Below are 124206 nucleotides of genomic sequence, written 5' to 3'. Positions count from 1 at the left end.
TGTATGCAAGTGTAAATGATTTGATTAGATTAATAGCCATTTTTTTAAATAATACAAATAAAACCACATTTCTAATTTATTTTGTTAATAATTGAGATACCTGCAATACAAGGAACTAGCAAATATGTTATTATTCAATGTTACCAATATCTTTTAGTCAAATTTTGTACAAGCAAATCTACTGTGCCATTTTTTGTTCTCAAAACTTAACTAGGTATACTCTCTATGATTATTTAAGCCAAAGGTCTATTGTAAGAGTACACGGATATACTTAGAGTTCTTTTTGCTAAACATACACAGGAGGCATGATTCAATTGACTCAGCATGACTCAATCAGCCAATGCAACAATCATTGTTTAAGGAAAACAAAGTCATCTGATCATTATGTCACATCAACAGCCAATACAATTGTGAAAGCCTCAGACCCTCATTTGGAAAAAATCTCACTGAGTTCAAGAGTTTTGGTTAAACAACACTTTTTATTTCAGCAATTTAAATAGAGCTACTCAAACTAATATTAATAAATTCTAATTAAAATGCTGACACAGACATGTTGTATTCAGCTATACTGCACTATAACATGACTAAAACAAATGCCAAGAATACATGATTATAGCAAAAGGGCAAACAGATAAATATGGTACATCTTTACTGGGCAACACTTTACATCAGTTCAGTAAAGATTACTAAAGAAAGTGAAATTCCATGTACATATTTAAATTAAATAATCTGAAAAAGTAAGGTTACTGTATTTACTTGCTTATAAATTGAGTCCAACTGCAAACTGCACTCAGATCTGCTCTTGTATAGTGGGCAAACATATATGGGTCTGTTCATTTTATTAGGAATAATCAGTAGAACAAACAACACAAATCCTTATCTGCTGGTACCTTATTTGACGGCACTTCAGGCCTGTGTTATTTGCCATTTAAACTCGACTTACAAGCTGGCATAGATAGTACTACCATGTGATATAATGTCTGTAAAATTTCAATAATTCTTCCTCTGAGAAAGTTTTCAATGAACTTATGTTTACCATCCTTTCGATATGTGTTCATATTATATTCATGTAAGGAGACGAAATGATGCAAAAGAAAATGTGGACAGATGATCTCATAGCCCAACCTTTATTTTGGCTTGCAAACTTTTGAAGTTACCAAAGGCTCCCTAACTTGGGGTTTAAATGTCTAAAACTTCGAATAAAATCAAACCTGCTACTATAATCCTGATTTTGTTTGTCATAACAATTTTGACTAATCAAATTTCACATTAAAATTAATCACATAACATTATGAAACATGATACAACGGTTCCTTTTATCCGCTATGCCAAAAAAGGTAAATCATAAGCTGACCACAGGACTAAAATATTTATTTTCTTCCTTTTCTCCGGTAGCATCCTTTCGGTTTGACTCCTGTATCAGGGTCAGTTTTTCCTTTAACTCCAAAGGCTTAGCACCTTCAACATGAATAACGGATTGATCTGCTTCGCTGGTCTTCAACTCCCTAACCTTACTGCCCTTTAAAAAGATCAGTCCAAAAGGACATGATAATATCATCATGCATAACTCAGCTAGGAAATTCTGAAATCTGACTTGCTTACTTCCAACCATTGACCAATCAGTTTGAGCATAAAAATGTATTATTAGAGCACCATCACAGTGAAACTGGGTTACAGTGACCTGTATTTCATTTGTGACTTGTGTTTGTTCAGCTTATCACTGTCTGAGGCATGGTTATTCTTGTCCCTTGAAACATTGTTCTTATAATTGTTGTAATACACACCTTATGTACTCACTTATAAGACAAGTCCAACAGCAAACTGCACAAACCCAGATCTGCCACAGCATAATGCAGAAGCAGATCTGGGTCTATGCAGTTTGTTAGGAGTAGTCAGTAGAACAAACAACACAGACTATAATTTACTGATGCATGATACTACTGCAGATCAGGATCGTTGTTGTTTGCATTTTGACTCTACTTACATGCAAGTATAAACTGTATGCAAGTATTACAAAGTAGACATTTTAAATTTGAGACAACTATTCTGTGCATATTAAAGCAATTCATGCCACCTTTTTTTTGTTGCTGCTGTTGTTATAGGGTTTAACGCCATTTTTCAGCACACGATTGGCTATACATGGCTGCCACTATTAATGGTGGAGAAAGAATCCGGCAAAACTCCAGAAAGCATTTTATATTCTGTCCAATTTTGTCATATGAAATGTCTATGTCTATGTAACATAATTTAAAATAAACAATATATGTTGGGGTTCCCACTTTTATGTTCTGTACATGCTGCTAGAAAGTCGAGTGTTTAAGGGTCCACAGCACTGAATACTCTTTTAGTATAATTTGCTATGCATGGATTGTTTTAAATCAGTCTTTAAGAGGATTTGATAGACCTAGGAATAATAAACTTTTGATATTTTAGGGCAGAAGGCTTGTTCACCATTTATAATCGAAAACGCAAGTCGAACAGATAAAAGGCAAAGTGTTGTTATCAAAGGTGTGATCAAATGAAATACACATGTACAAATTGGGAATGCACTACTGTAGAATATGGACCATGCAAACTACCAAAAGTAGTACGATCAGACTGCACCACATAAATACAGTAAATTTATATGGTACCCATCATTTTAGATTTTGTAGTTTTTTTTAAAACACAAACAGACACATATAAATGTCAATTCAAGTGAGTCTCAGAGTAACAGTCTCAGAAAATGACCTAAATTCAAATCCTAACCAAGAACTCAATGCAAATCTAAGTCCAAATCACTGAACAATGAAGTACAAATCCAAGTGCTTAGTTTTCATGAACTTGCCTACAACTAGGAATAACTCAAATGTTCCGTGACTTCTGCTGTGAGTTTGTCAATCTCCTCAGGACTTGCAGTACTAGCTAGGTCAACAGTCTCTGTAGTCTTCCCCTGGGATTTCTAAACAAACAATAATATAAAACACTTGTAAATTATAGCAAATTGAAACAATATAATACACTTAGGTTTCTATATGCATCTTCCCATCAGCAATAGCAGTAAGACACAGGTATCTTCCATCTGTGTTAAGTGATATTCAACATTACTGAGAGACAGTTTTCTTACTAGCAAAATAAATTTCTTCGATAATACTACCATGACCGTAATGCGCGTGCAGAACTACCTACATTGTGCACCCAGCCCTCCCACTTTAAAACAAGCTATAGGTTATATGCCCACATAAACCATCAGAGTGATCCCCCTTGATATTTGAATAGATTCCAGATCCCTTGAATACGTCAATTACTACTGGAGTAGAGTGCACATTATCTATGTAACTGTAAGGAGGCTGGAAGGATGTGCATGTTTTACGATTGGGTAAGTATTGTTGACGAAACATATTTTATTTAAAATTGGCTTCTTCTTCATGCATATTATGTGATCATAATAACTTTAGGAGACAGGCAAGAGGTGAGTGATTTACATCTCCTTACGATAGAGAGACCACCTCTGCTTTCCTAAGGTATGTGAGGCAGGTTCTGAAAAGACAACCAAGATGGATAATTGGCTCCACATGCTGGGGAATAACTTCAAAAAGTGGAAAAGTTACTGCCCCAAAACAAATCAAGCGGAAGTCATGAAACGAATCTTCAAGAAACTGCTGAATGACCCGAGAAGGTAACCTGTTGTTTTGTGGTAAAAATACCCACGCAGGTCTAGCTGAGCCTTTTGGCATGCAAGATCTCATAAAGGTGGCGAAATTAGTAAATTTTCCATTTTTCTTTGTACACTTTCAATCTGTAGGGCCATCTCACTTAAGCTATTCTTTCCATCACTTGACAAATATCTGTTATTGAGGACTTATTTAATATTATCCTAGCATGCAGATTAAACAACTCCGTATTGGGATGGAAATCCTACCATTGTGCCTGCTTGACCAGACGACAAAATGTCTCTATTTTCTTGGACATTTCTGCTGCTAGAGATATGATGTCATTAATCCACAATTTTTTTCTCACTTGAGTGGAAGAATCATGACGAGATGACACTCTGAATCGTTTGCTTTGTTAATCGCCTTCAAAATCAGATATGTTGGTGGGTAAGCATTCGCATCTAAACCATTCCAATTTTCTGGAAAGTCCATCGACCGCCCATGTCTTCGAATCCGGGACTTGTGGGAGAAAGGTTCCCACAAACAGAGTCACCATTGATCAATCCCAGTGGCCACATATGTGAGTGAAAATCAAGGGATGAAGCAACTCAGCGTTTTGAATTTGTTGATTCTTCTGGGATGGTGAGTCCGGTAATACATTTAGTCGGTCAGGAATATGATGAACTTGCAGGTGGATTTGTCACTCAAGACACCATCTTATACAATCCCAAGCAATAATGAAAATGTCTGAAGACTCTGTTTACCCTTGGTGTCTAAAATAATTCAACACAGTGGAATTGTTGGACAGAATGAGAATGCCCTTTCCATACAACAACAACAACAACAACGAATCAAACTGTAAACTGCACAGACCAAGATCTGCCACTGCATAATACACTTATAGTCTTTTAGGAGTAGTCAGCAAAACAAACATCATAACCCTGATCTGCCAGCACATTATGCAATGACAGATCAGGGTCTATTTTACTTGCAGTTGTACAGTGACTTGTAGTTGAGTATATACAGTTGAGACTCATCAGTGTTGATGTAGACTAGTTCAAAATATTGGGTTGTTATTGTTGTTGTTATAGGGTTTAACGCCATTTTTCAGCACAAGATGGGCTATACATGGCGGCCAGTATAAATCATGGAGGAAGAACCATGGAAAACCCAGGGAAGAACCACCGACCCACTAGAAGCTACTGGCAGGCTTTCCCATGTACCCACGCTAGCAGAGCCTTGGATTCGAACCCACGCAGATGGAGGTGAGATGGCAATGATCCGGAACGGTGGGCAGTTTAGACCACTCGGCCACTCGTGGCCCGTTGAAAATACTGGGTAACAGAATTATACTGGAATAGATTTAATATGACAGCCACTACATGAAGCAAATGGAAATAGTTAAACCATAAACAAAGAAGAGAGTCCCAATTGTTTGTTTATTTTAATAGGCTGTATGAAGCTTTTTGAAACTATTGGGCAATGAAAAACATCAGTGTTACTGAACTGAATTTACAAGTTGCCTAATAAATCATCAATATTAATAACGCAAATATTGTCAATATTACAATAAGTTTACAAAGTAATAATTTTACATTCTACATCCAAAATTAAACAAGGTATCTACATGTATATACAGGACCTGCTTTAAATTTTCCATATTAGTTTCTGTACTGGTATTTCAACGTTGCATACCGGTTTATGTATCAGTATTTAAAATTTCCATACCAATATATATATACTGGTATTTCAATTTGTGCATACCAGTGTATGTACTGGTATTTCAATTTTCCAAACCAGTCTATGTACTGGTATTTCAATTTTCCATACCAGTCTATGTACTGGTATTTCAATTTTCCATACCAGTCTGTATACTGTATTTAAATTGTCCATACCAGTCAATGTACTGGTATTTCAGTTGAATATCTAGCTTAATTGTAGTATAGTTTCTTTTACATTTCATATCATGCTACAATTACTACTGTAGGAATACAAACATTTTAATGTAAAAATGAATTATTGCACTATAAAACAATTAAGAACTAATATAATATATTCCAGTGTAGACATTTCATCACATAAAATTTGACAGCTGTTCCATTTCAACTTACATGGTACACAGTAAAGGCAGTTTAAAAACAAATATGCCAAAATAATTACTTGAAATATTACTATAATTGAAATTCGTGCATATATGACCTTTAAACCCTACTGAGGATACCATAGAAGAGAGGCAATAATCATACCTATGATATTGGCAGAGTGCTAGAGTGTAAGAGTTGACAAAATATTCTTTGACTTAAGTACATTATGTTAGATGATTTAACTGAGGTAACACAAGTGTACTGATTCAAAATGTAAACAGATTGTCTTTGGGTTCATTTCTACTATATATTAAAATGTTGCAGACTGTGTGGAATATGGGTACGAACTTGACTAAAAAGATTCGCGCAGCACACCGTTGACAGATTTCCCCAAACGTGCAACTTTTATTTTTGTGGAAATATTTGCAGTGTATAATCATTTGGTTCAAAATATCACCAGAAAATAATCTTTGCTTAAGAAAAATTAATCTGTGAAAAACTTAATTTTGGTGAATGTCCATCTATATTAATTTCATATTTTATTGGGATCTCATATAACACAAGCTCTACATGTCTTACCTTATTAGCTGCATCTTTTGAAGGTGCAGGGCCTGGTGGCCCTGAACGTTTCTTTTTCAATTCCTCTATTACTGCAGGTTCAATCTTTTGGAAGAGTGGAAAAGGCTGTAAAAGAATAATATTTAAGAAATCAATGGATACAAATAATGTAATTGGTGAATGCAGAATATTACAAATGGATCACACCACTGTCAAGTGTGGGTCATGGGGCATGAATGACTTTTATTATACAATGTCAAGATCTATAACATAATGTTCATATCAAATGGATCAAATGATTGTTCTGATGTTATTTCCAACTTCAAACCGTTCTTCTTGTACATGCCATATAGTCATGAAACTGAGCACAAAACGGAATTCATGTCTAATTTCAGAACTTGTACAAGTTTTATGTCTAGATTTATATCCTAACTTGGGGAATGTAAGTCTGATTTTTATATTTGTAGGTTTCTGGCTAAGTTAGCTTTTGTATTCACTCTTTCCATGAGGATGAAAAGAGGTACACCAGGAAAGCCAGCTTCAAAATATGGCTTTTAATTAATATTTACAAAACACTGCACAGACCCAGGTCTGCCGGTGCATTATGCGATGGCACATCTGGGTCTTTGTAGTTGGACTGAACATATCAGTGAGCATATATTGTATACAATAATAGCTCTTACCTTTCCCATCTTGTGCCCTGAAGGTAAATGGCAGACAAAGTCCTTATAGATGAAATAACATTCCTGTGGTGCATTCAGCTGCTCCTGTATGGTTCTACTAACATCTGGCATGTATGGTTGAAGCAGCACTGAGAGAAGGCATCCAATGTTGGCACATAAGCTGCACACAGTGCCTGCTTTACACCTGCAAATAGAGTTAAGGAGTGTTGCAGTGTCATCTTTTCAATACATGTACAATGGATCCCATTTACAACTAAATCTGATTTGTCAGTTTTTGAGAACATGATAAAGGGCTAAATCAAACCAATATCTAATTGAAATTTAGATACCAATATCCATTACCTTCTGCATATTGTTTTATCAGTTTTGCTTTAGCAAGCTAATTTCACTGGTCTCGTGTTTTTTTTTTTTTTTGTTTTTTTTTTTTTTTTTTTTTTAAATGCGAATGATACAGCACTGGAGGCTAAACTAAACAATGAACCCAGTTCAAAGAGATGGTGATCGAAACAGCTAAGTGAGTCATGAAGAAATCCAACAATATACTGATAGGAAAAACTCCAAAATGTTCTGTAGTGCCATTAAAGCTGTTCATGCTCCTTCCAGATTAGGATCCACACCATCTACTCTCAGAAGATGGCATAATAACCATCAAAAACATCGAAGGGAATTAAAGAAAGATGAAAGGAACATTTTAGTCAGCTCCTCAATCACCGATCTACTGTCAATAGAGCAACAGTGTAACAAATCCATCAAAGACCAGTTTGTGAAGAGTTGGAGTTGCCCCCATCTGAGGAGGAAGTGTGGAAGGCCATTGAACAGATGAACTGTGGCATAGCACCACTTAAAGATTGAATCCTGCAGAGATATTCAAGGCTGCTGGCACAGAAGCATTTGCAGCTTTCCATTACATCCTCACCAGTATCTGGTACAAGGATGATATGCCTGCTGATCTAGGAGATGTCACCATCATCTCACTGTACAATAACAAATGTGCTAGAGCTTACTACTACAGCTATAAAGGAATCTCTCTGCTCTCCATTGCAGGAAAGATTCTTGTCACACCATCCTGAACAGACCTGTTGCAATCATTTCAGAGAAACTGCTACCTGAACCACAGTTTTGATTCCGTCCAGGCCGCAGCACAGTCAACGTGATCTTCAGTGGGAGGCAAATAGAGGAGAAATGCATGGAACAGCACATACAATGTTTATGGACCTCACCAAGGCTGTCAACTCTGTAAATAGAGAAGCCCTGTAGTTTCTCCTTGGAAAAATGGCTGACCTAGAAAGTTCACCCCCCTTATCCAGTTGTTCAATGACGACATGACAGGAGAGGTCTTGGCCAATAGCGAGTACGGAGGGCACTTTGGCGTCTTCACCAGAGTGAAGCAGGTCTGTAAGCTTGTTCATATGCTGTTCAACCTTTTCTTCAACCAAGTCCTACTCCATGCCGTGAAGGACCTAGGCATTGGAGTCTACATCAAGTATCACCTTGATGGATCCCTGTTTGATTGGTATCAGCTCATTGCAAGAACAAAGACAATGGAAACATTACCTCTCGAAGCTGTTTGTAGATGATTGTGCACTTATGGCACACAAGGAAAACCACCTACAGACCACTGTGAATAAGTTCTATGAGGCATCCAGGCTGTCGGATCGGACAATAAACCTAGATAAAAAAGAGGTAGTCTTTCATCCAGCTCCTTACACAAACCCACCACAACCCACCATCCAGATTGAGGAGAGACAGCTGAAGAATGTGGAGTGCGTTACGTACCTTGGACGCACAATATCTTCAGATGGTGTGCTGGACAAGGAAAATACAGCCGGATCTGGAAAGCAAGCCAAGCCCTAGGACGATTTCATGTCAGAATCTTGCAGCAAAAAGACTTTTTGGATGCCCACCAAACTCAAAATCTATAACGCTTTTTTCCTCACAACCTTGCTCTAAGCTTGTGAAACACAGACCGTATACTGCAGGCATATGAAGCAGCTCAAACTATTCTGTGTGTGCTCACTATTGTCAATCATGCACGTCTGATGGTAAGACAAGTTGTACAACATAGAAGTCATCAACAGGGCCAGTGTTATTACCATTGAGGCATTGCTGCTGAAAGACTAGCTTTGATGGTTTGGCCATGTCATTCGGACGGAGGAGACCATAGGACAAAAACAGTTCTTCTCCGGTGAGCTCAGGCAAGGAAAACAGAAACAAGGACGCCCCAGGAAAAGGTACCAAGACAACATTAAGTGTAAGCGGAAATGGTGTGGAATCAAACCCAGCGAGCTTGAGGTCTCAGCCAAGGACTTGTCTACCTGGTGCACACTGGTGTAGGATGACCACAGCCAACAACTCACAGCCTTGAGAGAAAAACGGCACATTGCAGCAACCCAGACCATCATGTCTACAGACCTACCATACTCATTCTGTAACATCCTGTGTGCATCAGCTTTGGACTCATGAGCCAAATGCATAGTCGTCATGGGCTGCACAACTAGCGTCATCATCAGACACGTAGGACAACTGAATATCTCATAGAAGTGTGACGGAAACAAAGGAAAAAAATAATTTCTGCAAGACGTTCAAACACAATTTTACAATAGAACCTTTAATAGCAAAGTACATGCCCAATCAATTTGTAATGGTAGTATATTCAGGTATTAGTAGGGTATGGTTAATTTGGGAAATTATTGACGAGCTGGTCTCAATGACCATTATTTACTTATTTGAGCAACATTGCCCATGACCTCTGACTTTTAAACTCCAGATATTGCTATGTCTATGATAATTTTGTACAAGGTGTAATCTAAAACCTGTAACTACAGTGACTTGATTAAGTTAGCAGTATAGCTGACACCCAGTAAAATACACTGTGATGACATTAGAGATCTTGTTGATACAAATTGGAATTGCTCACATCGAAACAATACTTTTGATATAATAGGCAGTGAAACGTTGAGTGAGATGCCAACACCCTGGCAAGATATGTATCAGAGAGAGACAGTATACTTAAAACATCCTGGATCAATAAATGAGAAAATATTTAGTGGAATTGATAACTTATGTACAATTCAAACAGAATGCAACTTCTCTCTTGAAAATCTTAGGATGATCTGGAGTCTCACAAGGAGTACATATCCTTAACACATTACCATATGCTAGAAAATGAATAACAACTGACATCTATCTTTTACAATTTGGATTTGAACATATAATCTTTAACAAGATCCGATTTGACCACCACACTGGCATACTTTGCACATGTCAAACAGGTGATCAAAGGATCATGGAGATAATCATATTTGTAATATTTAAAATTAATTTGTGCCAAACACTACTGCTTTGAGAAAAATTAATATGAGTTATTTTGTCATGTAAAACAAAAACTTGCCGCTAACAGTATTAATTTCATAACATCATCACTCAGAAATTTCTGTACATTCCTAACTGAAAGAAACTTCTGAAGTAATGGTACAGTTAGAAAGTACCGCGGTATGTACCACCAGGAAAATATACATCAGTAAATTGGTAGGCTGGTAATACCACAAACCTCAAGTTACCGTGCAGACAACTTGATATAAAATAGCCAGTTTGTTTAAATCTAGGAAGCTGAAGATGGCATGGGGATGGACGGATTGCCATCGATGGACAAATGTAAAACATTACAGCATTCACCGAAACATTTAACGATATTTAAACCTACATACCTGTCCTCCTCACTCCCTTTAATCAGAACCTATAACTTGTATCCTAAATACCTGTCCTCCTCACTCAATTTAATCAGCACCATGACTTTTATTTTACACACCTGTCCTCCGCACTAAATTTAATCAGCACACATGACTTTTATCCGACATACCTGTCCTCTTGATTGACTTTAATCATCACCAATGACTTGCATTCCTAAAAATCTGTCTTCACTCCCTTCAATCAGCACGCAGTTTGTATTCCTACATACCTGTATTCTTCACTCCCTTTAATCAGCACCATGTCTTATATTCTTGCATACCTGTATTCTTTATGCCCTTTAATCAGCACCCATTGTTTGTATTTTTATATGCCCATTTTATTTACCCACTTAATCAGCACCCACAACTTGTATTCCTGCATATATGTTTTTTTTCACCCCCTTTAATCATCATCCATGGCTAATATTCATACATACATGTATTATTCACTCCCTTCAATTAGCACCCATGGCTTGTATTCCTACATACCCGTATATTTAACTCCCTTGAGTCAGCACTCATGGTTTGTATTCCTACATATCTGTCTTCTTCAGTCCCTTTAATTAACACCCATGGCTTGTATTCCTGCATGTACTGGTTACCAAGTCTTGAGATGTTAAGGATGTTCCGTATGGAGTCCCTTAACCTGTAGAATGAGTAGTAAATTAATTTCTGTTATTTCCTTGTGAACATTATCCATATACCTAAAAGTCGAGCATTTACTAATTTTATTATGAAACCGAAATTTAGTCAAGGTGGACACTTAAACTTCAGATTGAATGCTTGAAATGTGAGAAAATATAACCTACTCAAACCGCAGTAGTAGTGCATTCTAAAAATGAAATGTTATTAAAAATTTGATAAAATAATCTGACATGGTTTTCATGAGATTCCATTTTTTCTGCCTATTAAATCACTGATTATATCAATCAACTATTGACCTGATTTATCAGTATATCACATACTTCAACTAGTGACCTTATTCATCAGAATATTACATATTTCAATTGATGTCCTTATTTATCAGTATATTACATATTTCAACTATTGTCCTGATTCATCAGTATATCGCATACTTCAAAAATATTGAACTGATTCATCAGAATATTACATACTTCAGCTATTGATTTGATTCATCAGTACATTACTTCAAATATCGATCGGCTTCATCAGTATATTAGATACTTCAACTATTGTCCTGATTCATCAGTATATAACATACATAAACGAATGAACAAATCGTGTGTTTGCAGTATATTTCATTATGATTAAGCAAAGAAGGAAGAGACAGCAAAGCAGAAAGTCTGTAACAAAACTAGTTACTGTAAATACATAAACAGTTGCAATTCATCATTAAAAACAAAGCAATTGTCTGCAAAAAATGAAGGTTGCTTCCTAGGTATTCATTTTCTTTCACACATATATGTGCTTGCTTTTGCTACAATAATATTGGAAGACCTCTGTATGCCTTTGTCTCGTATTCGCTTGCTATCCTTATTTTACAGTGTGTGATTCAAAGCAGATGAAAAGACAACAGCACATACCCATATCTACTAGTTCACTGTAATGGAATATGTCATTTGCAATTAGGCCTGCATTATACAGGAAAATTAATTCAAATCTGTTCTTACTTTGCCTGTTCCATATTCTCGATATACGTGTGAAGCTCACGATTGATCATGGCCAGTAGGTTGAATTCCTCAGCTGTCAGATCCATTGGCTGAATTGTGCCTTCAAAGTTGCTGTCCACAAACTTTTGGGCTCTGAAGAAAACATAATGAAGCATTTTCAACCAATAATGAAATGTATCAGACAAAAAGAGTGGGGATATATAACCATCAATCTGTCAAAATGATAAGCATGTATAACAGCATGTGGGTACAATATTGGCTGTGTAGCGTCAAAGTATCATCCAAATAACTTTATGAATGAACGTATAAACAAAAATAAACAAAAAGATCAAGATTTATAAACCTTCAACAAAGGCAAATTCAATGATTGCCATCATTATTTCACACTATTTACTGCACACGTCAATCCAAGACAAACCAAAGAAGAGCACAAAACCACTCCAATGACACAAACACACAATCCATCACATGCAATTCTTCCTGTTATGACCAAAACAGAAAATCCCACATTCACGTCTTCATGTTATGACCCAAACACTAAATCCATCATATGCATGTCTTCCTGCTATGACTCAAACACAAAATCCATACAATATGTGTTTTCCTGATAAAACACAAACACAAAATGTCTGCCTGCACTGACCCACACACTAAATCCATCACACGTATGTCTTACTGTTTTGGCCAAAACGCAAAATCCATCACATGCAGGTCTTCCTGTTATGATCCAAACACAAAATTCATCATATGCAAGTCTTCCTGTTATGACCAAAACACTATATCCATCACATGACAGTCTTCCTTTTTTGATCCAAACACAAAATCCATCAGATGTATATCTTCCAAACACAAAATGTCTTCATGCTATGACCCGCACATTAAATCCATCACATTCAAGTCTTCCTGCTATGACCCAGACACAAAATCCCAAATGCATGTCTTCCTGCTATGACCCAAGTACAAATTCCAACATGTATGTCTTCCTGCTATGACCCAAACATACAATCCAATACATGCAGTTCTTCCTGCTATGAACCACACATAAAATCACACATCTAAGCCTTCCTGACCTGACCCACACACAAAATACACCCCATGTATGCCTTCCTGTTTTGACCAAAACACAAAATCTATCACATGTAAATCTTCCTATTATGACCCAAACACAAAATCCATCACATGGAAGTCTTCAAGTTTTGACAAAAACAAAACATCCATCCCATGCAAGTCTAAATCCATCACATGCAAGTCTTCCTTACAAAAGCAAACAACCCATTACATGTGTATCTACCATCTGTTACCCAAACACAAAATCAATCACATGCATGTCTTCATGTTATGACCCACGCACAGAATCCATCACATGCATGTCTTCCTCTTTTGACCAAAACACAAGATTACACGTAAGTCTTCCTGTTATGACCAAAACACAAAATCCATCACATGTATCTCTTCCTGTTATGACCGAAATACAAAATCTCATCACATACATATCTTCCTGTTTTGAACCAAACACAAAATTCATTATGTTCAGGTCTTTATGCTATGAACCACAGACTAAATCCATCACATGAATGTCTTCCTGTTTTGACTAAAAACACAAAATCGATCACATGTCTTCCAGCTATGACCACATAAAATGTGAAACATTCATGTCTTCTGTTTCGACCCAAATACAAAATCCAAATCTTCCTGTTATTTCCATGACACAAAATCCATCACATGCAAATCTTCCTGTTATTTCCATGACACAAAATCCGCAACATGCAAATCTTCCTGTTATTTCCATGACACAAAATCTATCACATGCAAATCTTCCTGTTATTTAAATGGCACAATATCCATCACATGCATGTCTTCCTGTTATTTCCATGACACAAAATCCATCACATGCAAATCTTCCTGTTATTTCCATGACACAAAATCCGTCACATGCATGTCTTCCTGTTATTTCCATGACACAAAATCCATCACATGCAAATCTTCCTGTTATTTCCATGACACAAAATCCATCACATGCATGTCTTCCTGTTTTGACCCAAACAAAATCTTGCGCATGCATGTCTTCCTGCCACGACAAACACAAAATCCATCATATTATTGTCTGCCTGTTATGCTCACACACAAAATCCCACATGCATGTCTCCTTGTTTTGACCCAAACAAAAAATCCATCACATGCATGTATTCCTGTTTTGACCGAAAAACAAAATGCATCACATGCAGGTCTTTCTCTTATGATTGCAAATGAAAACATCTGAAATGTCATTGTAATGTCTTACATTTAACCTCTGACCACCTCCAAGGGGTTGGAGTCAAAATGGGACCATTTCTATGGATGGTTTCCACAGGAATAAAATACATATAATTTCTCAGTCTGTCAGCTTAGGAGATTTAGCAATGGACAGATATAAGGATGGATGGATTGAAGGAATCACAACATCCTCACTGTGAACTCTTAAGTGTGGGGATATTATGGCAAAAGTGGGTTCAGCCAAGTAAACTTAAATATATCAGTACTGTGACAATCATTTTGGGATTGAAGAATGAAGCCAAAAGTCTATTAAGTTACTTATTTTACAAATTAATTTTGCTAATATGATACGTATGTGTGTGATTTAGATTTTTAACGTAGCTTTAAATAATCTTAAGTGTGGCAGTTTATAGTGATGTCTAGCATTGGGACATCATGCCGCAGACATGTAGCATGATGTCCTACCCAATCACATCATCCTGATACCAGGCCAACCAGTCATAATACTAACTTCTTAATGCTGAACGCCAAGCGAAGCATATGTTTACACAGGTTTACAATATAGCATAATTTAATATAATATGATAATCAGCTTTGTTTGAACATTGATTAAATGCATGTACAACTAATGTACATAACCTAAAGTCTTCAAGTGATGAAGATTATGAAAAAAGGAAATAAACATTTTTTTGGCTCATTCCTTAATTTATAATATTTAAGGATTTCCATTTCCTTTCCTCCCTCTATGTGTCACCATTGTCCTCTTATCTGGTCACAAGATGGCAGCTACAACAATCGAAAAAAGTAATTAAGGATATTTCTTCTTGTCTACCTGTTGATAAAGTTCCCAAGGTTGTTTAAAAGTCATCCCAACTAAAGCTGCTATCCTGAAATTTAATTTGAAAAGATCAAGTCAACTGTTGCATGTTTGAAGCATGGATCATTATGTAAAGAGTTCTGGACCGTTACATTTATATACCTATCATCCAGCATGGTTTAACAACTGTGCATTTTACCCTATTAACCATGCATAAAATCAAAACATTATAATTTACATCTCTCTACCAATATTTCGGAAATTTTCACAAAAAAAACCCATAAAATTTCTGCTTAGTTATTTCATGACATTTTTCAAAACTACCAGATTCAAATTTTCAGAACATGTGTGCCCACCCTGTAAACCCAAAAGGTATAAGTGAAATATTTTGTTTTTCAAAAAGGAAAAAGTGTTAAAAATTGTTATAATGCAAAGTTTACTTTGTATACCTCAAGTGGTTTTGACTCAATCATGCTAACAAGGTTTTGTGTAAAAAGACAATTTGCAAAAAGTAAAACAAAAAATAATTAAACAATTTGAAATCTTGTATCTGTGAAAAATTGAATGGCTCCGAATTCAATAGTTTTTGTTCTAAACTAAAATTGGGATGGAAGTACAGATGTGCAAATGTACAACAAATAACTGCAAAGCAATATGCTCCCTTATTTTGCAGTAGGTGAATAAATACTCTCACTGTACATAAATAATATGACATTGAGCAAATGAAATTGTCTTGTTTTAAGCAATCATTCAATTATAGTAATAAATCTTACCTGTGTTTCTGGCCTGATATACAACAGGTAGAACCTGTAGATATCAGCAGGTATTCCTGTGTCTTTAGCCTGATCACCAAACACACCTGCGCCCCTGCTCTTGGAAAACTTCCCATCCTCATAGTTCAAGAACTCTGAAAATATGCAATACATGAAGTGCCTTTTTTAAAGCACGAATAAGGTTTCTATGAGAAGAGTAATTATGTTTTGCATGAAATGTCTGGTACAGTCACACTTTGGAGAAAAAATTGACCCTGGCATGGATGAAATGATATCTCTGCAGATGTTTCCTTAACCTTGTGATGAGTAAAATCTGACAAAAAATAAGATATTTCATACTAGGATATAATGCATTATGTAATATAACAACCTTATTGAAAGATCACCTATCTAAGGAGAAAACATTTTATTGGTTGAATGAGTGTCTAGCCTCTCAAGACCGGTTTCACTCTATCTGCATTATTCATATTCAAACAGGAAAGCTTTGTGTAATGACTATAGGTCGTAAACAATGTAACATCAAAAGAAGAAAGAAAAAATATTAGTCAAATTCAACAAATAGCTTAATTCTCTAAGTCACAAACTGAAAATGTAAGAGACACTTACAGTATTATGAATTAAATCCCAAATACTCTTAAATGTCCTGACACAAGTCCAAAAGTATAGAATATTTAAAAGGAATGCCAATAATCTTGAATGTCCTGATGTGCCACAATGATGCAATCCAGAATGTTTTTGAATGAGTTCTCAATAATCCCAAAGTAGTGTTTTAGTCCAAAAAGTTAATAAGCACTTTGCAAATCCAATCAATAATTTAAACAAATAATTCCTATCAAAGTATATCTGAAGATAACTATAAACTCTGATCATAGATTCCCAAAGACTGATATAAAACAGGAATGAATACTTGTTTACCCATATACTCTATTTATACAGACTGTCACCTGAGCTATTACACAACAGAATGTTCTGCAGAACTGCTCATTTCTAAGGAAAAAATTCACTTACTCATAAACAAGGTTATGTCCTGAACTTAAATTCAAGTAAACATCTAAAGACAAAACTCAGGTAGGGACAACCCTCAATCACAAACAAAAAACAAAATATTGATATACATTTTACCTGGATTTCCTACATGTCAAACCAATGACAAAATATTAAAGTAAAACAAGTGACCATGAATTCAAGATCAAAAGGATGAGAATGCATGCTAAAGAAGGAACTGTATTAGCTTCATAATGATTCAAAATATGAAGAAAATCCATCCAAGGGTTATAGAAAAATAAGCACAAACAAAATGTGTCTACAACTGTGACATAAAAAAAAGCCTTTCTCCCAAGATCCCAAGGTTCAAGTGACCAGTGCAGTGCTGCACACTGGATGCCAAGGGCAGGATACACTGTATCCTTCTTTGTCCATATATGGGGACCAGTCACCATTTTAAATGTACAAATGACAATAATAATATATAATGCACTTATATACCATAAAAATGATAATCTTTGTAGTTTCAACATTTTTGCCATTTCAACTTTGTGGTCTGCACTGTCCTTTCAAAATTTACATGAAAATATACAATTTAGTAATCAACATTTTATCACATGTTAAAAAACTCATGAAAACATTATCTGGTTAACCTGAAATGAGATCTACCATGGAATATTTCATTCCAGATATTGCTCTCTCATTTACCTGCTATCATTTATTATAATAAATACCTATGATTTCTAAATAATTTTTCTTTCCAAACTAACCAATCATTAATATCAAGACAAATTGTGTTCACATAAATTTAGTCATTCTGTCAACCTCAAATTAAATTAAATCTTCCTGGCCATTGAGGGGGGACGTCAATCTCGAAATATGTTACACTAACGGCCGTCAGATGTGTTCAATTGCATCCCCGCCAACTTTCACAAACTTGGAAAATATAAGCATATACAAAAGACCTTAACATTACTCTCAGCATAAATATTTAGAACTGCTCATAACCCAAGGTCAAAGTGCCAAGCATGCATATTACAGAATCAATTTTCTCAGATTCATAATGATCCATGCAAAGTGTGAAGACAATTAATTTAGTCATATAGAAAAAAGTGGCCATTAAAAAAAAACTTTAAAGAAACCTTAATGTCAATTTAATATTGTGACCTTGATTCTAAGGCCAAAGGGGAAAGCAAATAATGAATTGTCTCCATAACGATATATTCAAAGCATGATGAAACTCCATCAAGAGAGTTAGAAAATATAAGCAAATAAACAAACTTTAACCCAAATTGTATATGAATGTAACAATGCGGCTAAGATCATAGAGAAAAGCAAAATTGTGCTATAGGATTTGTCTTAGCTTCATAATGATTCATCTAAAGCATGAAGAAAACACATCAAGAATGTTATGAAATATATGCAAACAAAATCCCAAAACAGAACAAATTGGATTACGCAGCTATCACCAGAAATGTGCTTTGTCTTGCATCCAACTAACATGCACTCAACAACAAATGTGCATTTTATATCTCTCTGTCTTTATTTGTATACTCTCTCTACCTCGCTCTCACTTGTACTCACAGAAAATGAGTACTAGCACACACATACTGCTTGTAGCAATCTACTTGTTCACACTCTCTCTTGCATTTATGGTGAATACATGTGTCCAATTAATCTGGGAGAGATATAATTCAAATGGACAAGACTAAGATACAGAGAAAAGAGAAATGGACATGTTAAGAAAGACATATCTAACCTGTAGCTATCATGTGATTTACAATGGTGTAACCGTCATCTGCTCCCAGCAATGTAAAAGGGAAGATAACACTGTGAAATGGCACATTGTCTTTTCCAAGGAAGTTATACAGCTCCACCTGTATAAATTTTCGATGAAAGCAAACAATCATTAAATTAATTAAAAGAGGAGTTTTAAAAGATAGCCATGTGCAAATTAATAGTTGTCATGTTAACTTTTAATTTGGGATTGCAAATGCATGGATAAATGTTTCCCTTACCACTGTGCTCACCAGCACTCAACCCCATGTGATACAAATTATAATATATCCCTTCACTCTTTTCAATATCTACTGGTTCATTTCCTATTATCACAACTTATTTAACTCTTAGTGTGTTCTTCATGCTTTGTGTAAGAACTTTTCTTCTTCCAGATAAAATGAAAATATTTATTTAAACATTGATTCAATCTGGAGAGGAATTAACATAAAAATAAATGCAATTGGTGTTAGTTCACAAAACAGTGGAGGAATTAATTTTTATGAGCAACAACATTATCAAAATGTAGTAAATGTATGCTCCTCTTTTAAAAACGATTAGACATTCTTCCATACTGATTACAATCTCACCACTGAATCTTGAAGATAGACAATTCAGATCACTTTAAAAAAGAAAACTGTTTTTAGATGTTGAATACATGCTGGCAACTGGTCTGATGGTCACCTGAAAGTTACTGCTCCATCAGACAAAAGATCCTGGACATTCATTGTTCTGTCTGCAATATTATTATTTCATGCATTGTTGTGGTTTTGTTGAAGATAACAATTTTGCAGCACCTACATTCATGGAATTAGGTAGATGGTCCTATTGTTTTCAAACGATTACTGCTCGTTGTGTCCTTAATCAGTGGTTTGCTGCGACCACAAGCTCCAGAAAACTTGGTACCACCACACAATAAGAATGAGCTTACCATTTTTATAAACATAAAAAGTTACTTTCTACAAACCTGTTGTGGATTTTTCCACCATTTCTTCCAATGGTCAGTGTAGTTCGCAGTGATAGAAATGTATCCAATAGGAGCATCAAACCACACATAGAACACCTGTAATAAAAACAACAAAAGATCAACTACGATGACTTGCCATCACAAATTCCCAGCCACAGACAGTGGTCAAAATTCTACCTATCACATACAGTCAAACCTGTTCTAATGGTCACCTTTACTCAGCGGTCACCTGTGTTCACAACCATTCTAATTTCCCCCTGGCAAATTTTCTATACAACCGTCCTGTATGTAATCACCTGCCTTCCTTGGCCAGGTGTTTCCTAACCAAACAATGGTTTATCCATGCCTAAAGCAGTCACTAGAGAATCTCCACACTGACTGTTCAATCTACGTACACTGAATCTTTGCTTCATGATGAAGGCATTGTTTATATAAAGGAATATCAGGTGAACTGATATGCAATCATTTCTTATACACTTGTACTCGTAACTCCAGTTAGTTCCACTTACAGTGTCAAAAAGTGTCAACATGTCAAATTCAAAAGCGAGGCCATTTTTATCACCAGGGTTGAAAGTTAGAGTAATTTATTTTGTGGATTGTGCAAATAGTTGTGTTATTGCAGGATAAATGTAAATCACTTTCTGTGCCAGTGTGATGTTTACAATTAAGCATCTTCATTTATTTACTGTGAATCTAATCAATCTCTGAAAAAAATGCGTTTTTAAGAAGAGATATGAATTACATCCCTTTGCTTTAGTGACGATTAAACTGTAAATAACACATCTTCCTGCAATGACTGCATATGTAAAGTTTGGTCAAAAACTGTTTGGAAACGTCGTACTTAAAATTGTTGTAAATCTTAAATTTTACCCACCCATCCACACACCCCACCCAGGTTATGAAATAAGCATTTGTCTACCTGTCCAATAACAATAATGTTCTGGTTGGGTGAATAAAAACATCAAAATAGTAAGTCCATTTGACCAGCTTAAAATAAAGAACGGATTAGAAAAATCAATCTGGGGGACACCAACTGTCCTGGAGGACCCAGGTCTTTTTAAGTTTGCTGGTCCTTCAAGCCCATGACACATTTAGGCAATGGGGAAAACTGCCAAAAGCACGAACCAAATATGACACCCTTATTGCAAATGATTAGTAAATAGGAAACAAGCAGAAATGTTCATTAATTTCCATCTACAGTTTACGAGGATATATTTCAGATCAGATCTATCTTCATTTAGGACCAATCAGGCACCATAAGTCATCTTTCAGTGAAAACCCCATTCACCTATGACCATTGATTTGAGAAGCAATCACAGCATCATTTTTAAGATGGTCACTGTTGTGACTATACTAGATGTCTGAATGGCACCATTTTCATCTAGGATAAAGTATACATCATAAGAAGTCTTTCTTCACAATCCCATGCTGGCATATCCATCTAGTCAGGAGGAGTAGTGACATCAAGATTCTTAAGATAATAGTTGTTTGAGTTGCACCATTTTCATTAAGACCAACTAGACATTACAAGAAGTCTTCCTGGAGGAGTAGCGGTAACACGATTTTCATATTAAAAATGCTGCTGCTTTTGGTTTGATGCCATTTATCAGCACATGACCGACCATACATGGTGGCCAGTATGAATGGTCGAGTAAGAACCTAGAAAAGACCTGGTAAGAACCAGTTACCCACATTGAGCTCCTGACCAGCTTTCTCACATTCCCACATTGGCATAAGCCTGAGATTTGAACCAACACTGACAGAGGTGAGATGGCAGTGATCGATAAAAGAAAGTGCTTGAGACCACTTGGCCTCACAGGGATCTCCTATTAGACTTCAGACCTGCATCATTTTCATTTAAGACCAACTAGACATTACAAGAAGTCTTCCTGGAGGAGTAGCGGTAACACGATTTTCATATTAAAAATGCTACTGCTTTTGGTTTGATGCCATTTGTCAGCACATGACCGACCATACATGGTGGCCAGTATGAATGGTCGAGTAAGAACCTAGAAAAGACCTGGTAAGAACCAGTTACCCACATTGAGCTCCTGACCAGCTTTCTCACATTCCCACATTGGCATAAGCCTGAGATTTGAACCAACACTGACAGAGGTGATATGGCAGTGATCGATAAAAGAAAGTGCTTGAGACCACTTGGCCTCACAGGGATCTCCTATCAGACTTCAGACCTGCATCATTTTCATTTAAGACCAATCAGACATCACAAGAAGTCTTCTGGTGAAAATATAAAGTCAATATGACTTTCCAATTAGAAGAAGCAGCAATAAACAAGATTTTCAAGATGGATACCGTGGCAGGCATGCTAGACATCAAATTAGCACCATTTTCATTTTGTACAAAGTAAACATCATGAGAAGTTGTTGATAGAACCATCCATTCAAGAAGAGTAGTTATAATTAGGACCAGCAAGACCATAAGATGACTATGTGTGTCAAGTGTAATGGCAATCCTCCAATTAGTTTATGAGGAGTGGCAATAACAAACTTGTGTTAATGTACGGACGGATGACTCACAGACAACATCCCATAAGCTCTTCTGACCTATGACGAATGTATGAATATCTATCAAAATACTAATGCTGGATGTAACATGATTGGTATCCTGACAGTCTAAGGGTCACTGAATTTAGGTAACAACAACCTAGTGTTTTTGTTGATTCTAATAAAATCTTGCTATCAAATTAACTAAAGACATTGATCTTATCTTTATCCTATTGACAGACAAGACAACACAGTTGGAGTTAAAAAGTATGCAATTTATGATACCGTGCAGATATCACAGACTTTCTGCAGACTGGTTTCCTTATTAACATACAAGACATAAAACCTGCTGGTAAAAAGTGTGTAACTCATGTAATGCAGATACCATGGACACTCTGCAGACCCTAGAGACCATGAGATTCAAAATTCAAAGAACCTTAATTAAATAGGCTTTTCTCTCATCTACATGGAACACCAAAAAAAATGTAACTCCAACAAGAATGTTCACAGAAAAATGAAAATGTATGGAAAATCATAAAAATAACATGACAAACAATGTTTAACCAAAACATTTACAAATTCTTTTATTTGTGGACTGCAAAAAAATCAGATAAAAATGCTGATACCTGTGTGTGACTTTTATGTTAATATACATATCCATTCTGCATTACTATTACAAGAAACTGAATGTATCAACATTACATAAATATGTCAAAGACATATATAAGATAACTTATTCTAAAGCTGTGCACATTTTATATATATATATTATTATTATATTTATCCCATCTAAAACTGGCTATCATCCTGCATCCTAGACCCTGTTTTCCACCTATGACAAACTATATCCTATGAGTTGAATGTTGTTTTCCACCTATGACAAACTATATCCTATGAGTTATTGCGTATTTCCCACCTATGACATAATATATCCTATGAGTTGTATCTTATTTACTACCTATGACATAATATATCCTATGAGTTGTATCTTATTTACTACCTATGACATACTATATCCTATGAGTTGTATCTTATTTCCCACCTATGACATACTATATCCTATGAGTTGTATCTTATTTACTACCTATGACATAATATATCCTATGAGTTGTATCTTATTTACTACCTATTACATACTATATGCTATGAGGTGTAACTTATTTCCCACCTATGACATACTATATCTTATGAGTTGTATGTTCTGCTTAATGTTATCTTTTGTAATCACAACAGGATGATAGGCATAAACACAGCTAACTCAAATTCTTACCTTATCTGTATAGCCCTCCAGAGGAACAGGGGTTCCCCACTTCAGATCTCGGCTGATACATCGGGGCTTCAGACCATCACGTATCCAGGAATTGGTGATTTGTTTAGAATTGGATGTCCAGGTTCCTTCTTTGAACACTCGATTCAGATGTTCTTGTAATGTGGGCTCAGCCTGAAACAATATAGACACAGGGGTGAAATAACAAAGAATGTAGGAAATTAAACTGATCATATTGATAGTTTTCACTACATTCTACATTCCATTGTAAAAGACATGCATTTATGTGCTGCAGTGAAATGGTGAGTTTTCTGATTTTGTATATAAGGTAAAGAATAAATATGTCAATATGTCATGGATGTCCCTGCAATATAATGCAACTGAAGGGTATAGTTTCTTAAGGTCAAAAACAGAATCCATTACATTTGTTTGAAAATATAGTGAAAGTGACCTACATCATTATAATGTAAAGCCTCGTACCAAATTTGTTTTCTTTCCATAAAGTCTTTAAAAAGTTATTAGAGTAAACACAATTACGATGCAACTTAAGGCCAATGTTCCAAGTCAAACAAAAGTCCATAACTCGGTTTTGAATCTACTAAGTCCCATAATGGTTATTGTGCAGAAACATATTCTCTCGGGATTTTATGTGACGTGACATGATGCGACATGATGGTCTAGACTGGTTTGGTGTTTTATGGCATAGCATTACAATTAGGTGTTTTAGTGTTCATGGCAATTGCAGAAAGTGCCTAAGGCACGCATATGTAACCAATCTGGTTTGATCCAATGGTTTAATTTAATCTGATTTGTTTTATAAAGGATTTTACTAAAAAACTAGGAAATTCACTAACCCCCTCAAAGAGGGAAGGGGTGTGCAACAGCTTACTGTGGTCGGGGTTACACATCAAACTGCTACTATTTTTTCCTAACCTACCATTTAATTGGGTTTATGAGTAAACAGTTTCCTTTTTTCTCTCTTCCCCATCTCCCTCTGATGTAAAGGGTTTTATTTTTCTTGATTTCTTACAGATTGAATGTCATACCACCTTTATTTGGTTAATTTCAACCATCAAACTGTTTAGGTACATGCTCATTGGAACTTTGTATTGTAACTGCACTTTTTCATTGAGAAATTATCCTCATTTCCTCAGTAACATGAACATCTCGTCTGCATTGTTCACCTGCTTCAGCAGCAGTCCCCTCTTCATCATTTCAAGTTAAACTGGAGCATTTCTGTCCAGTACATTTGCACCAGCTGCCAACATTATAGAGAGGAAATTTATATTTTCCTCTCTGTCATTACTCTGACGTAAAAAAGCTATCCACTCCATTTAATGACTTGAAAGCTACTGGCCCAGATTTGAGGTAGCAATTTCAAAATCCATATTGGCACAATTACATGTACACTGGTTAATTTCTGGAGTGTTCCAGTTTTAAATATAAGCAATGCTGCCAGATACTGTCTTATAGAATGAGACTGACTGTTTATTCTTACAAACTGTTATTATAATTATCACGTACCAGCGTATCAAACCTGCATAAATAGTATTTCTTTTGTGCAATTTCTTTCCATTCAAACTTGCATTGTTTGCTGGAGTTGCTTGCAAAATAGAAGACTCCTGAAACAGTGCAGTCTGGATGCAACTCTTTATGATGAGACGGATAAATATGCGTAAATCTATGATAGAATAGATAGACATAAGTAGCATTGTATACTCACTCGATAGATATGGCAGGGGCATACCAAACATATCACCATCAACCTGATGTGAGGGTTTGGATAAAGAATATAATAAGAAAGGAATGTTTTTAGCAAATTTTGTTTCTCTGATAACACTTGCCCAAATACATTACATTACGATAACTTTCTCTGCTGAGGCTAATCCTTCCATAGTGGAAGGAAGGAAAAATGTATTTCAGTCTATGCATTATTACAACACAGGGAAGCAAAAGGACACAAACTCTTACGGATTAACTCCCCTTTCTGTCTGCTTGGTGGCTGCCATTATACCTGGTTTAAACTAGTTTTTCCTTTAACAAAACCTTTAAAGGATATTCACACTGTGGAGAAGTGGGTAGTCAGTTTTTGTGATGTGATCAGGTAAATATTCTCGGAGAAACATAATTTATTGAAATATTTCTTTCTCCATAAAATACATTACCTGATCACATTACAATTTAACAAAAACATCTCTGTAACTGTAACATGAAATTTCAGCCATATTAACCTGCTCTAAGCATAGTTTATGTCAACAATAGCGGTTATAAAGATTTCTGATAGAACTAATTTTTTATATTATGTATAATGTTACATTAGGAATTAACTCACTTTTGGGAGGTCAAGGAAGAGGTGCTGAGTTGATTTGATAACTGGAGAGTTTCTACACAATTTGCACCTGGGATTTTTCAGTTCAATGGCATTGATGAGTTTTCCACAAGCATCACACTGGTCTCCACGGGCATCATCAAATGCACAAAATTAACAGGTGCCCTCCACAAACCGGTCAGCTAGAAATCTGAAATATTAAAGGAAATTGAGATGCTGAAAGCATATTGTATAAGAAATGGCTAGTTTATCATCATAAATAAAAATAAAAACGTTAGAGAAATCCCACCTCAGTTTTATAAGTAGATGACACTAATAGTATAAGAATAATCATTCTTTAAACTACAGCCTGCCTGTCTGATTCAGAGAATTTTCTCATCAAGTTGACAAAACAATTTCATGTGCTATGGAACTACAGATTATACAACATTCATAAAATGGACAAAAATACTTTTGTAACTTTTAAGTTTTTGACATTAAAATACAGCTGATAAATATAATATGTTTCTGAAAACAATTATTTTCTGTCAAAAACTACAAGGTCAAAAATTATATACGTCCATTTTATTGATTTTGTGCAATCTGCCAAAAAACGGGTTATCGATTAATGAGAATCCGATATTAACATTCTTCTCAAGAGAATGAATAAAATGTACAATTCCTGCAAATAAAATATCATTTACGGCATTTTCTGCCAATTTAATCAAACTATTCCTGAAATTCAATTTTCCTTCTTCTGAGTAAATTCTTCCCCAACTCTCTCTACTACTGTCCCTGATTCTTCAAATAATGCAATATTTAGTAACCTATATGACACTGGTACATTTATGAATAAAAAGGAGAATTATCAGCTCTGCACCGAGTTTTGAAACAAACCTGTCACAGGCCTCACACTGTAACTGATTGATGCTGTCTTTAAGAATCAAATCTCGATTGTATAGTCGCCAGAAGATATCTTGGGCTATTCTGCAGTGAAAATTAGAAAACATACCCTAGAAAACTAATAAATTGTATAAAAGAGTACTGTAATATGGTATGGTTGACTCTGGAGATTACTGACCAGCAAATCTCAATGACCTCACCCTTAGGTCATGCCGTCTTGAACTAAACGTAATAAACAAAACCCATTATTTTCTTATTTGACTTACCACGATCTTTACTCTGAATTTTGTATTACCCCATGTGCAAGTCAACTATAAGGTTTGGTCAAGGAACTTACTCTTGCATAAACATTATTATGCAAAATCCTTATTTCTTTCAGCCACAATGACCTTGACCTGGTAGAAAATGCGAGTTATTATGTAGAACCCATTTCTCTTCTTTCAGTCATAGTCACACTGACATTTGACATTTTGATTCCTAAATCGATAGGGTTTCTCCTTACCCCAAGTGCAAGCCATTCACAATGTCTAATAGTTGTAGATTATGGACAACTTGAGGCATCGAGGAAATTTGTCAAGACAGAATGATGGACTTCACAACATATTACATTCTGCCCTATGGTGGACATACAAAAATCGTGTAACCAAATATGTTATAATTTTGTTACTGTAATATCCGATGAATTGTATTAAAAATAAATTTATTCTTTTACGATTTTATACTGTATGGGTTAATGGAGCAATTAAGACTTTAAAAAAGATTGCAAATACTATGTTTTATATAAGGACAAGGTGTAAGAATAGATAAATTAACAGTACATAGCAATATCTGTCAGACACCCTGAAATGGGTAATTTTACTAGTGATACGAAAATGGAATGCAGACTGCAGAATGATGAATACTAATTGAAAATGGAATTAAATGTGAATTCCTTTTTATTTTAAACCAATGCCAAGATCTCTATGGTTAAATGCCCTTTCTCGTCATACTCCAAGATCAGAATCTTTACACTGACAGACAACTTTTCATCCTTACATGACATGACATTGCTCTACTTGGGCTGGACACTAAAAAAAACCATCACAATGTGATGACATCATCACTGTTGGTAGTCTCTAAAACTAAACAAATTAAGAAAGAAAAAAACAATCCTACAAAACCTAAAAATGTTATTTTTACATTTACTGTAACTGCAGTTATATTTTATTTAAAACTGATCATAAATTCAATGGTGTCTTTTACATTTTATACATTTACTAATTCATTAAAGCACATTTTGAATTTTGAATCATATGAGATGTAAAAGCAATGGTTCTTACGAAAACTCTGACGTCAGTAAATGCACTGCCATAGTGAAACTGTAAAGAGCTGATGGATGCATTACCGAGACCAACGATAAAAAATGAGATTAGAGATGAAATTCAAACATGAATTGCATACAAACGAACACAATCAAAGGCAGATGAAATAGAGATCTGGTAAAATTACGTATTTTCAGAGTATGGTATGGCTTTTTTTCTGGGTCCAGATAAAGTACAATCTTTTTGCTTGGTCAATATATAGCATTATTTGTTCAGGGTCTATATACAGTGCCATATTTTTTCCTGGATTCGTTTACAGTATGATTAATTCCAAAGTCTATATACAGTATGGTTATTTTAGGGGTCTATATAGAGTATACTTTTTACTAGGGTCAGTGTTCAGTGTGATTATTTTCAGGGTCTAAATACGGTATGAATTTTTCAAGGGTCTATATACAGCATGATTATTTTCAGAGTCTATATATAGTATGATTTTTTCAGAGTCTATATACAGTATGATTTTTTCAGAGTCTATATACAGTATGATTTTTTCAGAGTCTATATACAGTATGATTTTTTCAGAGTCTATATATAGTATGACTATTTGCAGGGTATATATACAGTATCATTATTTTAACGTCTATATATAGCATGATTTTTTCCATGAAAATAATAGATGGTGTTTTAATTGTTGCGAACTTCATTACATGTAATTAGGATAAAAAAAACTCTCATATTTTAAGCTTTAGGTTAATTATATACAAAAATGAATATTTTAAAAAAAATCTTTATAGGAAAACATTTTTTGTTGTATATATAACTCTTACGTAAGCAATGGCAGATATGGTTGTATTCTACATTCAGCTGGTTGAATCTTCTTATGCACGGGTATATGCAGCATATATCACTGCAGTTCTGGACTAAACAATGTGTCCCTCAAAGGGACTTCAAAGGGGCTGCCACTCTGCTAGCAGGACTTGGTCTATAATGTTTGCAGCTGGTCGAGTTTTATGCACAGGAATGTACATTAGCTATCGATGCAGTTCATAACTAAAACAAATATCAGGGTTAACAAATCATTGAAGTTACGAAATCCAGAAAATTAAACGACACATGCAACGATCTTTATGGGCTCAATTATAAAGTATTTTCCCATTCTCATTGCCTGCACTCTAAGTAAAATATATTTAGCATAGAATTTACAAAATTTCCCATATTTGTTTTCATCAATACAAATAAACCGCATGGCTTTCAAGTATCTCAGAAAATTATGCGAGTGATGTTTGACTGTTCTGAAACAATTTTCAGCTAATATGTTGGCTTTAAACCGCTTTCAAGGCCTTGATTTTTCCACCTAAAGATTAGAGCACTTTCAAGGCCTTGATTTTTCCACCTAAACATTAAAGCACTTTCAAGAACTTAACCTTGCCAACTAAAAATTCAAGCACTTTCAAGGCCTTGATATTTCCTCTTAAACATTAGAGCAAATTCAAGGCCTTGATATTTCCACCTAAACATTAAAGCACTTTCAAGAACATGACCTTGCCACCTAAAAATCCAAACACTTTCAGGGCCTTGATTTTGCCACCTAATAATTCAAGCACTTTCAAGGCCTTGATGTTTTCACTTAAAAATTCAGGCGCTTTCAAGGCCTTGATATTTCCACCTAAACATTAAAGCACTTTCAAGGCCTTGATTTTGCCACCTAATAATTCAAGAACTTCAAAGGTTTTCAACAACCTGTATGAACCCTAAGTACTTGTGAACAAGAGTTGTCATATAAGTACTTAGGTTATGTATTTAAGGAAATTCTATATTGTCACCCTTATATAGTCAGTTTCCATATTCATTTTTCTCTTAAGTGCATACTGAAAATTAAGTTCCGATTCTTTAGATTCCAAGATACTTATTTTCATTAAACTACTATCCATATTTAACACTATTATGGAACCGAATAAATCACAATTTTCAAATCCCATTTATGTAAATCAGCTTCTTTGCTATTGAAACCCAAATCAGGTGTTTGAGTATGCACTCAAAAGTTGGATTAATATGGAACCAGGCTATGAAACAAAGTCACATGTCACTTGTAAAGAAGCCACTCAATTATATGCCATGAGTCTGAACTTCATGTATAAATTTGAAATTTTTAAAGAACATTAGACAGGAAAGAAGTGGTACAAGGTTTGAACTTAAAATTTTAAGGACATAATGACAACACATGAAATAAAGGTACACATGTTTGGTCCGACATTTAGTAATGTAGTTAAATACATATTTCCATAAGACACGCCCAGATTTAAAATATTTTGCCGTTTTCATTACGTTTATCAATAGATTTTAAATACAGTGAATCAAATTTAATAAATTCCAATTTATTTTGAACTTCATTCAAACAGTAATGCAGACAACAAAATAAATTGGCAAATATAACAAGCCGGTTATACAAGTTTTTCCCTATCAAACATCCCCCGCATACAGGTATGTACGTATGCCTGTATCATTTAAGTTTTACTCATATTACGACATTATATTAATATTTTAATAGACTCATCTCCTATTTCAAACAATGCACTAAGTACGAAATATACTCATCTCCTATTTCAAACAATGCACCAAGTTCGAAATAGTACATGCGTCTGAAGCTGATTATATAGTTATGTTTTACATGTCACATAAAGTTTCCAACGTTTAAAGATGATATAGCAACAAAACAAAATCAACATAATAAAATCGATATCTTCAATTTAATAGCTTACTAATTTATGAAGAGATGCAATTTTTGTTATATTTATTAAAGTCTCAAACTGGGGGCCCCCGAGTGGCCAAGTGGGCTTAAGCGCTCATCGTTACGGATCACTGCCATCTCACCTCTGTCTGCGTGGGTTCGAGTCTCAGGTTCAGCCAATGTGGATATGTGAGAAAGCTTGTTGGTAGCTTCTCGTGGGTTGGTGGTTCTTTTCGGAGCTTTCCCGGTTTCTTCCTCCACCATCAATACTGGCAGCCACGTATAGCCTATGTTGTGCTGAAAAATGGCGTTAAACCCTACAACAACAATAACACCAACAAAGTCTTAAACTTCCTTCAATATAATTTAAGAATATGAATTTTTAAAGCGCAGTATGTCAATGTTGAAAAATAAATGTTAAAACATTTGGTTAATTAGAATATTAACATTCTTGCTGTCTTGAAAAACAACCAAAACTTCAGCTAGGAAAGCTTCACTGAAGGTTAAAACTAGTGATGCTGCGTCTAATTTGCTGTCATAGTCGGATTCATAACTAGATGAGTCAACTTCCAGAAGAATTTCACATTTATGAAAGCCATTACAAATATTAGCCAGTGTTACTCTTACCCCAGTTGCCATACCATAACTGATTAGATTGTTTATTGTAAAATCGGGAAGTGTGTAGTTCATGCCATCTGGCGATTATTTACGGGTAGGTGATTATATATTGATTTTTAATGAATGGATACACATGGCTTTGTTCCAACAGTTAGCAAATAAAGCACATGGCATTATAATGGAATTAGATGACTCAAGGTGAGGAAATTAATTTTGAATTGACCCAGTCTGGTTGAAATGGCTCTGCTGCAGAATATCCTGTTATCAAGCAAAGCATGTTGATTGCAATTCGGACATTCTAGGGAATCAGTGGTAAACATATATGATGACTCACCATTTCCTAGTATTTTATTATATTCTATATTTATAACAAAAAGAAGTCAACTTTGATTTCGGTCGTTTATTATTATTCATGAAAATATGAGGGTATGTATATCCACGGGTACTCAAATATATTTTTCACACCCAATAAAAAACTACTTGTAATACACGAGTGCATGCTATACTTTAACACGTTATATTTGCTAATTTACTGGAGCTAAAATGAATAAAAGAGGAGTATGTGATAAATACAAAACTGTAGTTGTGTTTTGTCTTGAGTCGGGGTATGATCTATTTTGGTGAGGCTTATGAATTTGTTTGGGCCTAATAGCCTTGATGTATCCCTACAACATATCAAACTTGTTCATTCTACCAACTCAGAAAATCATGTATGCGGTTTTGTGAATGTGTCTTATATGGGCTGATGCGTTAGTGATGACATCTGAAAAATCTGATTCATACTCTGTTTGTTGTTTTGTTGTGGTTCTGCCGAAGTAATCAAAGTCAATGTTGAACCATCTGTAGATTTCCTCATGGATGACGTTGTACTTGTCACAGATCTGTTGAGGTGTCAGTCCTTCCTCAATGGCCTTTGTCTCAGTAGATGTAGTGTACTCATCTGTTCCACACACATGCAAGCAGTTGTAATTCCTCAGTCGACAATGCCTGGTATATATAAATATTTCACATTCAAATTTATCTTGAACTCAATCACCTAGATTAATTCTAACTTGTTACACTTTTTACATATCATCCAAAACTCAGTCTTGTATGAATATGCATGTTTTTCTTTTCCTTGTATCTGTTTGCTCTTGCTCATTACCTAAGACGAACAGTCAACTGACCACAAATTTAAATAACGCCCGATCATGTTTAACCTGGAAACAAGTATACATTTTCCGTGCAAATACATATGCAGTGTTGCACATAGGATCCCAAGGGCACAGTGTACCCCTCTCTCCAAATTTGGGGAACATACACCAGTTTAGAATGACACTGAAGATTGGATAGGAACAAGAATTCTGAATGGTAAATTGGATCATCATAAATGGATTATTCGGCTTCAGTACCATAATTATGTCACACACATACATGCACACAAACACACACACACACATGTATAAAATGTTCTTTAGAAGAACACTATTATTCCGTGGGAATTTTACTTCTACCGGGAACATGAAACATTTCTAAAAAAAACAGTTTTCAATGTAGGAAAATATCAAATAAAACACGTATAAAAAGAATCCTGAAAGTATGCCAGATATGAAGTAAAGATTAATATTTTTCACTCATTCTTCTCATTTATTTAACAAGAACAGGGCACAGAAGATATTTCTCCTAGACACAATTCAAAGACTTTTGGGTAAAACCCTGTGTTGATATGATCATACATTCAGAGGAATAAGTGACCAGATTTCCCGTACGTTCAATGTAACAGCATTAATTGATGTAAAACTGACAACATGTTCACTCAGGATCAGCTAGATATCGTAACTGTTTTTCGATGAAAACCCTATGTCTATATGACTTTCCAATTAAAATATACAAGATGGCAGCCATGGTGGCCATAACAGATCTCAGATTAGCACCGATGTTACTTAATACCAACATCATAAGTCTTTGGTGAAAACCCTATGTTGATATGATTTTAAATTTAGGAGGAGAAGCAAGATTTTCAAGATGGTAAATGTGGTTGCCATATTGGATCTAATAGCAGCACTATTTTTGTTTAAGCCCAGCTAGATACCATAAGAAGTCTTCTAATGAAAACCCCATGCTGATATGATTCATTTTAATCTTCTTAGTAGTTTAGAAATTGTAACGAAAACAAACTTGTGCTAATGGATAAAGAGACATATGCTGGACAACAGATAACACATAATTACATAAGATCTTTCGGTCTAGAGTTGAAAATACAAAGTTGAATTATTTTTGATTAAAAGGATACTCCAACTTTAATCAAACAGATTTTGCATCAGAGATTTCAGATATTTAATCAAAGATATACATTTGACTAAAAGTCCACCAATTCCGTAATACAGAAAATGGTACCTGCCATATATATTTGCTTGTAAGTTATGTCCAACTGCAAACCGTACAGACTCAGATTTGCTGTTATATAATGCGCTGGCGAACCGGGGTCTGTGTAGTTTCTTAGGAGTAGTCTGTATAACAATACAGGCTCTGATCTGCAGGTGCATTACACTATGGCAGATCAATATTTTTTGTTCTTTGCAATCTGACTCGAATTATAAGTGAGTATAAATGGTATTTATGCTTAGAAATTTATCATATTCTGTATGCAATTCAAATTTCTTTTCATTTGAGCCACAATAAATTAACCTTTGAGCTTTAGATCACAAAAGCAACAAGCCTTTTCCATGCCTTAAGTGCAAGCCCAAAAATAAATTTGTTCATGGTATGTGGTCTAAAACTATAGTAATTATGCAAAAACCATTTTTTTCTCAGTCAGACTGTCCTTGACCTTCAACTATGGAATCAATAAACATTCGTTCTTTCTTACTCAATATGTAAGCTGTCTACAACATTTGGAAAAAGGTACATGCTTGATGGCTTTAATTTCTGTGCAAATCTTTTTTTTCTTCTTTTAAGTGATCTTGACCTTTCCATCCCCAAATTATTATGTTTCTGCCTTATCCAAAGTGCAAGCCATCCACAAATATTTCAAAAATATTGTGATTTAAACTGATATTATTGTGCGGAAACCAATTTTCCTTCTAAAATCACCTCACCATGACCCTGACCTTTTGAACTTTTGACCCCAAGACTGATATTTGATCCAGGTATTGATGCAGAGCTAACACTATTGTCTGGAAGTCGTTAATGTTTCAGTCACAGTGAGCTTGACCTTTGACCTTCTGACCCCACTATTGACAGGATTTTTCCTTAGTCCAAGTGCAAGGCAGCCACTAAGTTTGGTATCAGTAGATCATGGACAACTTAAGTTATTGTGTGGAAACAAAGAAAGACGGACAACTAAATATGCTGTGTTAATGAAGGAATATATAAAAAAAATAATCTACTAAATGCAATTCTGATATCTACTGTTATCACACAATCTGTTCACTTACATATAGTGTGGACAGTTTACTATGTTTGATATTACAACTTGTCAACGTGTTAATATATCATTTTATCTGATTCTGATTGGTCCAAATAAGACAACGAAATTCTTGGGCAGAATTCTCTTTACAGATTGACTGAACTGTGGGAAGATTTTGTTTACCACACCTTGTGGAACTTTTTGCTTTTACTAATACTATACAATTTTGCTAGCCATTTTCTTAATCAGCTGTCCAAGGGCAATAAGGAAAAAAGTCAGGTCTTTCTAAATATGGTGAATTTACCCCAAAAGGATTCGTTACGCAATATACTGCCTATTATGCACTGAAAAAATTGTGCTAAACCCCAAAATGAGAACACAAACAAGAACAAAAAAAAATACTAATGGTACTGGCATGCATGGGTGGGGGCTGGGTGTTGAGAGTGGTAATCCCAAACATAGAATTTGCCATATATACAAGAGTGGTTTGAATGTTAACTTCCAGAAATAAATGAACTCAACTCTGTTCATAGAAGAATGTGACCACAAAGTAGTCTCCAACTGCAGAACATTATACCTATCAAACCGCAATATTTTTACATGGTAAAATACCTCAGACAATCTCATGTTTCTTACATGATGTAATTCCAACTATCTCCTGTTCCAAATCAACTAACAGAAAAAACCGGTCACAAACACATTACAGTGAATTTCTTCATCCAGTAATAATTCTTTCACATAAATATCCAACAACTTCCAGCAGTGAAAAAGATATATCTTAGATGTCCACAGTGTTAAACTGATTGTCTAAACCAAATTAATCAAACTATGTGATATCACACTGAATTTCCATACACATTCTGTGTTGAAAAACAATGTTCTCTGAGCCAAGTGTCCCATTTATTACAAAAAGACAATTGCTCGTTGCATTCTAATTTGTAAAAAAAATCAGCTTTAAATGTTATTGGTTATAAAACTGCCATATAAATCGACAAATGTTTGGGACTATTTTTTATGTGCAACAAATGAAATGAGCAACAAGCGAGGAATGACATTTCTTCTTCTTCTTTCTCTTTTTCTGTCATAATAAAAACTATGTGATAAACAGAATCTCAAATGACTAATGATTTAATATTAAATGTATTAAACTCGTTGGATAATGTCCAAAGCACACAAAATCTGGATATTATTCATTTCGTTTCATAAATTCATTATTAAATCATTATCCATTTGAAATCCTATATTTATGTTATATTATCAGTTATAAGGTGTATCGTTTAAATTGACACTTTTATAATACATTTCACCATTAAATTGTCGGTTGTTAGATTTGCTAAGTCTCAATCATTACTGAAAACTTATCTATACATATGACAAAGTTCTAATGTTGATATTCTTTCATGATGTAAAGAATGTCTTTAAAAACATAATGTATCACAATCTATTCATGGCCCTTCCAGTAATCCCTTTTAAAAAAAATATTAAATGATAATGATAATGTAATAAAAAATAAAACAAAATAAAAACAATATAATACAGTTTTTAAAAGCCAGATAATTCTCTCTGAATGATTTGTACTTTATTCTCGAAAGAAATCATTTTATATACATGTTGATAGAGTTGCCTACCTTGAGAAGACATCTGCACTAAGAACACAACCTATAATATTACCAAGATGCGGTACATTATTGACGTAGGGAAGAGCACTGGTGGTAAAAATATTTCGAGAACCTTCTTCAGGTAAGATGGAAAAAAAACACATTAGTGATTGGTGCATGCGTAAGTCACAGCCCACTATGATTTGTTTGGCATGGTTTTAAACAGATGAACTTGGACTGGGAACCAAAGTTAGGAGAACTGGTATCTTTGTAAGTCACTTAAATGATATTGTGGAACACTGGAAATCAAATATCATTGATGGTCTTTCAACATAAAGTGGTTGCATGACAAATCAGGTTCAAATCCATCAATCACTGAGAAGAAATTAAGAAATAGGTTACAGGCATCCATGGAGGTGCACATTACCTGTAAACATTGTCATGGAACACCTGAATTTGAAATAATTCAGAGTATAACTGTTATAAAGCATTATGCTAAATTTAGTTGGAATCGAACAATCCTTAATAACTTTAAATTGTAAAAAAACACAATCAGAATGACAGGCAACATGGAAAACTTCCATAAATGATGCTGTGAAATGTTGGGAATTTAACTCAACGAAGTTCTAATCAATATAAAGCTAATTACCACATTTGGTTGAACTCTAACAGTATTTGTATAATGTTAAGCTGCAGAACCAAAAGTTTAAAAGATGGATGGGAAATCAATAAGGCACATCTCCTATAAATGACTTTGAAGAATGCTACAATTTTATCGCATTCAAGTTTTCATCCAATAATGCTGTATGCTAGATTTGGTTGAATTACAATAATCTTTGGTAAAGATAAGTTGTATGCCAAATTTGGTTTAAATTCACCAATCTTTGGTAAAAATGAGCTGTATGCCAAATTCGGTTGAAATTGAACAATCTTTGGTAAAGGTGAACTGTATGCCAATTTTTTTTTTTTTTAAATTTAGCAATCTTTCATAAAGATGAGCTGCATAAACAAAATGATATCATGATAAGCAACCAGGTCCATAACACGTGTAACACAAGATAATGATGACTGAAAGCAGAAATGTTACACAACATTATTTAAACCCCAACTATACAAAGGAAAGTTGTCTTGTGAAAACGAAATTGCTGACAGATGAATGGGCAATATGTTCATGTGTGGCCATAATAATAGTTTGCTGTCTTCTTGTATAAAAAGGCAGTTACTTGTAACTTTCTCATTTCAGTTTTATATATCACAGACTAATATATATAGAGGTCCAAACTGTATATCTTATACTGATTAGGCAAATATAAATGTGTTGAACTGGTTTTCAAACTAGTGTAGTTATCTAGGGTTTGAAGATATATATATATATATATATATATATATATATATATATATATATATATATATATATATATATATATATATATATATATATATATATATATATATATATATATATATATATATATATATATATATATATAAAGATTAAGATATATAATGTTCTAGGTGCTTCAAGTACGGGCAAAACCAGCTCACTTAGAATTAGATGTACAAATCAATTTCAGGATTTTTTTAAAAACCAATTAAATTATATCTTACCAAAAAAGTGTTGTGGTCAGCAAGGAAAAACAGGGATGGCCAACCAACAACCAGATATACACTTATATTTTTTTTTTTTTGCCTCACAACTGTGATAGGCAATACCGTCAAAGACATCTGCTACTGAATATAATTTCCACATAAGGTCATTTATAGCATCAGAACTTCTGAATTGTGATCAGTAAGTTTTAATGAATAAATCAGCATCTATGCATAATCAGACACTGCAAGACAGATAGTTGGCATTCCAAAATAAAATTGACATGTGATAGAAGAAAACAATATTCTGATCAATATGTCTTAACATCTTTGACAAAGTCAAAAGGTATTTTTCAACTCTATGTACCGATCTATTTATTTAAAAGGAAGAAGAGCTGTGCTATTATAATTGCTTTGCACAATTGTGGTACCAGATTCAATTCCTGGAGGCAACACATATCTACCCATGCAAGATTGGTGTTTCCTTAATATTTTATAGTTTCCTCTGCCCAACACCAACAACTGGACAACAAAATACTGACATTAGTTGTTGGAAATCTCCGTGTAAATATTTATTTTTAAAAAAAGATTACATACATAGGATGTCTACGTATCCGGGGTTTGGGACATAAACTTCTTCCAGCTTCCAGCCTTCCATGCTGCAGTAGCCTCTGCTATTTCCTCCTCAGTGGCAGTGGGTTTTTCTATATTAACCTGTTGTATATTCAATTATTATTAATGTCTATATGTGTTTCTATATTAACCTGTCGTATCTTCAATTATTATGATTGCATAGTTGTGTTTCTACATTTAAATGTGTTATATTCAATTATTATGAATGCATGGATGTTTGTCTATATTAATCAAATGATGATAACAGAAATAAAAAATATGGTAAGAAAACAAAATATCTAAATGATACAGGTATTTGATAGTTTTGCAAAATGTGCAATTTGTACTGGAGAAAATAGAAAAGGAAGACAATCATCTAAAGTGTTTACAATGTATAATATTTAACACAGAACATATGCCAAGTTTCTTCCAGCATATTCCAATTTCAACCTACCTGTTCTTCTTCTGCCCCACGTCCTTGTTTCTGTCCCTGTTGTATAGGCGACTGACCAATGTCCTTTGCCTGTTTTATTATTTTGATATGAAAAAGGCTGGCACACCATTTGTGTAAAATAATATCATGTCAAATCAAACAAGCCACTTTCTGAGACCTGCATAAATGGCTGAACCTTTCCCACCATATGTTGTATATCTAGACACTGGGTAGGAGAGGTCAGGGGAAACTAAACTTAGAAGATGGTGGTCACTATGAACCGGTTAACATTTATTAGTTTATGTGTATATGGATGTGTTTGTCATTTCTACACAAGTGACTGTTAAATTCATGTGACTATTGTAGCATGTTTGAACATAAATTTATAGTTTATTCCAATTCAAAGATTAACAAAATAATTGAAGATAAGCAGAGTTGTAATGATTCAATAATATGTATTGCTACTGTGATATTTTCTATGATGATGTACCGTATGGGTATGTCAGATATTGCCTGGATATCCAAATTCAAGCGCAATTGTGAGTATGACAATACATAAATGTTTGAGCACTTGATGGTGATGTATCACAATATACATAAATTCAAGTTGAGAAAACAAATTGAAGAACTAGTATGAAAGTGTTTCTCTGTGTGAATGTATTATTATCCATTATCTAGACATTCATTATCAGACTGGTTCCTGAATCAGCAAGTGCCACCAACAATGTCAGTGACAATACATCATTCATTTTCCTTTATGTAAGGTTGATATGCAAAAATTATAAATTAATCCTATGTTGAAAATTTTTAACTTTTGTGAATTTAATGTCAAAATAAAAATGTAACTTATTGTCAAATATAGCATTACTAAAGCCTAAATGGTAGGCAAAGTCAGGAACATAAACTCCTCAGATGTATTAGAGGATACAGTCTAGAAATATGCAGGTTTCAGTGATCAAATTATGCATTGTATAGTTAGTATTAAAATCATATGGAAACCTTGCAAAACAGTCATGATATATTCTGGTTATACTAGCAAATATTTGTTTCTTAATTACAATGTGGACACAATGACACAGACAATCCATGGCAAAGGCAAACATACAGGGTAAAAGTTTATATCATGTAAAATACTGTATCATCACTTCAGACTTTCAAGCACAATCGTGTGAACAAATATGAATAATGTCATGCTACTTTAATTTATAAAATAGGATAAAAGTAGTTGCAACAAATAAGGAAAACCGGCAGAAGATGTGACTAGACTATCCTATCTCTACTCTTACCAATGCACCTCCTATCTGAAAAAACATTTTCCCAGAATAAACAAATTCCACACTGCATCAGCCGACTTTTATCTAAATCTGTAGTTCAGACAATATTGACATGCTATCAATACCAACAAACAACAACAAAGCGATGGACGGTGGACCTGACTGCCTAGGCAAATTAATAACATCAAAGCATCAGAAATGCCGTTAAAACTGAATTTATTGAAAGAAGCACAAAGCGGCACAGAACCTGTCAATGATATCGAACAAATTAAATGTATGAAGAGTCATCAAAAATGTTTGAAAATTTGGGATAGCAGGATTGATTTCAAGAAATGTATAACAAACAATGGAAAGGTAGGATGCCTTGAAACTTGTCGTTTTTAAACAGTAATATAGATTGTGTTGCCTGCCAAATGTATGAACTTTTATATTGTATCACCACAGCAATATGGTCTCCATAACAAGATCAATCATTATCAAATGTGTCTGAAATTTGATGATATTAGCACATATTACAATGTAATCATAATCAAAACAGAAACATAAGTGAAGTGGACACAGACTTGTACGGATTAAACATATCTCAGTCATATTCACTGAGATATGGAAGATATAAACCTTACCAAAAGGAGATTAAAAATACATGGCCAACGGAGTGGTAACAAGCAAATGTTGATGGAAGGATGACAGATGGAGGACGGACACTTGGCCATACCATAAACACACTAGGCCTTACAACCTGGTGAGATGAAAATTACCTGAGCAAAGTTTTTTGTTATTAACGTATGCATCTTCAAGTGATAACCGTACGATTTAACAAGATTTAAGGCAATCCATCAAAAAACATGCGACTAGTTGTGCTGTCAAGATTGCACTCAATTCCAAGACAAAAGAGCATTGACTCTAACAAAAATTATGTGAGAAAAGTGATTTGTCAATATGCACATCATTAGATGATAATCTTGATACTTTTCCAAGTTCCATGGGAATATAATGAAATGTGTAACTAAATGACGTCACAACTTTTTTCCATACACTGCATTCAGCAACACTTCAACAAGGGCAATAACCCTTACAACAATTATGCCGCAAAGTGATCGGTCAGTATGTGCATCTTCAGGTGATAATAATATAGACCAAGTTTCCATAAGAATAATACTGACCGAGTTTCCTGGAAGTCCATGACAATAATATTGACCACGTATCATGGCAGTCCATAAACAACTGTGGGGCTAATTGCACTACCAACACTGCATGCAAGACAAAAGGACGGATGGACATGAGAATTCCTATATACCCTTGACCCTACCAAGGAGTGCGTATAAGAAATATTCAGCAATATGGCTTAATTTACGCTAAGGCATTAACTAATAATACACATACTTTAGTTAATTAATTAATAATGCACATGTATCACATAGTTTACTAACTGATTAATAATACACATTTAACACATAGTTTAGTAATTAAATAACAACGCACATTCATCACATAGTTTAGTAATTGAATAATAATGCATATTTATCACTTAGTTTAGTAATTGGTTAATAATTCATATCCATCACATACATAGTTTAGTAACGGATAACAGTACAAGTCAAACGAGTCATGTAAGCGCATTTACTGCTGTAAGTTTGAAAAATAATTGTATTTTAAAAATTTAGTCGCAATTAAGTTAAAACAAAGTTCATTTTAAAAATCCAGACTAAAATTATCGATCGCTATGGACTTTTGCAAAGGCAGTCGGCATTACACTTGGGTCAATAAAGTCGATATTGGTTTTAATTATTACTAGTGCAGGGGAAATCAAGGTATGCTTACGTGAGCAAGAAGTCGTGCACATCTTCATCCCCTGTATGGATGTTCAACTATGAATGCGGTAAATGAATAACTTACAATAACTTTTATTCTTAGCATGTACATTTGACATCCTTTTAGACTGATAATTTAGCATGATGTAACATTTATCTAAACTAAATCTGAATTGATAGATTTGTTTCTAGTCTTTAGCGTGTATGAAAGCACATATTTGTATGGGAAAAATAGGTATTATGTGCGAATTAAAATAAAAGATGTGATATACAATACAGAAGATATGTACGAAGCTATATAAATGCCTCATATTTATTGGAATTGTGTGCCGATTTGTTATTCCTCCTGATATTTTCCCAGGCGTTGTTTATAAATGACAACATTATCGCGTCTCTGTTTACATTTGTAGGACAACTTTTTCCCAACCCACAGGCACGTTCGCACTTACATCATAGCGCAGGACAAAACCAATTTAAATGAGATCAACCCGCTTGCTTGACTATGCCTAAAAATGTCGAAGTACGTTATCAATGAATTTTGCTGACATGCATTTTTCGAGGAATTTGTACAATATTATTCAATGGAATTGTGATGGACAACGTGCAAAATAAAGTGAATAGACGCCATTTAAAAGTAGGTGTTATCAAATTCTCCAAAATGACACCTTTAGCTGCATAAAGTGACTTAGACCGCACGTATGAGCTATGTGACTTGTATTATAATAATGCACATTTATCCCATAGTGTAGTAATTAATAATGCACATTTATCATATAGTGTAGTAATTGACTAATAATTTACATTTATCACATAGTGTTTTACTTTCAACACAGAAGTATCTTTGTCTCCCAAAACAAACTTGACAGCTGCTTTGAAAGGTTCTAGGTTTGTGAGATAAGAATTCCATGCTTGCAGATGTTTATATTGACTTTCCCATCCTACAGCACATATAAAGAAGTATATTTTAAATAAGTAGCCTTTAGTCCATAAATGTTTTCAGTATGAAATGCAAAACGACCTCAAAATTTCTAAATATTTGTACATTCTTTCACTTTACCAAAATCGAAATTAAAATCCTAGGATCTTCATATCTAACTGCCCACTTGGCCACAAATGGCGTCCGCAGATCAACTCTGGCTTAGCAGATGTTTAAGTGGGTCAATATGACTATCAATTAGATGCAAAGTGTTGCTTAATGACATTTAGTCTAGTAACGTTTAGGTGGTTATAGTAGAGTTTGTCAAAATAACTGGGTCAACTAGTTTACATTTTCACTATATATATATATATATATATATATATATATATATTATATATATATATATATATATATATATATATATATATATATATATATATATAATAAATAGTTACAAAATTTTTAGAACAACCTTCTTAATCAGATTTATAAAGTTTAGTAAATTTAAACATACTCAATTTTAATAAAAATCTTGCTGCGACTTTTAATGCCATCATTAATGTGGCAAAACCTACTGACATGTCTTGCTTTTGTTCTAACATGGGCATGACCAACAGCCACCAACCTTCACTGTTTATGCATTTGAAATTATAGGGCACATTGCAAACTTAAGCATAACCACTTATTTCACTTTAACACTGGTAGCTCTGCTCAATTCTACTAGCCGAAAATATTATCAAATTTACTCATAACTAATCCACACCCACCCAACCTTAACAACAAAGACCACACATTGTGCACTGCTTAACTGCTGACCAGATAAGGGTCTGTGATACTTGCTGAAAAGCATGAGCATAATGGCATAGATCATAAGCCACAAGTTTATCATGGGATGGCAGATCCGGGTCTATGCTGTTCTAAGAGACGAACAACTATATTGGAGCAAATATAATAGTTACCTTATTATTTTCAAACAAACTGTTCTGAATTCTCAATGACTGAATGGGTCACAGGCACTCGACATTAATGCAGTGTAATGGTTTTCACACAGTTATTTTAGATCTACAAAACAATGTACCATGACAGGGCATGGATATGGCGGAGTGGTCTAAAGCACTCGCCATTACCAGTCACTGCCATCTCAGTTGGTACATATTTGCAATGTCTGACATAATTATAACAGGAATGTTGTAAGCATAAATAACAATCAATAAAGAAAAAGCCAACTCTAAATACCACTTATCTTCCAATGAAAAATGTCATCTTGAAAACTTCTTGTGATTGGCTGAACACAAATCTCAAGCTCAGACGTTGTACAATATCCATGATGTATTATCCCATCAGAGGTCAAATTTCATTTTATAGCATGACCTTGAGAGACCAACTTTTATGAACGACAATGGGGAGAAGGCAGAAAGGCTGGTCTCTCATGACAGATTGTAATTTAAATACTGACAATATATATTTACCAAGAGCAACAAGCATACAATGAATGACAGATTATATAACCTCTCCCTGTTTAATAGTTTTACATATAAATACCTGAAACATTATCACAGGATCCACCTTTCTTCAATCAGTCACAGTGACCTTAATTTTCATGCTAAAATCAATAGGCATCCTACTTATCTCCAGTGTATGCGATCCATAAAGTATGGTCAGGGTATGAGAGGCAGAACTAATGTTATTATGCAGAGAAAAAATCTCTTCCTTGAGTCACTGTAAACTTGTACTCTGTCCTTTTGACCCAAAAAGTGGCAACTGTCTTCTTTGCTCAAAGTACAAGCTATCCACAGCTTTGCTCTGTCTGTGATCTAGAACCGTGCTATTCTGGTGAAACCATTTTTACTACTTCAGACACAGTGACATGAATTTTGACCTTTTACCGCAAAATCTAATGGTTTCTTCACACCTCCCCCACAAGTACAAGCTATCCATGAAGTTTAGTAAATGCAGATGGTGGAATACTTAAGTTTTGGCTTGGAAACTACTTTTCTTCTTCAGTCACACTGAACTAGACAGTTTACTATTTCACTCTAACATTGATTGGGCTCTTCTTTACACCATGCACATGCCATCCCAAAAATTTGGCATCAGTAGATGGTAAACAGTTCAAGTTATTGTGTTTTAAAAATGTTCATCTTTCAGTGAGAGTGACCTAAAGTTCTTAATTTATGTGCAAGTCACCTACAAAGTTTGTAAATGTAGACATTTGACGACTTTAGTTATTCTTTCATGGTAGTGACCTTGACATTTGTCTACCAAATTGATAAAAGGTGAACAGCTCAAGTTATTGTGTGAAACTGAAATTGCTTTAGGTATATGAACACACACACACACACACACACACACACATATATATATATATATATATATATATATATATATATATATATATATATATATATATATATATATATATATATATATGAATGTGTAACTAATCCACACCCACCCAACCTTAACAACAAAGACCACACACTGTCCACTGCTTAACTGCTGACCAGATAAGGTTCTGTAATATTTGCTGAAAAGCATGAGCATAATGGTATTGATCATAAGCCACAAGTTCATCATGGGATGGCAGATCCGGGTCTATTCTGTTCTCAGAGAAGAACAACTATATTGGAGCAAATATAATAACTTACCTTATTATTTTCAAACAAATTATCCTGAATTTTAAATGACTGACTGGGTCAAATGTACTCAACAGTAATGCAGTGTAATTTTTTTCACACTGCTATTTTAGATCTACAAAAGTAATGTACCATGACAGGGCCTGAATATGACACTGTTCTAAAGCACTCGTCATTACCAGTTACTGCTATCTCGGTTGGTACATATTTGGGTGATGCCAGTGTCTGACATACTTATAACAGCAATGATGTAAGCATAAATAACCATCTTTAAATGCCACTTATCTTCCAATGAAAAATGTCATTTTGAAAGTAAAACTTCTTGTGATTGGCTGAACACAAATCTCAAGCTCAGACGTTGTAAAATATCCATGATGTATTATCTCAGCAAAGGTCAAATTTCGTTTTATAGCATAGTGACCTTGAGAGACCAACGTTTATGAGCGACAACAGAGGAAAGGCAGAAAGGATTCTTGTCGGGCATGGCTAGGTTTACTTCTAAACATGTCGGTGGTTTCGTAATTATTGTGCCGATAATGTTATCTGTATAACTTACCGTATATGACGTCATTACGTTTTATCGTATATGCCCGTGTCATGCATAGTACACGGTGTTAGATGTATTTTCAGCTGACCAGAGTTACCCGAGTGATTACATAATGACCCGAGTGATGGGAGTGGTCGGACTGACCCGAGTGACCGGAGCGATCCGAGTTATCGGAGTGGTCGGACCGACCAGAGTGACCCGAGTGACCGGAGCGATCCGAGTTTTCGGATTGATCTCGAGTCGACGTGGTGCCATCTACAGATCTAACCACAGAAGTTGACCATAGCAGCTGTTAAGCTGAACCATATTACCTTAGAGCTGAATAAACGGTGTTGCTGGTCGAGTTTTAGGTGATCGGGCGCTGATTGTTTGAATGACCAACCTGGAATACTGACTGGTTGATTGTCCCGTGTGAGTGGTATCCAAATGTGCTGGTGACGGATTGCGTAACTCCATACGTGTAATCTTTATCCCGTCGGATAATTGTAGGGGTTTGCAAAGCCCAGTGTAGTATTGGGACTGTAAAGATAATTTGTATATCTGTTTACAATTTTACTATATGAGTAAAATACTACATTTTGTTGTACTATTTGAGTAAAAGACATCAATCATTTTCGTTGTGAAATCATTGTGAAACATTCACCCCTTGTCCTTGTACTGTGTAAGGTCATTTATTTGTATTTTTATTATTAAGTCCGTGCGTTGTATGTTAATTGATCCAATAATTTGATCATATACACGCACATATTAATCATAATTAATTGTTCATTCAAGTGGTTCGTTATTAAACATTATATTTGTATCACCATCAAAAGTGTTTTCTTGTAAATCCGAAATCCCACCCGGTTATCCTGTAACACCGAATTAAACGGGATGGGTTCGAATCTTAAGATAGGACCGACATGGGTCAGTTACCGTGGTGAGTCCTGGGCATAATACGTTACTGCAAAAGAACTGAACTAAATAATCTATTTGCGGTGTTATGCCGTAAAGCGCCACACCAAACGAAACATAACATTTCAAAATCTGTTGAAATTTTCAAATTAATTTTTTTCATTATGCAAATGTCAGCCTCGCAGTAAAACTTTTCTTACGTCATCTTTGTTTTATGACATCCATTTCAACATGTCTTGTGTCCTGAGCATGAATTACTAGTTTCCAGCGACACGAACATACGTTCTTGTGCAATCCCCACTTATAGGCATTGTAACCTTTTACTTTTATTTTGATCCATTTTATTTCATTATGTTTTGCTATAGTAGTATCTAGCTTTGGTTAAATTTGGATATTGCGTTGCAGTTAACTACGGAGAATCGTAAATTCTTTAAGTACATTTCTTGCGTCATTTATCATAAAATATATGTTTTTTAATTAAATACTGAATTTTGTGTCAAATGCGATCAAGCGCATATAAAATATGGATGCAAATATCATTCACACAATGGATACAGATATATACTTTATAATATTATTTGTTATATTTTGCAATTTTCTCATTATTGTTTGCTTTATGTATTTAGATATTTATCTATGTATTTATTTAGCATTAAATCTACATATAAAGTTACTCATAATACCAGGTGATCTCGTTTGCAGTACGTTTCTTGACTCTAATGAACGAACGTATCGATAACACAATTGTATACACACAAAGATGTTTTACAAGTGTTTAAGAAATCATAACCAAGTGTGCCTAGGAAATTGTAAAAGTGTCTCAGAAATCTGAACCCCGCGGGCTTAAGAAACCCTCTTTCTTAAACTAACTACCATACTATTTTAAATGTAAGTGTTTCAGGAGCTTCATACATATATTATTTTTAGCTGTTTTTTAAAAGATAGCGAGTATTACAACAAAATGTTTTGCTCTAATGCGTTTAGATCTCACCTATTTTTCCACATTTCGTGCTTTAACCAGAACGGGCCATCTTCTTTCAATCTCTGTGCAAAATAGACGTCAGCATTTGGATTAATGTCATGGTTTCTCCTCAAATTTAAGGTCAGAATGTCTGAACCGCGCGTTAGATGATAGGTCAGTTCATTAGGGAGATCAAGGTCAATGGGTGTACGTTTTTCAGTCTGGACTCTTGTAGTCGCATCCTTAAGCCAGACCCTTTCCAAGACTGCAGATGCTGTTAAATGGAGAAAAATTGTTTGAGAAAATAATGAAAAGAAAACGAAATAACTAGGAAATGAACGAGGTGGAGCATTCTGCCTGAGTTTTTTTCCAGTAGTAGATAAACAACAGTTACAAAAATTAAAATAATTGCATGTTTATGACAAACATACAAATTTCATTTTCCAATTAAGTCAATACAATGTTTGCAATTAGTGATAATAATAATAATAATAATAATAATAATAATAATAATAATAATAATAATAATAATACATTTCGTTAATCAAATAAGTTTTGTGAAAAAATGATTTTGTTAGGACAGTAATGACAAGTACAAAATACCTTCATTATTGTCCAACGAAAATAACATATATTCAGAACATACCTTCTTCCAATTATTGTGCCACGGTATAGTTAAATGCTGGTATGCACATACAGGCGAGGGTAATAACCCGGTAACATATAGACGGCAAATAGTTGCTCAATGTAATGATTAAAATCGTAACGCCTTTCTGAATATAAAATTTTCCACCATCTGATACATCTATATAACATATTTTTAGAGTTTTAGAGTCACCTTTGTATGTATCTACAATTTTTTTCACAGAAACCATTTACTTGTGTTACCTTGACCTTTGCTCGTTTGACCCTGAAACCGATGGATATATATCATCCGATAAAGCTGGGTTAAGGTGTGTGTGGTTGGACTAGATGTATTTTGCGGAGACCTTGACCTTTGCCTGTTAGTCTCGTATTCAACACGACCTTGTTCTTTGAACTCTTACACGAATTGTCAGCCACATGTGTTTGGTTTCCATTTCATTTTTTAAAAAAAACTTCTCAGTGATGGAGAACTTAAGCTATACTGTTTTGTTTATTTCAATCTAATTGACCATATCCATTGACTTTATGGGTCTGAGATCAATTGTTTTCCTCCTTTTCCGTTAGTGAAAGAAATCAACAAAGGCAGATAGTTTTAGATGGTGGAGAAGAACTCCAGTTATTGTGCGACAAAATGTTCTTCCCTAATTAACGGTGACTGTGACTGCTGATCTTTTTGTCCAGAAATCAATATTTATAGTTGAGTAGCTGCAGATGATGAAGGAAACGCTTTTCCTTTTATCATTCACAGTGACTTTGACCTTCGTGCCATTGAGTTCGTTGATAATTTAGTTATTGCCTGGAAACCAACTAGGTAACATACGTACACACATACGGGGGGATAAGATCTAGATATAATACACTTCAGCTTATGGCTGGCGTATGAAAACGAAACAAATATATGTGCCATATACTCTAACTGTACAAGTTTGTAATCAAAGCCGGAATAAACGTATACTGAAAGCAAGAATGATTGTAAGAAAATGTAGGTTGGAATACTTTCTAGATTTTAATGTTTCCTGGTGAGGCATTTCAGTTTAAAAGGAAAATGGTTTTTCAAATAGTGTATAGTACACATTATCCCAGTTTGAGTATGCAACAACATATCTTTTTTGTCGTCGTGACATGTTAGTCTCAAAGTCGAGTTACCTTAAAACTTCAAACGTTCCGATCACCTCCATTATATTGTTAGTGTTATTTCAGCCAGCTTGCAGGAATTAATTACCTTAAAAAGAGAGCTTGACTACCTGTAAATCTACCTTCCGAAGAAAGTGAAGCGTTTGAGTGTAAAATTGTACAGAACTGTTTGGTTTAAATAAACACGTGTTTACACATTTGATTAAGACTTTTTACCTAATTACGCAAACGACATGTATAAGTATAAAGTAAGTAAATCACAATAATCAACAAAATAAACAAAATAATGGGTTCAAAAGCATGTATATATATATGCTGCATCTTTAACATCCGTCGAGATAGTCGGCGTTTGGATAATAAACAAAATTGCAGAATGGTTGAATAAATAGTAGGGGCCCTAATTACTGGCGGTAGTGCACGGTGGCGATAATCTTATACAATTTTGCACTACATGGTGAAATAACTTTATTACGTTTTAAAATCTTTTTGAAATAAACCTAATGTTCAATATATGTGTTTGCTTCAGCAAATGGTATTTGTAAAACTGAACATGAGAAATAAATGCACCTATAGTATATCTAAAGATGTATGTATGACAGTGACGACTAATGCCGCTGCTACTACTAATTTAAAACACAGTCAATGTATTCATTCATAAAAGTGAAGGATATTCTGAGAATAAATACACACATAATGTGTAGTGATGTTGATAAGGAAATTGTTCCGTTTTTCCATATGTTGCATCGTTATCTATCATATAATGGCAAATGCAAGCATGCATATTCTGAATAATGGGTAGATATATATACTTGTAATATAATATTACACACACAGATTCATACATACATGGAAGAGCAATGACTCTGGCAAGTCCAATATTGCGTAAATTTATTTAATTGGATAATACTATCGTTGAATAAAATTTTCTAAGCAAAGAATAAACAATTGTGACTATATAATTATGAAATATTGAGAAAATTTGCAAGCGTAGCAAAGTTGTTCTTACATAAATGTCCTTCTTTTGTATGTCAATGTATCTAACCTTCTGCTTGTCAGAATGGCGGTATAGATGCATCTGCTCGATTGACGCAAATATATTTGCCACTGCATATATGTCTGTATGTACGTTTACAGGTGGAAACTGATGTTCTATGTATAATACCAATATTAAAAAATGTATTTCATCTAACTACTATTAGCAGAGCGTGAATTAGGTTTAGGGACTTTCTTCAAGTTCTCTCGTATATATATATATATATATATATATATATATATATATATATATATATATATATATATATATATATATATATATATATATGACTCTGTGTGTGTATGTGTGTGTGTGTGTGTTTAAATGTATATTTTTCTAAGATATGTTCATTGCCTAGATGGAAAGGCTCTTTAATGAGAAAGATTTAAATGCTGTTAGATAATATATACTCCCTTAGGTGGTTAGCTAGTTCTGCATAATCGGATTATAATTTGTGGTCACTTTCCAATATGTGCTACTAAGACTTATTTGATAAAGTGGTGTTCTCAATTAGCCCCTTAGGTATCCAAGTAAGCTAATACTTTTCAGGTGTACTAATATTATTATACAGATAAAAAGAGAGTTATGTAAGTCCCAAACTGATAGCGAAAAGAGATGACAATGAATGTTGAAAAATAGCCCTAAAATGTTGTATAATATCGAGAAGTGCACTTCATAATAATAGGTAGTGATGTGTTCAAATGAATCCTATTAAGAAGTCATAATCATCAGTGCTAAATATACAAATGAAACGTTTTCTATGTCATTGTATCTTTGGAGTTTTTGTTTCATGGGCGAACCTGAAGGGATTCATAACAGTCTTTTCAGAAACTATTTCTCACATGACAACCGTAATGAGTAAATGACAGGATGTGTTTATAATTGCATAAATAAGGTAATACGTGGACCTACTTGATAAAAACTGTTAAATTAATGAACGAAAGTGCATCAACAGGAAAGCAGTTGTGAGTTACCTTTCATACGAATAACCAATTGATTTCTTTTGCAGATGTCATGTGTCTTTCGTCTTCGTCAAGCAAAGTTATATAGTTCCAAACTATTTCTCAAGTTGGGAAATTTATTATATTAATATACGTTGAGTATACACTCAAGAATATTTCCTATTATATAAAAAGCTGAAATGAAAATATGATAAACGTTTAACAACAAATTTGGGAGAGAAGGATATATGTCGAATAAGTGTTCCTTATGGGAAAAAGGAAATTGTCCCTCTTGGACTAGGTTACTTTCGGTTGAAAGAGGAAATTTAGGAAATCATAATCTAAACGTTTTGCGGATGTTGGTAATCGGTTTGAATATCAATGAAAAAGTATCATCGTGGCTGGATTTGCGAGTCAAATGAGAACGTACAAGAGGTTCCAACTTTAATGAACCTATGGGGCTTTAACATTAAATCCAACACACATCACCACTGGTTCGTCCGACCTCCTCGGCTGCATAAGGTCGCAGGGTCCAACCCCGTCAGAGTCAAACTAAACACTTATACAAATGCTACTACTAACAGCTACTTCGCTTGGCGCACATCATTATGAGGTTAGTGTTAGGATTGGTCGCCCTGGTGTCAGGATAATGTGACTCGGTGGGACATCATGCTACATATCTGCGGCATAATGCATCAGGGCCAGATATTACTATAAACTGCCACACTGCAGACGTTGTAGCGATATGACTGGAACATTATTAAAGCTACATCAAAAAATTAAAATCACACACACCCGCACACACACACGCACACCCTCACACACACGCACACACACACACACATGCGTGCGCGCAAGCACACAGTCTCCCCATAGGCGCAATTGGACGTCAAACTCACGTACAATAAACAGGTCAAGTCCATTTTTAAATCTAATATAGCCGCCAGCGTCAGGAGATTTAGAGCGACGGTCTGCCACAAGAACAATTCAAGAAGTTCTTTAGCGAAATCATTCATCCTTAGTAACTATAAACAGGATTACCAAAATATGTTTGGCCTAGTTTCCAAATTTGTCATACGAGCCGTTAAACTTTTCCATCTGTTGAGATCGTGATTGAAAAGGATTGTAATTTCCATAGGTTCTTTTATTTCGTCCGTGCTAAGTTTAAGGTTGATATTTCAATATATATGTATCGTATATTGTTCGTCAGATTTTATGTCTGCATCAGATGAAAGGATTTGTAAAGCTTGACAATAAATCGATTGAGTAACTAATTCATTTGTTAAATAAATCTTGAACATCTGACATATTGTTTTTTCTACTTGATACCTTAGTAGCGTTCATTGTGAATCACACCTGTTTATATTTTTTCAGCTTGTTTTATCCGTGCTTTCAAATATTTGAAAACGTTATCTTCCAAACTTCCACATCTTCTAGACCAATAAACCTTTGTACAAACGCAGTAAGACTTTATACAAACTGTCTACCGCTTAAAATATACATGTAGATCACCTAAATCCTGAATATATTCCTTTTGCGTGTCAGAATAAATGTTTAGTCATTGGAATCAATGTTTAGACATAGGATTAGTAGTTCCCATTTTTAATCATTTCTGTGAAACTAAAACTAACAAAACCGTGAGTCAAATATCTATACAGTTATTTAATTATTTAGCTTTTTTATATACCGTGTTGTATTCAATAGTCAATTCATAAAAATGAATCTCAATAAATCAGAATAAACCATGTTATAGCATCGTAAATATAAATGCTCGATTAGTAATCATTTTTAAAATTTAACAGCTCTACAATTCATACTGTAACTGACTGTACGTGTTGAATTTGACACTGCATGGTGCATTGTTTTAGTTATGATATTCGTTCTTTTTGATTGGCGTGCTGGACATTAATTGACAAAGAAAAAAGGTTTAGCCAGCAGCTTACCTAATTACATACTATATTATGTGGATAGCTAATCCAGACGTGTGCTATATTTGCATGGAATGCGTTTCGATGGGTGGTCTTTACATGTATTAATTAGTTGTCAGGACTTCTTAGTTCTTATGAGCATGTATTTGTGATCTTTGTAGCTATGATGTGTCTGTTTATTATGTATTTATTCTGTTGTATGCTCTTCTGCCTTGGATGATTTAACGCTATTGTGTGAACGCTTTTCATGTGGACTTCCACGTTCAATATTAGTTTTCCCTTTGTAATACTTCCTTCCTGAAGACCAGTCTCATTTGGTTGTATCAAAACAGCTTCAGTGGCCTAGTGGTTAGAGCGTACGCCTCTGATGCAGGATGTCGTGGTTTCGATCTCCGGCCGAGTCATACCAAAGTCTTGCAAAAATGGTACTAACAGCTGCCTCGCTTGGCGATCAGCATTAGGAGCTTATTATTAGGACTTGTCGACCTGGTGTTAGGATTATGTGACTGGGTGGGACATCATGCTACATGGCTGCGGCATGATGCCCCAGTGCTAGACATCACGATCAACTGCGACATTGCAGACATCATAGCCATATGACTGAACAATTGTTAACAGCTACGTTAAAAAGCAAAATCACATCACACAACACACGTTCAACTCTATTAGGAAATGTCTTCCTTCCTGAATTTTCCACATATTGAAGAGACAATGAATTTTCTTTAATTTTAATTGCACCACCTATATTTTTTATTTTCAAATTAAATTAAAGTTTCAATAAACATGTACGGAAGTTATTTGAATGCATTTGTATTTTTAAGCCATATTAAAATTGTTTTGAAGTCATCTTTAAGTTATCTTCAACGTTTTTTCAGATTGTTGATTTTTAAAAGTTGCTAGTCCTTGAGCAAAGCAGGCGCAAGAGAACTGCATTCTAGACTCGCAATCCTCTTTGTTTGTTTTTGATCTTTTGTTGTCTAAAAAAAGTGATTAAAGCTTCCATTGTTTAATTCAGTTGATAATACCAAACCCGATTTAAGTAACGGACTAGTTTTGCTATTAAATATCCTTGTATAAGCTCGTGCTGGAATTCATTTAAATGATCAATTCGAAGAAAATATCTTGCTATAAATTTTATCCTAAGTGCACTACATCGGATAGAAACTTGGTTGTTTTATCTGTGTTATCTCTACGGGTGTGAACGTATGTGTCCGAACATATTATACTAAAGGCTGACTCGCTTTGGCGCTCAGCATTAAAAAGGTATTGTTATGAAAGGTCGGCCTGGAGTTAGGAATATGTGGCTGGGTGGAACATGATGCTATAAACCGCCACACTGTATTCATTGTTGCGATATAACTGAAACAATTAAAGCTACGTGAAATAACCAAATCACACACCCTCACACACATTAACCACACAAGGGTAAGATGGGAAAGAAGCACAAAATGTAATTGAAAATCTTTCAAAACTAAGTAACCTCCATATCCCGTTATAACGAACTTAATTTTTCCATTATTACCACAGCTAAACACATATTACCGTCTTCATTTTAATCAAAACTATGATTCATACCACACTATAATCCTTCCACTGAAGTGCAGTGTGATAAAGGATACAAACGATCACATAATGCACGCAAACACATGCGGATCACAGATGGAGTGAAAGTAGATAGCAGTGCTTAAATACATGCACACAGAGCACGAAGACAAAATACACAATTAAGAACAAACGTTACATTGATTTTCACAATCCAATCAAAAACATGTACGAGAATAACACGAATTATGTATAAAGCTTATAGTAATGTATTCATATGTTGCCGTCATAGATTAATACTTTCATTAAAATTGTTATCTTCTGATACACTGGCAGAATGATTTTGTTATCATGTGAACATTATTTGGTTCTTGCGATTGTAATTAACCGACCACATCTTACTCTATATCACGCGTCTTCTTTCTAAATCAAACTATATATATATATATATATATATATATATATATATATATATATATATATATATATATATATATATATATATATATATATATATATATATATATATATATATATATATGTATGTATGTATATATAATTTATTATGCAAAACCAAAGATTGAAAAGGAAAATAAAATGTCTGCTGGAGTTTGCTAAAGGCAAAACTAAGCTATATATTTAATATAACTAGTGTAATGTGACACAGGAGAAACCAATATGTAAAGAAACACACATGTATTTTCTAATGCGATTGTTTTGAATGGGTCCTATGAGAACATTCAACACACACATACAAATATTAGCTCAGTCGCAATGGTATCCTTTCTATGTTTAATAATGCAACTATACTGCAACGTAATGAACGTCTAGTATAAATTTGTTGGTCTAAGAAAAAAAAATATTAAGATTTTTTTAAAACGAGATTGCGACAGTTTACGATTTAAACAATGATATATTTTGTACAGATATTCTCTCTCAGCTATGTATGCATGCATGCATGTATGTATGTATGTATGTATGTATGTATGTATGTATGTATGTATGTATGTATGTATGTGTGTATGTGCATTGCTAAGAGAGGTAGGTTATTAAAATCATACTTGAATAAATAATTCAGACATCTTCACATGATATCCACCTCTAAGTGGCTGCTAATGATCTAAAGTTGTGTTCGTTAATCAGCGTCTCAGTAAAAAAATCAAATATTGTCCAGATTAGCAACCATCTCATTAGATATGTTTTTTCCGTGTGATCGTGGTGGATCAGTCTCAAGATGAAAGATACGACAAAATATACGATTTTGTGAGTGTGTTAGAAATTAGGACATGAAGATCATGCAGGTCGGGGATGTTTATGTCCGGGGATGCCTGCCTACAGTCCACACATTCTGATTTAATGATTCCGTTTATAAAGGCAGTGTAAATATGACAAAAATTGTGCTAATAGGGGCCATCAAGTTTACGACTTGTGATTAACTCTTAAAACAATGTACTAGTGGCAATGTCATGAATTGCAGTTTTTGCCAATGCAAAGTATTCTTTGTTGCATACACTTTGTTATGATCAGTCGCCTCATCAGAATAAGAGTCATCTGCATCTCTGTTCATTTCTTGCTTCCAAACTACAATTGTCCAAGAGTTCCCTACAGTAAGTCACATTTTTTAACCGTAAATCACATTGTTTTTAAACTTTAAGCTCAGATAAGGATATTTCAATACATTTAATCGAAACACAAGATGAGTGAGATAACTCACTTGATGTAATAAACCTAATAGATAGTTTGATAGCATTATAAATTAAATGCGCTTCAGCAGCTAGAGTTTTCTTTAATGACGAAGTTGTAAAAAGTTGCCGATAACATGACGAAACTCTGTACATATGGCTTGAAAGTAGTATTGAATATATTTTGTTAGGTTTCGTTAAAGCTCGCACATGATCTAAGCTGCCATCAATAATATTGCAAATCAGATGTCCCTTCAGGTTATAATAATACCCGTGAAATATATTCAAAATTCAGTCCCGCAGTTTTAAAGCTGTCGTGTAAAGGGTTCTTCATTGCTACCCATAGCAGAGGAATCTGATGGCAGATTAGCATTGTTTTTACAGATCTCAGATAATCTAATATTACGATGGTAACCATGAAATCCATACCCTGCCATGCAGGTTTAAAATAAGTCGTTTCATTGTTTCACACTATTACTATTAATATTATTATGAGTCTATGCTCTTAAAATAAGTAACAGAAGAGGGTGAAAACAATAGGCTTTGCAAAATATTACAAATAATATATTTCCCTAGACTCTAAAGTAAAACGTCAGGAAAAATAGCTAACAATATTGCGAATTAAAAACAAATTGTACAAATCCCGATGAAAATCCAAGATAGAAGGCGATGACGTATGCCATAGTCAGCGTTGTACTAATTTGTCAACAGTCTCGTGTTGAATCACAGAAAATATTATTCCAGTTTTTGAATGTCGTACAAATTCCGGTAAATGCTGCTGTCAAAGTATAAATTTAGAGTACTTTAGTATTTCCAGGTAAAACAACCACTTTAATTCAGAAATTTGAAGAAAAACAATTTCAGCCCCATACTGGTCACAACATAAAACATCGTGAGGTCTCAAGTTTTAAGGCACAACTGATCGAATTCTTATCATAACATCAGTTATAAGACTAACTAAAACGCAAAACAAATTCCTAGATTTGGGTCAAGAGTTCGTCATTCTAGAACAAAATAGAAGTTTGTTCACGAATTAACACGTGCCTTAGGTCACGTAGTACCGGTATGACCTTGGCTCATCTCGATGATTTATACTATGAAACAGATAAAAAAAAATTATATAAAAAGTTGTTTATCAAAACTCTCACTGATTTTGGAAGAAGCTCAGCAGCAAAAGACAATGTTTCAATTCTGGACAATGTCAAATCGAGTAAACAATGTTACAATACAATAGCATGTAATGGAATAAAAAGAATATTTTAAAACTAGCAGACAAACAATTAATTTAAATATCATATAACTTCCCCTATCAAGGAAAAAGAGAGATTTATATAATAAAGATTTCTTTATACCATATGACAATTATAGATGTAGTTTATATAAAAATAGTATAAGAAGAAATCTTATGAATGATACAAAGTATCCATGAAATAATATATTTATATACACGTGAAAGTGCGTCTGCTATTAAATTGTCATTTACATTAATATGTTTGATATCAATATTATATTCCTGTAACTAAAAACTGAACCTTAATACTCTCTGATTTTTGGTCTTCAGCTTGCCGATGATTGTAGAGGGGTTGTGATCACTAAACGCAATAATTGGAGAAGGAGGTGAACTAATGTAAACTTCAAAGTGTTGTAATGCCAATATCAAACCAAACGTTATAATTTCTCTGATACTTATATAATTCCTTAGAAACGTAGCACATGGGATGGTCGTCATCATTTTTATCTTCTTGTATCAATATTGCGCTAAGCCCAACATCAATTGCAGACAGCTTAAATGCATTCCCTGAAATTTGGAGCTGAAATAAATGGTGCACATTTAAGTATGGCTTTAAAATTATCAAAAGCCTCCTGATATTTTTCAGTCCAATAAAACTTGGTTTCCTTACTCAATAAATTGTCATAATTTCAGCAATTATGACAAAATCGAAACAAAATTTCTGATAGTATCCAGCCATATACAGAAATCGCATAAGTTTTCTTTTACTAGGCACATACTATTCAGATATGGCCTTGGCCTTAGTCTATATAGGTTTAACTTGAAATGTTACACAAACACTGCAAAACTTACTTTTTAATAAAATTGATTGTCAAAATTGCATTAGTAAGTCTGCCAAAGAATTTCCAAATTATCGATGAATGTTCTAAGTGTCGTTGTAGATGATGACATCATCAACGTAAGCATCACAATTTTTTAAACCATTCATAATCACGCCCATTAAACGTTGAAAAGTACTTGGAGTCACGAATGCCGAAATTTCCTTTCCCTTTGTCGTCAGTGGAATTTGCCAAAATCCTTTCAAAAGGTCAAGATTGGTGACATACTTTGCATTTGAAATTTTGTTCGTAAGGGAAATGAATCAGTTTGAGTCACTCTTTTCACCATTCTATAGTCTGTTCTCTAGTTTCAGAGCAAGTTTACATGGTAAACTCAAATAACGTTTACTTGGTTATATGAAATCGTTCTCCAGCAAATACCGAATTTCCGTTTTTAAATATAATTGTTTGAGAGGGTTCATCGTGTACAGGTGTTGTTTCACAGGGTTGGAATTAACAATTTCAACATCATGGTAATCTTTGCTTGTTTTTGTAGGAACATCTGGGAATAAATGTTCCTATTCAAGTAATAACTGTTTAAGTTATTTCCTTTCTTGTTGTTGCAAATCTGAAAGTTTCTGGTATATATTATTAATAATTTCTTAATTTCGAAGATTTGTAACTCCATAATCAAAAGAGTCCGATTGTACTCCTTCGCTTAATTCCTCACTGAGTGGGACAGGCATAACTAAATTAATTGCATGTTTAACATGGATATCTCTCTCAACATATTCCTTTAACATATTTATGTGGCAAAGGTGTTTGTGTTTTCGCCTCCCAGAATTATTTATGACATAATTTAAATCATTTACTCTCTTTTCACCTGTGTAAGGACCATAATACTTGGCCTGAAGAGGGTTTCGTGGTACGGGCAAGAGAGCCATAACTGTATCACCAGGCTGAAAATTTCATTCATTTGTATTTTTATCATACCTGAATTTCACTTTTGTTGAGTAGAGCGCATACTAGCTCTTGCAACTTCATATGACTTTGACAACTTGTACTTGCAGTTGGAAACATAATTGAGAAGGTTGATTACATTATCTTCGTTAGCGGTTTCTCTTTTAACAGCTTCAATGGTCTACGCACAATATGTCCAAAACTAGTTCAAAGGGATCCAGTCCTATGGATTCGTGAACTGATTCCTTTACAGCAAACACATAAATGAATGCCTTCATCCGAATATTCACCTGTACCGAAACAATATGACCGAATCATATTTGTCAAAGTCTGGCGAAATCCTCCTAAATCATCTTGAATTTCAGGGTGATAGGCAGATATTTGAATTATTGGATGCATAATTCGTACATAACTTGCTGGAATATGCCATACATAAAATGTGACCCTTGATCAGGTTGGACAGATTTGGGCAGGTTAAATTGAGTAAACAATTTTATCAAAGCTTTTACCATTGTTTTAGTTTTAATATTCCTTAAAGGAGTAGACACTGGGAAGCATTTGTGACGCACACATTATGGTCAGCAATAATTGGTTACCTGACTTCGTCTTAGGTAAGTGACCGACACATTCTACCATTATTCTGCTAAATGGTTTATGAAATGCAGGAATAGGTGAGCCTTAGGTATCTTCTGATTGTGTTTTTTACCATTTGACAATAGTGACAAGATCTGCAGTATTTACAAGCATCAGTTTTAATGTTTGGCTAACGGAAGTGATTCATGATCTTGTATCAAGACTTATTAATACCTAAATGACCAGGCAGATGAGTTTCATGGATCAGACTAAGTATTTCCTGTCTATACAATTTCGGAAGGAGTTTGCTTGTTCACCGACCACTCGTCACCAGCAGGTACATCGGGAGGTCTCCATTTTTTCATTAGAATCTCATTTATAATGAAATAACAGACAGGAACGTCTTTGGCTTCAGTTTCACTAATGACATTTTAAAATAATCAGGAAATCTCAGGATATTTTTCCTTTTAGACGAGAAGCGATTGTCGTTTATCACCCTGATTATAATAAAGAGAATTAGTAGTTAAAATGTCATCACTGTAATCAACATTTTCTGATTGATCCAAAAAAGTAGTAAAAGTGACATCATCAAAAGCCTGACCAATACATGTGTCAGCTAATGGAATACTTTCCGGAACATCATCATTTTCAAGAGCTTTCTTTGCCATAGCTCTGGTAATGTACAAGCTGGGATTAAATCACGCAGTTCGTTTGCAATTGGATCGACGTTCTAATCGAAACAAGGCTTGAAAGTTACATGTGGATTAACCACAATTTTAACTCCAGCCAGGTCAATGCCTAATAATAAATAAATGCACTCAACGGGTAAAGAATACAATCTTCCGACTGTCACAGATTTACGCCATGGAGAGAAACAATTAACAAAGCTGCACTCCATTCCCTAAATACGAACACTCTCATTAGAAGAAGACCTCAGAAAAAAAGCAAAGTACCTGATAACAAAAGACTTTTAGAAGGTCCTGCGTCCCTTACAATTTTAATGGATATTGGTTTGTCCGAATCACCAAAAATTGATATAAAACCCTTCAACATGAATGGTTCATAATTCTCCATAATAAACTCAGACTGGAATTAATTAGACCCAACAAATGTATTAATTTTAATATATGACCGTGACTTTGACCTCATATAAATGCTATCATTTAGAATAGATCTATTTTGATCCGGTTTAATTTGTAGCAATCAGAAATTACGTCTGCTTTCTTCCTACAATATTTACACGTAGGAAGAAATAATTGTTTCTGATTATTCTTATCAGAAACTTGATTTCTAACTCTTGTACCAGACTAGAATATAGAAGGGTTTGTATTAGGCTGAAATACGCTTCTACCCGGAGGCCACTGAGTGGAAGACATGCTTACACCAAAAATGTATGATCCAAAAGGTATTCATCAGCAGTACGAGAGCCATTTTCCAAGGTTCCGACCATATTCTCATCAATATAAGTCTTAATATTAGAATGGACACAGTTCTGGAATTCTTCAAGTAATAAGAGTTGTCTTAGATTTTCATATATTTGATACACTTTCTTGGTTAAGTGGACCTTATTAAATAACTGCTCTTTTTCTCTTGCAAATTAGATATGCGTTTGTCCGGCTTCTATTTTGTAGTTCCTGAATTTTTGCCGATGACCCTTAGAGAGTAATTGATAACCCTTTTTAAATGCATTCCTTTACCAGATCATAATCAACACTTTGCTGTACTGACAGGGATGCATACATGTCTTGGGTTATGATAAAAGGTGCACACTGTAATTGAGTCCAACGCTCCCCTGGTCATTTCAAATGCTCAACCTTTAGTTCCAAATAACGAAAATATAACGACATTATAAAAACAGCCTGTTGATTCCACTAAAGATTTCTAAAATGTGAAATAATACTTGGGATTTAAAATCCTGAAACTAGGGGAATTTGAATTTAGAAGGAAAACGTTTTCTGAAATAATTTAGCTCAACGTCGCATCCCATGGACGATTCCCCTATCTTCTGTTACGAGTATATGCTCTTACAATAAGTAACAGAAAAGAGTGAAGACATAAAGCTTTGTAAAATTTGACAAATAATTTATTTCGCTAGACCATTCAATAAAAAGCATAATGAAAAGGTGTTTGCAATATTTCGAATTAAATCCAAATTGTAATTCAAAAATTAAAAACGCGAGTTTATGAATTAAAAGTGCTAATCGAATCACAGGTCAAAACCCAAACAAAATCTAAGATGCAATAGTCAGCGTAGTTCTGATGTGTCAATAGTCTCTTCTATAATCGCAGAAAATATTATTCCAGGTTTTGAATTCCGTATAAATTCCCGTAAATGTCTGTGTCCAATAATTAATTTAGAGGAGTTTATTATTGCTATCTAAAATATTTACTTGAATTCAGTAATGTGAAGAAAAATAATTAAGCCCCAAACTCGTCACAACATAAAACAGCTCGATGTCTCAAGTGTTAAGGCAGGACTAATCCAATTCTTATCATAACATCAGTTTTAAGACTAACAAAACGCAAAATGAATTCCCAGGTGGGAGTAAAGAGTTCATTATTTTAGAAAAAATAGAAGCTTGTTTAAGACGGATTAACACGTGCGTCACGTCGCGTAGTCCAGGTATGACCGTGACTCAACTCAATGCTTCTTGCCCCAAAACAGATACAAAAATAATTTTTAAAAAGTTGTTTACCAAAACTGTCACTGATTTTGGAACAAGGTTAGCAGCAAGATACAATGTTTTAATTTTGGGCAATGTCAGATCCAGTAAACAATAGCATGTAATGGAATACAAACTTTGTCAAAACTAACATATAAACAATTAATTGAATATACATACCAATATAAAATACATTTTGTGGATCAGGACCGGTTGTGTAATTATTTGCAAATATGATTTACGCACGGGAGTTTTAAAACAATCGATTGTCTAAATGTATCTATAAAGAATTGCTACTTTAAAATCAATACAATTTGGATAGACGTAAGGTTATTTATCATTAGGAAACATAGTACGAATATATAAATTTTACAGGATACAACCCACAATAAACCCTTACTTGATTTGCTTTCATAAGTTTCAACAATATTATCTACGTACATACTAGATGTCTCTTTAATCCATGTTTCTCTTTCTTCTCAAGATTGATGTTCCCACTTTGCTACTTACACTACTTTATATATATATATATATATATATATATATATATATATATATATATATATATATATATATATATATATATATATATATATATATATATATATATATATATATATATATATATATATATATATATATATAATGCTTTAAGTGATATACCCTATGTGAAAACATATTTCAAGACCTTTTAAGTCTTAAAATGTATCCAGCGATGCAGGAAAATATAAAATACGAATGATTTCCTTCTTTTGTGCGTTGTTTATATGTAGAGGTCCATTCTTTTCACGTTCAAACAGAGAGTTCAGTTAGTACATACAGTGACATTTTAAATAAAAAACAGGAACTGCTGTAAAATATCCTGATATAAATGAGAACATATTCCTGTAAGGACCACCGACAAATGGGAAGCCAATGGCAGGTTAATCATATACCCACCTGGGCTGAGCCTCAGGCTTGATAAAAGGAGGACAGAGGTGAGATGGCATTGATCGGTAGAAGCAAAAGCCTGGGTTCATCCGGCCACCCCGCCTACTGGGGCTCGAGCAGCAGAGGGGGCGAATCCCACAACTTTTAGAAGCCTCCAAACGCCGAAATAAGCCCTTTATAAAATCCACGCTTCACTGTAAACGTAATTGTCGCCTCGCGCTGTTGTCCGTCTTCCCCAGAAGGGGCGCCGCCTACAACTTCAGTGACTTCCTCCCCGACGCGGAAATGACGCGATGACGAAGTCATCATTGTCACCGTTGTTGCTGCGTGCTGTTGTCGTCGCCCCCTCTGCTCCTCTCTAGCTAAAAATTGTATCGAACCCAACTCGATACCGTGTTCGAGGATCATGTAAATTTATCGTTGCAAATCCATGTGGTTTTGCCTGAGCACGACTAAAGAAATGTTTAAACTTATTTACATCCATATCACCACTGCACCAAGTCTGATGTATATTTCGTAACGTGTGTGTGTCAACGCCGTTGAACAGCGCAAGAATGTTACAGTTGTCCCTGATCACTTTTGGGATTTGTGTATATCGTTGGGTTACATAAATCACATCAGTGTTTTTGTGTCTGCCGCGTGAAAATATCCTGGCAGGGTTTGATTGTTTATCCAACATCACATCATCGTATACGACTAAATTATTGATGCTCCCGTCAATATCATCAATGCTTGGTGCTTCATCGATGTCAGTGATAAATTTAATAACATCATCACCGCCGCTTATCGCTTTTGCATTCTCCTTAAAATCTTTTAACACGCTGTAGCATCGTTGATCGTCCACAGATGGAGCCATCAAATACAACTTATCCCACTTTATCCACTTCATTATTAAATTAAGTAACAACTGCGTCTTACCACTTCCAGATGGGCCTATAATTATCATTCGAATTGAATTTGGTAGCACCGAGTTATGTTTAATTGGCTCTCGTCGTTTTGTAGCAGAAAAATCAGTGATCTCCAGTAGATATATTATAAAAGAATATGGATTTATATTGTGTGAAATGCAGAGCACGTACCCCAGCTGCAGACATAACAACCACTACAACAAAAAATAATTGACAAGCGCTTATAGGCAAGTGTGAACGATGCGGCACAAAAAAGTTTAAATTTATTCCCTCGGGTGGAGCGCCGAAGCCAAAGTCAGCACCGAAACCAAAGCCAAAACCAAAGTCAGCATCAAGTAAAAAAAGGAGGTGATATCGCAGCCAAGTGAGGAAAATTGCCAGGAGCTCCGTGGGCGAAATACCCAGGAGAAAAACATCTTCCAGGATATAATTACTGTGGTCCTGGAAACCGACTTGATATCAGGCTTGATGCCTTAAATCAGCCCAATCTAGGTGAGTATCCGATAAATGGCATCGATAGCGCATGCCATGTCCATGATGTAGCTTACCGAAGTAAGGATCTGCAAGATAGGCATCTCGCGGATGTGAAATTAATTCACGCGTTAAATTCCATCACTGATAAATCTCTCAAAGAAAGATTAGCGAGCTGGTTAATAAAATCTGCAAAGAAATCTAAGCTTGTATTAGGCGCTGGTAATTAATTATAATGGAGTCAATTTATTATTCCGCAAGAGGATACTGGAAAGGTAGCGCAGCAATCGGCAAGCTTGCCAACGCAGCAAAAGTCACACGTGATACTGCTAAAAATTGGTTATCCAAACAGGCAATATGGCAAATTTACCAACCACCGCCTAAACAAATTCACTTTGCACATTTTGATGTTAGTGTGCCAAATGAAGTTCATCAGGCTGATATATTATTTCTGCCACATGATACCATTCGTCGCCAAACATACAAGTACGCGTTAACTGTAGTTAATGTTGCAAGTAGATACAAAGATGCGGAACCGTTGTCAACAAAGACAGCATCTGAGGTAGCCAATGCTTTTGAACGAATTTATCAACGAGGTGGTCTGCGATGGCCACACTGCTACAAGTTGATCCTGGCAAAGAATTTCAAGGCGCAGCATCATCACTGATGAAGCAGCATAATGTCGCCATCAGGCGAGGACATACTGCAATTCATCGTGATCAGGCAATTGTTGAACGATTTAATCGAACACTTGCTGAGCGGTTATTTGGATATCAGTACGCGAAGGAATTTATTCAGGATACGAGATCTCGTGAATGGGTTGCAAGATTACCAAGCGTGATAGCTGCGCTAAATAATGAAATTACTCGAACAACCAACATAAAACCTGACATCGCGATCACTAAAAAACATACCTGTGCAACGACGTGGTATTTCAGCGCAGCCAGCGCTGGGTGATGTCACTGTGAGATATTTATATGAACCAGGTGAACTTGAAGGTGGTAAAAAAAAGCGACTGATCCTATCTGGAGCATTACCGCACACAAGATATCTAACATAACTAGATCTACTGGTAGACCAGCAATCTACAGGTTGGATTTGACTGCTCCTCAACGTGGATTCACACGTGAGCAATTACAAGTAATTCCCAAGGACGCACAATTATCACCCCGATCACTTAACTATCACCCGCGCCTCTACGTCGATTACATTCAAGACAGGTCAGCCTCACATTTTGTCGTTTATGACCAAGATTGTTATCTTTTCTGTCTACGGTGAATTGTCTTGGGTGTTTACTCGAATACTGCCATAACATTATACAATTACAGCTCGCGCAGTGATTATTCTGCTGTTGTTTTAACGCGTTAATAAATTCAACATCAAGGTTGAAATCGCGATCATTTTTTTGTCACTCTGTTTGTAACCGGCTAATTGTTTTCTTATTATGTCACTGTTGTTCTCATCGCTATCAGCCATTGACTCATCCAAGACAATTCTCCGCAGTTGAGATATTCTTCTGACTCTGGACACAGCCAAGTAAACCAAGTTTGACCACTCGATTCGATCATCAACGATCCAGACAGTTGTATCACTGATAGTTAGTCCCTGAGATGAATGAATTGTCATTGCGTATCCTAGCGTCCACGGGGATTTATTCCTTTTTAGTGCTTCTTTGACAGCATCAGTGTCAACTAGCACAATATCATTCAATACTAAATTCTGTTTCCTTGACTCTGTCAAGCTTCCAGGAATATCAACATCTATATTCTGTAACCGCGTATCAGCTGGTCTATAACACAGCGGCGTTGGCAACATTGGAAACTTTCTTGTTGTAATTGAAATAACTGCTGTTGAAGTGTGTCTCTAACTATCTTTCTACTTGCCACTATCAAATCGTCTGGTTTCCATGTTTTCCAAAAGTCGCTCATTGAAGTTTCATGAATCATTTCGCGCATAATTTCGCATTGAATTTTATTCGGTTGTAATCTAATTAATGTTTTAAATTCCTACAAAGTTGCATCAAGTGCTCTATGATCATCAGACACTTCTTCATAATAATCAGCAAAATCTTTTAACCACAAATGCGGACCAACAAAGGGTGGTGGCTGACCGTGATCGCCGCACATTATCACTGCAGTATTTTTTTGTCACCAGCCAATCCAGGAACAATTTTAATATATCTAACGGTACCGTACATATCTCATCCCAAATTATTTTCCCAGGAATATATTTTGTTCCCATTCGATCTGGAGTCCATACATCGCCGCTGTATTTGAAAAAGCTGTGATAAGTACAAGAATTAACTCCTCGTTGCTTCATTTCCCTGGCTAGTCTGTGTGTAGGTGTTGGCACAATCATATCTGAATTTCGAAATAATTCAATCGCTCGAGTTGTCTTACCAGAACGATCCGATCCGTTCAAATAAACGGTTTTATGTCTGGTGATTGGATCATACACAGATGGTGCGTTCGACATTTCTGATAATTCTGATTTACAATAATCATCCTTAATTTCAACATCAGAGAATTCACAATATCCATGTAACATTTCCTTTTTTATTCTCCACGAACTCCATGATTCATCGTTGCTTGTAAAACGAGCCAGTGATTCTGAATATCTTTTACTGATATAAAATGAATCCGTTGCAACTCTAACTGCAGTGTCAGGAAATCGATTTATCATTGAAATCAAGTTTATAGAAACATAAGCCAGCATTGAAGATCTTAAATGTGTGTATTGAGGTGACTCTCCGGTAATATAACTTGCAATTGTGCCTAACTGTTTCCCGTCGGACAAGAGCGCGTCCTCCCGATTACAAAATATATTTCTCGCAGTGGCATCAGCAATGATAAAATTTAATTCAGCGTCATCGATAATCAATCGTGAGTGATGTAGTTTATGATCATATGTACCACCTTGAGTAAATTTACCAATTATTTTTCTCCCAAGATCCTTTGCTGTTTTTTCACTATTGCTGAGTTTAAACTTAAGCATTAAAGGAGCCTCACCGACAATGACATCCATGGGAGTATTTAAACTCTCTCGTGCATATTCTTCAATGACTTCATCGAGACTGATACGCTCCGGTGTTGGCAACCAAACTGAAGTCTGCGGTCGATATGATATGATTGCTTCACTGACCGTCAACGATACCAGTATTCAGCTGTCAAGGATATATCGCAATAACACTATTGGTCCCCAATGGTTTTCACTAAAGTGTCTGCCAAACCAAACATAACAGCACGGATGAAGTTTTTCAGAAAATTCAAACGATGTTACACGAGCAAATCCTGCCAGGGAAAAATCGGGTAAAGGACCGTTCATAGCAACTCGCGTCATCATCGAGTTCGTGGGATGTCCAAATCTTTTAAAGTATTCGTTACACTCGCCCATCCCGAGAAAGCTTCCCTGATAACACGCAATCATATCCACGGAAATCATCTCGCGGCGGTCATACCGGGTATTCCACAGCCCGCCATACCCATACTCGACACAACTCAATTGTATATCCTCGAGAAACTCACTTCGGGTTGGCCTCCACAAATTTCTTTCTCTGGCGGTGTGAGCGGCAACACTCGGAACTGTAAAACAATTAGTTAATAACTGCTCAGCGTTTCTAAAATCCTCGATTTTCACATATTTCTCTGCGAGTTTTTTCATTTGTTGTTGCAGACTCCGTCCGGTATAAGTCACCGTTAGGTTTTACAAATTGATCATACTCGCCATCTTCGGATCTTTTAAACAACCACATAGACACAGGATCATTTTTACTTATTTGATAAATAAAATCAAATATATTCCCCTGATAATATTTCACAACACGATCCCGCGGAAATATCGTAATTGCGTTAGTCCAAGCGTGCGCGTTATGATCAATGATATTTATTGGAGCTCCGTATCGATTATATTTCGATTTGTATAATACTTCCTCTGTTATCGTTGTTACGGTTATGGGAAATCTTAATGCTTTTTCTAGCTCGGTGACATCGTTTATTGATGCTCCTGTGTGTTTGACTCGCTCAGCCCACGCTGCTATCTTCTACTGTCTTAACGCAATTAGACTGTTTCCGCGCATCGCATTTTTAAAATGTTCCATTACTTGCTCGGCTACACAATTCAGTCTTACAATCTCATCGGGGTGAGTTTATCAGTTTTTTGGTTTTTTTATCGGATAGATTCCATAAATGACTACGCTCACACGATACGCTCGAGCGTAATATGGTTTATCAATCTCAGTCAGCATTCCTGGTTTGGAATCTTTACTTAGCAGAATGTTTTTTCCGCTAGCAAGAACAGGATCACGTTTATCACGGATAATCCACATATCGGAATCTGCTTGCACAATAAATTTTATTCTGAAAAAGAATATTTCTGATTATCAAAGAGATAATCGATAATTGTTTTCGCTCGTGCATCTTTCATTGTAGCGTACGTGACAGAGTCAGCGACATTGACTTCGTCAATGTTAGGTATAATTTTAAATGACGACCACACGTGAGATGCAACGTCGTCGCGGAATTCCTTTTCAGCATTCCTGATAATATCAAACAGATCAGTCAGGGCTTGTCTCCGCGAGTCAGGGGTTAGTCTGTCAAGATCGAATCTAGAAGCTTTCCCGGTGTCAGTGGCAGATAATCTTTCAAACTCCTCCATATTATATTTAAGACAAACATTTAAATAAGAAAATATTGTATAATGAACGGATGCAGGTGGTTTCAAGTTGGATCCGTAATTCCTTGTAATAAATTCTGCAGAAAAGAATTCTGCGGGAACCATTCCCAAAGCGTCCGAAGCGGAAGTTTAGGGCCAATACCATGCCTGCAATGTGGTGTTGGGGTCAGGAGTAAAACACAGTTATGTGCAAGAGGCGGAGGAAAGAGATACCGTGAACTTAAAAGATATTATAACAAAAAAAATAACGACGTTGCACTGAGATGAGAGCGCAATTATATAACTAAGTTTTTAGACAAATTATAAATTAGACAAATACATTATTATATAAATGAGCCAAGAATTTGTCTCACATCCTATCATTGAGAATTACGAAGCGAATCATGATGGAATAGTCAGAAATTGCAGGTTGAAAAGACCAGTTGGTGTTGTTACTAATGCTGGTTATCTTAAATTTACTGCTGGGAAAAAGGGTTATCATAATCACAGGTTTGTGTTCGAGTGTTTTTTTGGAGAGATCAAAGACGGTCTTGTAGCTGATCACATCAATGGTGTAAAAACCGATAATTCTTTACCCAATCTGAGAATTGTGACACAAAGCCAAAATTGTAGGGCTGGTAATACTGGCCGTAGTAATAAGAGCGTCAAGAGAGTTGTATCCATAAATTTAGGTACGAATGAAGAAATAATATTTCAATCCATGAACTCAGCTGGCAAATATTTTAATATTTGTGAACCCTCAGTACGAAAAGTCGCAGAAAAAATATACAAATCCGCCATCTCAAAAACATGTGGACAAAAGATTGTTTTTCATTAGGAATCCTGAAGTTTTTTAATGTAAAATGGGAGATAACTCCTTTAAGCATATCATATACAATCCCCTTGCGCAACACTCCATGAGATGTCAATTTATCCAGCGCGGCAGAGCGGTATATACACACTGCGTCACAGTCTATAACACTTACGCGTTTACGAGTACAGGTAACATGGTCTCCAATTACTTCCCGTTGATTTTATCAAGGATTTTATCAAAAACTGTCAACACGGGCTGGCGTATAATAAATAATATTTTATTTCACAGATAAAATCTTTATTTTATTACATTCGTTTGGTTTTATGGTTCATCTGTATTTTTTCTGCGATTATATTTAAGAAAACAAGTACGAAAAACCGAATGAGCTATTTTGGAACTTCCAAGTATCAGTAGGTTTATATACTATTGCGTCCGAATTATGTACGGGGTTTCGAAACCCAACAAAGTTGCACAACTTTCCGCGTTATCGCCCCTGACGGGGTGACATTTTGCACTCCACGGGATTGATTTTGGAGGAGGGTGCGCAACTTTATTGGGCGTATAATATAACCACGTATCTGTCTGTGCTGTCCTTAGTTACTATACTATATCCTACTGTAAATACATGTAAATACTATATGTTGTACTGTCCTGCTGTAAGCTTGCTAAGATGCGGTGGCACTTTAGAAGCTTTACAAATGTAAATACATGTAAATATTATGTATAATAGTGTAAATACATGTATGTATAATAGAGTAAATACTATGTTGTACTGTCCCGATATAAACCTGCTAACATATCATTTAGGTAAGCTAGGGGCTCACATGGGGAATGTCTCGTCGCTCGCAAACACATCCTCTGGGCTCTCTAGAATGTTATTTGACAGGTTAGGGGCTCACATGGGGGTCGTGTTTCCATTCCTGAGTTTGGTAGCCTATGATTTGATAAGCTAGAGACTCAAGGAGATGTGGTGTCCATTTTTTCTTTTAAATATATAGTATATATAATTATTACGAAAATATCAATGATGTGATTGTTGCTATTAAAAAATTAGAAGAGCGCGGATTTAATATATCACTAAATTCTGAAAAAATTATGTCTGATTTTGAATCACTACATGAAGCTAAATGCGCAGGGCGTTATATTCTTCCTGCTCAGTATCGATTTATAAAAAGAATTCAGAACAATTTGTATAAATCGCTGGCTACAGTAGAAGAAGCACAAATAAATGAATTTGTTTCATTGTCTCGTGCAATTGAAAAGATTAGGTTGGAATTAGCTCAAGAGTATGAAACAAAAAAGATAATAAATACTCGTGTGAGAAGATTAAAGGATTGTTTGGCCGCTGAAATCAAGGCTGACAAAATCAAGGAAGTAAATACATCACCTTGACAAAGTCAAGCATCAAGGAAGTAAAATACCTCACCTTGATTTACTTAGAAGTCAAGTACTTGGAAGTGAAATTGAAAGTAAAAAAATATATCATTTTTTTTACTTGCATCAGCCTTGACTTCATCCTTGATTTCATCAAGGAGATAGTATTTTCCTTAGTCGGTGGGATCCAATGCAGGAGTGTGCATAATTGAGAATTTGATCTCTGTCGCATACAGTTGAAATAATATGCTCGCGTCTGAGACTATCTAACTGTTGCTGTGTTAGTAAGAAGTCCTCGTCTCAGTATTTGTCAATAATAAATTTAACATTAATTTCTTCCTGTGCAAATGCAACCCTAACTGCTTGCTCGAGCGCTTGTTTGTCATACACGAAAACATTTATGTCGTGGTACATATTCATAAATCTAAGATTTAAATACGCGTATATATTCGAGGACTTGATGTATACCGCAATGCGCGATCACAATATCATCTTTATTTAATACTTCCAGTTGTGTATCAGTTAATATAAAATCATCAGTGCCGTATTCATCAACAATTATTTTTTACGGGGTAACTTTTCCGGTTGTGACAGCTGCATCAAGAAGTTCTTTATTATGTTTGAAACATTTTACGCGGTGATACATTATATAATACTTGCTTGATTAATTGTGAAATCGTCAACGATTTTTCTAGTAATTACCCTATAAATTTCAGTGAATTTACCAGCCTTGCAGAAAATAAATTAATTTTTCACTGAAAAATCCTTAGGATTGAAGATCGTTTTACGATTGAAAGTCCTAAGACTTTACTAGCAGACTAATATGTAGTGTTTCTCCTCGAAAATCAAGAAGGTGACCACGCTGGTCTGTCAGCGCGAAATTTATTCTGGTCAGCCACGGATTATGACATCGTAGATAGACCGGATTGATCGGCTCTTGCACAATCAGAAATCCAGGTGGTACATCTTTCGGAGTAAATGAATAAAGAATAAATCCTTGCTAGGCTTGATTTCATACTGTCGTGTCCGTGCTGTAACTGCCATAAATGACATCACACACAAGATTGACCGCGACCACTTCTGTTATATTTACGATGCCCTGGGATACATGCCCTCCTTCTCCGGTTGGACTATTGTTATGTCTGAGGATAGTTGGCTCCGGTAGTGTCCGCGCGTGCCGTGCAAATATATCAGGAAAGAACTCGTCTATGATATTATTGACAGATTTTCTTAGCTCGGGTACTCTATATCCGGGAAATTTAAAATTCGGCAGCGTGGCTTCTGTCAGTGAATATGCAGTTAGAAATTTTTGTTTATGGCGATCTATGTCACCAGTGTAATCAATTGTTGCCTCGATTACTCGCTGGTTAATATATTCCATGCCGAATGCAAGCTGATTTAATATCTCAATCCGCGTGATGATTTCGTTGCGTAGCGATGTATCAAAAAGATGTTCTTGGAAAAGTTGCCGTAGCCTCTGTAGTTGTGTTTTATGTAACTTCTTAATTTCTCTAAAATATTCAATAATATCTTTTAGGCCAATACCGAAACCAAAAGCTACCTCATTGGGGGTCGTTCATAAGTAAAATACCGGCGAATACGGTCCTTGTCGTCGAAGATAAGCTTACTATCCAACTTTGATTTTTTTATACCATCCAGAAGTTGTTTGTATGATGGTGTAATTTCATGATATGACTGCGTGTCTGTGACATAGTCAGACTTTTTAGGCGTTGGTGGCATTGGTGGTGCCGGTGGAGCGACTTCAGGCCATCCTAACACTGTTCTCATCGAACTCTGATATATATCCACGGCGTAGTCTGGGGTGTTTATTTCAATGGCAGAAGACAGCGTTGGCTCATGAACAGTTATTGCTATTTTGGATTCCTTTGTTGTAATATTTTTTATTCGACGTTGTAATTCCTCATTGATTTCTTCGATTTTATAAGACCCTGTTGGTAACCCAATGACGTTCCAGTCTGGTGTACCATTGGGTTTATTTTTATATACAAACACAAACGAATTATTTGCTGGCAATCCACCAAACGATTTTGATCTGATATTTGGCCAAATGTGATATACTCATAATTGCGCTAACGCGATCTCGCTTACTGGAATCGTAGTTGGAAAATTAATATTGAATTCTGGCTTAGTTGAGGTTACTGTTAACAAAGATGTTCGAGCTGGGCTTGTATTTGCGAATATCTGTTGAAGTAATTCCGTCATTATTTATCTGCTGTCGTTTCAAATGCTGAGTGTAGTCTTGATACATCTTTGCCATTTGCGCGAATTCGGAATCTGATATTGTTGTATCGTCAAGACTGGATGATATCAACGACGACAATTTCGAGTAGGTGCTTGTGGCCGCGCTGTTTAACTTTTCATATTCGTGCAATTTTGTTAGTGCGCATGAGGATATTTTTTTCGCGATAATATTAGCAACTCCTGCAATTGTCGTTGATGTTGAAACTGTAATTGTAACCACAGCGGTAGCTTTGATTGCAGTTGTGACTGGTGTTAACGCTGATAATAATACTCCCGTAGATGCAACTATCGCAGACACTGAATACACTATTGTGTCTAACATGGTTACACGCCGTTTGTATTTTTTTTAACTTTACTGTGTATTCGCTGATGGTATTTTTTAACTCTAACTGCCATTCGCGTACTTGATCATATCTGTATTGTTGCGCATTAGATGCCATTTTAATATTTTACGCAGTAACCAATTGAGGCGTTTCAGCTACAAATTCCGAACACCACCAGTAAGATGTTGCGGTTAATTTCTTGTCGGCGGATTCCAGTATAAATGTTTCTTCGGTTCCGCTATTTAATATGATAGTTACAACCCTGGAAAACTTGTCAGTGGAATGTCTCCAGGGATACATTGTGAAGATTTCAGATTTAGCGGCACTGAACACGGACAGTCTATACACTCCAGTGACTGTTGATGTATATTTGATAGTATTATTTTGTCGAGACCATGTTGAAAACCAGATGATATCGTGTATACTATGTTGGCAATATGCCCGGGAGTAACTTCAGTGGGAACTTTAATCAAACTGGTTTTGTTAACGATCTCAGGAATCCCGGTTACGATATCTTGCTGTGTTTGTTTAATCGTGTCAATGTTGGTCTTGATATCAGAAAGCTTCATATCAATGACGGGAGAAGTTCCAAAGAACTTATCTGTGGTCTCATCCGTTTTTTGAAAGTTTCTTCGAAGTCTTGCAAACGCGTTTACATGAACATCATACTCGGTCCGCATATTGTTTGTTTGCGGCATCTTCCGACGATGTTGGATCTCTTAAAACGGTTATTTTGTTACCGTTCATGCTGAGTTCACCTGTCATTGTATCGCCGGTCTTTTTTACTGCAACTTTCTGCATATCATCTAGCAGCGGCGCAATTGATATCAGCGAATCTCTGATTTTTCCGCTGTCAGTGAACACAGGGATGTTACCCGGAGTAGCTCCAATAACCCTACGAATTATTTCATGCCATTTGATATCACTGGATTTTAGTTTTCCGTGTCGGTCCTGAAAAATAACAACCTCATCTGGGTCTATCCTGGTCAGACTTAAAAAATTATCGATTTCATCCTTGGTTGCATATTTTGATAAATCCACGTCGGCGCGTTTCACTTTTCTGTTGAGAAGAGATCTTCCGTAAATATCAACCATTTGATAGGAAACTGTTTAAATCGACCCGTGGTATACTCGTGCACGACTTTGTGAGGTGATTTAGTTGACGCTGATATCGTATCAAGAACATTTAATACTTGCTGGCCACATATCGGAGGATCGGTCAGTGTTTATGTTGGCAGTGTTGAGTACCAAACTTTTATCGCGTGGACGTCTTTCGCATATCGGAGAAATTCAACTGGCGGTGCTAACCCATGCGAATCAAAATAGATAATTCCACGTGGATCAATCGCGTAAGCAACTAAGTGAGTTCAAGGGCCATCGCTGTTATCAAGGTTAATAATTCCTGTTTCTGGATTATTTGGTTGGCTCGGTAATTGATCTCGCATAAAGACGCCTCTGAAATTTTTATATTTAATTGTTTAACAGCATCGAGCAAATCAAAATTTGACATCGGTGAAAACACTTTTGTTTTAAAACTGTTTTGGGTACCATGATGCCGGGGTTCCTGGAAGTCTTAACCCGCGTCCCTTTTTTGTATCCTTTCCTTGTGGCTTTCTTTAGTGCCATTCCAGCAGCGGTTCCAACAGCTCCTAACGCGGCGGCTTTGGCAACAGATGTGGCAGCGGCGGAAATCAATGCTGGTATTGCTGCGAGAAGAGGAAAGATACCGCCAGTCTTAACCATGTTCTTGACAGCTGCAGGAGAGAAATCAAGCTGAGTCCCAGTTTTCGCTTGCTTCGCCTTAATGAAATGATTAAGTTGTGTTTTAGTCAATGACAGTTTGTTTGGACCACCATTAGATATTTGATCATGTTTTAGTGTTATTTTTGTCCCGCATGTGCTCGCGGTTTTCGATTGTAATTTCTTAGCCTGACCAGGAGTCAGAGTGACATTAACGTGACTGTATGACATTTTATTTAATACGAGATTGATCTAATTGTTACATATTTTCTACTGGTGCATCAACGAATGTCATTCGGCCGCCAGCACCTTCAAGTAACGTTCTATCAGAAAGTATAACAGCGATTGCTCTGTAATTAGCTATAGCTCCTGCTGCTAGTAGGTCTCTATTCACGGTAGCCCGAAAGTGTATATCAACGACAGACTGTCTAGTTAAATCAAGATGCTCTAGTGAGAAGTAATATATTGGATAATGAGATACAAAATCCAATTGTGATATCTGCAAACCAGTATCGATATTTAGATCACGCGCTAGATATTTCGCCAATCGTTGATATACACGTGCAACATGATTATTATCAAAATTTAACATTATGTTCTCAGACGGATCTTGATGTCCGTTTATTCTCAGGTAAACGTCAGTGATACGGAGTTGATCAAATATCATATGCGAAAGTGTTTGATCACCTACTCATGCAGCATCCTGAAAAGCAATAAAAATTTGTCGCGGCGCGGAAACTCCCTGCTGTGATGCTATATGCCATGCAAATAAACCGTTATTGGCACTTTGAATACTATCTGTGGTTGTTGTGAGCTATGATAACAACCTTTTACCGCCTTGATCCATAAAAGAAAGCAGTCGCTGCTCTTCAGTAATTGCAGGAGTCATTACCGACATCCACAGTTATAATTTTGTTCTTTCTTCCTTACCAGCGTCACCTAGAGGTCGCCATAAAGCATCATTATCGTTATTTTTTCTAACAAGAACGACCGTATGTTTTGCTCCAAAAATTACCTTTCTGACATCTCTGCAAAATCCAAAGATGTGAGACAGCGGAATGGCACATGAAAAATTTCTACGATTACCTTTCAACATTTGTCTACGTGCAGCGAAACCGAAATTAAATTCTGTATTAGCGCTAATAATCATGTCTTCCACATCGATATCAGCAGGATTAGGAGCAGCACGGTTTTTTTGGTCGTCTAATAATAAACTGATCATTGTTAGGAAAATTAGATGCGTCCTTGGCAAACATCATTGATGGACCAGCTGATCTTGTATAATCATCAGAATATCTTGCTAGACAAATTATTGTTGTAGCAACATCGACATCCTTCTGAATAGATTCGATATTTTTTCCATCAATCATGTAGATAGCACTATCAAACAAGGCCATAATTCCGTTATTGACAAAACCGATTTTAACATCAGGTCCGTATGCTGTATCATCTGTTTTTATAATTTCTCCTTCTATTTCAATAAATGCTACAGCGGGCAGGAAATATCTACTTGTATCCTGAACCTGTAATTCAATTCGTCCTCGTTTATTTGGTTCTCGTGCGTCATAAGAATAATACTGATAATCACGCACTGATTCATTTTTAAGGACCGGTTCGTCCATGTCGAATGCTGGGTCGGATTCCAGTTTAAACATTTTATTATAGAAGTTATCGTCTAAAACGAAGAAGACTTCCCGCCACCAAACTTGTGTTTATTGCTTCAGGGTATATTAGCGCTGCCAGTTTTTGATTTGCGGCATCGTTTATTACTTTACTAACATCTGCAGGCATGTCTACGGTGGCTGGTAATTTTACCGGCGGTGAACCCTTTTGAGGTCTGTGTATTAGTCGCGCTAGTCTGTCCTTGATTGCCAGGAATGCTTTACCGGCGGCGCTACCAATAGCGCTAGTAGCTTTATCACGAATAACATCAATATCATTCATTGATAATTATTTTGCGATCGGTATTGCTTTAGGAGCCATCCTTGCGAATAAACCCTGAACAACATCACCAAGTCCATTTCCGTAAGCCATCCTGCATACGGGTACTCGTGAGTTTACAACCCTGACCATAACAGGTCTACGATGGGAATTGTGTACAATCATATTTATTTAATTAGTTATTTATCTAACTAATCGCTGTCAACACGTTCATCAATAAGTTCTCGATAAATGTGAGCATCCATGATACCGCCGCGAAATAATCGCTGACAGATATCAGCCGCTTCGTTAATGATTTCCGGAGAGTTGTTTCCAGCCCGCGTTCCTCCTATAAGAACTTCTAACCGCGATACGTCATTGATAATATTGTTAGGGCAGGGAATAAAATCGCCCCCCAAACCACTGCCAGTTGCGCCGGCGTCAGATGCGTCGGAAAATTCTTCTGTTGTGCCTTTCTTAGATAAAGATCTTGCTTTTTTAAGATACTTCTCTTTTTTAAGTTCCGGCGAAGAAGACTGTTGTTGTTCTATCTGTTGCAGAGGTGGCCGGGGTGCTATTTGTTTTATTTTCTCTCTATAAAGGCCCTTTATTTCTTCATCAAGACTTCTGTATTCTAAATCATCATCTCTGGCCTGTTTTTTGTTTTTATATATGCGGTATATCCACTTAATAAGATTATTGTCGGTTACTCCTTCAAAACCGGATTTTAAGATATCAGGCTTATGAAATATACTAATTAATATTTTTTCAGGCAATTCTTTTCTTCTAGTATTTCTAATATCTTCAATAAAATCCCCCCTAAATTTTGAAATCAATCCAATATTTTCCTTTATTGGTTTAGACGCAAGTTCAGTAAGAATTTGTTCAATGCCTTCAAGTATTTCTTCACCGGGTTGAGCTGCAGCTATATCAGTTGGAAGATCTTGTTAAAGGTTTTTTGTTTTTTTAGTTCTTCTAGCAATTTTTTCAGTCTGCTCGGCGGTTTGTTTTAGTACTGGAAGAATACGTTTTGTTTCATCGTTAGGATCTGCCAGTAAAGCTTCTTTGGTGACCGCCGCAGCTTTCTCAGTAGCTGTTGTGACGGGTTTAAATAATTGTTCTGCACCTGTCACAAATTCAACTTGTGCTTCCTGCCGCGCTTGTAATTTTTGTCTTACAGAATCTCTCACAGGAAGAAATTTTTCTATTGCTTCTAGTCGCTCTCGAGCTAGTCTAGCGGAATGTGCTTCTCCAATGTTGGCCATTATTGTTAACTTAAATTTTTAATTCACAGCAGCAGAGGGGGCGACGACAACAGCACACTGCAACAGCGGCGACAATGATGACTTCGTCATCGCGTCATTTCCGCGTCGGGGACGAAGTCACTGAAGTTGTAGGCGGCGCCCCTTCTGGGGAAGACGGACAACAGCGCGAGGCGACAATTACGTTTACAGTGAAGCGTGGATTTTAGAAAGGGCTTATTTCGGCGTTTGGAGGCTTCTAAAAGTTGTGGGATTCGCCCCCTCTGCTGCTGCTCTCCTGAAACTATGGAGATAATGATGTGGTAATATTTCAAAATGGAGAACACAGTTTCAAGTAGTTGAACTGAAACAAAATTAGCAATATAAAAAATATAATGCATTGAAATAATCGTGTAAACATGTGTGGCATTTCTTTTCTGAAAATACATGATTGCCATTCTTGAAAAATATGTAAATACAACATCCTTATTCCTTGTTCTCTCCTGCATGTGTGTGAGCAATTGTTACTCCAATTGAACAGTTGTATTAGTGAAGACACGCAAGAAAACAAAAAGTATTTCTCTCGCAAAACGAAAAAACATATTACAATCAATTTAGAATAAGTATACGGGTAAATATATGAATACAATTTTGATTTTATTGGACTTTACGTGCATCCTTTGCTTGAACACAAATTGAGCAATAATAACCCAAACCCCCTATTAAATATTACGTTCAGTCTGAAGACAAGAATAAGCATTCGCATTTCACTGCTATTTACATGATAACGTGTAAATATATTTTAACAACCTCTTATTTTAAACAAGCAAATCTCAGTCACACAATTTGGAAATACTACATAGGTCTGCCCCACTCTAAGACATTAGCTTGAATCATGCATACAAGAAAGAATATGCCAGCATAAAATTAAAGTAAGCACATATCCTTTAACGTTCTATTCTGCTTTGCACTTATCCCCTGTTAAAATGGGTGCAAAAATGTACCTTTCAAGAAAAAACAAACAAAAACATGGCTCAAAGAATCTTCATCATTTAATACACGCCACACATATCTCTGTATTCAGAAGATACTTGCCATGATGGAGAAAGTTGTTACCTGGCGAATTCAAATATATTCGTTACCACATACATTGGTTTTCCAATTTTCGTTTTCAAGCAAGGAGTTTAATTTTTTATTTTACAGAAAACAAAATGCCAATAAGAACTACAATCTAAATCAATACTTTAAATAAGAACAATAATTTCTTAAATGATGTAAAACTCTAATGGGAACAAAGAATGCCAAGACAATCTAGATAATACTATAGTGTTGTTGTAGTTGTACAGTGCTGAAAACGTATATGAAATTATTCAACAATAAAATGATTTTTAAATTAGATGATCTGGCTACATGTCATATATCATTACGGACAACCTAGACAACATACTTAAAAGATTATCCATTCAAAGTGTTACACAAGTGTAAAATAATAGTCACGTGTTAATTTCTCTATAGAACTTACATATATCGCGCAGAATCATATACTTTGAAAACTAGAAAAACACACAGATGAACATGAACACAAGCATTGAATTAGGTCAGCTAGAGAAATACTATAGGTCATTGTGACAAACTTTAATGGGAAGAATGCTGTATCATAATGTTTACTTTCAAGCAGCTGTCATAAGAATGTCTAATTACGTCCACACTCACATATATCGATAATAGCTACTACCACTGTAAAATGAACGTCACGTCTGACCTTGACATTTGATCTGACTATTTCAAACTGTATAGGAACTCTCCGTCATGAGTGTAACACAACAATGAAAATAAATCTATGCGTGCTTAGCTTGTGTAAAGTTCACTTGTCCTCGTGTTCATTAGAAAACAGGTTCACTTTCTGTTACCATGATCTCTGACCACTGCAGCATATATGGATAAGGAAGGGTGGGTGTTGGAAGAAGATTCTCACCTACTTTGTATTATTGGAGAGGTTCATAAAACATTTTGAAATGTATATAAATATTATAAAATGCTTCAACTTCCCCTGCATATCATTCAGCAAACACGATAAAGCAACCCATGGTCTGTTACAGAATATTTGAACACTTGGATCAGATTAAATTATCATACAATGTCCAATATAAGTACCTCCCCTGTATGGAAATGCTTACTCTGTGAGTACGATCGAAGATGACGAAAAATATCCTGTACGTCTGCAGATGAAAGCTGCATGGCGACTGGTGCATATATAGTCTTGCAAGTGGGTTTTTGGATAGAAAGGTGCAGACTCTCTACCAAAGGAGAAAGGATAGGTTAAAAGGCAACAACGAGTAATGTCATCTTGAAAATAACTGAACATTTATCATTCAAAAGAACAGAACAGGAATCGGAAATTGAGGATTCCGATTCAAACCACACTGTAACTGACGCTACTAAAGTCTCAAATAGAAGAAAACAAGATGTCAGTTGTTCAATATTTATTTACCTAGGAATGAATTAGTCAGTCAATTTATTAACAAGCTTTACACACTTATTCATCTGATGCAAAAATAAAATCGACGGAAAAATACAGGAACCCATCGCAAAAAAGTGAACTAAGAATATATTTTGAAATATCAACCTCAAGCTTATCACTGACAAAATAAAAGAATTTATAGAAAATACAATCCTTTACAATCACAATCTTAACGAATGAAAAAGTCTAACAGCTGGTGTTGCAGATTTGGAAAAGAGCCTAATCTATTTTCATAATCTTGTTTACATTTACATTGGAAGAATGCTGTCGATAAAGAACTTCTTCAAATTGTTCGTGTGGAAGACAGTCGCTCTAAATCTCATGACGTTGGCGGCTATATCGGATGTAAAAAGCCACTTGATATGTTGATCATACGCAGTAGCGTGTGTGTGTGTATCTGTGTGTCTGTTTGAGTGATTGTGTGTGATTTGGATTTTTAACGGAGCTTAAATAATTTTCCAATCATATCGTTACGATGTCTGTATTGTGGCAGTTTATAGTGATGTAAAGCACTGGGCATCATTCCGCAGATATGTAGCATGATGTCCCACACAGTCATATTAGCCTGACACCAATCCTGCATAAAGAGATAATTTATTGTGGTCCACTTACCCATATGTGCTTGCTAAGACTTATTTCATCAAGCGCTATTCCAAATGTGCCCTTAGGTTTCCAAGTAAGCTAATACTGTTCAGGTCTACTAATATTATCATAGAGATAAAAAGAGAGTGTTGTAAGTCTCAAATTGAACGCAAAAAGCGATGAAAATGAATGTTGAATAACAGCCCTAAAATGTTGTATAATATCGAGAAGTGCATTTCATATTGATATGTAGTGGTGTATTTAAATTTATCTTATTAAGAAATCATGATCATCAGTACTAAACATACGGTATCCAGGTAAAATAATACTGATCACAGAGATAATAGAAGAGTGATGTAAATCTCAAATTCAACGGAATAAGTGATGAAAATGAATGTTGAATAATAGCCCTAAAATTTTTCATGATATCTAGAAGTGCACATCATATTGATAGTGTACTTAAATTTATCATATTAAAAATCATGATCATCAGTACTAAATGAAACATTTGCCATGCCACTCTATCTTAGAAAGGAACTTTTGAATCACGAGCAAACCTATAATGATTCATAACAGACTTTCGATCAAATAGTTACGCCATGACAACCTTGGTTGACATTGCGAAAGAGATTAAATGACAGGATGGGTTTATAGTCGCACAAATACGGTAATATGTGGCCTTATTTAATCAAAACTGTCTGAAAAATGAACGAAAATGCATAAAGAGTAAAGCAGTAGTGAGTTCGAATGACTTTTTGTACAAATAACCATTTGCTTTTGTTTTGCAAGTGTCATCTCTCTTTCGTCTTCCGTTAGCAAAGTTATATAGTTCAAAACTATGTTTCCAGTTGGGAATTCTTTTATAATAATATATGTGAAGTACGCACACAATAATATTTCATATTATAGTACAATAATATAAAGGAAAATATGATAAACGTTTAACAACTAATTTGGGAAAGGCGATATATGAGGGATAAGAGATCCTGATGGGGAAAAGAAAATTGTTACTCTCCCGCCCTTACTAGCCAAGTTTGAAAGAAGAAATTTAGGAAAACATTCTGTATGTTTTGCGGAGGGTGGTAATCGGTGGGAATATCAATGGATACGTATCATCCTTGCTGGGTTTGCGAGTCAAATAGGAATGTACAAGAGGATCCAACATTAGTGTACCTATATGACCTTAACAATGAATGATTTAATAATGATTGAATAGATGGCAGATGTTCTAATTACCGGCGATATTTCGCCGTGGCAATATTCTTATACAATTTTGCTTCTCATGGTAAGATGTCTTTTATACATTTGAAAATCTCTAAATGAAAACATAAAGTTCAATATATGTGTTTGCTTCAGGCTTATAATATTTTGAACACTGGACATGATAAATAAATACATGTATATTATATCTAAAGATGTGTGTATGATGGTGACGACCAATGCCGCTGCTGCCAATAATTTAAAATATCCTCATTGTATTCATTCGTAATAATCAAGGACCGCATTTATCGGATAGGGAATGTATAATTCATGGTAGGCAAGATTCCGCTATTTTACAAACTTGGGGAAATATTGACAAAATGTCACTCTATGCAACCGGATATTGCTAAATGTGTCCTAGGTCCATTGATATTGTTTCTGCGAAGAAGCATCATTTACTTACTAAATCTATCTATCTATCTATCTATCTATCTATCTATCTATCTATCTATCTATCTATCTTACTATCAGTCCTTGGGTCCATCCATATATCCCACGAACTTGCATCTGATTACCTCTGCGTTATATGCCATCTTGACGTATCAGTCCCACACCCTCCACCTTCATTTGCTACTAAGAGAAACCTCCGTTTGATAAATAGAACCAAACTAATACATGACATCCAAACATACATAACAACTTGCTACTCTCCTACATCAGAACAACCCAATAACAACCTGCGTTCATTGCTTGACAAACATGCTCCAGCAAACAAAAGCATACTATCAATTTTAAAGTGTTCTCCGTGGTACAGCAGTGTTAGGGATCATCTTCGCACTGCTATAAGAGACCATCTTAAAACCGATAGGCTTTGCTTTCCACCAGGCGCACTATTTATAAGCAAATCTATGAAGCTGCTACGAAGAAGAATTCATATGGACAAAGTTCCTTTGCATTAAAGGGCCCAGCAACGTGGAACGATTAGCGCACTAAACGTAGACACAAAGATACAGTGATCACATTCAAGCGTGCTCATAATTCTCACTTCTTTCAACTGCAAGAACAAACTTAAAGACCTAATAATGTTCCATACCTTAACTATATTCAGCATGTTTTATGTTTTTTAAGTTTATGGTGTTTGTTTCAGCAATCATATCATTATATATTTTTGTATGTATTAAGTGTTGTCTAATTGTTGCCAAGCGCTTAGAGCTTCTAAAGATTAGGCGCTATAGAAAGTCTTTATTATTATTATTATTATTATTATTATTATTATTATTATTATTATTATTATACTTGCTTCACAGAAATTGCAACTGACAAACAAAGCTGCACAAAGAATATATATATATATATATATATATATATATATATATATATATATATATATATATATATATATATATATATATATATATATATATATGCAGCAAATACCCGTATGTAACATTGATCGAAAGAATGTTTTATATTATTGTTCATGTGTACAAGGATTCAGGTACCCACACACCATTCCCTGTGTTCACTTGCAGGTTATATTTTATAACAGGTCTCAACCTGTTATAAAATGTAAATGACCAATGACCATGAGCATATGTGTAAATCAGAACCCTTGTGAAGCATGCATGTTTCATATATTGAGACAATAATATAGTCTTGAACTGTGAATTAACGAGTAATGTTCAGAAACAAAATGTAACCTTTTGTTGAAATGTTTTTCATAATTGCAGATTTAGCCAAAGTGATATTACCAGCATACGACAATGTATACATCTGGACTGTTCATTAAATAAGTGCTGAGTTTAAAGAAAGTCTTGACAAGACATCAGAAATTATGTGTTTTCAAGAAAAGCTCTGCATATTTTGATGACTCTGAGACAACGAAAATTAAAGGTAAAAACTGCCATCCGTTAATATTGTCGTTTGTGTTAACTCCTTTGTTGAGAACATGGTAAACTATTCATCCTGGACAGTTTATTTGGAGGAGAAATATACTAGGAAGAACTAATGACTCACAGGATGCCTCTGACAAGTTTTCATATAAACAACGTCTTAGAACACTCTGCCACACGCTGCTCCATTAAATAGTTAAAGTAACAAATACACTTTAGACAAATATGATAACTTTAAAGTACAGTATAATACCAGATATCTAGTGTATTAAGCAAACCTATTTATAAGAACTTTCTGTATATTTTAAATCTAGAGCTATGCATATGCCATTAAAGGGATATGTAGAGCCTCTGAAGTTATTGCGAGCAACGTTGTTACTCCCTCCACTATTGTTGCTGCTTCTATCTCCTCCTTTAAAACGTCTTATACCATTTATCATTGCTATATTAAGAGTTGTTGCTAATTAACGTATAGCCGCAAAAGTGCAACGGTTGTTACTCATTTTCAATAACAGTTGATTAGACCTTCTTAAAACTATATCATCCCTTTACTTTGCTTAATTCACGTGTTGTCTTCTTGTGGTGGTTTCATCTGTGTTTTTATGTTTACTATATATGTATCGTACATTTCTAGATCAATTTTGCTCATGGTGTATATGTCACAAGTTTCTGCTTCTTTGACCTATGTGTCCAAGGGTTCAGTTGTATTAATAACATTCATTTTTATTTCTTGTAACATGTTTTCATCTGCCTATCTGTCCAATGGTCTGATTCTGTATATTTATAGCATGGTTCATCATTTCCGTCTATTCTCTAACCTAATAATTCCACCTTTCTATTACACATAAAGGAATTAATAAATAGTTTAAGCACGTAACTATGCAAGGAAAACTGGGTTTAATACAATGGATTTGAAACAAATAATTGAAACAGGAAATCTCGATAAATTCCTTATTAAGTTAAACGTAAACGTTTGTTTACGAGTTAAGAAAACAATTAGCAGCTAAATGATTCAGGTACTTCAATCGGATTTCAGGAAACAATACTAGCTTGACAAGTTTTATCTACATTAACCTTAGAGTCGAAAAGAGATCAAATAGCTAGCGAAGAGTCAACAATGCAATTCAAGTCAGACTGCTTTGCTCCTAATGTTAGCTACGTTCAAACATTAATAATTTGAAAACGATTGGAAGGTAACTTGAAGATAGCTGCAAAACAAAATGTAGAGATAGCTTGCATTGCAAATGTAATCAAATACTTTTAGTGTTGGCTGCTTATGTCCAAATCAATAGTCCGCTGGAAACCTACCCCAATAAATCGGAATCAACAATTTGTATAGCATCTTATATGCCAGTGCTAGCTTAGGAATTTGTTTTAAAATATAACATCTCCAAATCGTCCTGTAACTGATAGCAAGAGTCAAACTTAAAACAAAATGGTGAATATTATTGTGTGAATATTTTCAAAAATTGACTTCTATTTTCAAGTGTACGATGAACTGTCGTCTTTTCCAAAGCTATATTCTCTCTTTATTTATGAGCCAACAAAGTATCTTTAATTTTGATTAAATCACCTTCTACTTCTTTTAAAATCAAATTAACGTTTTAGTAAACTTGTACCAATTTAGGTGACAATACATATTATTTTAAGCAGCTAACAGTTTGTATAATGGCTTATTGAATCTGGTATACGTGAAACGTTAAAGATAACGTTTTCAAAGATATAAAAGCACGGAGAAAAGAAATTGATTAAATATAAACAGCTGTGGTTCGTATTGAAATATACTAAAATCTCAGGAAGCAAATAGATGCAGAAAAGATGTCAGATGCTGAATATTTATTTGCCTTGGAATTAGTTACTCAATGAAGTTATTTACAAGCTTTTCAGCCATTTTATCTGAAGCAAACATAATACAGGTAGGCAACCTAACGCAACCGTTGCAATCAAATGACCAAAAGACCTATATTTGAATATCAGCCTTAAGATTAACACGGAAGGAATACAGGAACGTACAGATAAAATATAATACTTTGTAATCACGATAAAACGGCTGGTAAATGTAAAGGCTCATGTTGCAAATGTGGAAAATAACCTTATTTATTTTCGTCATACTCTTTACAATTACAGAGGACATATACCTTTGAAGAAATCAGTCAAAAGATTTTGGACTTAAATGAAAAATAAATTTGAACCACAATTCTGTGAAGACTGAAATCAATTTAAGATTTTTAAGGTACTGATTTAATTTATAAAAATATGACTTTCAAAAGAAATGAATTTGGTGCATCGCATCAATGGAAGTTTATGCTTTGACATAAAGCGTTTTAACTGACAATACATTCTCAACATATAAGGTGTTGCGTGAAGATCAACAAAATAAGTAGTTTAATACAAGAACAATTTATTTCAGAGGGATTGAACATATAGGACATTTAAAATGAGATATTTAATTAGGTAAATAAACCCAAGAACAAAAACAACACTAAATGAAGTTACAAACGAATGGGGTGTAGCTGAAAGGAGTTTAGCAATAAGTGAAAAAGACACAGACAATGAGCAATCTACAGATCTCATACTGCATTAAAAGCAGACATGGGTCTGAAGACTCTTGCAACTGATGAAATTTATAAAAGTCTGAATTAGGATCAGAAAAGAGATATAAATTAGATGCAGATGATAATAAACTGCCTTGGAAATAGATCTCAAATGTCTATTGATTTAATACTGAATGTATTAAACGAATTGAATAGTGTACAGCTTTTGTGAGCTTTAGCGAGTTTCATAAATTTAATATTAAATCATTACTCATTTGAGATTATTTTTATAACATAGTTTTTATTTCATTGGACATTATTTACATAAAGAAAAGAACGAATAATATCGTTCATCCAGACAGACGTTTAACCTTTCATTTGTTTTGCATAAAAAATAGTCCCAAACAAAGCTAAACTAGAATTAACGTTTAAAAGTAGATTATACTTTCTGTACAATCTCCTTGCAAATATACAGCAGATTTTACAAATACAAAATCATTTGTCAGCAGAGAATGTCCAATGCTTCTGATGTCACATTTTTAATGCAGTACCGGTTAGAATGAAGAAGACGGTCTAATTTTACGTTACCTAACAAGTCACTTTCACAACTAAACATTACACTCTGACAATATTCATTTGAAAGAAGGTTTCATGGATTCCACATTTACTGTAATGTATATATGACTGGATATTTGCAGTGTTTGACTTGTAACAGCACATTACAGAATATGAAAACAAATTTCTTTTTGAGTCTTAAGTTCATCACATATTTACCGCGTAAATATGCAGTGGTTGGATAAACTTATGTCAGTTTGGAGACCGGTTTTATGTTCAAGTTCTTCTTTGAACAGGTGTGAGTTTATTTACTTATCTTAGTTAACATTTAAAGCACGCTTGTAAATAGTGTGGTGTCCATGCTTCTGGTTTTCCTAGCCTCTCCAACCCCCAACTTGCACATTCGCTACTGAGAACTAATCAAAGCCCATAGTTTTGCTTGTCGTTGTAATTGTTGTTCCTGTCTGTGGGTTTTATCCATTTTTCATGTTATGGGGGTGTATGCTATACATGACATAAACCAATGCGGCCAAAATGTTCATTGACAGTAACACATTACAGCAGGCGGGGTTAAAAAAGTTTCACAAGATCGAATGCCAATCAGTAAAAAGAATACTGCGCAATACTTTCATGGCCTTATTTGGACCAACCAGAATCACATAACGAGATATGTTCACATTTTAAAACATCAAAAATATGAAACTGCACATACTATAGGCAAACTGTACCGACTATGTGATAATATATTAATACTTGACTTAATAATATCGGAGAAGGGTCTATTAAGTGAGAAATAGATACGTCTCCACATTCATATGAAGGATATTCTCTAGAGTTTATTGGCAATAATTTCGTTCTCAAATGCAAACAGTATCGGCTACTTATGGGTACAACTTTGCTGAATAAATCAAGCTAGATATAAGCACGAGTAAGACAGATATGCATAACTAAGGCTTATATAAAAAGTTAGCTTTAAAAGTAAATATAAAACTCCAGGAAAAGTACTAGATCTGTGTATGCTGTATTATTTGGTACATGATCTCCTTCGTGGAACTTAAAACAGAGATATAGTTCATAAAACGGTCTAGAGTATGATATGATAAGATGATGAAATATATATTATACATACGAAAAACAATATTGTATATTATACAGTTAAATGCAATCCTATTTGATAAAATTAGTTTTATATTGAAAATGGCACAAACTTGTGTTATCATTAAGACGAAGGCACTATGGAGCAAGATACAGTGGAACAACTCCTGGCACTTTATCATTTCCAGTAAATAATTGTGTTTATTTTCATTTTTATATTCATGTAGCGAAAAAAAGAATACTACATGATAATGCAAAGTCACCTAACTGCATGTAAGGTGTTAAATGATTAAAGTGCACCTTTGCTCAATCGTCTTCTACTAATCCTGAAACCTGTGTAGATGAGCATAGACATCCAAATTTTAACGATTCTTTACAATTTTCGAACAATCAGATTACATATGAGCATAAAAGTATTCCACCATGAATGGCCACAAGTGTTGTTATTGGTTATGACGACCTTTACTCGTTGTAAATCTCTGTCAGATAGATAGGATAGTGAGGCCAAGAAAATTTACTTCTCAAGAGAGGCATGAGAGAAAGCACGGAAGGTTTCTAGGTATCTTAATTTAACTCTCACACTCTCCAAATAATATAAAGCATGAACGACATTTATATACCTTGACCTTGCAAAGATTTGCATAATAAATTGGATGACGACATAAGTAAATGAAAATCTTCCTATAAACCAGGCATAATAAAGGGTTTTCTACGTATCTTAGCTGCTCACCCATCACTGCATGACATCCTTCAACTATTACACAGCCTCAGCAAAATTTAAAGTTGCATCGTAGCTCAACCACCATTACATCACATCCTCCAACTATTTCACAACCTCAACAACATTTAAAGTTGTAATACCTAAACTGTGGTATAATGTACTCTGCAGATATTTTCTTTTGTTCGATTGTTAGATCAGTGGAAAGGTAAACTTAACAGATGTAAGAATTCTGGCTCTTTACGTCTCAAAATCTACTTAACGTACTGATAGACGTAGTAATATTTGAACTAAATCTCTTAATGGAAATACGGCTTTTGACGCACAAAATCCAGATAATATCATCATTGAATAAGAAAGGTAGTTTGGATTCAAGGTTAAACCTACATAGGATTCCAAATGTGCCATCTTAATGCAATTTCTCATTTGACTCCAGCATCAAGCCATAATCCTAATTTATCACATATTCACCTCAACTATTAACTTTTTGGGTGATTTTCACGCAACGTTTTAGGCTTTGTATCATAACGGCGGCCAACACAAGTTGGCCGAAGAATGAACTTTTTGTTTCGATTATGGGCGTCATCTAACTTATTGTTCCTTCTCTCAATTAACTGAGTTTTTCCCGTCTCTGAGCACAATTTCGGAAAATTATGTTCTGAGTTAGAGAGACTAATGAAAATGTGATTTACGCCGACAAGAAAGGCAAATAGTTATTGGCACAATACTACTTGTCACTCACTATTGCTCCACCGTGCATACCATTGTGTATATCCCTATTTTAACCCTTTTTATATATTTACTTCTGGTATTTCGACGTTAAAACTTATTTTAATCTCGCTGATCTCAGTTTTGTGTTTCTATTTTGTCCGCAGGGGAGATTAACCTAGTAAATGCTATACAATTGGTCATGGGCTGTGGGCTGGTAACTAAGTACACGTTGTACTTACATATTTATCATGGTTGATCGTACATTTGTTTGTAATATCCATGTGCGATGATGTAGAATATCTGTTATTTTGAAGTCTATGTTATTCTCGATGTTATGCAATATGTATGTGATACTTTTAAACATATGCACTCCGTGCATCCTATATACACATTTGACTTGCAGATCTCTCTTTAACTCTATAATAATATGTATACAGTTGAAAAGTATTACCTAAGGGTCAGATGTAGTATATTCAAGGAGTTAATATGAATCCTGGCAAGCAAGTGTTGGAAAGTAGACCAGAATGTATTAATTCGGATATTCAAGACTTGAAATATATAAACCGTTAATTTTACATGATCAGGTGATCGTTTCCCTAACACAGACTACATTACTCAGAATGGAAGTCGTAGTGCACACTGCAGATAACGCAGAGTGAATATTAATATAACGTTTACGTAAATCCGACACAACTTGTGCACCTTCGGTAGTTATTCACCTATACGAAGCATACATGCTTCATTATTTTAAGACAACATTTATTGCCTCGCTAAGCCTTATAACATATAGCAGTAACGGATGTCTTACAAGAAGGTAATCTGTTTGCCTTTCATGTTCTGCTTATGATTAGTAATATTTGTTGTTGTTGTAGGGTTTAACGCCATTTTTCGGCACATGATAGGCTATACATGGCGGCTGGTATTAATGGTGGAGGAAGAACCCGGGGCCACCCCGGAAAGAACCACCGACCCACGAGAAGCTACTGACAGGCAGTCTCACATATCCACATCCGAGACTCAAACCGGCGCAGACAGAGGTGAGATGGAAGTGATCCATAACGGAAAGCGCTTTAGGCCACTCGGGGCCCCGATTAGTAACATAAATATGTTCTAAGTCTAGGTGATAAAGGGTACTTAACTCTATCACAAAATATAAATATACAAAATTCAGTTCTTTGTAGGATTTGAACATTATCTGTTTCCACCACGTGCCTGTTTCGTCCCACTAAGTGATTGACAAAAGGAAGGATAACATTATTCAATCAGAATGTTATCGACTTCTCTTGCAAAACGTAATAAGCATGTAACGGTTTTGTCATATAAACCATACCAAATGTGTTATTGATGAGTGTGAGTTACATTTATTTGCTGCGGTGCTTTACAAACGTACGATATATAAGATATCATCATGTTTTGATGCTTTAAATTGCTTACGTGTTTGATGTTTTGCAATGATTGCCCCTTTGAGACTTAGAGTGCTTCCCCGTTTGATGCATGATAATGCTTACACATGTTTTGATTTACAATGCTAACATGTTTGATCTTTTACAATGCTTACACATTTTATGCTATACAATGCTTTATAATGATTCCATGGCTGATACTTTATAATTCTGACACGTGTTATGCTTTAAAATATATTGCACGTTCGATGCTTACAATAATAATGTGTTATCCTTTACAATGCTAACGCGTTTAACGCTTTACAATGCTTACATGTTTGATCCACCAAAACACATACTAGTTCTTTTATTGTTTCATCTTTCATCCACTAGGCCAACACAGACATTTACGGCAATGAATTTACTAAAAAAAATTAGTATGCACACTTATATATGTTTTACACTACTAATTCTAGTTTTAAATGAGCTATATGTTTTCGAAACTGGAACAGTGGTCTATACTGTCCATATATATGTAATTATTGAAATCTAAATCAGTGTTTTCTTTTTGCAAATGTCATATATTTTATAGTAGTATTTTAAAAGTTAGGAAAACGCATTAATATTAATTTGAAAACTCCAAATGACCTATGCACAGCAAGTCTACATTTTGGGATTGCTTGGTTTGAACATGGGGGTAATCATCCAGAATCGACGTGGGTACATGCTGTGTTCAATAATCAACCCAATCCCACAGTTCTCTACACGTTCACTCAAACGAGAATTTCTAGGATAAATGAATCATGCACAGATATGCGCTATTTAAAAGCAAGATTGCTAGATTGTTGTTAAACGTTTAATTACATAAGTTTAACCTGATTTTAGGAAATATTTCCAACTATCCCACCCCATTCCCGCACTCCCCATATATATATATATATATATATATATATATATATATATATATATATATATATATATATATATATATATATATATATATATATATATATATATATATATATATATATATATATATATATATATATATATATATATATATACATATATATATATATATATATATATATATATATATATATATATATATATATATATATATATATAATTATTCTTTCCAGCAAGTACATGTCTATTTTTTTCATTTGCATACAGAACAATTTATGTAGTGTTCTTTTAAGCTGAAATTTACAAAATCATCCGAGTGTGAATTAACATTGACTTTTATTACACACCCCTTCCGGTTTTCAAGATAATCATGTATTAAATAATATGATCAAAATTTGTATAAGCTGCGACTACTTGCCTTTGCTGTCATACAATATAACATCAAATAGCTCAAGCTACAAAGAACTGAAGTTATTAAGTGTTTTTATATCGCCTATTAGTAGCTTTTCTTGGGACATGGTCCAAATGTAACAGCATCATAATCAACGTTGTGAATTATTTATTAAATGCTGGTAATCATTTGGACGTATTATTAAACGGTTAATCATCAAGGTATAAGGTTTCAGCGGTCTTAATTAGCTCTGCATTATATCGATATTTATGATACAGCTGTAAGCATCATTTGGTCAAATTTATATTTTCTGAAATGCAAGAGAATTTATATATTGTCCTTTGACATATAAATAAATCGGTTTTTAACGTTAAATCAAAAGCTAATTCAAAAGCAGTTGTGCCTGTTTTGAGGAAATACTAAAAGTGTCATACACATAATTTCATTTTTGTTTTTAACACGAAGCATATTGAGCTGTTTTAAACAAATACCTAATAACCCCATCGAAAGAGCAGATTCTCGTAAGATAAGTAAAGACTGAACTTTATGTTTTTATCTTTTCATATTAATTTTGGTTACGATAGGTTTTTAGCATATTAGATAAATGTATACCAGGCTAGACGTAGGTTATTGCTGGGCACATTTTCGTTTATGCCAGGATAGTAAAATTATGGTTCGTGATCTAGTTTTATCGCGTACTTGACATCATATGGTGTGGCTTTAAAAATCGGATCCAAGCCTTGAAGGAAATTGACGATGCCTGTTTTAGGCTCTCCGTCTTATAGAAAATGTTGTTATTAAAAACATATGAAACAAGAATTCTGATATGTTTACAGCTTAGCCTTTGTCTGTCTGACATAACTTTCGACCAATAGGGTCGTTAGAAATTTATTACGTAATATCATTATATATAGTTTATTATTAGCGTACAAGCCCATCAGTATTCCACTATTCGTTAGTCAGTCATGACAATGAAACAAGGTGTCTACATTTTTGCCGTTGGCTTCGTGATACACATTCGATCAGGTACGTATCTAACCTGGAAATATTTATTCACGCAACTAATATATTACTAAGTCTTTCTTTACATTTTCACATTTGTGTCCTTGCCCGTCTTGTCATTTCTGGTACTTCTTTTGCAGTTGTTTCAAACTTACCAAAATGTTGTGACAGTAGGTTTCGTCAGAACATTTTGATGTACAAGCACTTGCTCAAGATTTAAAACAGTACGGAAGACCATGCCGTAAACTGTGGTTTCATCTGCTTTTAGTTTCAGTTCGGTTTACACTACAACTCAGTTGTATGTGCATATTCTTATCGTTTGTAATTTTTATCGTGCCGAGTATTGCAACATACGAAAGTGACAAACACATTTTCTGTAAGAACAACACTAGACATATTTGTACATCTTGGATCTGACTATCATCATTATTTGTATGAAAAGGTGCATTGAGCACACACCTTAAAATCTATTTTCATCTATAGTAAAGAAGTAGTAATATCCGCATTGATCACCACCCTCATACAGACATTGTGCCGAAAGATTTATACATCTGTACTACATAATGTGCGTCTTGTGGTGACTTAATAACGTTTCATTTGGTTGTGCTTAGATAAATGTTTTCGTAAAAATGTGTGAATACGTAAAACAAACGTAAACTGTTACCTTTTCACAAAGACAATTTTATTCTCGTACGCTTCAATTTCTAAAGTAAATAGTTTTACATAGAGTAAAACTCTCACTTTTGATGTTAAGCTTGTCTTGAATGCTCGTTGCAATTATGTAATGCTTAAATGGAGGCTTGTCGTATGTCATTTATAGTTAGCACACTTTATTGATCGGAACTTTTTAAGTTTATATATAGCTCAAGTTTCAGACTGCCATTCTTTTTGACACAAATGTAACATAACCAGACTGAGACAATTGCATAGCCAGACTGAGATTTTAATACCAGGTCGAGACAATTATATAACTAGACCGAGACAATTGTATAACCAGAATGAGAGCATTACATAACCAGGTCTTAACAATCCCATCGCTAGCATAAGACAATTTCATATCCAGACTGAGGACATTACATAATCAGGCTGAGACAATTACATATCCAGAGACAATTACGTAACCAGACCAAGACAATTACATATCCACACAGAGACAATTACATATCTAGACAGAGACAATTACATAACCAGGCTGAGACAATTACATAACCAGGCTGAGACAATTACATAACCAGGCTGAGACAATTACATAACAAGGCTGAGACGATTACATAACCAGACCGAGACAATTACGTAACCAGACAGAGACAATTACTTAACCAGACAAGTAGAATTACATAACCAGACTGAGACAATTAAATATCCAGACCGAGACAATTACATATCCAGACAGACAATTACATAACCAGACTGAGACAATTACATAACAAGGCGGAGACGATCACATAACCAGACCGAGACAAGTACGTAACCAGACAGGCATAATTACATAACCAGACTGAGAATTTTACATAAATAGGCTGAGGCTATTACTTAACCATACTGATACAATGTGTGCATTTGTCTACTAAATACTTGCCTTTTAAAAATAACACGAATAAGCAGGAGAATAACTCTTGAAGAAATTAAGAAAATATTCCAATCTACATCTTAGACGTTTCATTATGTCGGTCAATATAATTTTATTCAGTTTTTGTACAAACGATTGTGCCTCCTTCATTTCGTTCTGGCACCAGCCATAAGGCTGATCGTATTATATCATGATCATGGCGATCCATGCATATTTATGTTACAAAGTTACTTTTCACGCAGTAGCTATCTTGTTTACATTTACAGTTTGCACATTGTATTGAGGGCTTATAAATAATCTTGGTTTCGGACGATCAAAAAGTGAATGTGGCTGAAGAAAGAAAAATATATTTCTGCACAATCACTTGAGATCATTTCCATCCGCATTTACTGAACTTTGTGAATTATATCAACTTGTAGTAAAATAATAAAATAATTTCAGGTCAGAAAATTAACAGTCAGTCATTTTAACTTAAAAAAGAAAATGCTTATTCACAATAAATACAGATCTCCGGAATTTCCAGCTTCTAAATTTGGTCGATACCTTGCCTTTACGACTCAAAAGGTCAAAGGATAAAGTCACCTCAGATGGAATATACATAAACATTCCTGCAGAATAGCTGGAGGTGTCCTTCAATAATGGTTATACAAAAAACCGTATGCCTTTTACTTCGTGTAATATAGAACCTTTCTGTGTTTTCAGTCAAGAGGTCAATGGTCGCTTTTACTGAGAATGAAAGATAAGCAATTCATTTTTGTTTACGATGTTACTTTCATGTAGATGGCAACTGTTTAGAGGTCTTACGTTCTAACCTTTACATAAATTACTATCGAACACTGGGCTCTATATTGGCTTCTTGTATCGCCACAGTTGCAATATCACTTTTGGCAAAACAATTTACGTTGACGTACATCTGCCCTTATATGTCTTTCAGACCCGTATTTACATATTTACATGTTTTCCATGTTGGTTCTTCTTCTGTTCTTTCTCACCCTTTCCCTACATCCGTCGTAACCATCCACATCGGCAGGTGCATGTGTCATAAAGTGTTAAATGTCGTCTGGTTTATATTTAAGATATGCCTTAAAGCGAACTCCAAACTCCAAAAAATAGCGACTTCAAGACTTTTTCCACATGAATCATGGACACTGGTTATGTTTCACTCATCCAGTAATTCTGTAAGGCAATCGGTGCTCATATTTCAGACTAAACTTGTTCATTAAATGTAGTGATACAGTTATTGTGGTACCATTTTAACTCACTATTGTGTTTGAGCAAGGTGGATGAATCAGGTGTTGACTAGGGTTGATTGGAAACCAAAATTAGAAGACAATCGAACATCGATCAATGCGTCTTCTACATGTCTAGACAGCATGATTATCAAGGATATATAATGTGACGTTTTGAATGTAAATTAAGGAACAAACTGAAGAACGAAAATTCTTACAATTAAACTCATAATCATATTACCGTTATGTTCATCGATCTTACGATCTTACGTCTAGCATATGCAACCACTGTCGTGTGTGTCTGTGTTTTTTTTACATACATTCTCAATACAGGTATGAAATGCGTTGAATAAATACAACCGTCTATCATTGCGTACAGTCGTTGTCTAACAATGTACATAGTTAGATAGTTAGAAGCATGAAATGTACAACATAAATTATTTTAAAAATTTCCCTCAAAAATTATTGCAAAGTATAGTCTCGTTGGAAAAGAATGGAAATAACCTTTCCAAATCGACGGCATTTTACTCTAACATATATCATAAAGGGACAATTCACCTTCATGAATCAATATACGGAAATATTAATATTTTCGTGAGGAAATATATTGTATTGTTACGAATATCGAATACGAAGTTTATACTTTATTGTACAACTATTTCCCATTATCTAGAGAATAAACGTAGATTATACTCTATGTGACAGTAAGGGAGAAGTTAAACTGAAAGTGGCGATACGACTTGTATCTTCACATTTAAGAACGATTTACTTTTGTATATATGTCTGCGTGGGTTTGAGTCTCGGATTCTGCCGACGTGGGTATGTGAGAAAGCTTGCCAGTAGCTTCTCGTGGGTCAGTGGTTCTTTCTGGGGTTTTTCCTGGTTCGTTCTACACCAATAATACTGGCCACCATGTATAGCCTATCGTGTGGTGTGCTGAAAAAATGGCGTTAAACACCACAACAACAACATCAACATATATATCATTGTTTTATAAGCTGTACATGAATGTATGCATCAACGCTCAGAGGGACGCTTGGCGCAATTATGGCCATACGTTTCCAAACAGAAGTGGGTTACAAATATAGTTTCTTTTCACCGGAAATTATAAAATTGGAAACGCCTCTATGTTCAGCACCTTCATACAGTTTTGATCATTATAATTGAAAATTATTATTATCGACATCATTATTATTATGATCATCATTCATTATATTTATTATTATTAATAGTATTATTATTATTAGTATTATGTACAAAATGGTATTGACTCTTTATTAAGTGACCTATATGTGTACACTGTTGGTTATCATATTTTAAAATGTTTAAGTTTGTGTTTTATATCGGATAATTGACAGTAACGTACAGCTCTCTCTAGTAACTATATATCTTTCATTCGCTCGTTGACTTGCTTGACGTTGTTTTCTAAAGCATTTTCTTATCTCCATTTTAGCAGCGGCAACTATGGAAACGGTCTGGCTCAAGGATGCAACAACAAAATTTCTGACTGAAAAACGCACACCGAGTAATATTGATCTCCCTAATGAGTTAGTGTTTCATCTCACTCGCGGTGAACAAACTCTGATCTTAAATCTGAGAAGGAACCATGACATCAATCCAGATCCTAATTTCTATTTTGCACGAAGATTGCAAAATGGTCAATTCGATTTGGTGAAATCACGCAATATAGAAACGGAGGTAAACTTTCAACGTTTTACTGCAAACGAGTTTGCTTGCATTAGTTGCTACAGTCTAAACATATGCGTTTTACTACTATATTTATTGGGCTTTTATAACTATATAAACCTTCATGATTTTGGTTTTGATTTGTAAAGCACAAATACTTGTAAAATTAGCTCTAGGAATATTCTTTCGTGCTGATAATATATTGTTGATTCAAAAATTATATAATGTCAATTGATAGCCGTTGACCTAATGAGTAATTTCATTTATACATGCAGACGTTTTATTTTGTGCAAGCTTGAACCAGAAATACAATATAACGTAAAAGAAATTTACAAAGTAAATAATGTAAAACCAAACATTACCTGTATCTGTTTTGTTTCTAACGATTTCAGATAGGCCTGCATACTTTTCATTATATATTAAACAAATACACATATTAAACGAAACATGCGTTTCTCATGACAGCGGACACAAGAATAGTGTTAAAAGAGGAGACTAATACAACATAGTGAAACATTTATATAAATCAATGCTTTTCTTAAACGAATGCTGGTGAGATTGTTCCATGATTTATTGATAATATATCATGTGCGAAGAAAGTTAAGGCTCTAATTTTAGAATGAATTAAGACTTATAAATTAGAAAGCTAATAACAAGTATTAACGATAAGACTTAGCGACTTCTTCTGAGGAAATGCAAATGGACATATTGTGTGCGGCACTAATGAATTGAGCTATAAAGCATGTCCATGCTTAGTAAGTAGTTTTTACTAAATCATCCGTACATATATATGGCACATAATCCGTGCCCATATTGTCCACGCCATAGTATCTGCGCACATATATCCATGCTCATAGTATCCATGCCACAGCATCTAAGTCTAAGGTATCAATTCTTACGTTATTCATGCCAGAGTATAATTTTCACAGTATATATTCCGATAGCATCCATGACACAGTATAAACGCCTATATTAACTATGCCGCTGCATGCACGCCAATATTTTCCAAGCTCAGAGTAGCTATGTCCTGGAAAAATGTAAAATGTGACAGCAATACATAACCCACAGAAAATGAACAACCAATAACAGCATGTAAAATAGTTCCATCAATATAAAATAAATGTACAAATCTTATTATATTGTATGTTTTACAAAGGATCATATAGTCATGCAAATCATATATATATATATATATATATATATATATATATATATATATATATATATATATATATATATATATATATATATATATATATATATATATATATATATATATATATATATATATATATATATATAAATTGATGTTCTTTATCTTGGATTCAAATCATCCACAACACAGTAACTCCTTGCTGAATAATTAGTTTCTGCTAGATCATCCGTATATATCTGCCCATAGTGTCCAAGCCACAGGATCCACGCCTATATATCCATGCTACGGTATCTAAGTCTATAGCATCCATGCTAACGATATTAGTGCTAGAGTATCCATTCCCACATTATAGATACCGATAAAATCCATGCCACAGTATCGACGCATATATTAGCTACGACGCAGTGTCAACGCCCAAAGGAAAAGAACATAAAACAATAGGATGTAATATAGTTTCATCTATATAAAATAAATATACAAATCTTATTATATTGTGTGCTTTACAAAGGATGAAATATACATGCAAATCATACTGAATGTTTTCCTATATTATTTAACTCGTAAATCTTGCACAATGACAAGATTACAAAACCAAGAAACATACAAATACAAACCAAATACTTTATGTCAATAGGTAAGAAAATGAACATGATGAATTAAGTCTGTTATTGTAGTTGGAATAGGAGTGTTTTAGCACTCTTAAATAAGATCAATGTATTTTTATATGTAATCATCATCGTCATCATCAATCCCTTAGTATGGTAGATCGTTGCGGCATAGCAATAGACCGAACTACCAGCTTCCTCCATTCCTCTCACTTTTCCGTCTTTCTCAATAAGTTACTCAATGTCAAGGCTGTCCACTCTCGAATGCTATATATCCATCTCTTTCTTTGCCTGCCTCTCTTTCTTCTTCCTTGTACAGTGCATTGTAGGATTGACTTGGCAAGTCCTTGTGATCTTGCAACATAGCAATACCAATGAAGTTTCCGTTTCGTCACTGATCTTGAGGTCATCTAAGGCCCATCAGCGTGTCTTCTACTTTGTAGTATTTCTTCATTTGTGACATAGTCTTTGTATGTGACGCTGAAGATCTTTCGGAAAACATCTCATCTCTGTGGCATTTATCCTTGTATGTAATACCGATGGTCATTTCGTTTCACGTAGCTTGGTTATAGAGAGCAAAGAACAATACCCACATTACCTCATTTTAACAGTGGGAACAATATGAATACGAGTGTCCGAAGAGGAGCATTGGATTCTAGATGACCTTCACATTAGGCAGGTATACTGAACTGAAGCCAGGTAACTTAATGTCGTATTGTGAAAAGTGTTTTGTTTGATCCTGACTCGAAGCTATGCTGGTGAACGTTTCGTGGTGTGGTTTGCTTCGTTCTTAAGTTCTTTAATGATGATCCCAGAAACCGCATTTTGAACTATTCACAGTTTGTGTAGTAGATAATGGGATGTGCCAGATATAAATGAACTACAATATTCCAATCTTGAACGTACTAAGGAACACACAAGTGTTTTAGTGGCGTGAACCAGAAAAAACGTTTCAATAAAGCTGGAAGGTCTCAGCTTCAGATTATCAGCCTCATTACATGTTGGTGTATTCAGAGTGCAATGTCGAGTTTGACACCTAGGTTTTCTACTGACTGTGTAAATTGTGGCACTGCTGATACTTATTGCCTGTGGTAAAGGACTGGAATGAGAAAACCTTTGTTTGGTGATCTGGATGGCTTAAGTTGTATCATTATTCATATGCAGCTTGTTACATGTCATGTATGACATCACATCGGAATGGCACCTACATAGGCCTTTGATGGTTACCACAAATTCAGTTGGATATCTAAATGTGTATATTTGCGTGATATAAGCGTACAGTTGGTGAGATCCTTGATGTCGATCTATGATACTGAAGAGCGGCTAAGTATACATAATGATTAGAACAAAACCGAGAACCGAGCCTTTTGGAGCACGAAAATTTTAATCAACTGGGCTAGAATGTTGTTAATTTACTTACACCGTTTATATATTGTTGACTAAGTAGGACTTGAAACTAGTAAGGCAGCAACATGATAATCGCATGTTTACACAAAGTTTGACGCCTTGTTAAGTTGATTATTATCTATCTGCTATGAAATCGTAGAAAAAATTGGTTCTAGCTACATATTAATTGCTATATTCAGAGGTATTCGCATCGTACTCGAGACAAATGTTTTACTGTTTCATGGTTTGATTTACGCTTTTAGTCACTTAAGCTGATTTCGGTAGTGTCATGTGAAATTATGAATCTGAATAAAAACCACATGGTTACGATGCGTAATGATATGTGAACTACTTGGAAATCATTTGTATTCTTACATTTCGTTCCATACACAATACACAGTACAGCTAATGTCTCAATATTTTGCTCGGTAACAGCTCCTGACGGTACTTGTCGCAACTTTGTTTACCTTGTCCACTCTTATTTGTTTAACTCCAATTGGTATCTACAAATCTTCGTGTACCATGTAAATGGTATAGCCATTCGACTTCCAACATCAGTCTCATTTGATGTTATTTCCAGTAGCACAACACAGAGTCCAGTATATATTGGACTGGGATCTAATATTGCTAATTGTAACTTTTTTCATTTCTGATTTCTTCCAGACAGCTGGTTATGTTAGAGGTGGATTGGACTTAGATAGTTAAAGTATTTTCTAGTCCATTATAAGCTAAATATTACATACTGAATCCCATCACAAGGACAATTAAAACGAAACTGACTTTGCTATGGAAGATTGGTAAACATTAATAACGTTATTTTATCCTTATTTCCGAAGTTTTGAGATATCTTTCATATCAATTCTGTTATCAGATCCATGCATAGACAAATAAAGGGACTAAGCTTCGCGGGTATCTAATTACTAAATATCAGAGTTTCCTCCATTATTCATATTTAAATATGTTACTACTGAAGACCCTAAAATATTTACCTGAAAGGACGATACAAGAACAATGCAAGTATCATTCAAGAAACAATTTCTATTACTTGATCACAAAGTGAAAGTTAAAAACATATACAGAATTGTGAACGATATCACAAATAATCTTAAATGTTGCCTTGTCATACCACCAAAAGAATAACACGTTCCGAACGAAATCCATAAGCACTGAATGTCATGACGTATAATTAGGCTTGAAAATCATAATGCCCTGACAATATAGTCAGGAACGGTGCGATTTACTAATGATCTTATCAATAATGCAATCCGCACTGTATTTTGAAAAGAATTACAAATACATCCAAATTGCTATGCAAATCCAGTCAATGAGCAATTAGTAAATCCATTAAATAATTCATGTAATTGAACACAACTTCAAGGTTTGTTAACAGATCCCCAGAAATGATATAAACCAGAACTATATTTTTATCAATGAAGTTAAACTACGATGATATCGATTTCAAAGGAAAAACTAACTTACTCATATACACTCAGAATCTTTATTCAAATTCAAGTAAATCTCTTGTTTCCCATGTATTAATATGACAAAATTTAGGCAGGCAAATATCTAATGTGACAAAAGCCAAACATGCACGATTATATCCACAACCATCCATCACATACAAAATATTACTCATCCAATAAAAATTATGTTTACATAACACTTCGCATCCTAGAGAGAGAGAGAGAGAGAGAGAGAGAGAGAGAGAGAGAGAGAGAGAGAGAGAATGAAATTCATACATAGAAGTTGTCTTTTACATATTGGTAACACATATGTGGAGTTATGATAATTAAACTTGCATACGAAGATACCTGACGAATGACACAAATATCGTTAACACTCTATGGTCTTAAACTAGGTTATTTGCAGATGCGAAACAAACAATCATGAACGAACAATCTAATAATCAAGACATAAAATCATTTCTCTGATTTGTAAAGTAAACATTTTAGACTGACATGTAATGCTCTTAATTAATCTCAAAAGATCTGAAATGTTTGTTTTTATGAAATCCATAATCATAGCATGTTCTGAATGAATTCCATTTGTTGAGCATGCTGAAATACCAATAGTCTTGAATGAACTGCTGAGAAATAGCCTAGAAGTCATGACTGTCCCAAAGTATAGGTATTTCGGAGTCCCAGTGAGAACTTTGTAATTCCAATGAATAATGTTTAAATCAATGATTCCTCTCAAATTCTGCATAACATAATAAAACCCTCTGATTATAGATTTCCGAAAACTGATATTAACATCAGGAATGACTAGTTTAGCTAGTTATTTTGTACTAATTGTCAGAATATTGCAATTCAAGAATCGACGCCTTCTCGAATATGAAATAACTGAGTTGGTGCTTTAAAATGAAAAATAGAATACAAGATAAGCAACACCAATTTTGCTTTCTTGGATCAATCCCTCACCGACACCAATCTTACTTGCAATTACTGGCACTTTAATACTTACCCCATATTTGCAGCTGCAAGAACTTTGACACTTTAAGTATGGACTTTACAGCAATTAAACGTTGGTTTCTTACCCAAAAAACCTCTCATGGTCTCTGCACTTATGCCAACATTTGAACAAAACTTTGGATAAAATCCAGCAATATTCAAAGCTTGCATGATTTCCTATTTACTTGATATGAATTGATTATATTTAAATTCAATGACCATGACCGGCAATATATCCTTAAACTGACACAAATGGAAAGCAAAACTAATTTTTACCCAGCTTACATGTTAGATCGATGAAGGAATTTACCTAAGGATTTCAAGTGACATTTCCAGGTATCGCTGTAGATAACGACGTTTTCCTTATATGCCTGACAATCTTGTAAACTAGATATAATAATATTTATTGAAAACTAGAATATTGATGAAAACATTTTGATACCAAAACGCATCACGTTACAGTAATTACGTACATATGGAGCTGCAAATGCGGACATTTGAAAGGAATGTGCCAAATTCCATTTAAATAGCTAAATCTGGTATATATCGCATTTTAACTTTGATGATGCAATCAATTAATTTTTCAATTGGATATGAACCCGTGTTGAATTCGCTGATGACATTTATATATTTGGTACACATACGGAATGCATCAACTGGTTTAGTCACAAGACTACATCTACCTCCAATTCCTTTTACTTTTCCAGTAATATTTGAAAAGCTTTTCTTACATATTGCTGCTTCAAGGGATTCATCCCTTAAAGATGTTGTTTCAGAGGTATAAAGTGTACAATCTCAAGGTCTTGAAAATATTGTATTTGTCAGTGCTCGAACAGTAGGAAACATGTCCTCCTAGACAAATAATAGCTGCTTTTCGGCAGAAAGTGATTGCCTTCTAATGTTTAGATACTTACTGTGAGGTACGGGTAAACGAAATTGATTTAGCAATTAAATGGTAAATTGGCTTTCAAAATACTTGTTAGACTATTTATCTGACAAGGTTGTTTGTTTCCCCTCCAGTGAGGTTTACTTATATGATTTACATAATTTACTTTGTACTCAATTGTAAAAAGACCAGGATGTTCTTTAACGTTTGATGAACTCTTCCGAAAACATTTTTCTTCAACGTCATAGGCAGAAGATTCAAAATGTATGATGCCTAATTCGTGCATTAAACAAACAGTTTTCCACTAGATGGATTCATGCACTCCATGTAAAAGAAGTTATCAATGCTTTTGCTGTCGTTCAATTTTTGTTTTTTTAAGAATGATTTGCTTCTCGAAACCTTGTGGACGTGCATATTATTGTTTACATGTATTGGTTGACTGACTTGGTCTTAGGTAAGGAACTTTCACATTTTTGCATTATTCTGTTAAGTGCTTCGTAAAATGCTGTAATTGGTTGCTATGCATTTTATGTATAATTTCATTTGGTTTCTCATAGATTTTACAAACAAGATCAACAATATTTAGATATATTACAATATTGGCCAACACAAATTCAAGGTTTTGTTGTATGCTTTATTGAAATATACATACTTCTTTCTGATATTTACACTAAGATATGGTCTCATATGACATTTACCATGTATTTTCCTGAACGTTCGTATAATATTGGCACAATATACGAAACTTGATGAAAGTTTAGGAAAGTATCTCATGTCTTAATATTTCGTGAAACACAGACACGTAACTCAACCAATAACGAACATCCAACCTACTCATCTAAACTTCATCTTCAAATCTGTCTGTTTTTCATATATACCACAATATACATACTTGTCTATGATAATATAAACATCTTTCAGTGCCTACCTACCTGTTTCGATTATAAAGTTATGCATATTTATTTGAACAGGATGTAGCGTATTACCAGGACATAAAGAATGGGGCTTTCATGACCGTCCGATGTGTCAGAAAATCAAATGAAAAGTGTGACAGAATCATCGTAAGTATAAATGGAGATTAAAATGTACAGAAACTTGCAGAATCAGTTAGAAACTATGTGGTTCTCTTACTTGGTGATTTAGAGCAGTTGTATGTTTACCCCATTAAAGGGTGTATTATTCTCGTAGTCCTTCAGTTGAACAATATAGGAAAAAAGATTAGTGAGATTCTCACAAATGTGCAGACATGATGTCGTTAGATATGCCTACTGGCTAATTCTATTTTTCTCGGGTGTTCAGATTCTCATTTGCACATGATAAGGTCCAAAGATTAAACGTGTAGCCTATATATGAATGATTGTGCATAAAGCCCAGATAAATACCATGTCGGGCCGGAGAAAAGAAGACATTTTTACTCAGTTATGGTGAGTGTTGGATCAGGGCCAATGCTTTCTGACTTGTATAAACCAAATTGTAAGTATAAGGGACAACATTATATGTTTATCCTTACAGTCTTGACATGATTAAGGCTGAGTTCTAAGAATGGTCAAGTACGGTGCCCTTATTTGCCCCAGAGTTTTAGGGCTAAAGACCGCGTTCAGCTGAGGTGTGACGAAACTGGTCGATAACATGCGCAGCTCTTCAACTGCAAATTGTTCAGCCACTAGAACAGCAAGGAAATAAACCATAGTATAAAATGTCTCAAGTTCATGATAAAAGAGTTGCAGGTCGTGACAGACGACATTCACTACATGTAACCCAGAGATGAACATCGTAACCAATTAGAGCTAGCCTGATATCAATTACGCGACACAGAAGGACATATCAAAGGGCATCATTCAGCGATCCGCGTGTTAAAATGACCTGGTATATTGCGCAGACTTTTATGTTGTGTTCCGGTATTTTGATTACATGAATGAACCCTCAGAAAACTGTCATGGGTTGTCCGGGCATAATTACATGATCGTAAACGTTAGTTGCACAATTAATACAATATAAGAAGTCGGCTTCGATGGATCATAGTCCGGACACATCTGGTTGTTTGCCTTTGCATATCTATGTCTATAAGTAGCCACAACTCTGCACCTATAGTGTTAAGACCTGCTTCGCTACAATATATCTTCACTAAAGTAATAACAAAGTTCATTGATGTCTATCATCGACTTGAAACAGAATGTTTCACATACTTTGTGAGTATGTGGTATAAATACCCATACGGACGAGACTCTCTAAGCGGAATCTATGTTAGAAAGCTGTTTGTCATCAAACAGACACAACCTATTGTTCCTACGGATAGGCTCTTGCACCGTCTCTTGAAGCAAATTGTGTGCGGTATATGAATGAATGATTCGTATGACATTTATGAGGTGGTTCATCAGACAACTTCGATAGTTCAGGAAATGATAGCTATCTATAAAAGCTACTCCAGGGATTCGTGCGAAACGCTTGCAAGGAATATCACATGGCCGATATGGAAAATGACAGCGATGGGATTATTTTTGGGCTGAGTAGTTCTGATAGATTTTTACGTAATTCTCGTATTTTGAAGTCTTAACATTTTTTTCTACTGTAATGTCTAACGTTGGAAACAATATATCACCATTATTTAATATAAAATTCCTTTGCAATTTGGCATGTAATGCTTTGCAATCTTATTATGTTCTGAAGTCACGTTTCGTACCTTTTCAGAAGCATCTGGTAGCAATACAGCACCCCATGCTACATCGAAGTCAAAGTTATATATATATATATATATATATATATATATATATATATATATATATATATATATATATATATATATATATATATATATATATATATATATATATATATATATATATATATATATATAATAAAGTTGGAGTATACGCATTTGTTTACAGAGCCCCGTTTTAAGAAATTCTTAGATTTGTGTGATCGCTTGTGTGATTATTGGAACTCGGCGCAATGGAAATATCTTTAACCCAAAATAATTAGCCAGTTACTAGGTTCACTAGTAGTGAATTCAGGCCAAAATCGAAATAATGTCTCTGTCGTTGGATAGTCCATATTAAAATCTAGTGGTGTATATTGGTGGTGTGACTGCAGTGGCAGTATTTACGGTAGGAAACCGGTAAATTTACACGAAGGAATAAATAAGAAGAGATTCGGCAGATACCATTTATATCGCTATGGAGGCAAATGTGGTACAGTTATATTGGCGAAATGTGCATGGAAAACATACATTGACTGGCCTAAAGTGGCGGAGTTAAAATAGTTCCCAGTGGTAGGGGATATTCGTATATTTTCTAAGGTGCGAACGGTTGGCTTTACGGAAACATGATGAAGATAAACCATGCAGATGTGCGGTTGATAGATATTTGGCAGGTTGTTTTATCTGTGTTCTTGCATTAATTTGAGTAAAATTTAGGTATTTACTGAACACGTCAGGCTTTCCAATTTACAACTGAAGTTGTATGGAAGTCTTTGGAAAGTTGGGGGTAAACTGATGACTTTTAGCAGGAATTACGCCAGGGTTTGACAACCGCTCTGTCATGTAAAGACCATTGGCTTGTAACAATATATATATATATATATATATATATATATATATATATATATATATATATATATATATATATATATATATATATATATATATATATATATATATATATATATATATATATATATATATATATATATATATATATATTGAGAGATAACCGTATATATCTATAGCCATTTATATACATGAATATTGATCATGATAAGTATTCAGCAAACACAAATGAAACATATTACACATCCAAATGCACGGGATTCAAGAAAGTACATCATGCAACCGTCAATACTATAAGCAAAAGAGAACATTACAAGGCCACGAATGCGAACATCAATGGAACATATCACGCAACACATATCCCGACTCTAACAAGGTACATTAAGCACCAGCCAATACGAGCAATAAGAAGCATATTATAGAGCCACCAGTGCTAGCATCAATTGAATGTATTACACAAATACAAGAATAAGCTGTTTATAATACCATTTAAGCAGTAGATGTAACTTCATTCCAACTAATTTGTCTAGATAGCATATATTAATGTTTCTGAGTATGTTTGAAATACCAAGATTAACTGCTGAATTAGGGTGTGCCAGCTAGAAAGAATTATTCGCTTTATTTGGTTATAGTTTTAATCTAGTAACCGCAGAGGTATCATCTTTTTAAAAAAAATACCCTCAAGATGGATAGGTTTCTTCCTCTTGGGAGGCAAATACATCAACAGTAAGGTAAGATAGATGGGTGAGAAAAGTATACCACATTTTGCAAATGATCAACAGCAATCATCGTATCTAAATAATTCCAGTTTTTATAAACTGACTGCGTTTTCTGCGCCTTGATTGGATGTAAACAGTCATGTGATACTGATCTGGAAATTTTTACACATCGATAAATTCTGCGGACTACTTTCGGTTCTCTGTTACCAGATCATTTGATGTGAAGTTTTATCTATATCAACGCCTTGCACCCTAATAATAATAATAACAACAAGCTCCCACCCACCCACTCCTGTGATTTCTGATCAAAAATGACAAGCAACAGCTTAAAATCGACCACTAGAAGTTAAAGCAATGTAATTGCACAGACCGTCCTGCATTCCAACACTCGCCCCTTTTGCCGAAGACGGCATTTATCAGGTTTTAGAAGCTACTCTTCGGAAATTATTGCATTTCACCGCGACAACATGTTACAGCAGCGGTTCTTAAAGGTCAGCGTAATATGTCAACCAAGGAGTGTCACTAAAAATGGACACGATTTTGCTCTTGAAAGATCGAAATGCGTAGAAAATAACAACGACGTTGCTATAACAACACGTGCCACACGCAAGCGTAATTTAAAAACAAAAGAAGGAATATTACTAGTTTAACCGCAACAACCATTTATTAATGTATTAAAATGTATTAAAATAATGATCATGACAGTATATCAATGGCATGACCCGCTATGACATTCTACCCCGTATCACTATTAAGAATCGATCGATGAATATTGGCTAGCGAAGATAGTATTCTCTCGCAGTTAAGAGGCTAATGAAAGAAAACTTCGATGTACATAAAAGTGAATGTTTCGTTGGTTAAATCCGCTGATCTGATGTTAGAAAGGAAGTAAATTGGAATTACAAGGATTAAATGATCATGGTTGGGTATTTATCGATGTGTAAATTTTACCTAATCACTCACAAAGTTAACATAAAGTCCTTCGGACTTTATTTACTTTGTGAGTGATTAGGTAAAAATTTACACATCAATAAATACCCAACCATGATCATTTAATCCTATATTGGTATTACCGATTTATTACAATTATTATGTCCCATATTTGCATTCGAAGAGAATGATAACATGTATTTGCTGTCAAACCTGTTGAAATTTTTTAATGCACTATTATCATTTAATTGTATCATTTTTATTATGGTATATGTGTATATATATATATATATATATATATATATATATATATATATATATATATATATATATATATATATATATATGTTTCTACTCAAGTCACATATGTTGTTTGTAGGACACAATCGTCATAACGAAGTCAGTCATATATATGCTCGTCTATTTTATACAACATTAGTCTATCACCCATTTTTTATGATAGTTATTGTTAATAAAGTTCATGAATCTAGATATAACATCATTACGTAATTGGGATTCTTATTTCCTGTACGGGTCAATATAACATCCACTAAAGTTTAAAAAGAAAGCATGATTGATTCAAGTGTTTATTAATAACAAGAAAAATACGAATGACTCACCATTTTGTTGATATACAAATACACATATGTTCTAGAACGGAAACATTTGAGAAAGAGACAGAGATTACGATCTTCAACTTGCGAAAGCTTATGTCACATCAAGAATCTTGTTAGAAGATCCAAATATTCTTAGTAGACAACATGGTCTACATCATCAAACACATACCCGGATAGACTTTTCAGTCAAAACAAAATATTACGTTAGTGTATCTTAGAACATGCTCAAAAAACCTTTGCATCTTTACTTCATTTCAAGAAGTCAGAACAGTTTAATTTATATCCTGAACTCGTCTAATGTATTAAATTTTCTTATCATGTTATATATATATATATATATATATATATATATATATATATATATATATCTGTGTGTGCCTCTGTGTGTGTGTGTGTGTGTGTGAATTTCAAGAAACAAAGAATCGGTAAGAATGAATTTCTCATTAATTTAGTTTTTAACTGAAACTTCTGCGAACCTTCGTTAATAATTTTATAACAGTAATTGTGGCATCATATGTCGTTCTAATTCGGTAAAAGTGTTGATATTTGCCTTTCATATATGATGTATAACACAACCATTATTCTTAAAAAAGACATAATTAATTAGCAAAATGAAAATTAGACTGTAATTGTATAGATTAAACGAAAATCACACAACGTACACAAACATATGTATTATATCGATTAATGCATACTCATTTCCTTATCTCTCTTTTACACTGAGTTGGGATCAGCCTAGCACCAATTCTACATTCATTGCAATACATATAAGATACACGAGTATATGCATTCGTCTCTCTCTCACTCACTCACTCACTCACTCACTCTCTCCCTTTCTCTCAAACATGCCACTATTCATTATTACCAATACTCTACAACATCAAACTCATAACTAGAATAACATCAATACTTGATTTAAATAATTTAAAAATATTTGGCTCTTTCCGTGTGGCTACTGATGGGCTAGAATCTGAAATAAAAAGACTGATTCCCAATCAGTGCTAGGTTAATCCCAGCATTACATTGTAGTGTGGGCTGAGCGCAGCTCAAGTATAAGTGGAGCAAGACGGATACCAGCTCAATGTAAAAGATTGATTCCCAACTGGTGCTAGGATGAAAACAGCTGATCATACAAAGTAAACATATAACTTCTTAGTAATACATCCGTTTTATCTATCTGTCTTATACGCTACACAGAAAACAAATTTTGACATAACATAATAAAAAACATTTGCTTGTTATAAGTGAATAACTATCGAAGGTGTGAGATTGTGACGATAAATGGGATTTACGCACACCTTCTAGAAATACTCACTTGGTGTAAGCTACAACGTTCGTAACACATTATTTTTGAGTCACGTAAAGAACTATTAGAGAAACGATCACCGACAATGACTATCTAACACAGTTTTTATCTTTATACAGTCTGAATATCAGGATTAATACGTTCTGGTCTATATTCTAATCTTTGTTTGGCACGATTCAAATTACATATGCTGATACACCTCTTTTGCCGCTAGAACCTAAGTAAAGTGAACGTATTCGAGCACAGACACAAGAGAGATATGAAGCGAAGTGTCTGTACGACAAGCAAGGATTATCTATATTTAACACTTTCACTTAAATATTACATAACATTGTGAATAACACAGATTTCATAACAACAGTTATTACAGAGACAGGTATATGGAAATTACAAAAAATACCATCATACGTGCTACATATTTAAGTACAACGTGTATTTAGTTACCTGTCCACAGCCCAGTACCAAAATTTTAGCAATTACTAAGTTTAATGTTAGTCCTAGAAACAGAATAAAAGAGAGAAAAAATAACAATTTGTACTGAACATGTTATAAAGAATGTGTGAATATCAAGATGCCAAAACTTAAAAATAAAATATATGAAACATTGCGATGCCGCTGAGACTTGTATACTCACCACCTCTTGTTTGGTAGCAGGGACACACGGAAAGAATGACGTATGTGGATATGTATGTTATGTATGTATGCATATATGTATATATGCATGTATATAGATGTACGTATGTATGTATGTATGCATATATGCATGCATGTGCATGTATGTATGTATGTATGTATGTATGACAATCGCCCTCACCCACCAATGTGTGTATTACCTATCTCAACACTCATCATCTTTCTTCATATATTAAAACATATTTTAATACCAAAACTTATGTTGAGCAGCGAGAGGTTAGACATTTTGAATCATTAAGAATTGAACACAATTTCTCGTTATGTTTGTTCCATGAAAAGCCTAAGGCAAAGAATGAATACAAGGCTGACTAGCTTTATCATTGGAAATTACAGTAATACTTGCCTTACTAGGGAAAACTCAAAATCTGTATGATTATACGAAATGGTATAAGCACAGGGGTATACACAGTAAAACATTACATACTTACACGTGATATTGTGCAAATAAGTATTTGCCTTTCTTTTTGGTGTAAATCACATTTTTCAGTAGAGTTTCAAACACAAAACATAGTAGTTTCAAATTGTGTTCCCAGATGGGGAAACACACACAAACACACACACATGCTAGCACGCACACACACACACACACACACACACACACACACACATATATATAGCAAGTGACTGTGAGAAGGAGCACTACTTGGCATGTGGGGGAGCCCAGATTGGTCTAATATTGATACGAACCATTGATTTTATTCTAGGATGCTTTTAAACTGGATTGTGCATCAAATTATTTTAAATCTCCAATTTCACGTTGGTTTTGAAATCAAATATATCCGTATGATTTATGATATTTAGGTCAAATATCGCTACATTTTAAGACGTATACGGCCAGAATTAGTACTGCTGAATAATTGTTTTCTCCATCAATCGAACTATCGAATAATCAGAAACACCCACACTGTGCAATCAATACAATATGCCGCAGTTTATGTATCGCGAATTATAAACATTATCGAGGTTGTATAGTACTTGGAGTTTGTGATACAATGATACGTCGAGTTAAGATACGTAGAGCCCTTTGTTATCTCTTGCTTACATGAAGTTGTTTATTTATCGTATGTCCCTATCGTATTTATTTAACAAAACTTGCCAAGGAATAAAGATATTTATGACTCTCAAAACATTTAAGTTTTCTCGGGTCTATTACAATAGTTTTAGGACAAACAAAGATCAAATTGGAAACGTTGCATCTAAAATGCGCAAAAATATAAGAAAAAACCTTGCCCTCTTTATCATTTCTGATCCGATTTAATGGTATGTGAGTGAATGATTTAGGTATTTAACGTAGCTTTAACAATTTGTCAGTCATTTAGCTACGATTTCTGCTGCTAAAATGTAGATAAGAAAATGCTTCAGAAAACAATGTCAAACAAGTGAACGAGCATATGAATGAGTGTGTGTGTGTGTGTGATTTGGATTTTTAACGTAGCTTTAACAATTGTCCAGTCATATCGCTACGACATTTGCAGTGTGGCAGTTTATATTCATGTCTAGTACTGGGGCATCATGCCTCAGACATGTAGCATGATGTTCTACCCAGTCATATTTTACACCAGGTCGACTATTCCAAACACTAACCTTTTAATGCTGTACGCCAAGCGAGGCAGCTGTTAGTAAAAATTGTGTAAGTCTTGGTATGACTCGGCCGGGGATCGAACCCACGACCTCCCCCACTATGCCACCGAAGCGGTTTTATCCGATTTAATGGAGTTCAGCACTTTGTCTGCATTGCATAAAGATGCATTATAATGTTATTATCTCTTTACTAAGTGCACTAGGTCCTGAAAAATCAAATAGTTCCCGAAAATAAGGTACCAGGAATTGACGCACGAAGTATTCATTCTGATGATGACATATCTTTAATAGTAGTAAACTCCTTAAATATTGCCAATATGATTTTTCCAATATCAAGAATATCTTCAAAACTTCTTACGAATATGTTAAGGTTATAATTTCTTGTCTTCAAATTATTTAAGTTTATTTATTCTTATAATTTATAAGATTTAAGATGTAGATGGATTATTTACCAGTGTTATATATATCTATAACATTTGTTGTATATTGAGATCTAAAAATAACCTGCATGGAAGTCTTTTTCCCTTACGCGCTTGTCTTGCTGATGCATATATATTGAGAGAAGTATCCAGCATATTAAGGTGGCTCATGGAGAAACCCATATTTGTGCCAATGTGAAATCAGGAAACATATCAATGAAAACCGTTTAATGAAAACACAAATATTTGTCATATCATTGCGGATCGATGTCTGTTTTGCACATACTGGACACATCTACTGTGTTATAAATTTTTTTGAGCAACATTTCTGCTTTTAAAGTTTAAGAAATTTGAATTTTTTCTGATTTAACTGTATAATTTCTTCACTTAAGCCTAAGCTCTTCTATATGCACTACCCGCTCATATCTGTTTTTATTTGGTTTTTGAAGTCGTGCCTGGTAAATTTTTTAAAAAATATCTCTCTTTACGTCTCTCTCATGCAGCATGCAGCACAAAACAGTTTGTTATCCTGAGAAAAACAACATATTTCCTTTACCTTTTAACAACTAATGATTTACATACCTCATTGCACAAACTTGGAATTTTTTGAGATTTTTTTCTAGAAACGTTTTATTTTCTGTTAAAACTTTTCTTCTGCTATATAATAGTTGTTAATAGTTACTTATTTTTTTTTTCTTTCAAGATGTTCTATCACATGGATTAAATCAGTAACCAAACAATTTGTAGTTCTCCATATAGTTTTTATAATTCTTTCACTCAGATTAATGTTGTTTCAAGTGCACATTGCTTCTGGTGAAAACATTCATATTCAAATAATTGTAATACACTTTTGAAAATATATTAAGTTATATTCAAAGTTGTTCTCACAATTCTTAAAAAATATTAAACTGTTCAGGTAATACATGTTAAGTATTGTAATTTTCCAGGGATTTGTTTCTTCAGTCCTTTTCACACCTGTAAGACTGATATTTTAATGTATTCATAATTTTGCTTAATATCTTTTAAAAAATGTGTTTCCTACAGGTCATATGTTTGTTGCAGATCATACATGTTATAAAGCTTGTCAAGCCTCTGATAGAGTAACCAATTTCTAATTAACTGGTTATTGAATATCTGAAATTATTTCATTTCGCTGTCATCATTATGTTGTTTACAATGATTTTAAATCTTGCCAAACGTAATAATGTTAATAATATTCCGTTTTTCATCCATTTCTTGTATTAGCGCTTTCCTTGCTTTTAAAGTCTCATGAATATTAGACTCAATAAGTCTTGAACAAACTGTCTTGTAGCTACATCAACTATATATGTTGTTTCAATCAATACTTGATACATTACTGGTTCATATTTTCAGGCAGCGTTTAGTCTATTCGCCCTTTTCTTTGAATATAATATCGCATGACATGAAATATCCTTTCAATATATTCTAACTTTAAGCGACTGAATCAATGCAGTTGCAGATGTTATTTATATTGTTTATTTAATAGAGGAAAATAATTAAGATTTCAGTCTCTAAAATCTACACTTACTTTAGGTCTATGTCTACTAAATCCAAGTAATTGTGAGTTTCAGTTGGTTATAAACTGTACAATTATCAATGAAATGTATTTCTGACATTTGAAAACAATAGTTTCTTAATTGTTGTTCATAAGAGTATATTCCGTCTTAATTATTCACATCGATTTAAAAATTGTGGAGACCATCTGATATTGTGGTGATCCTGATCTTTGTATAGATCGGGTGTATGCAAGAACGTTAACACATATATATGAATGAGATGTTTTTTCTTAAATGTAAATTAATTGTGAACGAATCTTTGACAATTAGTCGCTCACTTACTTCGACCTCTTATACACTAAACTGTTACGAAGGTGAACCCCACCCTGCTGATGCATTTAGTTCAATAACGGAATGGTATAGTTCTTTAATGTATACAATCATAAAGAGGATTGTCCGTAACTAGAAACAAATTATTTTATGTGACAACTTGCATCATCAATTAGCAAATATATACGAATTTAATAACACAGACAAACAATGCATATCCTTATCAACAAAGGTGACTGGTATTCCACAGCTGTAAATAAGGGTCGCCAACTTTACTAAATGTTAACAGTCTGAAACAGGTCACAAAGGAAAGATATTTTGTTGCTGGGATTTAGTTTAACACCTAGCCATACATTTCGTAATGGTGTTTGCATTTTCAGTGACACTGGTCACTATTGTAAGCATCATTTTGTTGTCACGAATGTTACATTTGAACGAGCTATCATACATTTTTATGAGTCAGACCTTTGAGACGTTAAGTGGCAGACAATGTACAATTTGTTTTGATGTTTCTTCTTCTCAGGAAAAGTTACAAGTGCTACATGTAACCGACGTTTAAGAAGACTTTATTGACGGATTGTCTTGTCAGAAGAACCATGTCAGAAGAACCATGTCAGAAGAATCATGTCAGCAGATATTGCTATACGAGTGGAAGTAACGTTCAGAAGAAATGTTGCCAGCTTACATTGGAAATTGGTGTCTCAGCCAATCTCACCAAATTACACCCAATGCGTGCTATTGCTGTCGGTTTATAAAGCTGATATTGTCTAGACAAAATGTGAACCTACTACACATCATACGTCAAGTGAAACGCCAGGTCCATATTACATATATTCAGCAGTAGAAGCAATAACATTATATTCAAGAAGGCCACCATGACAACCACATTATATATTCCAATTATCGAAATGAAACCACCACACCAGTATGCATCTTTAGTCATTTGATTATTGGTATCAAAATGTTAGCCATATATGATGTCACACTGGCATTCAAAATCAACCATACCTTAGGATGAATGTTTAAGGTTTCAATCAAACCTCTAGATAGTTTAGGAGCAGTAATATCAAATTGTGCTAATTGGTGGACAACAAGCTATGACATTTTCATGAACGAGTTTCACACTCGAGCATATAGAGAATTAATATCCATATGCAGCATGAATATGCAATGCATATGATGTGAACATTTACGATAATGTCACTTGTATAACTGGTCCGATGATACTTGCCAACTGCATTTCCTTAAAAGTACTCTAAAACGGAGTAATTTCACTGCAGTAATTTGAGTATCTATTAATTGTGCGATTCAGACAAACACTCAAAGAGTTACTAATTCTTGGAAGGCAGGAAGGTAAAACATGACAGAAAATTGTACGAATAGTTGCAGTTAAGTTTGCAACTTTTAACTTGCTGTTTAGACTGTACAATTCACAAGAAAAGACTGCAAGTTAAATGGCACAACATAGTTGGGAATTGTAACTGATTTATAAATGCTTTGATGATATATCAATAGGAAAATCTCAGTTAAACAAATGTTTACATTTTGTGAAAGGTCTAATCAACTGTCATTGAAAATGGGTAACAACTGCTGCACATTTTCAGTTATTTCTTTGTTAGTAAGGTAAGAGATACCAACGTAGCCCGCAGTCACCTCAGAGGATCTAGATATTCCATCTTTGATATATTTTCATAAAACAAACATCACAATGTTTTTCTTATCCAAACACTTCTTCTTTATGCCATATTATTTATCAGCATCGTCATCAAGATCAGAATCAACCCGTATCTTTATCCCGATTGTGCTTTAAAACTGAACTATTCTAATAGTCCTCACCTTAATATATAAGCTCCCATGTATACTAACTTGTCAAGCATTACGCTTACGAAATTGAGATCCCTTGAGTTTAGAATGAAGTCGTGAAAGTTTGTTAAAATTCTACCATTCAGTTCTAAAGATATGTGAAGGTTTCATTATTTCTCCAAATGGATGGTAAACCTAATCTCAGATTCAGCACTATTTCTACAGATCCGAGAAAAGCTGATGCTAAGACAATAATTGCGAAATTCAAAGCCTGTCAAAGCCTGTCATGCAGTTTTGAATAAGTCGTTTCAAGGTTTTATTATATTCCTAACAATACAAACTTAGCATGATGGAACAGTACAAGTTGAATTAGTGAGCTTGCATATAGCGTAGACTACTTGCAGGAACCCTTTGCCTAACAGGTAAAGGTAGAACAGGGCTAAATGAAATGCAAACAACAAAATAACTTCGAAGACGTATGGACTACTATGGTTATTTTATATAGAAACATTTGTATGAATGTGTTCAAAGTACTAGATGCAACCGAGAACAAACATTGACGGCACTTGCCTTTACGCAATCTTGAACAATGTTATGCTCTTGTCTCTTTACTGTATGTTGCCTTTTGTTCCTTCGGTTCCTGTTCCCACTTTGGTACTTGCACTACTTTCATACTAGTAAAATAATTAACTGCAACTGACGATATTAAATAAATTACATTAATATAATGTAATGTCATCAATTTACACTAAAAAAAGTAATTATTGTTAGGTTCCGGATGTCAGAAGTATTGAAACAATTTACGTTCAGTTTTGAAGTATGTAGCAACCAATTTCTCTCTCTCTCTCTCTCTCTCTCTCTCTCTCTCTCTCTCTCTCTCTCTCTCTCTTCAGTTTTGAAGCATGTAGTTGTCAGGTAGAAGTTATTCATTATCATCATTGACTTCAGTAATAACAACGATGTGAGCGACCACTATGATGTTAGGCATCTATGGATACGCATTCATGTCTGCCTTGCTAAAGTGCCATGAAATGATTCATTTTTGAGATCCAAGTAGCTATTTGTCAGGCATAAAAACAAAGAGAACAAGAGTAAAGGGTAATACAACACACGTCGCATTGTACACAGGCGTAAAAACAGTCAACAATGAGAGAGTGTACCTATATATAGCAGATTTAAGTATCGTACATGATGAACTGTCATGTTATGATGTATATCTGGATAACACCACATATTTAAGTGATATCATCTATACAAACAGTTTATCGCTTTTATGAATAAAGAAAAGTAACTATGAAATGGCCTTACATTAAAACATTGCACATGAACAAAATATAGACTGCAGTAGTCTATTGTTCGTAGTATAGTCTCTAACTTTGTTCACTCTCCAGTTTACCAGCTCCCCCTCCAAACTAAAAACAAAACAAGACGGATGTTTTAGAGATCAGTGACTGACCTATGAATAGTGATTCAGAAAGGTACTATAAATATGAGATGAATAAAATATATTTCATGTAACAGCAATCCAAACAAACAAAGGTAAAGTATCCTAAAGATGCAGTAACGTATGAAAGGAAATATAAATATAAACTTGGTTCATATGTATATTTTAAACATAAGTTCATGCCATACCTCTGTATTCGAGGCTATACTAGTCGCCATGTTGGGATGTGACAGATTCAAAACTAGTAAACTGCATAGACATTGGTATTCAATTTATTGTTACAAGGCAAGGAGTTTAAGAACTGTAGACAAAAAACGAAGCTTCCAAAATAACAACAATATTAAGAGATAGATCAATTGATAGCAAGAGTCTCTCGATGGATCTGAGACCATATGGGGTGAAGCTAATGTCAGTAAATCAAGATAAGACCATTGTTTTCTTGTAATCGCAAGGTTATTAAACGAGATATTTTATTCTTCAACAAAATACGATTTTCAAATTAGCTTTCTGCTGAACATATTGTATGTCAGATATTCGCAAATTTCATTAAGGACCAACAAGGCACTATAAGGAGTGATCAGATTTAGACACCATGTCTAAAGTTATGTTTAGGAAGAGCAGCTAAAGAAACATTTTAAGCATGACCACTTTGGCGGCTATGTTACATATTGCATCAAAACCACATTCGCTTAAGACCGATTGAACGGTACCATAGTCATTTAAAACCAATGATATGTCATAAGGCGTATTATAAAGACATATCTGCAACGTGTTTCTGTTTGAATGTTTAAAATCATAATGTGGAAAAAATATGAAGTCTTTCAAATGCAATTATCAAAAAGACGCTATGGAATTTAATGCTTATTTCATTTTGAGGGTAGTAAGGAGGATGCAGTTGCACTTATCATCGAAATTACAGCACAGTTTCGAAATTTGTAATCCAGATTGGAAACCTATGACGTGGCTCATGTAATTCGGATTTGCAGAATTAAGAAAATACATTTTGAGGAAATTCAGGATGTAAAACTGTAGGTATATTTTATTTTGCCATTATTATCACCAGCTAAAGAAGAGAGTATATGACATGTCACTTCTATGTTATTTGTAAGGACCTTATCTTGCGTGTCTTATATAATGTAGCTAGCCTAAATCCGTAACATTGTATCAACGCGGAATGTGCCAAAGCAGCTGGTATGTGGCAGTCCACCAAACATCTGTTTTAGTTCATTCAGAAACAAATTTAAACAACCACAACGTAAAGAGACTCTTACGCGAGTGTACATGATCTGTGTACAAATCAAAAGCGCTGGCGTCTGCGTCCATTGTTTGTTTACAATAGAAAGTAGTTCCTTTATGCACGTGAATGCTATATGTGTATTGTCTCGCGAGTTCTGTATCGGGTAATACTGAACGATTCTGACAATGTAAAGCTAACGGGGAAAACAATGACCATATAATAATAAATCAGATTACTTTCATATGTTCCACTAAAGCTTTTAAACTCTGATAAATGAACCAGAATTAATTCAGGAGTGCCATAATAAGGGCTACTTCTGCTTTCCATAGAAAAGGTGTGACAACTATGGCAACATACTCTGTACTGGGAGAGTATCTATTGCGGAAAATTAAGAAAATATCCCTTGAAAGTGTCATATTAAGGAAAACGTTATTAAATATAATTTTGTCTGCACATTGTATGTATAAGTAACATGAATCCTCACGAGCAATCAATTCTTCTCAAAATGTTTTTGTCAGCCAAACTGAACGATGCCTCGACCAAAATATTACACAAGTGAGTAATAATGGTCATACTTTCTCTACACTGCATAAATATAACTTAGAAATGTGTTACGCTTTAAAAACTACGAAAACAAAGACCAATCTCTCTTGGACTAGCTTTGTTTCGACTGAAATAGAAAATATAGGAAACAATAATTTCTAAGTTTAGTGGATGCTGGTGATCGGTGTGAATATCAATGGAAAATTGTCATCATGGAGGTGATTGCGTGTCCAATGAGAACGTACGAGAGGTTCCAAGGTTAGTGAATCTATGGACTTTAACAATGAATCCATCATACTTCACCGCTCCGGTGGCCTCAGTGGTTAGAACGACATCCACGGATGCGGGAGGTCGCAGGCTCCAACCCCGTCCTATTCATATAAAAGACTTATAATGATACAACTAAACCTGCCTCGCTTGGCGCACAGCATTATGACGTCAGTGCAAGGACTGGTCGGTCTGGTGTGAGGATAATGTGACCGGGTGGGACATCATGCTAAATATCAACGGCATGATACCACAGTGCTAGACATTACTATGAACTGCCAAACTGCATACATCATAGCGATATGACTGGAAAATTATGAAAGCTACGATACAAATCCAAATCACACAAACACACACACTCACGCACACTCAGGCTCTCCATAAGCGCGATTTGACCTCAAACCCTCTTACAATAAACATATCAAATGGATCTTTACATCCATTATAGCCGCCAGTGGCAGGAGATTTAGAGCAACGGTCTTCCACAAGAACATTTCCAAGGTCTTTATCAAATGTATCCATCCTCCGAAAATGTAGACCTGATTACGAAAATATATTAGGCTTTTTTTTCCAAAATAGTATAAAGAGCCGTTAATATTTTCGATCTGTTAAGATTGTGATTATAAAGGATTGTAATTTCCACACATTTCTTATTTCGACCGTGTTAAGCTTAAGACTGATATTTCAAAATATATTCTTTATTCATTTGATTACGAGGCTTGCTGTATTTTTTCATAAAATTTACGATTGTATCAGATGAAAAGGTTTGTCAACCTTGCTAATAAATTTATTGACTAATTCCATGGCAAATAAATATTGAAATTCTGACATCTTCTTT

The 124206-nt window shown here is 34.7% G+C and overlaps 1 pseudogene across 1 annotated transcript; it reads right to left on the bottom strand.

Annotated features, from left to right (window-relative positions):
• Window positions 1–2658: 2658 nt before the first annotated feature.
• On the bottom strand, window positions 2659–61330 carry LOC149791861 (methionine--tRNA ligase, cytoplasmic-like; annotated as a pseudogene). Its single transcript, XR_016423307.1, has 18 exons — window positions 61270–61330; window positions 46703–46839; window positions 39155–39223; window positions 38699–38802; window positions 32299–32502; window positions 26863–26952; window positions 25990–26176; window positions 23661–23831; window positions 19887–19982; window positions 18903–19020; window positions 16160–16293; window positions 15402–15456; window positions 12317–12448; window positions 11223–11331; window positions 10045–10048; window positions 6958–7133; window positions 6296–6400; window positions 2659–2941 (listed from the first exon to the last, which is right to left on the bottom strand). The product of XR_016423307.1 is annotated as a methionine--tRNA ligase, cytoplasmic-like (transcript).
• Window positions 61331–124206: the final 62876 nt, after the last annotated feature.

This window comes from Sinohyriopsis cumingii, chromosome 9, assembly GCF_028554795.1.
Source record: "Sinohyriopsis cumingii isolate HCF-2022 chromosome 9, ASM2855479v2, whole genome shotgun sequence".
Classification (NCBI taxonomy): domain Eukaryota; kingdom Metazoa; phylum Mollusca; class Bivalvia; order Unionida; family Unionidae; genus Sinohyriopsis; species Sinohyriopsis cumingii.
Note: the sequence above shows the minus strand (reverse complement) of the source record. Positions and strands in the feature narration are given on the sequence as shown.